This window comes from Chelon labrosus, assembly GCF_963514085.1.
Source record: "Chelon labrosus genome assembly, chromosome: 9".
Taxonomy (NCBI): domain Eukaryota; kingdom Metazoa; phylum Chordata; class Actinopteri; order Mugiliformes; family Mugilidae; genus Chelon; species Chelon labrosus.
In genome coordinates this window covers 23,146,186-23,290,364 of record NC_140359.1, presented here as the reverse complement: position 1 = coordinate 23,290,364, position 144,179 = coordinate 23,146,186, and the positions used below count along the sequence as shown (strand labels likewise).

The window sequence follows — 144,179 nt, the reverse complement described above, 5'->3', positions numbered from 1 at the left end:
AAGTAAATGACTTCAGCCATCTTGTGACAATACAGTGTTCTGCTGGGAAACTTTTGGACCTGGCATTGGTGTGGATGTTACTTCGCCACCTAAACCAGGCACCCCCACCCCATAGCAATGACACTCCTTGATGGCAGCAGCCATCCCCAGCAGGATGCAGCCTGACACAGACACACACAAAAACGCTTTTGGAGCAACTAAAAAAATCACACAAGGTGTTGACCTGGCCTCCAAATTCACTAGATCGCAAACTGATCAAATATCTGTAGGATGATCCACAGAGGCCCCTCCCCTCAAAGACCCCCCCACTAACAACATTCTGTTGCCAGACACCACAGGACACCCTCAGAAGGCCCATGTCCAGTCTCTGATGAGTCACAACTGTTTTGGAGGCACAAGGGAGACCAACACAATATTAGGAAGGTGGTCATAATGTTATGCCTGATCGGTGTATTTTGACAATGGACGGCACGTGGTTGTGAGTGTGAATGGCTGTTTCTCTCTTTGTATTAAGACAGTGATAGACTGGTGACCTGTCCAGGGTGTACCCCGCCTCTCGGCCAATGACAGCTGAGATGGGCTCAAGCTTAGTCTATGAAACTGTGACAAAACAGGCTGTGGAATATGTCACTCTATGAGGAAATTGAAAAAAATGCACATGTTGATCAGTTCTAGACTGTGCAGAGGTCCAGACATGTCATGTTGTTGCAGGAAATTGTACATTATTCATCTGTAATTTACCTGATTAGAAAACATAGTCATTATACACAGAGCACAGTCAAATGATGTAACATTTTCCTTGACTGCATTTGAAAATGTCAAGTATGTTTATTCCTTGTCTGGATGCAAATTAGCTGCAGCAAAGTGGAGCTCAGTTACACAACAGACATTTCGGTGAAGGTCATGTCGAAAACGCGCTTGCACGCATTTTCATTTGTGCGAGCGGGAGAGTCAGAAACGGCACGGTAGATTGCAGCTGGTGACGTGAAACGAATATGGGATGGCTTTGAGATCCCGTTGTAGTTTTATGTTTTTAATGTAGAGTTTAACTTGTGAAATCTTTGAGATACGGACACAGCGGGCCGCTAATCATATCTCCAACAACAACATCCCGTCAGACCTCAGGCATTTAGAAGTCACCTCTGCTTTACGTCTGCTCATTTCTCTGCTCGTCTGCTCGCTCGTACGGCCTCCTCCTGCACACTCTGACACAGCAGCAGACATTCTTTGCCAGAAGTGTAAGATAGCACCAGCGGGAGATGGCGAGATAAGGGGAAAAAACTGTCATGACATGCATGTTTTCTTTTAAGTAAAAATTAGAGGCAGAAAATCGCACCAGGAATTTCTGCGTTCAGCATTTACAGAGACAAAGCCTGAACTCTGCTGCTGTGATGTTTGAATCAGGAAGGAGCCTGCGTTTTATGTTTTTAGAGACGCGGTAGACGATGTCCAACGCCGTCAAAACCAGCCGGAAAGCCGTGCAAACGCTACAACTATTTGCCACATGCAGTGCAATGTATGGCGACAGAAACACAGAATATTAAGAAACCTAAATGTGGTCAAGAGAAGTCAAAAAAAAAACAAAAAAAAAACGGAGAAAGTTGTTGCGGTCCATTTCAAACACGTTTAGCCTCGGGGGCCGTTTGCCAGCTGCACTTCATAAGCGTTCCTCCAAGCAAAGACACAGGTTAATAAAAAAAGTCTCAGATAGGCCTTCAAACGTTTGATTTTAATTTCCGCTACCCCGAACTTGTATGAGTAAGTTTTCAATTTTCTGCCGTGAACATTCCTGCGGACTCAGCAGACTGTAGGGGACAAGGCATGCCGGTGGACAAGTCCCTACTTAGAGCTTTTTACCCATTAAATGCTTTTAAAGTCTGAAATACTGTAAATAGTTCTGTTTCTTTACAACAATTTATATTTTGTATTTATAAAGGTTCTATTTGTATACCACGTATATTAAGTAAGAACAGTCATATGTAACCGTAACTGGAGCAGAGAACAGAAAGTCCACTTAACGTTGCATTTTCCCTCCAATGATGCCCGTGTTTAATTTTCCAGAAAACATTTTTTAATGGATGTTTCCACAAACATGCTTTTCATGGGGAATATATTTGCAAGATGTTTCCTGCAAAAACTGCTCATGGCAACTAAAAGCACAAGCTTGTGAAGAATTCCTCTTCTCTACAGCCAAAGTCAGTGGCAAAATGAGAAACAGTAGCATGCGTTTACCTTTTGAATCTTTAACCAAACCCTTAATCTAGACCTAATATCAAACCTAACCAAACACAGGATGCAGGTGTCCTTCACTTTGAATGTCCAGAGTGACTGAGTGCAATTATGGAGCAATTTTCTCATTTATTTGGTGTTTTTCTTGCCACCTGAATATGACGATAAGTCCACTCTCTTTTAGCTTTGTGTTTTGTCCGACAATTGCGTGACACTGAAACCCTAACGCAGCAACCTGACGTTCACCTCCCTAGAAATGTTACCACACACCACGGCATCGCAGACCGCAGGAGCTGTGATTGGTGCCTTTGGTAGTAGCGTGTTTTTCCTTGTTAGTATTTCCTGCTGATTCTCCATCTCTGCAATTTTCGAGTTGATTGTTTTGGATCAGTAAAGATGGAACACATCAAGGAAAGGTTAACTGAAGGAGATACAAAAATTTGTATGACTTGACTTCGGTGAAATTTCACAGAAAGTTTCGGTCGCCATTGTTGAAAATGAAGCAGGAAGTAGAAACAAATAGCAGAGTGAGCCAGACTGACAAGTGCACAAGTATAAATGTCTCGCACCGGTATAGGCTACATGCGTAGGTTACGCCGTCTATGTCTATATATCCGTTCTTTAGAGTCCAGTTAGCTTAATGATCTGAAAAGGGAAGCTGGAACGTCAGGTGATAATTGTCTGCAGGTTTGTCCCTTTTCGCCATCACCTCGCGTTCATGTTCCCATCATAAAAGCATTAATTAGAGCCGTGATTTTTAGGAGATGCGGCCGCATCGTACAGCTGAAAATGCTGAAAGGGGGGCTGACCTGAACATTCAGAGCAGTTTTGTAAGACATGAAAAGAGGATTGCATCCCTATCCCTGCAATTAGCGGATAGCTTGCTGCACCTACTGCACGACAACCACTAGTTAATTCCATGATGCGTCCATTTTTTTGCGTCCTCTGCACCGCAGTTTAAGACTACTTCTTTGGGTTCTAAAGATGCACACGAGATCCATTGCACCGTATGTTTTTCCTCCCAACACGGCACACTCGGTGATGTCATGTAAATTCCTGCGTTGGTGCATCATTCATTAGTGTCAGTGCAACCGTGCCCGATATCACAAGTGACAACCTGTTGATGTGTTTTTTTTTTTTTTTTGCTGCTGCACGTCGAAGGAGTTGCTAGGCGCTTTTTCTAGTCGGCAATTAATTTCAACCACGGCCAAGGGTGGGTGTGACGGTCCAAATGGCTCGGAGGGTTTGACAGCCAGCCAAGAGAGTGTGAGAGAGAAAAGCAGTCAAGAGAGAGGGAGCGTGAGCAAGAGAGAGATTCCTTCAGCTGACTTTATTTTTATGGCCAGCAAACCACAGTAAACAAACAGAAAAGCACATAAATTGTTCATGGACTACCCTCTGAAACCCCAAACCCTCGAAGCAGTTCTGTAGCAAGCAACAAGCCTCTTACATGACAAACTTACAATGACGGATTTTAGTTTAATCTTTTTTTTATTAAACCACAGTCGATTATGCAATGAGAACATTTATAAACTCCGTCTTTACATGACGTTCAGCTTTAAGTGTTGTTGTTTTGAGAGCTTTAAAGTTACACAATTTGTTTTTTTTTAAACCAGTAATACATCAATCTGAAAGCATCGCTCACTTTGACTATATCCAGACACCCTGCAGGAGACATTGCACAACTTACTGCATCACTGTCTCTATGTGCTGTGCCATTCCCAGCGATGACTAAAATCCCGACTGCACAAGCCCAGTATTAATGTGTCTGCAGCGGCGTCGCCTTTTAAAAGTTCAAATATACAAACTCGAGAACGTGTAACGTTTGTTTAGGCGGCGAGAAGACAAACTGTGCCATTTTCTCGTCTCTCTTCCTGGTAAAGATGGAATGAGTGGCGTGACCTAGACTGCCACCGAGCTTTTTCCCACTCAAGCGTGACATCAACTCGCAAAAACAAGTCAGGCTGCTGCACGTGGAAATAAAGATGTCACACGCGCAGGTTGGACGTGTTAAATCCTGTCAGACGGGCGAACCTGCCGAGGTCTGTCTCGAGGTCTGTGTGCTGAAGCTGCTTTAATCGATACATTTATGTAGGGAAGGGTACATGTGATCGCTGATCCCACAAGCTGTACCGTCTCTTTGTACAGACGTTTTTAGTGAATATGCTCTAAAGGCCCACTGTAGCGGTGCGCTTCTCTGTAATGTCTGTGTCTACGTTCTGCGGAAAACTCTAATTTTAGTAATGTTTGTGTTTATCGCTGACATTTTGTCTGGGCCGCAAGTCTACAGGGCTAGCAGCAACTGCACCGCAGCTCAACAAGGGTTAGGGTTAGGGTAATCCAGTGAATCTGGCCACAAAGTAGCTACTATGGAAGATGCCATCTGATCTGTTTAACTCAAATGAAGCCCTTTTTATTTGCTCCAAAAGAAGTTGGAAATGGAATAAAGGCTCATTTAAAGTATCACAGGATTAGAGGCCGCAACTTACGTACATAGCCTACGCAGGTGCGAGCCATTTATATTTCTGCGCTCGTCAGTCTGGCTCACTCTGTAACAACGTCACCCAAACGCTAGTCAGCACTGTGTTGTTTTTTTTTGCCAGTCGGGTTAATTTTTGTTTCTACTTCCTGCTTCACTTTCAGCAATGCCGAGTTGAGTCGAGTCTTACGAATGTTTGTATCTCCGAACCTCCTCGGTTAACCTTTCCTCGATGTGTTCCATTTTTATTGATCCAAAACAATCAATTTGAAAATTGTCCTTACCGAGTATACGGATAAGGAGCTCTTTGAAAGGAGGATGCGGAGGCAGAGAGAGGAACAGCTGGCCAAAGAACAACAAACCGCTGCATGTCAGTGAATAGATAACCAGTAACTCCAGACTCAACGGGGAATAGCACTAGCGTATCATAACAAAATATTGGTGAAATGAACAAGTTTCGCGGCAGATAATGCATTATTTAGGGGCTGCGTTTCGGTGCCCCATTCACTCCCATTATATGGATATACGCGGCGCCTCGCTGGATCTAAATATCTTCCGAAGAACTAAAAATGACACCAAAGTTATATGGGTGAGCAAACGATCATATTATATGCCAGAAATAAGGTCCAGGTTGTAAAAAAAACTGTGGTTCCCCTTTAAGCTGACACATTGAGGTTGAAAAGTGGCTGAATTGGTGAAATCCTCGACCAAGCCAGCTGTCAAAAAAAAAAACGCTGATTTAATAAAATCTCGGGTAATTACATTTAGCCCAAACAAAACTGCATATTACAACTCTGCAGGAAACTAATTTAAAAGCGCTAGATGAAATAGGTTTAGAACAATGTCCTCCTTTGTCTTCAGGTTTTGTGTTGAGCGTCATACATTTGGCCGTGGTCATTTTCTCCGTGCAGCCTCTTTAACTAATGGAGGCCAACAACATCTGGACTCACTAAAGCACTATTAGCAGCCTGCTTATAATTGGCCCTGACCCCTTATTTGGAGAGGTCATTGGTCAGAAAGGGTTGGGTAGTTTAGGAACAGGAAAATTAACTTCCTGTTATTCAATGATAATGACCCCATTAGGTGCAAAGTTAACTAAGGGTTGTTAGAGAGAATGCCATACACAAACAGCTGCTTTGGGTTTTTTTACATGTTGAAAATGGAAAACAGCTCTGGCCAGAGAAAAGGTTTGACCAAACATCTATGGGAATGTGGATGTCTAAAGTCAAACTAATGCTTTGTGATTTGTTGCCTACGAAAAATAGTTTGACATTTTAATGTGGTTAGAATTTGACTAAGTGTGGAAAGTCACGTAGAAACACAAGAGTTGATTGTCTTTATGAATGCAGTTCTGTCGGTATTAATTAATACATCAGGTAACATGCTTATAGGGTCACTGGTAAACAGCTACAAAAATAAACCTGTGCTGTAACCTCGATCCAAGTTTCACTGCACGTCTCAGGGATCCTTTCATCATTATTAGATGCCAGCTTTTTTGTTCTCATGTCCAAAAAACATAAACTTTGACGGTAATCTTTGAAGCTTTATGCTGCCTGCAGCGATTGGAAAATGTCTCACTGAGGCGACTGCTCACTGCTGGTCCCGTACGGAGACAGAAAGGGCCCAAGGCTTGCCTCTAACTAACTCCATATGGTACAGGTCTGGACATCCAACTGACTTCTAAGACTGTTGCAGACTGGTTCAGTGTAAACTTAGCATCTCATCTGAGATGCCAAAGGCAAACCCCCCTCCCATGCTCTAAGGAGAAGCATCTGTACCCCATCGCTCTCAATATCTACCTCACCCATTGCCAAGGGGCCTGACTGCAGCTTACATTTGAAATCTCACACAGCTTGAAGTGCTCTGTTTCTTCGTTTATTTAATTTTATCAAATCACCCCAAAGAACCAGAGAGGTCGGAAGTTTTAATAACTAATGCTTAAGAGTTTAAACAAGCAGCACAGAGAGGCTCCTCTGTCTCGTTATGTCAAAGTCTAAGACACTTGGATCCTTCTTTCTGTGAGGAATTTTGGTTGAAAACTCTGCTGAACGAGACCGTGAAAGGGACTGCTGGCACAGAGAGCGGATTGGTGAATGAGCAGGGTAAGAAAGGGTACAACAGGTAACAAGGACCCACTGCTGAGAGACAGATGGCTGAGCCGCACAATAAGAGGCCCGAACACTAACGGGAAGCTCTCTGCATGTGTGTGCGATAATGTGCGCCTGTAAGAGCCTCTTTTAGTCGCTGTATATCAATTTGTCCAATGAGCAATCAAAGAATGTCTCTGTTTCACAGAGCAGCTACTGACATTTCTTTGGGGTTACTCACTCCCCGGTCTCTAATGAGCGATGTAAACGTGGCAGCCAGCACAAAATAAAAAAAAAATACTATAGAAATTCACACGGGAGAGGGATTTCACATATAATGAAGTATATCAGTAATAGTTTTAGTTAAAAACTGTTTAAAAAGTGTGTAAAATGTGTAATTTACCAACTATATCTTCCAATCATTTTGGTAGTAGTTTGGTAAGCAGTTTTTTGGAAATAAATTTAAATCTATTTAAATTAAAGGCTTTATTTTGAGGTAAATGGTCAAGCAATTTGTTATGCAGGCCCTCTCATCAGAAACTGAAAACAAAATAGAGGAAAATGCACAATATATATAACAGTATAAGCATAACGTTAACTGTGATCTAAACCTACAGTATCTATGCAGGGCCTCTATTTTTTGACACATAAAGTGCATTATTTTGCATCAACCTTTTGCACACAATAAGTTTGTAAGTTCAACAATATAATAATTCTGTCTCCCAAAACCCAACTTTTGGAAAACAAGGAAAACAACATTTTAATCTGTAAGATATCCTAAAAAACAAAGCAAGGATGTTTCAGGAGTCATCCAAGTGGTTTCTTCAGTTCAAAATAACTGGAAGGCAGTTTTAGCCTGGCGTAGCAAGAATTGTCTCTTGGCAGAATTCAACTCAACGGCGCCCAGATGACGTGTATGATAACCTCATTGTTACTCTTCTGTCCGTCCCTTGCATAACCCAAACCATGTGATTGGCCCGGAATCTTTGTTGGAGAATAATCAACTCCCAAGAGAGGGACTCCATACCAGCTTTCTGTCACAAAACATTTTGTGGGTGGGGGAAGTTCGAGGTGGCTTGTGGGCTCGGCGAGATAAGGTTTTACTTAGGAACATCTGTGCGGGGTGCCCACCTTAAAGGGGAACTACTGTTTTTTACAACCTGGACCTTATTTCTGGCATAAAATTTGATTGTTTACTCACCCATATAACTTTTGTATAATTTGTATTCCTTCAAGAGATATTTAGATCTGCGTATATCCATATAGTGGGAGTGAATGGGGCACCGAAACGCAGCCTCTAAATAACGCATTATCTGCCGCGAAACTTGTTAATTTCACCAATATTTTGTTATGATACGCTACTGCTATTCCCCGTTGAGTCTGGAGTTACCTGGATGATGTCATCTCTGAGCGCCGCGTGCACCCGCCACTGTCAGCTTGTTTACCTGTAGTTGCTACTGCTAGTTTTTTGCAACATGGCTGAATATTTTTCCGATTCTGAGGTTGTGGACGAACCATAGCAGTAGCAAATTACAGGTAAACAAGCGAACTGTAGATTGACCTACAGACCCCGGATGATGATAACGGCTGCGTTTCGGTGCCCCAGTGACTCCCACTATATGGATATACAGAGATCTAAATATCTCCCGAAGGACTACAAATTACACAAAACTTATATGGGTGAGTAAACGATTGTATTATATTCCAGAAATAAGGTCCAGGTTGTAATAAACAGTAGTTCCCCTTTAAACTCGCATGACTAGAGTTAACCACCAGTTTCCCCTAACCCTAACCCAATGAATGGTAGCCTAATGCTCCACTAATAGCCGTTGGGTTTTCTTGAACACCTTTCCCCACTTACCTTTGTTTTTTGGAGATGACACTGACCTGTCTGACTGAGAACTTTCACCCACAATCTGCAAGACACGCCGGCCTCCTTTGTATATCCAGAGCTGGTTTACTGCATGTAGCTGCATCCTTCAGATTTACACAACCTTCATAAGTACGCCGCTTCCAAGATTGTGCGATTGTGCGAGGATTGCATCAGTGTTTTTGATGTCTGGCGTGCATGCGTGAAACTTGCCCATGTAAAACGACACCCGATACGGAATGTACAGAACCGCATCTGGCATTGTTTGAATCTGTTTTTGGAGTGCATCAGGGCTCTTGTCTCTCCTTGATTGTGGGGCCTGTCCGTCACTCAAATTGCAGTGAAGCCTTTGCGGCTGCGTTGCCGTCTGGCCTACCGGGGGTAACGTTGCTGGAAAGCTGGCGTGTCTCCCTGTTTGACAGTGATTTTCTTAACGGTATGTCTGCTGAGCAGCACTGCTTTATTTGCCTGATTGCAAAAGGACAAACCTGACACTTAATTCAGATGTTTTAGATTGCTGAGAAAATTTACAATCAGACTGTGTTGGAAATATGCATGACGTCACATCTCGTCTTACTTATCTGTGGGAAAATGCTCAGAAAATGGAAAGTACATCACAAACAGCTGTATTTAAACAGTTGCAGACCGAAAGCAACCCTTAAAGTATGCAAGAAAACGGCACTCCTTTGTTCTTGATATCTTCCATTCTTAAAATTTCACAGCTGCTCCCAGATGACAACTGCAAGTGACAGCAGGCATGAACATGACACAAGCATTAAGTTTGTCTTTCTTTTTCTTTTTTTTTATCTGGATGGTGATTATTCTAAGGGAACATGAATAGCAGTCAAGCATGCAGGCATACCATGGTTGAATCACAGAGGATCTCAGATTGCAGGGCTCCAGTCACTGTAATTGATAGTCAAACCACCATCCCCCCTTTGGGAGAAAATCTACAGCAAAGAGTCAAACCACATCCAGTTTGGATCCCTGCCAGAAGAATTATTCATTGCTTCAGCTATCTGGGCCAGTGCAGAAAATCATATGGATTACACACTCTCTCTCAAACACACACTCACTCACACACACACACACACACTGGTGACTTATCAGGGGCAGACTGAGCTATTTTCTGGAAGTGAAGTCGTTGGCTGCGGTGGCTCTCCACACTAAATAGCGAGGCTAACCAGTGTTTGCTTTGTGGAAATCCCTTTGGCGTTTGCAGAGTGAGATGGGACGGATGGCTCACACAAGCCAGTTGCCCTCTCCTCCTAAGTGACGTGTTGCGTTGCCTTGTGTTGGAGGCTGTGTGTTTCCAGTTAGATATGTAGTGGTTCTGTGTTTAAGTCGCTTCTTCAAACCCGCCTCTAATCCTGGGCCGCTGACACCCTGTAAGATGTAGACTTTATTTTATTGTTTCTATTGTATGGCTTTACTGGTTTTACTTTACTCATGTTTTATGTTTTATGTTTTTTTTTTCTTTAATTTATGTATTTATTTCTACTGTACAACACTTTGGGTTCTCTTTGGTGGTTTTTAAAGTGCTTAATAAATTAAGTTAGACAAAGTGTAGACAAAATACATGTTACACTAAAGGTCTGAAAAAATCAGATTACGGATTAAAAGAACCAATAATTAGTGTTTTTATTGTCAGTGAAAAATATTTAAATACAAGTTTTAGTTTCTAATTTAAGGAAGGAAACATTCAGGTAAATTAGACAAGTGAACTAACTGGGCATTTTGTGTTCACAAAAAAGAAAAAGCTTCCGTGTTCATTCACAGTTTGTTATTTAGAACTATTCACGTCATGTTTAAAACCACATCGTGTGATTGGGAGCTCATGAAAACAAGCTAGAGAATCCAGTAGTTAAAGTTAAAATAGTTTGCAAAATGTTTTGGTTTCAGATCTGTAATGTCAGTAGTTAATATGTAACAGTCATCAATACATTTATTTAAGTTGGCAAACAAATGTAAAATGATTAGCTAAATGTGACGTCGCAGCTACGACCTCTGCGTCAAATTGGCGTAGAAGCTACAGCGACAGCGCAGACCATTCGCAGACCCGTGACGCAGACCGCAAGAGCTGTGATCGGTCCGTTTGGTAGTAGCGTGTTTCCGCTTCAGTATTTCCAGCTGCTTCTCCGTCTCCGCAGTTTTCAAATTGATTCTTTTGGATGAATAAAGATGGAACACATCGATAAAACGGTTAAAGGGGAACTACTGTACAACCTGGACCTTATTTCTGCCGTAAAATACGATCGTTTACTCACCCATATAACTTTGGTGTTATTTGAAGTCATCCGGGAGATATTTAGCTCCAGCGGAGCGCCGCATATATCCATATAGTGGGAGTGACTGGGGCACGAAACACAGCCTCTAAATAACGCATTATCTGCCGCAAAACTCGTTCATTTCACCAATATTTTGTTATGATACGCTAGTGCTATTCCCTGTTGAGTCCGGAGTTACCTGTTGTTATCATCATCGCTATTGTTGAACATGAAGCAGGAAGTAGAAACAAAAATTAACCTTACTGGCAAAAAAGCACAGCGCCGCCTAGTGTTTGGGTGGTGTTTTTACAGAGCGAGCCAGCCTGACGAGGTACAAGTATAAAAGGCTCGCACCGACGTAGGCTACGTACGAAGGTTATGACGTCTGTGTCTCGCAGAGGCATAAACCGCGCTTTAGAGTAAAGAGCTGAGATAAAAACAGCACTATAAGCACCAACAAGACAAAATGATGTAGTTGTATAGTTGCTTTAAAAAACTACTTACGCTGGCTGAGCTCACGTGACAGGGATGTTGGGGTACATGTTGGGAACCGCTGATTGAGAAGTTGTTTTTTTCACTTCATTCCGCGATCCGACGAGGACAGGGGTTCTCGCCCTATCAGGATTTGACCTGCCATTCTGCAGGCCTAAAGTGAAAGCTCTGCCAGAGCTGGGGCCCAGACCTCGTCTCATCTGGTTTCTATTCTCCCTGCCCTGTCCAATGAAATCCGACCTGCTTTAGAGGGGGAATTGAATTATGGGCCCATCAATAAATACCATATTTCTCCCTTTGAAGTTTCATACGTGATGCAAAGTGGTAGATGTCATGTGTTAAAGTTATTACCCAATTCCTTAGCACTAATCTACTGTGCTTGATCTTCCTGACTTTTGAAGACTGTTGTGGCTTTATCTGTTTTGACAGCAGCCAGACTGACTTTTTCTATTTTCTTCTTCACTTTGCCGAAACCTCAGAACTATTTTCAACCTTCCCTCGACTTTTGCAACCCCAACAGAGGTAACCTGGCCTCGCGGGAAGATGGCGGGAGTTGTTAACAGGGGGAACGGCCAACATCGAATGTTTCGTGACAATGCTGGATAATTTTACCAGCTGGCAAATAGTCTGCTCTTGAGTCATTTTGGAGGTGCCTATAAAGGCTGTGTGTAATCTTCCTGCCTCCCACTCTTTAATTGTGGCTCTCACGGAACAAGTTGCTTTTGTTAAAAGAAGGGATCGCCTCAGGTCCTTCTGATCCAACAAGGAACGAGGCGCGAGGAGAAGATGTGGATTTATTAGATTTTTTGCCCCGTCTTTCAAGTTTTTATTTGAGTATTTGGTTTATGTGATATTTTGCAGTGACTATGGAGACAAAGAAAAATGACAGGACGGAAACAGACGGCGTGAAACAGTGGTCCCATGTCAGAAAATATTAAAACACAAAAGTCTCGCTCAGCTTAGAGAGAACTCTTTTGTAGACTATTGTAATTACTGCGACCATTTCTCAAGGAAAAAGTGTTTGTACTTGAATAAATGGTACAAATACAAGTCATGCACATTAACTTGCACTTTCTAATCTGATGCATGAATGGTGTAGTATTTATTGCAGTCACAAGAAGTGAAGTGTATAATTATATGAAGGTGTGCAGTCACTGGCCAAGTTTTTCAGATATCTGTAAAGTCCACAAAGAGGGTTTTAGTTGTTGTTTGCTGACAGCGCTGCTCGTAATTGAATCCACCTTATCTAGAAACTTCAAAAACAGAAGAGGACCGAAGCGTCATAAAAAAAGGGAAAAGTATCTACCGCACATTTCACAGCCCTATATGAGGCCGTAACAAGTGTCAGTGCAAGGGAGCGACCTGGCAATGAAGACCTCAAGTGAAGAATCTGCCCTCTCTCCGACAGGTCAGTGAGTTGTGTCCCCCCGTAGAAACAGCTGCCGGGGGTAATGAGTAACAGCCAGCGCTCTTGCCATCCCGAATGAGGAGTGGGAAATAACGCGACCATTACGAAGCCTCACGTGAGCAGAGAGGGAAGGGGGGGGGGGAGTGATTGTTCTGTCATCTCGGTGGGAAATGAGGGGAAGTTAATCCAGCACCTGCAGTCGCAGCTATAAGGAAAGGAAGAGGCAGCGAGGAAGGCAGAGCCAACAGAGAGACTCATCAGAGAATGGACATGGGCCTTCTGAGGGTGTCCTGTGGTGTGTGGCAACAGGATGTTGTTAGTGGGGGGCCTTTGAGGGGAGGGATCTCCGTGTATCATCCCACAGATACTTGATCAGTTTGGGATCTAGTGAATTTGGAGGCCAGGTCAACACCTTGTGCTGTTCTTCAAAGTTGTTCCTAAAGCATTTTTGTGTGTGTGCCTGTGTCAGGCTGCATCCTGCTGGGGATGGCTGCTGGAATCAAGGAGTGTCATTGCTATGGGGTGGGGGTGCCTGGTCTGGTCTAGGTGGGTGCTGCATGTCTAAAGAACATCTACACCAATGAATGCCAGGTCCAAAAGTTTCCCAGCAGAACACTGAATTGTCACAAGGTGGTCAATGATATTTACTTCTCCTGTCAGTGGTTTTAATGTTGTGGCTGATTTCTGAGAGAGCCAATGCACGTACCAAAGCACACAAAAGGAACAACACGCGTCTTTTAGAATTGCCTTCATACTAGAGCGCATCTGTTGACATAGCCATTGTGTCATGTCAGTGGTGCGTAGGAGGAGGTGTGAAGATGTTGTCGGTGATATTCATTACAAACCGGCGCATCGGCCCATCAAAGCTCTCCTTTGTGGAGGGGATCAAGGCGGAGGCAGGTTAAGGCTTTCCACAGAGGCGCCTGTGGTTTGCTCTTCCTCTTGGTTTCCTCTTTTCTTCTACTGCCACTTTGAGGAGAACCTAATCAGGACGGCTGCACAGAAAACCCCCAAATTCTCCTCCATGTAACCGTTTTCTTGGCTCAAGGCCTGGAATATTAATTTAAGCTACTAGAAACTGATATTTCCAAACAGAGGTGCCACACAACACATTCATTAAAGCCTCATGAAAGGAAGAAAGGGGGGGAAACGGAGGAGGAGGAGGAGATCCAGAGAGAGATAGCTTTCAGTCAGATGCAGAAGGTCTTTCTTCCACCGAGTGACTGAAACCCTGCAGGGTCTTTCCTGTCCGCCGCAGGTTGTGACCCTGCAGGATGAAGCAGCTGCCGCAGAAAGATCAGTCTGTTGAGAGAAACCGCTGAGCCATCAGAGCCGCTGAAGACCAGAAGAAGCAGCCTCAAGACCTTTGACAGGCTCAGATCAATCAGCCAGCGACACCACCTCGGCCTCGAGGGCTATCTCCGCTGAGATCATCCCGTCTTGGCCAGCAAAGGTCACGGTTTAAATTTAAGGTTTTCTCACTTAATTGAATTCCTTGTCTGTCACAGAGAGGGGAATTAGCAGGGAAAGGTGAAATCAGGTCGTTGGACTCTTGACCATCCACAAGACTGGATTGCTTTGTTGTCTTAGACTTGTTTTTAACAAGTCTGCCACTCTGTTTCATTCTTAAATTTGTTGTTAAATCAATACTAAATGGGCTAAAACTAAGCAGCCAAGGAAAATAAAACCCCACCTTAGGGCTCTAGTGAAATTCATGCATCCACTTAAAGTTATTGAGTCAGATATTTGTAAATTAATTTATTATATTAATCTAAATTTGAACAGGCTATTAATAGCAGATTAAGGCACAGGCACCTACCAAACCAGAGATTTAGGTGGTTCTAATAAGCCACAGTCTGTAAATAATCACAATATTTATGTGGAAATAGAGGAAGATAAATAAATGTATGGGTTCAATTGCATTTATCAAATTAAAAATATATAAAATGGAAGTTCACGAACGTCAGTCCCTGAATTAACAATATCTTTATTTAAATGTCCATCATATAATAATATAACCAATATATTGCTTGATTGCTTGCTTGACCTTTGTTAAATGACTTTTCTTTTTTCTTGGCCACGGTTTTCCCCAAAATGTCTCTGTCAGTGAATGTGCAAGACAGGAGACGGCTGACTAATGAAGAGAACTGGCAGCGTTTTGTTTTGGTCTCATCGTCGTCACTCCCGCCCTTCATTCCTTCTAGCCCAATTATCGGCCCCTGTAACTCCTCGGGGCCTGAGCACCGAGCAGCAGGCTTCAACTTGTGTGCAGTGGTCTCCAAAACTCTGGTTGAACCAGAAACAACGGTGTCTCTTGGAGTAACAAGCCGTCCGACGTTGGTTTGTTCAGACTTGATGTTGTCGTATTTTTCACCTCAAAAAGGTCGTAGTTTAGTTACACAGAAACTCAAAACTGATCAGTCTAACATCTATAAATTCACTCGTGGATTCCTGCAGGCAGACAGAAAAGGATATTACAGAAAAGAGAGAAAGAAGACAGAGGTAAAGCATATACTGTACGTAGGTATTCATTTCCCTCCAAGATGCACCTCCCTTCCTTACCTCCATCCATCCATCTCTATTTTCCTCCCTGTCCGCCCAGATAGCTTTGCAGGGAAAGTATCCAAACGCTGTGGACAGATTTGTCTTTCCTAAAAGACTCCTGACACCCTCATTTAAAACTCCTACTGGCCCATTTCTCCAGGGCACACACACATGCAGAGAGGACGGTGTTCAGAGTGCACTTTCCTGAAAGCCCGTAATGCAAGCTCGGCCTCAGTCCGTCCCTCTCCCGTATCTGCAAGTCATTGCCAGTGCTTAGATTTTGAAGAAGCTCTGGTTGTGTCTTCTGTTTGTTTGTGCGTTGTCCCTGAGAATAATTTAACTGCATATTGTATTTAATTTTTTCATACATTTTTACTGCTAAAAACAAGGTTCCACGTTTGCATCACTGCGACCCAAACGGGGACCTCCACCATCTGCGAGGAGCATCCAGAATGACGCATTTTCCGTTCAGCAATCTGCATATAATGTGTGAAGAAAACGCTGTAATTTCGTCAGTAATCCGAGGCAATAAAACTCCACTACAAAGACGCATGCATGCGGTGAAGCGGCACGTACGCACGGGCGTTCGAGGTTTAAAGAGGATGAAATACAGGAACAAAAGCTGGAAAATCGAATCTATAAATACCACAACATGACTTGACAAGCGAGACATGAGGGCAGGAGGCTGTTTTGCCAAAGGATATCGGAAACATGCATTCCAAAAGCGCGGCAATTAGGTCTCGCCGTCTTATTAATTTACTTCTGCGTTTGAACTCGACGCTTGCAAGTTTTCACGACACGTGGAAGTCAGCTTTGCGTTCGGGGTACACCTTGTGAGACGTTTTCTGGGTCACCTGCTGTGCAGTGTAGGTGTGTGACCGCATGCAAGCCTGTTTTGCATTGAAGCAAAAGTCTTTAAATGTAAAGTTAAGGGTTCTCTGAGAGTATGTGGACCCCTGTGGCTCCTTAATACTCACTTCAATTCTTTTTTTTTGTAATCTAATCAAAGTTCCCAACTCACCAGGGCTCAGTGGGGCGGGGGCGGGGGTCTCTTGTGTTCGACAGCTTACTGCAATTAAAATTTATTTAAGGCTTACAAGGAATCCTTTCACTCTTGAATAAATCAGAGCGAATTCCTCTGACTCTGACGAGGTTTTCCCTCCATATAATTATCCTCTGCTCAACAAGCGCCGAGAGAGCGGCTCTCCTTTAACCCCCTGCATTACCTCAGAGCTTTACACATGTAATTAAATCATAAAATAACAACAACTGCAAATTCGGGGTTTCTTCAAAACAGGGCTGCGACTTGGAGGAAACGCGTGCGTGCCACATGAGTTCACTGAACTTATATCATTCCTTTATTGCGCGGGCACCCGTCCGGCTGTGGGGGCTTTGACGGCGAGACGCGGACCAGCATCCTGAGGAGTGTCACTGTGTAATGTGACACACTTGAGGAGATTACAAGTTTCAACAGGTTACCGGTTAGAGAGCGACTCTCAGTGTAGCTGCAGAGCGGCGCAGACTCTTTAACTTAAGTTTTAACTCAAACAGAAAGGTTTTGGAGGGCTGTCCCACTCTGGCGCAGTCTGCTCTGTTTCTGGCCACGCTGGGCTGGTCTGTTGTTGAAGTTGTGGCTTCAGTTACACGCAGAGCTGGCCCCGTAACCGATCACTATAAATATAGAATCAAGTCTCACTGTCTGATTTGTTGAGAATTATTTTAAACCTGAGATTTGCTCCGTGCCTTCCCGTCGTCACTTGCTCAGAGACACACAAGATTTATTCTATTTATTGAGCTTTTTGTAAAAAAAAATCCTACATCACAGCCATTCCTGTGATTTTATGTGACACTATGCCTCTCCTTCTTGTCCTGTTAATATGTTTTTACGATTTCCCTCTGATTACTTTGCCCTTGTGACCGAGTGTTGAATTAAATGCCTAATTTAACATGGGCCTTTTGTCGGCCACCTCTTTGTTGGAAAGTTCTTTCTAATCGTCCAGCGGGGGCTGCGGTGTTGGTGACGACCGGGTGCGGCAGGGGGGGCACTCAGTCCGCTCCTATTATGCCTCGGTGACAGCGTGTCCTTGGGCAAGGCAGCAGAGCTGTCAGGTCTCTCTGTCACACTTCTCTGCAGGCAGGACGTGGCCAGCCCCCGGCACAGCCAGAGGTCCTCTAGACCCGGGGCGGCCCTGCTCATCTCCGAGGATGCCTACCTTGGTTGTTTAGCAACCGACTCCGGCTGACAGCGTTTGTTCGTTTGTGTTTGGCTGCTGCGTGATGGGGCAATGGATGTGGGGGTTACAGCGAAACTAACCAAACAACACGATGGCCGCCTTTGTCGCCTCAATAAAGAGGAGGAGCCATCGGGAAATCCCTCTATGTATTCTTCTGTGCCTCCGAGTCATGGGAAGAGCGAGCGCACACACATAATAGACTTACACACAATGTAGTAGTCTATACGAGAGTCACAAAAAGCTTCTTAACCACACATTTTACTGTTCAGTGAATTTTCAATCTTCATATCCCAAGTTTTTTAGAGCAGTATTGGTTAGGCTATTATCTAATCTAGTGATAATTTTCAAATGTCCCAGGGCCAGGGTTGTGCAAAATGTTGGCGAGAGTGATGAAGGAAAACTCTGCATGAAGTCATCTTGCAAAATTTCCTATGATATCCTATGAGGTTGTTATTCAGCTTTTGGAAATGTCCCAAAGTCCAGAATTGGTTGGTCTAAGGATCCTCTGTTATGTCCAATAAGATTCTCAGCCATCCTGGTCGTGCTGTGTCTAAAGCGACGGCAACTGGACTGGAGTTTTATTTTCGTGTTTTAGATAGATTCCCCTGTGATACGAGTAAATTTTGCAGTGGTGATATATTTTTTGCACTTTTGCTTACAACAGTGGATTAAATATCGTTTCAATGAGAAGAGATCAAGTGGGTGCAGAATAGGGGCTGTACAGATTAGTCAACTAGTCACTTTGTCGACTTTAAGCATAATTTCGACTAGTCACTGATCATGTGACAATATGGACGCCACCTAGAAGACAGTTGAGGAGCCTGGTGGGTCGTTGCAGCAAACTAGCAGCGGTTCATCGAGTGTGTCGAAATAATTTACTTAAGATGAAGCCCATTCAGGCGTCCGCTAACGCTAGCAGAGGAACAGTCCAAATCCTTTGGACAGCAGTCAGTTAACAACTTCACCAAACGTCCTGTGGTAACAGAGAGAAGGAGGCTGCACATCAACAATTCATTCATGACTTTCATCGTCACAATTATTAGACCTTTAGCTACCGTACACGGAAAAGGCTTCAGATAAATACCTGCTACACTATCCCATCTAATAACATGCTGTGGAGTCCTATTAAATGCTATTGATGGTGCTGAGGTGCTGCATGTTTTTATACAGGCTATACATATCTGCAGCTCACAGTATGTAGCACATGAGCTGCATGTATAGATTTTTATTGTCACAATGCATCATCACGTCATCAGAGACTAGATAGTATGGACTTTGATTTTCATCACATAACTGTTGTGCAGCCTCTGGTACAGAATAAATGCGTGGACATAACTCCTCCCGAAGTCTAGACGCTGGTGGAGAAGTGGATAAAGTTGGCAGGTGGCTGAAGGAGACGAGGCGATGATGAAGAAGGCTCTTGGGATTACTGGAGAGGAGGAGGGTTGTGCAATAGATGGCCTGCAGATGGAGTGACATGTGAAATGATAGTGGTAGTTTGGCTGGAAGAAGGTGGGAAAATAGTTCGTTGGATGATGGTAGCGGAGCAGAGATTGAGCACGGACTGATTTTGGCAGGAAAACTGAAGAGATAAGCAAACTGAACTTTCACTGAACTTTCTCCCAGGCTGCATTATAGTTTTGGATACATTTACTGTTATGACTAATGAAGACTGCCCTCGGGGACCTTTTGCAGTATTTCTGACACTAACAACGAAGAAAGCAGCAGTGGGGAGGAGGAGGCTCAGACAGATGGATGGCACGAGAAGATGTCTACCGTTTCCAAACCACGGTCAGCATCTGTATAAGCTTGACCTCCGAAATTTTAATGTCAACTCTTTCCCTAACCTTAACCAAGCGCTGATTGTAACTGAAAACATGACCTTTCCGTAAACAAAGCCTTTACGTCATAACGGATCAGTAACCGTTGGAACAAATGATGTTGTCCTACAGTACACGACAGCTAATTGAACTTATGCATCTTTAACTGTACAACTAAATAGTTTGACTCCACTCCACTTTCAAATGAACACACTGCTGTATGTTGATTTAAGTTGAGAAATGAATGCTTTTTTATCAATTCATTCATTCATTCTTTTTCATTTATATTATACATATTAGATTCTGGATTCTAGCTCATTCAGGTTTCCAAACCCTCCATTCAATACAGTAGCAAAACCTTTCCAACTGCAAGCAATGGCTGACCTAACTCTTTCTTTCATCTCCCCCCTAATCTTCTGTTTGCACAGCTCTCCGTCCTGTCAGCGCAGTTTGTTTAGGTTTTATGCCTGTCAATACAGCCGTATTCCTCCTCCTCCTCGAGGTATCGCCCACATCTAGAGGAGATCACCGGCGACGGGACTTGCGGGCGGAGCATTTCCTCAGACACAATCCCAGGCTTTGTCTGGAAAACGATTAAGGTTAACAGGGTGTTTCATCCTTAACAGCGGCAAAGAAAACACCCTGGTGCTACTGGAAGTCTGCGAGTTCGCTCTCTTTTCAGCGCACACGTGATCCAAGAGGTGTTCAGTGTCTCCAAAGGTGGATACTACACCTCCCGTGTACACTATAGTACAGTACGTTCTAATCTATATGACATAAATAGTTGTGTATGATTTAGAAAATACAAAATCAAACTTCTTTTCAAACTTGCCACGAGTTATATGATGGATCAACACTCTTCTGTTGGTTTATGCAGCTGAAGCCAGCAGGTTAGCTTAGCTTAGCATGGAGACTCAGCAAAGACTCACCTATAGCATCTCTATAGCTTGTTCTGTTAAAAACAAACTACAACTTCAAGGCACATTAGGCAGACCGCAGCCAAATATATAAATTGCCATTTTATTTTTAGTAGTTTATTAGTTTTTCACATGCGTTAATTTAACTAGATGTAAATTTACTGTTCACTGTTATTTAGTGAACTTCATTCATAATCTGGCCCACAGGATAAATTTGCAAATTGCAAAAACGACATAGAAGACATTAACTGCAATTTTTCCAATAAAAGTAACTGCTACTCCTAGGGTTCGCACAGATTTAGTAAGAGGTGTGGACATAACACAACAGTGAGATCTAGAACTAAACAGAAACTGCATTTCTTTTTCGTAAGAAACGTCTTTGCACTAAAACAAAGGGAAACATTTGGAGTTTTCGTTATTTATAAGTAAATATGCAATCTTGTTATTGGTCCGGCCCCCTTGTCATCAAACTGGGCTGTATGTGGCCCCTGAACAAACTACAAGTTTGACACCCCTGGTCTAGGCAAATACTGTTTATCAAAAAAATGTGATCCTGGCGCGACTTCATCCGCTACTAAGGTGCATGAGTTTTGGCTCCTAGCCTTCATCATCGGGGTCATCAAGAAACACACTGCAAAGGACAAGTTAAATAATGCATGATGTAAAAACAACAACGTAAATGGAAACAACCAGTCACGTACATGCACATACACATATAAGCCAATAGGGCATTTGCAAGGTGGGCTTGTTCATGTGGCTTCAGGACAACCAATCATGTACATCCACATACACATATACCAGCCAGGGAACACCTAAAAATGCAGGATGGGTATATTATCGTGTGGTTTACGGCCCAGCATTGAACCAACTAGCCAAAAGAGAGGAATCCCCAATAGAGATGAGTGGTAAAATAATATATATAAACACAATACAAGCAATAAATACTGTATAAAAAGGGAACATAAAGGTAGTTACAATTCTAATAAATAAGAGTTATATAAAAAGACATAAAATGTGTGATATACTGTAAATGCATGGATAAAAAAAAGTCCTATGAAACCACCTCGTAAAGAACTTGTTAATAAAAAAAATTCCTGATTCATACCGCCTAGAAAATAAGCTTTTAAAAGAGAAAATCCAAAATTCTTCTCTCTTTTTTTTCCCTTATTCTGATAAAATATGACATTACCACCTCTTTGGCTCAATCGTTCCTATGCCAGTAAAAAAATAAAGATGTGGTGTTGATTTTCATTAAAATGTTTCGTGACGGGACTGGCTTGATCGTTTCTTCACAGATACTGTATATGTGCTTCCCAAAGTGTGTAACCTCTCATTTTAATACTTTCCTCCATTAATGCACATAAACAGGTCAGTCAATATAGTATGTTTTTTTTTTTTAAAGTTGCTGTTTTTGGTCTAGGAGGTGTAAAAAAAAAAGCAGTAATCTAAAAACACAAAGGTAAAATGTGAGTACTCCAACAGGTACGAGGGAAACTGAAGGTGCTCTCTTTTCTTCTTCGCTGACCTCCTCCTTGGCAGAAAGCCGTCGTTGTTTCCCTCGGGCCTCGGCAGCCGCTGACTCACCCCGGAACGTGTTGCCAACAGACAGGGTTTGACAGTTTAATATTTATGCTGTCAATTCCAGGGACTAACCTCGGTAATTAGGGGAGGTGATTTTGGACAGATGTGGACGCAGGGACAAAGAGGCCTTTTGTTGGACTCTCGCGAACGCGGCCACCTCTCCCATGACAACATTAAAAAACAAGGCCTGAAGACGCTGGATGAAGTCACGTTTCTCCGTGGCATGAGGTCACCCTCGGGCGGGACGTCGCGTCAGAGAGCGTTGGGGCAAAAGCTGCAGAGAAAGGAGCAGCGATAAATTGATTTAAACACAGAGCATTACTTAACTAAACTGAACTATTAAAGAAAAAAAAAAGAAAAAAAACGTAGCAACTCAGTGTTTTGCCAACAGTGGGAATGTAAATAGCAGCAGGTGTGCATTTCTTCCACAGAGACGGGTCTGTGAGCAGGTGCGATCCTGTCAGCAGTAATATTACCTGAGCTCAGACAGGACACTGAACCACTGTGAATGCGTCACCGTGAGGAAATAACAGCTTACTATTTGTATTTTATACCATGCATTTATTTCTGTGTTCCATTACTCCATAGGCTGACTAGAGTTCGACTGAAATTAACTTCCCTGGAATTCTTGGGAAAATATTACAGCGTGTTTTTTGGAAAAAAAAAATACCCTTGGAAACTTCAGATTTCATGCAAATACAGTATACTGTTGTTTGTCTGTGCAGTAGTTTATATTTGCAACCTGGACAACATCATGTACCACGAAGCGTATAGAAAGATTTATATAATAAGTCATTCACATTATACAGAATTAAGACGCCTTAATCCAGCCTTCAGTCTAGTGCACTGGGCAGCAGTGGTTTCTTTTCCATTTATTTGGCACATTTAAAATACGATAAAACACAACAATAACAATAATGAAAGTACATTAAAAATAAGCAGTTAAAAAAAGAAAAGGCAAAAAGGCAAACCCCAAAAAGCCCTCAAGGGGCTTGAATAGGAGGGCTCCCCGAAATAACAGTTAAACTTTAAAGAAAAGCAATCATGGCATAAAACAGACAGAAAAAACACAAAAAGCAGAAGCAGAACAGGAAAAAAAAGTGATGGATTATTCACAGAGCAGTACATTTTTGACAGAATTTTTAAATGACCTTAGATAAAGTTTGCTCAAGTGAGGAGGAAGTGAACTCCACGTCCTGGGACCTCTGGATGTTATACTAAAATGTGGTGACGTGGTACGTGATTGGGGGTGGCTGAAGCTGGAGAGCTGTTCGGGCAGGATAATTATGATTAAAAAAGGGGGAAGAGTTTGTTGATTTGATAAATATTGATAAGTATGCCAAGGTTGCAAAACAGGGGTAATGAATGACTTCTTGGACGTCATTTTTTTGCAAGCGAAAAATTGGTTCCAGTTTAGTTTGGTGAGTACTGGCCCAGGCAATGTTAGAATAACTAATAATTAAAAGATAAATAATTAAATAATTTAGTGAAACTTTCGTATTAAGAAGTTAACAAATTTTTCCAGTTGTTCCAATATTTCTTGTGAGCTTCATTGTCATTATATATAGTACAATGAAATTGTGTTTGGCCGCTCTAAGGACATGGGGCGAGGTGACGAGGTGAAATAATATGAAGGTAGAATAAATAAGTCACTTGCTTCAGGAAGTTGGTTTGGTGGTTTGATCAGACATGGGACAGGACTGAGCTTAAAATCAGATTCACAGCTAATATGCAGTATATTTCAAATCTTTCAAAACTTTATGAGGTAAAAAAAAGACATCTGCGTTTTAAGGAATGACATGTTGAGCCCCAGATCATGGGAAAACATTCAAAATCCCTTGAAAATTTTAGTAAAATAAATTGGCTTTAAAATAAATTATATTTAAACTGTATATATATATATAATATAACTAATATAAACTATATATGTACAAAAACTAATATATCAGTTTAAATATAATTTATTTTAAAGCCAATTTATTTTACTAAAATTTTCTTTAAATGGGATTTTGCACTTTTGCTCACTGTCCTAAAACAGGTTTAAACAAAGATATATATATATTTATTATAATATAATATATTTTACATTGAGCGGGTAAAATAAATATTGAACACGAAATAAAATAATGCTTTATCCCACTCTGAGGCAAATTTTTCTTTTCTCATTTTTTATATGTCTAAAGGCGCTATTGACGTGAAATGTTCACCAGATGTCAGTAACAACCCAAGTGATCCACACCATAGATGTCCATAAATTAAGTTACATTAAAGTCATGTTAAATAAAGTTATGTTAAGTTAAAATGGACTGTCGCAATGACACACTGAAACGTATTTGTCTGTGATTTTTCTCAGCGGGCCTCTTCTATGAACTCTGACCTGTAGTTATTTCCATGGATTTTCTGTTGGATTCAAGTCAGGTGATTGGTTGGACCTTTCTAGCAGCTTTATTTTATCCCCTATATTTGAAACCAGGGAGGGCTGTGTGTTTGGGAGCAATGTCTTGCTGAAATATCCACCCATCCTCGTATCATCTTCATCGTCCTGGTAGATGGCAGCAGATTATTTATTTTTTCATCAAGAACGTCTCGGTGCATATTTCCATTCATGCGTCCTTCAATTATATGAAGTTTGCCAGTTCTGTATGCTGAAACACAGCCCCACATCATGATGTACCTGATGTAGCTGAATGGTGTGGTGTTTTTGGGGAGGTGATGTGCATCCAAAGAGTTCTTAGTCTCATCTGACCTGGCTATAATCTCCTGATATTCCTTGTCTAAATGTCGTGCAGCAAACTTTAAACGAGCTTGAACGTGCTTTTCTCTTTGGACTCTTTCGTGTTGAGCGTGCACATAGGCCACGGCGGTTGAGTGCATTACTTATTGTTGTCTTTAAAACAATTGTACCTGCCGATTCCAGGTCTTTCGGACGTCTTTGCTCACTGTTAGGGGCCATAGTTTTGATTAATAGTGGTAATTCATCAACCTAACTTACTCGCACACCACAAACTGCTATTTGTCCACAGTAACACATCAGCTCACATCCATACTGAAGTTTAAATTTCTATAGTTTAAATGAGAAGATTGGAACAAGGTTACATATTTATTTAATCAGCCACAGATCATTATTACAAATTCCCAAGCAAAGCACGTTTTTTTTTTTTTTTGCAAAAGCTTGTACTTGGCTTCGTCTGTGACATTATCCAATAACATAAACCGAACAGCAGGCGGGTGTCCTCCTTCAAGGTTAAAAACACCAGCATCATTTATTTTCCCCGTCCCTCCATTAGCCACCTGGACAGAGAGCGAGAGTGGAGTACAGGTAGTCGCCATAAACACTCGGGCTTTATCGTCTGGGCTCAAACGCAGCCAGGACTCGTTTTTTTGTGGCGCACTCTAGTTTTAATGGCAGATGACCTCGAGCCATTTATAGGCTGTAAAGGACACCCTGTAAGCAGCTTAAGTGCATCGGAGCCAGAGATCGCAGGCAGAGGCCGGAGTGAACGGTCAGTAAAGTCAGTGGGCAGGATGAGAAACCCTCAAAGGTAGCCGTTAGCACATGAAACTGGCATTATATTGTTTTAGAGTTATTGCTGATTGTGGCCATTTCAGGACTTTATTGATAAAATAGTTTTTTTAAAAAAGCAAAACGAACATAAAATCCTTATTCGCTTTATCCATAATTCTACCGGTTGACTTTTTTATTTCTCAGCCATACATGCAGAGGCAAACCGTCTGCAGCAGCAATAGCACGATCTCCCCCTGTGCTTGAACTTTGTTCTTGAGGCAACCAGAAAACAAGTGGTCAGTGGAGCCGATGGGACGTGTGCTTGTCGGATATCAGAGAGTTAAGTTGGGGCCCTTCAATATCGGCCCTTCAACACGCTGGGAACCAGTGAAGGGAGGAGTTCTCCCTTGTGTGTTACTGTGGACGTCCTGTAGACATGTTAACTGTAGCGTAGCTGCAGTTTGATCTAAATTAGCTTCAGAGTTCACTCTAGTTAAGACGACTTTAGCATCAATGATAAACCCAAAAAGTAATTAACAGCTTGGCTTGTTCTCTTTATAATTAGCAATTTATTTATTTATTTATTTTATGAGCTTTTGAAAAAAAAAAAAAGCACAGAAACAAAAGACAGTAACATATTTATATCTGAAGTGCAGTACCGTAAATCTTTTTTTTTTTTTTTTTTTTTAAACTGGAGAACTACATACACCGATCAGGCATAACATTATGACCACCTTCTTAATATTGTGTAGGTCTCCATTTGTGCCTCCAAACCAGTTGGGACTCATCAGAGAATGGACATGGGCCTTCTGAGGATGTCCTGTGGTGTCTGGAAACAGAATGTTGTTAGTGGGGGGCCTTTGGGTCCTATGGGTTTTAGAGGAGGGGTACTTGATACTTGATCAGTTCGGGATCTAGTGAAGTTGGAGGCCAGGTCAACACCTTGTGCTGTTCTTCATGTTTTTTTTAGTTGTTCCTAAAGCTTTTTTGTGTGTGTGTCTGTGTCAGGCTGCATCCTGCTGGGGATGGCTGCTGCCATCAAGATCAAGGAGTGTCATTGCTATGGGGTGGGGGGTGCCTGGTCTGGTCTAGGTGGGTGCTACATGTCTTAGTAACATCCACATGAATGAATGCCAGGTCCAAAAGTTTCCCAGCAGAAAACTGTTTTGTCACAAGATGGTCAATGTTATTTACTTCTCCTGTCAGTGGTTTTAATGTTGTGGCTGATCAGTGTTCATAATGATACCGTGTACACAGCTTCTTTACCCTTCTCAGTAATTAGGTAATGCAGATTTAGGCATATGAAAATATCTGTCATGAACCATAAACAAATGCTTTCAGAGCTTACAACGACTCATGATGAGATCTGTTTTATTACCTCATCTGTTTAAAAAAGAATCTGAAAAGACAGAACGATGTGCTCCAGCTTCTGCATCATTATTATTGTACTACTGCACGTCTTGGAAACTAGAGGTACACACGTCTCATGCGATACTCATAGGAAGCCACATTCAGTCTCCATATGCGTGCTCTAACCCGGTGGCACAGGGGCCCTTCACCCAAGGTAAAGTTTTGTTGCGCTACACCCGGGATCCAGGCCTTGTTATTGAGCAATACGCTCCGCTTTGTTCAACAAGAGTCCGCCCCCCTCATGCTCTGCTTGTATTTTATCTCCGCCTCTCACAAAGCAGGAGGCCCCCGCAAACAGCCACCTTCACACCTCTCTTTGCAGCCCGGCTGAATGAGCTCGAGCACGACTCCATTCACACGTGGAAATGCTCCACAAACGGGGGAAAGTTCAGGGTAATGGCGAGTGTGCAGTCCTTTCTCCTCGGGTGTGAAAAGTGAAAATAAATGAATAAATAAATAAACGCGTCAGGCGATGTGCTGGGATCTTCACGTGAAAGGGGAGAAAGCGCAAGCTCCCGTCCCGGCGATCGGCCTTGAAATGTTTATGGGTTTTTCCGAATGCGCGATGGAGGAGTGAAACATTCGACAATAGGCCCGAAAAAACTCCTGCCGCTTGGAACCTTTATGAAAGTGCCAAATATGAATCACTGCACCGCGGATGCCAGACGGGCCTTTCCTGTGTTGCTAAGAGAGAGCCCCTCGGACTGGAACAAGCTGGGCGGCCAAAGGGGGGGGGGGGTTAAGTGTTTCGGATGGCTGTACAGTGCTGCACGGTAGATATGACTTGATGCTCCTATTCCTGCTATTCCTGCCCCGCAGCATGGGTGGTCCCGCGTTTGATTTTACACTGCCACCTATTAGCGCCGCGAGCCGGTGATTTATGCAGCTGTCAGCTCCAACTTCATCAGCTCCGTCAGCCACTGGTGAATTGTGGGTATGCTGGCAAGGACTACCCTGCTGCACCTCCTACTCCGGGGCTAAAGTAAACCACCCCTGAGAGCAGAAAGGAAAGGGAAGGGAAGGGAAGGGAAGGGGGGGAGAGAAAAAAAAAAGTGCTGTTAAAGAGAAAAATAGAATTCAGATAAATAACAACCACTGAGGCCTCCTCTATGGAGAACTTCCAGCCTAAACATCTGGCTGGCTGCGTATAAGGAGGAGACTGTGTTTGGGTTACAGCAAGGTGAGAAAGGAGGAATTCATGGTTGAACAGCCAACTAACAGTCGCGCTGCTCGGGGGAATCGGAGGCTGCGTGAGTGTTTCTAGGAAAAAACACTGTTTTCTCTATAAATGCAAAAGTATCTCACTTAATGCTGGGCTCGTTCGCTCCTGAACAGAATGTGTTTGAGGGGGAAATATGTCGGTAAATTAGCCAGTTAAGTGAGTCTTGAGTTATTTTGCGTCAGGCTGTACAGTACAAAGTCATGGAAATTGTGGGTAACGGTCCTTATTCGGTGCTTGATGATGAAAAAGGTGTTATTCCCCATGGTTAGAGCAGAATAATGGCTTTTTTTTTTTTTTTTTGCTTTGCTTGTAATGAGGTTGCTAGATTCGTGCTGGACCAACGCCCCGAGCCAGTTTCAACAAACACAGGAATGAGAGGAAGGTGCATAAGGGTGATTTACTGTGTTCTTTAGCATGAGGAGCATATTAGCAACAAAAATAAAAAAAAAAAAAAAACTTTTGGTGGCTACTGATTCTCAGGGCGATGAATTCGAGACAAAAACTAATTCGTGGAAAAGGCATCGAGGTTATAATGTGTCACGGGGCTGATTGCTTTTACTGCAGTTGCAAGTCAAGAATTTTGAACTTTATTAAACACCTGTTAAAGTAATGCTTGCAAAAGTGAGTTTGTGGGAAACGGCTCAGAAAGGAAGTTAAGATGTTGCCGTCCAGATGAGTGATTTTCAAACGGTAGATACCGATGCTGCTGCTGCTGCTGCTGCTCGGGGAATATGTGGAACGAGTGGCTACCAGCTGCAGCAGGCTGAGTGCACCGCACCTGAGTTAAATACTGCATGGAAATTACTCAGCGTGTGTGCAGAGGAGTCCAATTTTAGCAAAAACTAGGCTGCTATAAATGAGCAATTGAAATAATTACGTAAAATGAAACCGTTTAAATACACCGATCAGCCACAGCATTAAAACCACTGACAGGAGAAGAAGTGAATAACTTTGACCATCTTGTGACAATTCAATGTTCCGCTGGGGAACTTTTGGACCTGGCATTCATTTATGTGGATGTTACTTAGACATGTAGCACCCACCTAGACCAGACCAGGCACCCCCACCCCATAGCAATGACACTCCTTGATGGCAGCAGCCATCCCCAGCAGGATGCAGCCTGACACAGACGCACACACAAAAACGCTTTAGGAACAACTAAAAAAAACAAAACATGAAGAACAGCACAAGGTGTTGACCTGGCCTCTAAATTCACTAGATCCCAAACTGATCAATTGTCTGTGGGATGATCCACAGAGGACCCTCCCCTCATGCTGTTGCCAGACACCACAGGACACCCACAGAAGGCCCAAGTCCATTTTCTGAGTCTCAACTGTTTTGGAGGCACAAGGGAGACAATATGAGGAAGGTGGTCATAATGTTATGCCTGGTTGGTTTCTGCCACAAATCTCATTCTCTAGTTCTGCATTTGAACCTCCCCCTTTACACCGCTGTAGCATTAACTAACCCAGACCCCGCTGTTGCTGCTCAGTTTGCCTTGACATGCAGCTGTCTTGCGTTTCCAGATCCTCCAGACCTCCGTCGCAGATATCCGCGGTGAATTGTTGCCGTTGGCTACGTGCAGGGTGTGACTGGCGGTGAAGGCCTCTCCTTGGTGTAAAAGTGGTTTGCTTAATTTATGCCGGGTCACAAACAGAGGTCATACGTTTTGAGATGAGAAAAAAAAACAAAAACACCCAGGCTAAGGTCACACGCTAGCTTTCCATCTGCCAGCGAGCGTGATCAAACAGTTCCCAATTAGAACCATATAATTTGGTAACATTATGATATTAAAGCTGGCAGCTTGGTTTTCCCAAGCAAAACTAACTTTACGAGCGGCTGACCATAATTCTGGGTTGCATTTATGCAGAGGGGGTAATGGTGCAGGAGGAGGTTGCGCATGTGTGTGTGTGTGTGTGTGTGGGTGCTAGGGCTGATAGGGGTTGCTCCGGAGACAGAGGAGCATTGTGGGGAGGAAAAGCGGTCGGGTCGTCATTCCAACGTGCGTTTGTTTGGCCCGGGAGCGACATGACTGGAGGATGAAAGGGCAGGGAGTAGGTAGGAACATGAGTGTGTCACAGAGGAGGGAGGTTTCTTGGCTGTCACTGTCGGAGAAAATAAGCAGAGGGGGGAAAGAAAAAAATAAACCTTCTTCTGCACACTTCACACGGGCTCGCTATACGGCAGCAGCGACTGCTGTCAGTTGTCATGGCGACGGAGGAAAATAAACATATAAACAAGGACAACAACTTACTCAAATGCTGTGGAGGGGGGGAAAAGGGGCAGATGCGATGAGAAGGCGCAGCATCGACGCATGATGTGGTTTCACAAGAATGCTTTTACACTTTTTTTGAGGAAGGGGGGGTTTCACTCGGTGTTGCCTTCTTGGTGTTTGATGAGAAGATTTACACCACATTTATAGTTATTGAATAAGCCAGCTGTAGACGAGCACGCAGACTGAAAACTGAGAGTGCTGTGTCCGAGGGAAGCAAAGCGCACCTCGTGTGTGTATTTCAAGAAGTGTTTAATTGAGCTCAGCTATTACTTGACCGGATGCGGTTGCCAGGCGACCACTCAGGACATGGGGAAGTCATGACAAAAGCCACATCCCTCAAAACAGGTTTTAAGAAAGCTATAAGACCTATTATCTGGTGAACTGTGCTGTTATCTGCTTCAGATAAGACGGAGATAAAAGCCTTCCTCTCTGTTTCCAGTCGCCACGCACAGATAAGCTAAATGACTCGCGGCTAGTCCGTGCAAATGCGAGAGTGGCGTCGGCTATTCTCGTGTAACTCGAAGTTTATTTTCCACAGCGCCTAGTCAGAGAGGTAGTTTGTCATGTTTTATCCTTTCAGAAGCAGCGTGTAGCTTTCAAAATCATTATTCATAACTCTTTTGAGGAATTTGAAACAAGGTAGTCGTAAAGTATTTAAGAAAACCAGCAACTCGAAGCATTAAAATGCTGCTACTGGGAAAAAAAAATCTAATAAAAATCTGGATTTACTGTCTAGAAAATAGAGCTCTCTCTCGTCCGGCACCGTCCATGTTAAGGGGCTGCAGTGGGACGTTTTTAACGTGTGAACTGATCCCCCCCCCCCCGCCAAAAAAATGCACGTGCAGCACAAGAGAGGAAAGTTTGCGCAGTTCACTGAAGCGTCGTGACCCTTCGCGGTCAGGTCGTCGGTGAAGCGTACAGGAAAGATCCAGCAGAGGAGGGGAGGGGGGGGGGGGGGGGGACAAGAGGGGAGCAGAGGATCCGCGCCGAGGCCCGAGAGCCGACGGGCCCGGGCCGAGTCCCCAGAGGTTCCCGGCTGTCTCGCTCCGCCTGTTGACACTCTCCTACTCTGCTGGCTTTTTCATTAACCCCTTATCAAAATGTTTTTCTCTCCCACACTCCACTGATATTAGCCTCCCTCCTTTCCCCAACCCCCCTGCCCCAGAGGATCCTGGTTCAGCTGTTCCCCCTTGTGGTCAGAGGTGATATCAGGTCTTCTGGCCCTGAGACTTTTTTTTAAGTGCATTCAGAAATACGTTTTAAGGCCCCAGTCAGTGTTTGCACTGAACAATGACTTTTTAGCTTCATCAGATTTAAGCAACAAAGCCGAAACCCTATTTTCAACCACTTTACGTCCCGCTTTCAAACTCTGAAGCTCAAGTCTGAGCGAGAATGAAATACAGCCCTTACACAAGGAACCGAACCTGCGGACATATTTTATTTGGTGCTGAAAACTTCGAACTAGCCAAAATAACTGATGGCTTCTCACATACTTTAATTACTGGCAACTTGTTGAGCAGCCAGAATCAATGTTTTCGCTGGCCCGCGTTCAGTTTGGCGCCTGCCGCCTCTTCTGTGGAACCGTGCAACCAACTCTTGACTAACCTCAGCGGCGCCTTTTTTTTTGCTTCGTTCCTACTTATATTCATGAGACGTTTGCATGATTTAAATAGGTCATTTTTATTTTCTCTCGGAGCAGGAAGAAGGGCGGTTGCCTCCAAATGTTCAACGTGTTAAGTACTTCATAAGTGCTGACGCCGAGTGAGAAAAGAGTGACCGAATAAGTGCAGCAGCTAAGCATTTCCGAGTATTTTACCAAATTTGTGGTGTTTTCTTTTTGTTTTTTTTTCCTCTCTTGGCAGTGGTCTGAGCTGAGACACTTTTCCCAGCTGTTAAATTGCTGGAACATGAAGCTCATAATGTGTTTGTTCCAGCTGTGTAAGCAAGGCACAAATATATAGCACCCACTAGTGGCTGGAATAATAGTGTCAGACTGAAGATGGGCTGGTAAAGCTCTGCCATGGGCATATTTGTGTCACCTCCTCTTAATTTTTGTATCAGAAAAAAATGTCCTCCTATTACGGTTTTGAAAACATTAGAGCATAAATCTGTTTATAACTTTCGCCTTTAGTGCAGCGATACACTCGGAGTTGATTCCCAGACTTCGGCAAGCATGAAATACGAGGAGCATCGTTGGTTTCCATCCGAGGTGAGAGTGGGGATGCATCGGAGCAGGAACCTGATAAGGATCCACCTCCTTCACACACCCGTCTCCCCAATTTCACCTCTTCCTTGTGGAAAATTGGAACATCAGATGTTTTTCAGAGCGGAACCATCTAATCATTTCAGCATCGACCTAAATATGCAAAAACTTTGAAACTTCCAACAAAACTACTTACACCGATCGGGCATAACATTATGACCAGCTTCCGAATATTGTGGAGGTCTCCCTTGTGCCTCCAAAACAGTTGTGACTCATAAGAGGATGGACATGGGCCTTCTGAGGGTGTCCTGGCAACAAGATGTTGTTAGTGGGGGGCCTATGGGTCCTGTGAGTTGAGGGAAGGGGCCTCTGTGGATCATCCCACAGATACTTGATCAGTTTGGGATCTAGTGTGCTGTTTTTCATGTTTTTTTAGTTGTTCCTAAACCGTTTTTGTGTGTTTGTCAGGCTGCATCCTGAAGGAGTGTCATTGCTATGGGGTGGGGGTGTCTGGTCTGGTCTGGTCTAGGTGGGTGCTACATGTCTAAGTAACATCCACACAAACGCCAGGTCCAAAGGTTTTCCAGCAGAACATTGAATTGTCACAAGATGGTCAGTGTTATTCACTTCTTCTGTCAGTGGTTTTAATGTTGTGGCTGCTTTTGAAGATGACAGCTGGACGGATGGATGTTTGTAGGAGGGCAATTAAAAGACACAAATCTCAAAAATTCTGTCAAAGACCAAAATCTTCACACGGCTCAATCAAGAATAGATCATTTAATTATCAAAATAGTAGCTCACATACAGTTCCCTGAAGAAATAATAATGAGTGACTGAGACACTGTTGTAGATCCCAATTCAACTGTTTTGATCAGTTCGATACATGTGGAAAGGTTTTGAGACGGAGGTGTTCTGGAAGACATTATTGGATGTAGTCAGACTGCAGTAAAAGACATGTGGACAACTACTTCATTCCATGGAGGACAGCAACAGTAATGTCTACTGATAACGGTCATACAAAACAGGCGATGAAAGACCCTATTAAAAAAAGAAAACTCTGATTTCTGCAAAGACTTGTCAAGATTTAAAGGCAGTTTTACGCCCCATCAAAAACAGATTTTAACCGAGAGGCCCTTTTAAGAAACGTGAGGTACTGTCGAGAGAAGCCGTTGGGAGAACGCTCAGAATTCCTCTTCGGCGTTCCGACTCCTGGACGTCTTCAGCTGCTTCAGACGCTCGATGCACTCCTCCACGCTGCGCTCGCCGTGGACTTTGTTGTCACGGGTGCGTACGTTCACCGTGTTGCTCGTCTTCTCCTTCTCTCCCACCACTGTGTCCAAGAAGAAGAGCAGCGATAAGAAAAATCAATACTTTTACGGACGGCTACAAAGAGATAAGAAGAGAGAACAACAGACAGGAGTGAAAGAGAAGTGTCACACTGACCCAGGATGAAGTTGTACTGTGCCAGCTGTGCATTTCTGATCTTTTTGTTCAGAGTGCATCCGGGGTCGACGTCCACGTCAGCCATGAAGCCGCTCTTGTGGAAATCTTGTTTGATCTGCCACAGAAACAAACAGCAGTTAAGTTCAGGCCAACATGTTTAATCAACAGCCTTCTACTAATTCTGTTTTTCAAATATGAATTATCACATGTCAGACCAGTTTATATGACTACAGTGAGAGCAGTTGTAGATTAAGAAGCCATGGCCTGCTGTCTTTAACAGATGGGGTCCGTGTCCCAAACACTTAACGTCTACATTTAAGGTGCTTTTATAGTACTGCAGGACCTAGACGCAGTAACCTACGCATGTAGCCTACGCCGGTGTGAGTCATTTATAGTTGTGCGCTCGTCAGTCTGGCTCGCTCTGTGAAAACGCCACCCAAACGTTAGTCGGCGCTGTGTCTTTTTAGCAAGTCGGGTTCATTTTTGTTTCTACTTCCTGCTTCACTTTCAACAATGGCGACTGACAGTTAACCTTTCCGATTCTTTACTGATCCAAAACAATCAATTCGAAAACTGCGGAGATGGAGAAGCAGCAGGAAATACTAAAGCGGAAACACACTACTACCAAACGGACCAATCACAGCTCTTGCGCTTTGCGGGAGGGGAGGTGCACATAGTCAGTCATGGCGTTAGGGTCTAGGTAGGTGTCTGCGTTACCGTCGTAGCCTCTGCGTCAACTTAACGCAGAAGCCTAAACTGCCTATTACATGGACAATATTTCTGATTACATAATCCAACTTGACTGTTTATATAAAATCATTCAATAACGTGTGGAGCTATTGCAGTGGCGGCCGTTGAATGAGGCTTGCTAGCATACCTTTGAGAGGTTTGTGAGAGGCTTCCTAGCTAAACCTACAGCAGAGGGTAACTCCTCATCAACTCTAAACACAGAGAGACCACAGCGTGTTGGCTGCCTAAAAATATGCCGACAGTCTGAAACTGAACAAGTTAAGCAGCACATCCCAGAGCATGACGACAAGCCACTTGATTTCTTGAAGGAAGAAAATAATTATATAAACTCCTGTGCAAGAGTATCACAACATGAAAGTTGCATCTGTGCCTTCAAATGCAAAAATATTCTCATCTGCAAAAACTTTAAAAGAGCCTCCAAATTCACTAGATCCCAAATTGATCAAGTATCTGTGGGATGATTCACAGAGGCCTCTCCCCTCAAAGACCCCCCACTAACAACATTCACCCTCAGAAGGCCCATGTCCATTCTCTGATGAGTCCCAACTGTTTTGGAGGCACAAGGGAGACCTACACAATATTAGGAAGGTGGTCATAATGTTATGCCTGATCGGTGTATACAGTATGTTTTTTTTATATGCCTCAAAACATCAATGAGAATATAATTTTTTTGACGGTTTGTCGACAGTGTTGAATAAAATTCGTCCAATAGAAGAGGACAGACCTGCGTTTCTATCAGCGCTGCTACATCGATTCTGGCTTCGTTCATCTTTTCAGACAACAGATTTTTCTACCGTCAGAAACTCAGGATTTTCCCCATGTAGTTGAAACGTGCAAAAGGGATGCATTCATTCCACGCAGAGAAAATAACCCATGTGTTTACACGGCTACTGGGCCCTCATTAAAAGTGCAGTGTATTACAGCTTAAGTTTTGTTTTGGTACCTCTGGATATCAGTTCTGTCGGTTGGAACGCTGTCAAAAGTTCTTTCTAAACGGGCAACAAACAAGAACAATCACTGTTTACATGTTAGCTAAATGTGTTTGGAAGCAAAAACCGGGTTATAATATTATTTCCCTCAAACTGTCAGTTGTAAAATCCGTCAGTGAGCGCCAAACAGCCTCCTGATACATTCTGACCCACTTTACTGGCTCAAACTGTAGTTTGTGAGCTCAGATTTAAGTTAAGTTACCCCCACTGGTGGTTTTAAGGCGCAATCACAAGGCCCCAAATGTCTGTACCTTTCATAGATGGCAGTGAGGGAGAAAGAGGCTGTTAAATCCTAATAAAGTAGAATATTATGGCTGAACTGAGAGATTGATTACAATTTATATGACTGCAGTGGCTGTTTAGTCGAGCAATCTGACTCAAGATACATACACTGATCAGGCATAACACTATGACCACCTTCCTAATATTGTGTTGGTCTCCCTTGTGCCTCCAAAACAGTTGTGGCTCATCAGAGAATGGACATAGGCCTTCTGAGGGTGTCCTGTGGTGTCTGGCAACAGGATGAGGGGATGGGGCCTCTGTGGATCATCCCACAGATACTTGATCAGTCTGGGATCTAGTGAGTTTGGAAGCCAAGTCAACACCTTTTGCTGTTTTTCCTAAATCGTTTTTGTGTCTGTGTCAGGCTGCATCTTGCTGGGGATGGCTGCTGCCATCAAGGAGTGTCATTGCCATGGGGTGGGGGGTGCCTGGTTTGGTCTAGGTGGGTGGTACATGTCTAAGTAGCATCCACATGAATGCCAGGTCCAAAAGTTTCCCAGCAGAACACTGTATTGTGACAAGATGTTTAATGTTATTTACCTCTCCTGTCAGTGGTTTTAATGTTGTGGCTGGGATGTGTACTTTAAAGTCATGACAACAAAGTTGACTGGAATTTATCATAAAGTGTACTACAAAATAGTTAGACCACAGTTCGCAGTGATTCATAAACGGAACAGGATTCAAGCCTGCGGCGCTGCACATCAGTGATGAAACAGACGGCACGAGTAAAACAGCTTCAAAAACTACTTAGTGTTAAATTAATGAGCCTAACAGCTTCAGGGTACACTTTGTACCGTCCCTGAAATGTGAATATGTACTTAAGGATCTGAGGTCAACACTTACTCTTTCTGCATACTCCTCGCAGGTTGGTCCCACGGGCACGACCATCACTTGACGAGGAGAGAGCCACAGGGGCCTGAAACACAATGGAACGGATTTGCATTTAGCTGATTAGAAAAAAAACCTGAGCAAATATTTACAGCTCCACGGAGCCACAGTGTTTAGAGATCTATTACATAAATCTGGAAAATCATTATTGGAAACAACTGCAAACAAAAACCACTGTCCTCCTCGATAAATCAACGTTTTGAAACGGTTCAAGCACAAACCATTTGCCTCCGTAGTTCTCGGTCAGAATGGCGATCATCCGTTCCACCGATCCCAGGATGGCTCTGTGGATGATCACTGGTCTCTTCTTGTCGTCACCATCGTGGCTAAAAAAAAAAAAAGGAAATATCATTTGAAAGATGATGAGTGATGTGAATTTTAGCTACAAAAACTCAGTAATAGACCATTTATCAGTTTAACTAAAACCCATCTTTGTTGACATATGCTTCAAGCCGTGGATTAGTGAATGAAATACAGTTCCCGGGAGTCAATGTAAGCTGCTGTTTCCTTGGATACGCCCACGTGTGTGCGCTCAGTCGCGCAAATCTGAATAATGGGCTACGGCAGTGATGAAATGAGACCAGTGACAGACAGTTATATTACTCTGATGATATGGGAAACCATTTAAATTTGCCTCGTCAGACACATACCGCATGAGCCCGACTATAGGATGACCCCAATCACAAGACTGAGTCCCCTTAGATGACACTAGTGGAGAAGAGCTGCCATCATTGAGGTCTTTTCTCTTGCGTATAATCCACGTGTTTATCTTTTCCATCTGTCATAGACTCAACTCCACCATTCCACGTCGCTAAATTCTCGCTGTCTGATCTATTTGAAGCCGATAAGGAAGAAAATTAGGTAATCCGTATTGTTCCGATAATGGAATTTCAGATAATAATTATGCCGTGAGCGGAGGTTTTTGCCTCGATCTCCACTGCTGGGTGCTTCATTGCCTGTTTTATGTTTGATGCAGCAAGATCTGCCAGTAAGAGAGAGACACTACATCCACAGCCAGTCTTTCACACAAACGTGTTGGTGTTTGTTATTCTAATAGCAGATTGATTCTTAAGAACAAAGCTACAGATTAAACCGCTTTATAAAAAATACCCTTTTGCCCAATTAGCTATACATCTTTCAGGAACCAAACCACAGACCAGAACTACCTTTCTGGACACTAGAGGGGCAGCGGGACTCATTCTCCAACAGACTCTGCTCCCACAGTGAACGCTACAGGACGTCATTCATCCCCTACTCTATCCAGCTGTACAATAACTCACCTTTCTGCAACAGATAACTCCATGCTATTCATGTTAATGCACATTATTGCACCTTATTAATCCTGTATATAATGTATATAATATATATTTACTTCCAGCTCTATTTCTTTTGCATGTGTTCATATGTAAATGCTTACACTATTTTATTTCATCTTTCTTTTTACTTGTAGTTCTCAAGAGTCAAGACCAAGCAATGTCCCTTGTGGATGATTAAAGTTCAAGTCTACCTGCTTTCTACCAGCAGTACACACAGAGCAGTGTATTTCTTCATGTCAGCAGCAGAGGGAGGACAGAGGAGTGGATAAATGGTACCACAAACCTGTTTTATTATAACAGACTTACAACTTTCTCAAAGGTGAAACTGAACGGTTTTAGATAGACATTTTAAAAGTTAACTGATTACATTTTTGTTTTTTAGCCTATATGTGCTTGTCAGTAATGTGAGCCTGATCTAAGACACTGCTATGGTCTGGTATAAATTTGTCTAAATTATGACTATGCAGTCATGTATTCTTAATACTAGGGGCGTTGAAGACCTACCTACATGTTGGTGCTGTATCAGAAAAATAAACTTGTTATTTTAAAAAGTATATATACATTTATTTATTAATTTGTTTATTTATCAGTTACTGTATTGGCTACGACATCCTCCCTGAAATGTTCCACAACAAGAAGTCAAAGCACAACCTGTTTGCTAGCTGCTATGACATCGGCGCCATTTTATTAAATAGTACCACTTGCTTTTTGTAATTTATGAACTAATGCACAGTGAAATGCTCCTGGTGGTTATAGGTATAATGTTTAATATGTAAAATATAAAACAAACACATCATTATAAAACTGAATGTGTTTTTTTCCCCAAATTATTTCTTTGCATAGGTTAATTATGACCATATGTTGAATTCTGTAATACACAGGAGCCTTCCCAACACACTCAGTATTTAATATTTAATTTAAACAGAAAAGCTGTTAGTTACCTGACAAAGGTGAGATTAAAGCGGATGGGTAGCTGGAAATCAAGCTGTATTGTGGCACACTGATGGTATCGACCGATGGCATCCTTAATCTGAATGTCGATCTGCAGACAAAGGACACGTGATTAGCTGCAGCTCTTCTGCTCTTTCACCGTTTAACTATATCATCACTGCAGCGCTCACCTTGGGTCCGTAGAACGCTCCGTCACCTGGGTTGAGAACCCATTTCTCTCCAAACTCGTTCAAGCTATTCTCCAGTTGCTGTTAACAACAAAAAAATAAATAAACGACAGTTAGAGTATCAACGGTTGACCAACATGCAGGTGAACACTGTTGAGCAGAGCTGCGTGTTTAGACCTGACATTTTCTTCATCTGGAACCAATCACCGACCTGAGAAATGTTAAAGCCTCAATAATATTTTATGGTTGCTTGTGGGAATTAATGAGGTGGTGAAGGAAACATGAAGCAAGTTCTGGTCCAGTCACTATGCCAAGTTTACCAGTCACTTTTTGCGTTATACAATTTTCCACCTTTTTGCGTGCAAACATTAATAAAATTGAATGTAAAGAATGTTTTCCTCAGATAAAAGGGCTCCGATAGGCTCTGAGAGGTAAGGCAGTGGTACAGCTTACAAACAAAACAGCTTTTCACTCATTTAAATGGCTTTTATCTCGTTTCTGAGAAGTGTGACTAACTGTTAATTAAAAAAAGACCGAGGCATGCCATCAATTAACACGTGCAGTCACTGAGACATGGCACATTTTTATCTCTGTACCATAATCTTTGAATTCTGTTTAACTATTAAACACTTCGCTGATCGACAGAATTTCAAACCTCTGTTACTGTTACCACTTAATTCACTGATAACGAACGACATGTTAAAAATAAACTACACCATCAGAAATGCTCTTTTTCCACAAGGCAAAAGATATCATTGAAAATGAAACACAAACCAAGGCACTGAGGACAAAACAATGACACCAACGACTATAAAACTGGAACAGAAATTGAAAAAGGAGCTCTTTAAGGCTTATAAAATACCCATAAATTGAAAAACAGAACCACAAATGGAGCTAATTATAAAGAATAACTACCTCCATTTGTTCCCTGTGTTCTACCCTTCTCCTCCATATTGATTTGTCATTTATTCAAGTATGAATGTGACCACAGTTCCCGGCGATTGGTTGGAGCCCAAGACCAAAAATCTCCAACGGGTGAGAAAGATTTTCTGTTTTAAGAAACTCCTTAACAGTCCGCCACCAACTCCGCAGCAGATTAAAACGACAAACTCTTCAACACCAGAAAACAACAAGACAATCAATATTATCAAAATCAATGAAGTGGGGGACAGCAAGGCACCGAAAAATCCCAGAGCTAATTCTGTAAGATGAAAGTCTCCAACAGTGTAAAATAACACACAACAAAACAAACATCTTGTGGGATCATTTTCTGCAACCGCTTGTCTGGAGGGTCACGGGGAGCTGGAGCCTGAGAGGTGGGGTACACCCTGGACAGGTCTCCAGTCTATCGCAGGGCTAACACAGCCCAACCTACGGCCAATTTCAAATCACCATTTATCCTAACGAGCATGTCTTTGGACGGTGCGAGGAAGCCGGATGCAAACGCCACACAGAAAGGCCCCAGTCGACCGATGGATTCAAACCCAGAACCTTCTTGCTGTGAGGCATCAGTGCTAACCGCCACACCACTGTGTCGCCCACCATGAAACCCAGCTCCCACTTTATCTATCAACTAACACATTATCCACTCAAAGCCAGCCGGTAAAGGTCTATGGTAGTTTTCCAGATTTAAAAAATAAACACCATCTTTGTCTTTCATGCACTGGTACCACTGATAATGCAACGCAGCATATGTACGCCGTCATTTAACACCCATTCTACAGATTCAGATTTGTCTTTTTGTTGTTCATCCAAGGCTAAAAGCACCCAGCAAATAAAAGACTCATTATCACTCACTCCAACTCACTCTCGTCATTAACTGTTCATGCTTGTTTTAAAACGCGAGCCGAGAAAAATTAGAGCCGAGCCACAGATGTAAAATGTGGAGCTGGTCTTCAGAGAGCTAACTCGATTTGACAGCAAAAGCAGACAGTGCTGATGTGTGGATGGATTCTCTGGAGAAGAACAAGTGTTTTCTTCTTTTTCACAACTTGTGGCAGGTCTACAGAAAAAAAAAACCTCATTAAAATATAAATGTTCCCTGGTCTCTTCCCTTCGCCGTCTGTGGAGTGGCTTTGGAGTATCCATCTTGATAACAGCACACATCAGCATCTTAATTCTCTGCTGCGACATTTGTGTGAGTGTTGCGTATATATATATTTTTTTATTATATGTGCGAAACAAGAGGGTCTTGAGATTACCTTCTCTGCTTGGTCCCAGACATCCGGGTCTCCCAGGAACTTCTCTGGTCGTGTGGAAAGGTTGAGTTTGAAAGTGAAGCCAAACACGTCGTACACAGTCCGCAGGAAGTCCAGGCAGCCCTTGATCTCCTCCTCGATCTGGGGTCATAATAAAATGAAACGGAATTTTTTATCATCCATCTGGACATGGCTGCAAGTTTTATTTCTCGCGTAGTGGCTGCTTTCATGTTTGTTTGTGCTAGGAACTAAGAAAACTAATTAAATTATACAAGGTGATCGAAATATGACCCAAAAGTTTACAGAAAACTGGACAGCTCTTTGTCAGTTTTTCTTTTAGCACAAACATTTTATCACTATGAGGAGAAAATACACGATTATGAGGATAGAACATAACCTCTACAATCTGCTTCAAGTTTGTTTGAAGCAGACGGCACTGAGGCACACAATCATTTTTGTACAAAGTGCAATCAAACCATCCAATCCACCGTCATTACCGCTAGAGGGAAAACAAAATCAGTGGGATCCTGCCTGCAAGAGGTTACATCTGAACACACTAATTAAGAAATGTCTTCTGTCTTCCAAAAATCCTGTTTGTGTGCGTCAGCGCTGGCGGTGCTGTTCTTTAGTCAAAGGACTTGTACATTTCTACATCAAGCTACAGCAGCAGCCTGTGGCATTCTCCGAGAATATGACGGATCATCCAACGAAAACATTACCTGAAATTTATTCAATAAACTGTCCCGGCAAGAAACTCATGTACGGAGAGCCCTCAAACTTGGGCTTGTTCCAAACAGGAATAAACGATCGTCCACAGTACTTTTTTCCAGACTTAACTCGATGTAATGTATGTATTGCCGTTTCAGAACGGCAGCACCAGAGGTATTTCATTCTACATTCTTGCTCGCTTGTCCAATCATTGCACAAACTAAATAACACACAATGCAGCATAACCGCTGGCAGTCCAGTAGGGGAGATTGTAGTGTGTAACTCCAAATGACAACTTGTTGTTTTCAGCATCACTGACACTGCCTTGAGCAATGTCACTCAATTCTACGAAGCCTTTTCTAATAAAAATGTTTTTTTGGTTTCCCCTGACACATGTGCAGTGGCATACCCCCAGATTATAAACAGACTTTGACGTGTAGAGTAAATTTTACTGGTCCCATGAGGCAACTTTTTTCATTAGACTTGTACACCAATCAGGCATAACATTATGACCACCTTCCCAATATTGTGTAGGACTCCCTTGTGCCTCTAAAACAGTTGTGACTCATCAGAGAATGGACATGGGCCTTCTGAGGGTGTCCTGTGGTGTCTGGAAACAGAATATTGTTAGTGGGGTGACCCTCTTATGGGTTGAGGGGAGGGGACTCGGTGGATCATCCCAAAGATACTTGATCAGTTTGGGATCTAGTGAATTTGGAGGCCAGGTCAACACCTTTTGCTGTTTTTCATGTTTTTTGAGTTGCTCCTAAACCGTTTTTGTGTCTGTGTCAGGCTGCATCCTGCTGGGGATGGCTGCTGCCATCAAGGAGTGTCATTGCTATGGGGTGGGGGTGCCTGGTCTGGTCTAGGTGGGTGGAATGTATCCAAGTAACATCCACATGAATGCCAGGTCCAAAAGTTTCCCAGCACGACATTGTATTGTCACAAGATGAGCAATGCCATTCCCGTCTCCTGTCAGTGGTCATAATGTTATGCTTGATCGATACATGAATATGAACGTTAGTGCAGGCCTCACCTGGTCCATAGTGCAGAAGATATGTGCATCGTCCTGCTGGAAGCGGCGGACACGGGTGAGGCCAGTCAGGGCTCCGGATAGCTCATTCCTGTGCAGGACACCGAAGTCGGCCATGCGGATGGGCAACTCTCTCCATGAGCGAGGCCGGTGATCAAACATCAGGCTGTTGTCAAACATACAAAGAAGTGTAAAGTGAGTGTAAGAAAAAAAAAAAAAAAGATGATTTAGCACTGCTGTTAAGGACTGAATTCAATATTTGACTGAACGGGTCTTCACAGAAATGTGTCTGGAAACTCAATTTCAGCTCCAGTGTGATCTACAGAAGCACAGCCTATGTGGGTAGCAGACAGATTGGAACAATAAAAAGGAGATAAAAGAAGAGAATACAAAGAGCCGCAGCCTGGGTCCTTGCACTGCAATGCAGCATTCAGCAGTAAATTGAACTGGGTCATTCGACAACAGCAAACATGACAAGAGCATCGGTCCATTACTGATGAACTCAACCGATTGACAAAAAAAACAATATCAGTGAAATATGAAACCATTTCACAAAGACTGAATAACCGTTATCAAACCCCTGTGTAAACTCTTATAAACCTATTCAAGTGTGAGAATTGTATTGTGTTGAGACAATGCTCCAAATTCATTTAAAAGCAAGAACACATTTAGAACTGAAGAACAACAAACATCCAAGCCTCCAGCAGGCTATTGTTTCTCTGATTAGAGACATACAACTGTAAATACCCATTTAACACTACAGCAGGTTTTGATACACAGGGAGACTTTCCAGTTTACATCGATTATTTTCTAGTTGTTTGCCGACAGTTAAACCAAACATTCAAGCATCTCTGAAGGCGAGGAACACTCACCAGTGTCCGGGGCAGTTCATGGGTTTGAGGGCGAAGGTTTCCTTCTCAGCCTCGAAGGAGAACATGTTGTCACTGTAGTGCTGCCAGTGTCCGGACGTCTGCCACAGTTTGCTGTTGTAGATGTTGGGTGTCACCACCTCCTGGAAGCCCCTCTTCCTGTACTCACTCTGTCAGAAACGGATTTTCAAAAATAAATAATTTTGTGGACACATCACAAAAGCAAACAACAGGTTCAGGTGGTTTCTATCAAGACACAGTGACTCATTGATAAGAGTGTGCACACAGAAAACGGTCAACAACTCTGAAAGCAAAGGCTGAAAACTACCTCTAAGGCAGGGGTCGCGTTAACCGAATATTTCTATCATCCATACAGAAAAATCTGAAGACCATCTGTCATTTTTGCAATTCACATCCCTGATCAGTTGGTGGCGATATTAATTGTCTCTTGTCTCTAATCGCAGTTTGCATTCCAAACATCACAGTCAGTGCACAATTTCCTGGTACACCGATTACACTGACGCACGCACACGTCAGAGCTCAGCTAACCATAGACATACAATAAATATGTATATATGTCAATGTCTATGCGGCTAACGGCTACCAAAATGGAGGAATCGGATGAAACGTTGCTGGGACTGATGGATAAAAAGCAGGGTTTTGTGCAAATTGTGCAAAAAACAAGTCTGCATACCACCGAAGCACTTCAACCCTACGGTGCCATCTAAGAGCCGTTTACGCTAGCAGTCCTGGTCCGAGTACGGACAAGATGCGTCGGCAGGTCGGCAGCCCAAACTTTATTTATTTTTTATTATTATTAAAATGCAACTGAATATGTCATTATTATCATTTTTAAAATTAAAGTGACGGGTAAAAATAGATTATGACGGGATTTTTATGACCCTGTCAGTCAAAATGACAATGAAAAAGTCTCTAAGGATGTCATTTCTACAGCGCTTTAATGCATTTGGGGGTTTATTTACATCAGTTTTGCAGTGCAACCGAGTGAAAATAAAACATTATATCATGTAAATTGGATTACATCATGACAGTCATATATGCGACAAATTGGATGTTTGAGGCGTTTGGTCGTTTACACAGGCAGAGCCGTTTTTAAAAGAAACCTTATTACTCACAGAATCTGCTCAGTCAGAAATCTATTTTGCCACATTAAAGTGAAATGTGTTTTCTATTATCACTGCACTGACTGAAAACCACGGAAGTAAATGCTTTTTTTTTTTTTTTTTTTTTAAAACAAAAACAAAAAAAACAAAACACATTGATTTTGTGGCTCTGTATAACAGAGCCGGTGCGATAGAGAGTTTATCACATCTGTTTTGCAGGTTTTTCCTATTTCAATTCTGAAACAATAATAATACAGTCTTTTGAGATTAATGAATACGTTTGTGTTCCAATGTAAACAGAACAATGAGCATGTTTTCTCTATACCTGGACAAAAACAATAAAGGCACAAGTGTTGCACGCTTTGGTTTGAGGGCCCCGTCTAAGAGATGAAGGCATTTTAAACTATTTTTGTGAATACAGTCAGACATGCAGACTAAATGGTACAAATATGACCATTACTTGTGGTTCTTAAGAGTGTTTTTTATGTGCAACTAAGCTTCTGAGACCAAGCAATTTCCATTGTGGATCAATAAAGTTGATCCAAGTCTAAGTTTCATTGTCTTTAGGCGTCTTCCTGCAAATTTAAATATCCTGCCTCATTAATTCTGCCTTTTCCTGCTTCTCAAAGCTTAGAGCGAGATCCAAGCAATTATCCATCGAGGGTCTGACACCTCCGACTTACTCTGATGAACTCAATCAAGCTGTTGTAGATGAAGGCTCCCTTCGGCAGGAAGAAGCAGCTCCCTGGACTCAGTTCATGGAAGAAGAACAGGTCCTGCTCCTGAATATAAATAAAAAAAAAGAAAAAAAAAAGAAGAAGGTCATTCATTAGTACGATGGAAAATTTAAAGGGCTACCACTCAGGTCAAACTGGTTTAAATTTAGGTTTGTCTGCCGGTGTGGCGAGTCTCCTGCTCACGACACACCCTAAGCGCGCACACACACACACAACAAACCATCAACACCCTGTCAACAATAAATGCAAAACTGTTACTTGGCGTGTGAAATGCATCTAATTGAACGGTGCTATACGCCTACGCTATCACTTTTTTTACTCATGCAGACTGCTATGTAAATAAAATGAACAACTGTCTCAACAATTCATTAAGGAGGCGACACTCTGTGATTTAAAATGCGTCTGTCTTACATTTTACAAAACAAAAAAAGACTTTCTTGTTGGAGGATAACACTGAATTTCTTGTCTCAACAAATCTACCTATACTTCGCATTTACTTTGTGACATCCCTTTATAAGAATAAAACCAGCAGTGGTCCATTTTCAACCGACACCTTCTTCACATTTCAGTTCTTACCCGGCCCAGTTTGCGGTGATCTCTGTTCTTGGCTTCCTCCTGAAACTTCTCCCACTCTTTGAGCATTTTGGGGTCAGGGAAGGAGATTCCATAGATCCTCTGGAGGGTTTCCATGTCCGCCTTTCCCTCCCAGTATGTAGAAGAATTCTAGCACAACCACAAGGGAGACTTTGTTAGCTTTGATCATTCTTTTGGGTCCTTTAAATCCCTCGAGAGTAAAACATAGGTTAGCTCGGCTCGAGAAATGGGGACAAACTTTCTTACTGCGGGACATTCAGGGCGAAGAATTAAGTAGCTGAAAAGTCTTACCTGGTTTAACAATAAATACATGCACATATTCGCTTTATATAATGTACAGGTGATTAAAAAAAAAAAAAAAAAACTAACCTTGTGGATCTTAAGCGCCTTGATTTTTCCAGTGTGTCTCACATGAGGCCCCCGACACAAGTCAATTAAGGGGCCACATCTGAAATACAGAATATAATGCAGGGAATGATGATCAGTTGTGTTTAGGGTAGAACTACTTCATAACTAAGCTGAATATATTTTTGTTATTGCCTACAAATACCACAAAAATAATAAATCAGAGGATAAATAAGTCCATATCAAAATGACAACAGTATGTATATGAATTCTTAAGTGCAGTTTATACCTCTGCAGGACATATACGCTGTAACCTACACATGTAGCCTAAGCAGTTGCAAGCCTGTGTGCATATTTCTTTAATGTACGCTGCTTTGTGCAGCACTCTGGCCCGCTACTGCTGTTTTTAAAAGTGATCCATAAATAAAATTGATGTTAATACTGGTGTACTCCCAATGTACACTACAACTATTTTACTTTCTAAAGGCTCATTTAAAGTACTGCAGAACACAGACGCCATAACCGACGCATGTATCCTATGTTGGTGTGAGCCATTTATACTTGTGCGCTCGTCAGTCTGGCTCGCTCTGTAACAACACCATCCAAACACTAGTCGGCGCTGTGTCTTTTTTGCCAGTCGGGTTAATTTTTGTTTCTACTTCCTGCTTCACTTTCAACAATGGCGATTGAACCTTTTCCCGAAGACGAGTCATATGAATGTTTGTATCTCCGAACCTCCTCAGTTAACCTTTCCTCGATGTGTTCCATCTTTATTAATCCAAAACAATTGATCTAAAAATCGCACAGATGGAGAAGCAGCCGGAAATACTAAAGAGGAAACACGCTGCTACCAAGCGGACCAATCACAGCTCTTGCAGTCTGTGTCGCTGCGACATGTAGTTACATTTCTGGGGAGGTGCATGTCAGCTACAGCGTTAGGCTCGGTGTAGGGACTGGGCTGTTAAACAAAGGAAGACGATTCTACAACTAGTGTATTTATTGGGGATTATTTTCTGTTCGTGTATGCAAGATCGACTAAATGGTAACAGCAGAGCTCATATTAATGATAAGGAAGGAACATGTCTCCCAGTCCAAAAATGCAGTTCATTAATGTGTTTGATTTACAGACAGTTGTTCAAAAACTATTACAAAGTCTATAATGCACAGCAATCAGGTGTATCTGGTGTATTTGGATGCGGAGACAAACGTCTTGCTGGTTTGTTATCTTGAAAAATACAAGTACACCACTGGAATGATAATATAAAGTTAAAAACTGGACTCACCTGTAAACTGTGGTAGTGGGAGTGGTGACCTTCTCATTCAGAATGCGACATTTAAACTTGTTGTACTGAAAAGGAAAAGAAAAATGTTTGGGTATGTATGCATTCTTTTCTTTTTTTTATGTTTGTCTGTTAATATTTTAAGATACCTTGAACATATCCAGCAGCGTTTCCTTCTTTATCTCCAGCCTCTCAAATGGCTGCTTCTCCTTGATGATTTTCTTGCACAAGCTCTCCAGACAGGGGAAGTCATTGCTCGATACACCCCTGTCCAAAACATCAAGAGATAAACACAACGGGAACAGCACATCCTGCAACAGCTTTATCACTTTGAAGTCTGCATTAATATGTGCACCATCTCCACTGCTAAACTTAGCCTGCCACAGTTTTCAAAGGGCATCACGGATGCGAACAGACCTTTTGTCCACCAATAATGCAATACTTTGACTTCCTGCAACTGATAACCTCTGCTAAGGATGGACAAATACTTTAAAGTCCTTGGCTTTAGGGCTGAGGCAATGTCAAAACACCCTTGTAAAAAAGAAAAAAAGAAAAAAAAGCATCTCCAAGAATGCCATTAGCATAAAACGACTTCATTAAGGAGGTTGTAGAATTAATTAGACAGCCCTCCTCAAGCGCTTCTGCAGCCTAAAGCAGGGTGAAATACATCTGGTGCAGGGAAAGGTCAAGTGAAAAAGTTGTTTATGAGGAAAATGTGTTAGCATTTCTGCGGGTGTCTCAACACACTTCACTGAAGCAATCTAGATCTGTAATTTGAATAGATTTGCTGTTAGGATTTCAGTTCCGTGGGCAGATACAGAAATATGTCATTTAAAATCCACACCCAAGTAAATCCAGCTAGACAGCCTTGGTGTCTCTGTCTCCGACAGTAAACATGAAAGACAGCTGCTAAGCCCTGAAGTACACACCAAAAATAAAGCTGAATGCTGACTAACACCATTAATTACCCACACAAATCTGCACCCAAAGCCTCAGCGACTCACTCGTTGTTATCTAGGAACATGTCGTAGTAGAAGCCATTCTCGATTGGGGGACCGTAGCAGAGGCATCCTCCGTACACCTTCTCCATGGCTTCACCCAGGATGTGGGCACTGGAGTGCCAGTAAACCTAAAGAATACACAAATTGTCCAATTAGCAAAACAGCTTTAATCAGACTCTATGATATTAACATGCTATGACCAAATTTCCAGTCATTCACGGCACAGAAGACTTTGCTAAAGCCTGTGAAAATATTGAAACCATTAAAATAATATGCAGCCTTTCCTCTGAATGCCAACAATACAAAAAAAGAAAAGCAGTCCATGGGAGACTGTGGCCATGAATAACAATGTCATACTCTGGATTCTCTTACTCTCTAAGTATGTCAAGTGCCAAATGCGTCTGTGTTCGGTAAAATATTAAGCAATGAAGCTGAAAACAGACACTAGTTGCTGCTGCTGCTGCTGCTGCTTTTATAACACTGCATAGTAACTGCAGCATTTTATATCGCCCCCTATTCTCTAATTGTCTTTGCGGCTCACACATGTGGTAAACAACAAAGGGTTTGTGGTTTACTATTGATTGTAAAGTTCTAATTGACCACTCTGCATGCTAAGGTTAGCCTGCCCAGAATACATATCAATATTGAAGAGATTTATATATATATGTATGTGTATATATATATATATATATTCACAAGCATGCCCAGAATAAAACACATCAGTTAGTAGAGTAGCGGTGCTCAAAGAGAATCACGCTGTTTAACCAGAAAATAATTCACTATTCTATGTTCCCCCTGCACAAATCAACATGTAGGGGGGGGCAAATAAAATCCTAAATCAGACCAGGCCTGAGGTGGACTTACCGCTTGAGCTTCCTCGTCGTCAAACTTGAGCAACTGCAGGCTGCAGTCGTCCTCCAAAGGTCTGTCCAGGTCCCACACACCGTTGTTTACTTTGGCGATCACCGTGTTATCGGCAAGGCCTTGACTGGACGGCAAATTATGACAACACATCAAGACAATGCACAGACGTACAGACCAACAGTCTCAGATTAGTGTATGACATGCTCGACATCCAAAACCACAGACACTCAGATCAAAAAACACATCGATTATATTTATTGGCTATTTAAATATACACTGAAAGGACATAAAATGATGTTGGTTATGTAAACTTACCCCTATGCTTTTGAAATTACAATTAAAAACTCTTCAATTTATTATTTGGTCTTGATAAGTCTTAAGAAATGACATACTGGTCTGGGCAGGGGCTCTTAACTTACATGGGGCAACACCAGCATCTTCCTTATAATGATGGTTATGGAGCTGCTGACATTTACTCAAGCTTCCCAACATTATATCTCTTGGCACCTACTGCATATTGGATCACGGTGACACAGTTAACGTTCTCAGATAATACCAGGACAAAGTGTCCTCGACGTCTTTAAGACTAATGAGTTTTTTTTTTTTTCCCCATCGGAGCAATTTTTTGTCTTCACTGTTAAAGGTTGGCGGGTGTCATTTTCAATTACTGTTTTCATACTGTGGGCGTCGTGAAGTCTTTTGAAAGTGTAAAAATGATTACAGGCTGCACAAGTTAACTTGACAGCCAATCTTTGGAAATTAAATTCCCGACGCAGCGCCAGCGATTCCATCTTTCTTTTTGAACTACAGGAAAGAAAGGCGTATAATTAGAATAACAATTACATCAAGCCTGTCATTAAACTGACCTGATTCCACAGGCCACCTGGTATGGTGTGGTCTTCCAGGACTCGGCCTCCACCACCTTTCCATCGGGCAGCGTCACCTTGATGGGTTTGCTGTTCTTTGCAGCCCTCTCCGCCATAAGGGCGTCATGCTCCGCTTTCAACTTTGCGTACAAACTGAGACGCTCATCGATGTACTGAGGTGGCGGCGACAGCTAGACAGAGAGAAAGCAGTTGCACATAAACGGTGAGGTAATACAAAATGATGACTAAGATTATTGTCTTGTTTTGTGTCTTTTTGTTTTTTGTACAGTGTCCTTGTGAGTCTTGAAAGGCGCTCATAAATAAAATGTATTATTATTATTATAATTTGTAATCTGCACAGCTCATTAGTGCCCCTTTAAATTATATAATCTAACTAATGACGGTCAGGCTTAACTGCACGTCAACCTGATCATTATAAGGCATTACAGGTGGCTACATGTACATTATTTTGCCCACCCCCTCAGCTACTTTCTTCTTCTACAGTATAATTATATGACAAACATTAGGCCAAAAAAGGGACACCAGTAAACACACCAACATGATATTTGGCCTTTGCTGTACTGAAACCTACACCTCATATTTTTTGTATTGGTTAAATATATATTACCGTATTACTGCTGGAAATATTGTGATATTTATTCATTGCCTTCTGGAAATGTGTGCAGGTTTTTAAATGTCGTGACTATATAAGTGATAAAGATATGCAAGTACACAATGCTAGAGAACTAAACAAATACATGCCATGATGTAAGTGTGTTAAACAAAGGATAATCTTATCTTAGTAACTCACCTCAGCCCTGCCTGCAGGGGTAACACTGGCATTTTTAGCCTTCTTCTTTCCTCCATCTTTTCCACTTTCAGTTTCTCCCTGTCATCATGAACATAAAAATGCGGGTTAATTAAACCATTATCAAAAAGATGATGATGTTGTTGGACAGTGTTTAAATGCAAATATGAAACAAACCTAAACAATGTTTACCTCAACATACATGCAAACACATAAACATTATATGAGAATCTGTTGTTTAAAAAGGGACTTCCTTGCAGGTAATTATACCTTATAGGACATGACAAACCCTTTCACTAAATATGCTGAAGTAAACCGGGCATACAGGTGATACAAAAATATCTTACAGGTGGCTAACTCCTGTAACAGCCACCTCTTACTTGTAACGCCCATTGCGGTTATAATTAGAAATCTGAAGTAACAGAAACCAGTATTTAAGAGGTAGCTTTAATGGAAAAAATATCCTGATGCACTCAGTATGCGCCGATTGGAAAAGGGAACATAAGCGATTCGTGTCATAGTTGGTCTGACAAGAATAAAACCACCATAAGCAAAGAAACATTAAATGTGCTGAATTTTGAATGGAGTTCGGCGAAGGGTTAGCTACGTTAGCGAAACCGAAATAACCAGACTCTGTTAGCTTAATAGCAACGTAGCAAACACTCTCCGCATAAACACATTTTTTAAAAAAAAATAATGAAACAACAAATATATTACCTTGATAATAACAAATGAGGTCCAAAACAATTTAATGTTAACCATAAAATCGAGCTAGCTCCACGCATTAGCACCGCATTGCCGGTTGCTAAATGACAGCATGAACTGAACTACAGGCTAAGCTAGCTGGCTAGCTGGCTAGTATGACTTTAAGTGTAAGCCAGTGAAGAGTAGCATGAAGTATCACCTTTTTGCCTTCGCCCACTTGCAGTTCGCTCATTTTCTCCACGACAGTCTGTTCAGCCATAACAAGTAAACAGCTACCCCACTTTCTGAGATAACTTCTGTCAAGTCTGAGGTGTTGTACTTTAAGTGGACACGGTGCCGGGTGAGGGATGATGACGTGACCCGGATATTCTGATGCAACATTGCTTTATTAGGCGGCGCTTTGTGTGACAGCAGAACAATGTGCTCTCCTGCTGCTGCTGCTGCTGCTGCTATTAAATCAGTGATCTTCAAGCAAAGTGCGTGACTGTGATAAGACATTGCAGCTCATTTGCAAGAGTGATGTCATGTAGCTTACATATGATGAAACACTTACCTTTAGATTTCAATACAGCATTTAGGCATAGTCAAAACAATAGTGTAAAATGAAATCAGTCAGGTGTATGCTACCTAGAAATCATCAGGTCAGGTCCCCACAATGTCACCAACACAATCTCCTACTATTAAAATTAATAAAAGTTTCTAAAATGTTTAAATAACTGATTTATGATCAATACAATTTTTGTCATTTTATTTTACAGATACAAATAGTACACGATGTATACAATATAAAACAATACTGAGAACAGCCTATCACTGAAATCATACTAAGGTCATTACCTGTGTAAGTCCAGTAGGAGCTATAATAATAATGTACACAAGCGGCTAGTTTTATTCTATGACAGGAGAGGTAAATAACATTGACCATCTTGTCACAATTCAATGTTCTGCTGGGAAATTTCTGGACCTGGCATTCGTGTGGATGTTACTTAGACATGCAGCACCGACCTAAGCCAGACCAGACACCCCCACCCTTAGGTTTGCCACCTTTCAGAAATGAAAATAAGGGACGCCCACCACGGCTCCTCTGGGCCATGACCACCACGGGCCGACTCCTGTGGTGCCCGCAGCAGTGGCATGTTTTATTTTGTGCTGGTGTTTTTAGTAAAGGGATGATCAAGAAAGCAATTGGTCATACTTAAAGTTTGAAATGCTTTATTAACAATGAACACATTCTCTTATACAGTGCAGTTAATTAAATCTGGCTCTGAAATCTGTACCAATTAACTTTTTAACAGAATCTATTTATTTGTTTGCTTATTTATTTATTAACTGTTAATCTGTTAGTATGATTTGTTTTTTTTAGATGACCGTATATAATATTTATATTGCCAAATAAGGGGCGATTCCGTACTTTACGGGACGGGTGGCAACCCTACCCACCCCATAACAATGACATTCTTTGATGGCAGCAGCCATCCCCAGCAGGATGCAGCCTGACACAGGCACACACACAAAAACAGTTTAGGAACAACTCAAAAAAAACATGAAGAACAGCACAAGGTGTTGACCTGGCCTCCAAATTCACTAGATCCCAAACTGATCTGTGTCTGTGGGATGATCAACATCCTGTTACCAGACAACACAGGACACCCTCAGAAGGCCCATGTCCATCTTCTGATGAGTCACAACTGTTTTGGAGGCACAAGGGAGAGAGACCTACACAATATTATGAAGGTGGTCATAATGTTATGCCTGATGGGTGTACATCTTGGATGCAATTTTTTTGTCACTATTTGACACACCTACAACCAGAGAGCTAGCCTACATCAGTGTCAGTTATGTTTGATTTGTGTACAGCCTGCATACACACGGTATTCAGTGGCATGTTCCAGGACAACACATGCAGCGTGATCACCACTCTGGATAAAACGACTGAATAGAACAGTAGTTTCACTATTCTTCGTGTTTCTTTAGATGTTCTGAATGAAATCTCCTTTAAATACAGCAAAATTATTGCTGGTGGTTGCCCAGAAGGGACGTGAGAAACATAGCATATAGGCATTGTCAGACCAGCATTGATCAGGATTGAGATCCTTTGTTCTTTAGTCTGAAGCGTGGTTTCCTTCTATTCAGCATCAGGTGACTTTTCCAGGCGCTGCACTGAACTGAACTGCCCTCGCGGCGCACAGCTACTGCGCTGTCATCACGTTTTACAGTTCTCTTCTGACAGATCTACTTTTGAACATAAGATCATTTGTGAAGTGAGGAAGAAAAGACAATGGAGGTCTTAGTGCTCACTGTTCTGCCACCAGCAGGTGGTTTCCGTTGAATATTCAGTTGCCAGTAGCAACCACTCCTCCACTAGTTGCAGTTTTAACAGATGCTGTGATCTTCAGCCTTTTGTCAGTTCTTCAGCCAAGCAAGTACTAGTAAACATATTTTTTATCTGCTCATTAGATGGACGGTCGAGGCCAGAATTGCTTTATGTTAAATCATTATGGGATTTTATTCATCTGCTTGTTTAACTTCAGTACGCTATATTTCGATTTCTACATTTAGTGTGCCGTGCTTCGCTGGCAAACTGCACCTTTACACATTTCTCTGTAGTGCTCTACAGATTTCTCTGCTCTGAAACATGTTGGGTCGCTGATGAAAATGATTTATACAGAGCACTACCCGCTCCTGTTTCCAAATAAAACAGCTTACCCTTCAGTCTGAGTATTTTTTAAAACATATCTCATCTTCTCCCGTTTTCAAATAAATATCGGCGAACACAGTTTTCACAGTTTCTTGCCGTTAAAAACTAGAAACCATCTTATAAAGGGATCACGCCAGGGGCAACGCCAATGTGTTTTCGACTCGCATTCATCTTTGGACTCCACGGAGAGAGAGAAACAGACAGATGGGCAGAAAGAAGGATAGGCATCTAAACACCTGCCAAAGCAATCAGAACCACCTTTATGGAAGTGCCTGGTACACAAGGTGTCCCCAGGACCCCATTTTGCCATGATGATGATACAAACAGCTCGACCGCAAGGTGGAAAACAATACACAATGTGGTACCATATATACCAACTGCTGTCTTCAGTTTTTACTGGTGGGGGTGTCTTTAGCCTGCTGCATCATCATGAGCCCTACACATATTGTGCGCGAGCTCTTCTTGGTTCATAAAGAATGCTGAGGGCGATATGAGGTTAAAGGGGAATTAACGTTTTTTACAACCTGGACCTTATTTGTAGCATGAAATACGATCGTTTACTCACCCATATAACTTTTGAGTCATTTGCACTCGTTCAGGAGATAATTAGATCAGCGTATATCCATATAGTGGGAGTGAATGGGGCACCGAGACGCAGCCTCTAAATAACGCGCTATCTGCCGTGAAACTCGTTCATTTTGCCAATATTTTGTTATGATACGCTAATGCTATTCTGACCTGGATGATGTCATCTCTGAGCGCCGTGCGCACCCACGACGCTCAGCTTGTTTACCTGTAATTTGCTACTGCTAGGGTTCGTCCACAACCTCAGAATCGGAAAAATATTCATCCATGTTGCAAAAAAACTAGCGGTAGCAAATTACAGGTAAACAAGCCGACCGTCGTGAGTGGGTGCCAGGAATAGCACTAGCGTATCACAACAAAATATTGGCGAAATGAACGAGTTTCGCAGCAGATAATGCGTTATTTAGAGGCTGCGTTGCGGTGCCCCAGTCACTCCCACTATACAAGTGCAAATGACACAAAAGTTATATGGGTGAGTAAACGATCGTATTTTATGCTAGAAATAAGGTCCAGGTCGTAAAAAACAGTAGTTCCCCTTTAATAAAGATTATGGAAGGGGTGACACAGTGGTGGTTAGCACTGATGCCTCACAGCAAGAAGGTTCTGGGTTCGAATCCATCGGCCGACTGGGGCCTTTCTGTGAGGAGTTTGCATGTTCTCCCTGTGTCTGTGTGGGTTCTCTCCAGGTACTCCAGCTTCCTTCCACTGTCCAAAGACACGCTAGTTAGGTTCACTGGTAATGTGAGTGTGGCTGCTGGGATAGGTTCTAACCTCCCCATGACCCTCCAGAGGACAAGCGGTTACAGAAATGAATGAATGAATGATTATGCAGCCATTTTGAATGATGTTGGAAGTTTGGGTCAGTGTGAGACCTTTGTTTGTAATTGTGAGATCTTATCCAGAGTCCAAAAGCTTCTCATCTTGGAACATATATTGACTACCAATTCAAAAATCTTGGACTTAACATGGATTTAAATTGCTCTTAAACCCAATTATAAGAAACGCAATCTTGTTCCGTCGCCTACACGCCCAGCATATGTGTTTTTAATGTTTCAACAGATGAAGCAACTAATCTACTCACATAGTTTACACTCATCCATAATCAAAGTAACGGAGGACAGATTAGCCTTGTTGCTGATTAGAATCACACCGCTGATTGCTTCGCTTACCAAGAGGATTTCCGAGGTTGTGTTTGTCCTACATTCTCCTCCGCCTTGCTTGGAGGCACCAGACTTCAGACAACGCGTGCATTTCAATTATAGTCGAACAGTGGTTTTAAACTTCTGACACTCTCCGAGGGAATAAAGAAGAAGCTGCAGCTCGCCGCGCTACCCCGCTGTTCCTGGCTTGTTGTGAGGAGAGGGAAGTCTTGAATAATTAACCTTCAAGCACTTGAAAAGTCAGACACCATGTTCTATTTCTTGGCTCGGCTTTGGGCTTTGAACACCGTGCCTGTTCGGCTCAGATGCATATGAAGGTGTGGTTGATGTATAAGGTTAGACCAGGCTATAGAAATACGCAGTTTTGAGTGTCTGATTATGGACGTGTATTTGTTTTTTGAATGGCTCGGGTTTAAAGATGTAAATTTTCCACTTATAAATCAGAACATAAAAGAAGGGAGACATTATTATGTGATGTGAGGAGGAGAAAGGGAATGAGACGGAGACAAAGAACGCGTAAAAGTGGATTTATTTAGGGAGTTTCTGCGGTACTAAGGAGAAGGTGACATGTCTATAGTCATTCTCTCAGCCATTATTTGGAGACGTTTTAAATATTTCATACTACTAGCCATTAGGTGTCAGTAGAGAAACCTCGCAAAGGACGAACCTGAGCCAGAATCCAACAGCAGCCCGCTCTCAAACACTCCGTTTTCTGGCTGCAGTTTGCACTCCCCCACAATTCTGCAGCTGACACTGTCACCTCCCTCACTGAAGTTTTGATATAGCCAGCATTTGTCTACAGGCATCTCTGGAGATGGCAGCTCGAAACTCCTGCCTCTTTCACTCTGCCTCACATTCAAAGGCGATTGCAGGGGCGAGTACATGACGGGATTTGTTCCAAATGCGTCATAAATATTTTATTCTGCCACAACATTTTTTTTATTATTATTTATTTATTTTTTTAAGTCTATGAAATCATCATTTGTTGCTATTGTCTGTCATACAATTATACAGTACTGGGGAATACCTCCTTCTAAAGGAATTCATAAATGTTAGAGGAGCCCAGATAAAAACAACTTTCCACCTAAGGCCAAGATCCACAAAACAAAAGCTTGAATATGTTATGCAACAAAGAAGGAACATAGAAAGATGATATGATAGCTGTGGGAGCTGGATGCTGTGGATAATACCTTTTAATACTCTTTAATGAGGGTCATCAACCAACGCCTCAGAACCAACCCAGATTTATAATACAGGTCAGTAAGAGAAAATACTCCTGCAGCCTGCTCGTGCTCCTCCTCCTCCTCCTCCTCCTCCTCCTCCTCCTCCTCCGAGGGCAACCTCCAGTATAAAAAAAAAAAATCCCTGGCCTTCAGCTGCCCTCCACACTGGAAAAGGATGACACCAGGACAATGACAAGGGCAGGGAGATATGCCGCACGCCCCAACCTGGCAGACAACCATCTGCCGCAAAATCCTTTATGAGATGTGGTCCAAACCTCCTCAGAGCTGTCACACGTCTCCCACCAGCGATCTTAACGCTCATCCCTAACACACACACACACACACACCCAGCTACGTTCCCATCATTTGTAAGGGCGTTACATTGACTTACACGGCTTTCATTCAAGGAGATACATGCTATTTGCTTTTATCTACACATTTGCATGCACACGGTGGCTGCCTCATGCATCCTGTGAAGTCTGGGGGTGCGTACAGCAGGAGAAATTGAGTACATGACGCAAGATGCAATACACACGGTTGTGGTATGAGCAGCGCAGGGGGAAGTCCAGAACAACTGCATCTGTGCAAGGTAGAAAATGCAGGTAGGTACGACGCCGACGGAGTCTTTCGTCCATAATCAGTTTTCCTAATATAATATGGTAAATGAGCTACATAGGCACGTATGTAAAGAACTGCATTCAAGCTTTCTATGCGAACAAGAGGTTATAAGCGAGTGTATTCCCAGCCTTACCCTAATCCCTAATATGTTCTGTGATTTATTTTATGTGGACTTACTTTTTTATCTCCAGAAGTGAGGTTGGTGCCCACAATGTGACAGTGTAAACAGATTTCATCCCTGTGTAAATCCCCAACAAATGGCTGAGTGTAGAACCTGCTACCATTTCTATCTGGTGTTGTTCTGTTTACCAGAAGCATTTTCTCATAATTTCTGTGTTATCCTAATGCAAATTTAAACCTACGCTGCATATTATGGCTTTTTTTCAGCAGCTTTCTCTGTCTCACTTAACTTTGTTCCGATGGAGTGAAGCATGTATTGTCTTCTTTTGTCATTCTTTAGAGTCAGAAATGTTGCCAGTACAAAAAGACTCTATCTTTGGCACTTGAAGGGATTATGTTTATGTTTATATATACACTGCCTGGACAAAAAAAAAAAGTTGTCACCAAAAAAATGTCACTATTTCCATCCAGTGTTGCATTAATTTTTCACCAAGATCTTGTATTGATGATGGGAGAGTCTGACCACTGCACAAAGCCTTCTCCAGCACATCCCAAAGATTCTCAATGGGGTTAAGGTCTGGACTCTGTTTGGGCCAATCCATGTGTGAAAATGATGTCTCATGCTCCCTGAACCACTCTTTCACAATCTGAGCCCCATGAATCCTGGCATTGCCATCTTGGAATATGCCCGTGAACATCAGGGAAGAAAAAATCCATTGATGGAATAACCTGGTCATTCAGTATATTCAGGTAGTCAGCTGACCTCATTCTTTGGACACATAATGTTGCTGAACCTAGACCTGAGCAACTGCAGCAACCCCAGATCATAGCACTGCCCCCACAGGCTTGTACAGTAGACACTAGGCATGATGGGTGCATCACTTCATCTGCCTCTCTTCTTACCCTGATGCCCCCATCACTCTGGAGCAGGGTAAATCTGGACTCATCAGACCACATGACCTTCTTCCATTGCTCCAGAGTCCAATCTTTATGCTCCCTAGCAAATTGAAGCCTTTTTTCCTGGTTAGCCTCAATGATTAGTGGTTTTCTTAAGGCTACACAGCTGATCAGTCATACTCCCTTGAGTTCCCTTCACATTGTACATGTGGAAATGTTCTTACTTTCACTATTAAACATAGCCCTGAGTTCTACTGTTTTTTTTTCTGTGATTTGATTTCACCAAACGTTTAAGTGATAACCGATCACAATCAATCAGGATTTTTTTCTGGCCACATTTCTTCCTCGAAGACGATGGTTCCCCACTATCCTTCCAGTTTTTAATAATGCGTTGGACAGGTCTTAACCCAGTTTTAGTAGTTTCTTCAATCTCCTTAGATGTTTTCTCTGCTTGATGCATGCCAATGATTTGACCCTTCTCAAACATCTTTTCCACGACCACAGGATGTGTCTTTAGACGTGGTTGTTTAAGAAATGAGAAGCTACTCATTGCATCATTTGGGGTTAAATTACTTGTTGCCAGCTGAAAGATAATCACCCATGCAGTAATTATCCAATAGGAGACTCCTACCTATTTGCTTAGTTAAATCCAGGTGGAGACTTTTTTTTTGGCCAAATCTAAATGCTCTGTATGGTCTTTAGAAAGACATAAATAATGTATTTTACACCATTTTCCCAAGAATAGTATTTGTATTCAGAAACCAATATGGAAAACAAAGATGTAGGGCTTAAGGTTATGCTAATCCAAAATAATCAATCTATAGCACCTGTACGTTTTATGGAAATGCAGTTCAAAGCTGTTCCTATATGCATCATTATTAGAAACGTAATGTGAATGTGATGATCCCATGAATCAAAACCTGCCGCGTTCCTCAGCTTATTAGCAGCATACATTTGTTATGCTAATGTTAATTCATTACCATTTTCTATCCCAATTTTAACAACGGTCCGCTGTTCTGAAGGAAGAGAACACAAATTGAGACGTCTGTCATAGCTCCGCTTTCTTTCTTTACGAATAATCCGTTACTTGAGGCTCTTGGCACCGTGTGAATACAAATAACAAACTTTAAAAATGGCTCTTCAGATCTGCAGCAGCTCATCCAAACCCGCTCCTCTCCACAACACTCGCACACACACATACACACACACATGCATCCACGGAGACAACACTCACGCAGGTCTGTTTCTGGGTCGTTTGACTTCCTCTGCTGAGCTTCCTGCAGAGTTTCTGGTTCAGACAGAGTTGCTCCCTTTGAGCTGAAATTCAAATGCTGTTGCACACGACACCGTTCTGACAGCAGTCAAATGAAGCACAATGAGCAGGAGAAAAGAAAAGAAGGAAAAAAAAAAAAAAACTTTTGCAGAGGAAGAGAGTTCTCAAGAGCTCGACTTGTTTTTTTTTTCTTCTTTTTATTCAAGGTGAATCACTCCCATAAAATGTTTCCCTACTTAACGGTGAAGTGGAATGAAATATACAGCTCTATTAAAGCACAGCCTTCCCGTTCCATTGCTTCCATTTAAGTGCAGGCACCAAACATTTTCAGAAATCGGCTGCGCCAGTACTCGCGTCACCACGAAGGTAAAAATAAATTATTCACACTGCCACTGAAAGTGTAGCCACACTGCCGTGTGAAATATCTCTTCAAAGAAAGAGGATGGGTCACTTTCCAGGCAGATGGTAGGGGGTCCAGATTATACTGCTTAGACTTCCATCTCTGCATCGCCACATAATGTCAGATACACCAAGGGAAGGCTGCCTTTTCCAAACCCCATGTGCTGCCAGGATTTGGGGTACAAAAAAAAGAAAAAGAAAAAGCAGAATGCGAATAAATAAAGGCGCTTTTCTCCGCTTGCATTTTTAGTAGAAAGAAATCAGAATACATCAGCGCGGAAGACAATAAAATGAACATCACATCGCACCCAGAGGAACATTTATTGGCTTCTTCCCACAGCCAGGGGTGAAGGCAGATCAACCGGTAGTGGATGGTTGAAGGGGAGAGACAGAGGCGGAGCGGGATAGAAGGATTAAGCTCGAATCTGGTCCCTTATCATTCAGTTCAGTCTGCTGGCTCAGCAGCAGTAAGCAAATTGAAACTAACAGGATGTGTGTAGCTACTACCTCTTTGCAATAATATGAGAGCCAAGCTACGCCCGGCTGTCATTAGAGGATTGCCTGTGCAGCTACTGCCAACAATCCTGATGCACCCCTCCTGAAACAAAAAAACCACCTTATACATTCGTCAATTCGAGGATGCCTCGTATTAACAAATGTTGATAAATGCCCCGGGAGGCCGAGAATCTTGTTGGTGATATTTCTCCCGCATGCTTGAGCAACTTGAGCAGTTATTTATTATTGCAGTGTTGTTTGGTATCCGCCTAATTAGCCAGGGAATCCTCCTTAGCCGATTAGTAGCGTCTTTTAAATACTTTTAAATACATAAGTACATAAATACTAAGCACACGTCACAGAAACGGGGACACTTATTTATTTCCACGGAACATTTTGTCACCTTGGCTGTACAATGGACACCACAATAGACTCAGAAGGTGCTGCGTTACACAAAAGGAAGGAAGTTAAACTCATTTTGAATTCCACACATACATTACGCTCGGTTTATTCACTTCAATAGCAGCATGAGCCTCTCGAGATGAAACAGCTCATTAGAAGCATAAAAACAGGGAAAGAAAATCTTAATCGACCGGGGCTTCGGCACGACTTTCTCTGAGTCATTCCCACATCTGCGGTGAGCATTGCATGGTAATAAAAAAAAATAAAAAATAAAGCGCCTCGGTGATCCACACAGGTATAGCTGTATTAATCTCGCACGTTCCCATTTCATTTTGCAAATTGAAGAGAGTCCTACAAAATCCAGAAAGCTCATACATTCATGTAGAGAATGTGGAATGGAATATATTATTTTCTGCCTTCCAAGAACAGCAAAACAAAGCAAAAGGTCATGAAATCCTTTGTGGTTACCCTTTGCGGAACTGTGCTCTTTAAAAAATGATCCAAATCTCGTGCTCCTCTTGGAAAGATCAAATGCTCTTTTGTACAGTATGAAATGTCTTTAATCAATATGTTTTTTTTTATTTTTCGAAAAATAATACATGACAAAGAGCCGATGTGTAGTGAATCATTAAGTTGTGACTCCAAACAGCCAATAATGTTGTTTTGTAACTGCCCCAATGTTAAAATGACCAACTGTTTGCTGATATGTCAATGCTGGGTTCGCGTCTTGTTTTCCTCTTCCATTATTTGAGATTTAGGACGCGCTGATGCTGTCAGTAAAGATGCTTCTCAAATCTGCACTGCCCCGCCGCCCACCTCTAGTCAGTGCACTCTTCTGAGGCCGTGACACTTAACTTTATCATGTGCCAAAAAGGTTCACCGCTAAATCTGACCTCCATGCAGCAGAGAAAGGGAAGATTTTGCAGAGTTTTTCTCTCATGTTTGACAGAATCTGTATTCTGAATGCGTGTTAATCACTCGCCCTCTCGCCTTTTACAAACTTGCAACGCAGCTGACATAACGTGAGGGGTAATTTCCCGCATATTTTTCAAAAATTAATCCAGACACAAAGATTCCATCTCGATTTTAGAGCATTTAAGGCAAAATATAAATCTTCGTCCAGCAAATTGTGGTTCAAAGTTCAATTTTAAGCCTATTAGTTCTTATTGGACCATTTGACAACACATAATCTAATGGCGGCCCCAATTCTGGGGGCTTACATTGAAGGGAAAAACAGCCTTTATTCACACCAGTGCAACATTCCCACTGTAGCTTTCATTATTTATTTATTTTAAGCGCATATTACTTTGTGGGATTCCTCAAGGTTCAATCGTAGGCCCTGTTCTTTTTACCCTTTATTTGCCGAGGATATATAGTAAGATGATTTTTTTTAAAGACTAATCCACTGAGCTGTTTGTAGAGCTGCCTTCAGCAATCTGCAAATGGCCAATCACAAAAGTGGCTTGAATGTACAGCATCCCTCCAGCCAACAACTGACCAACAAAGCTGTCTGTCATGACTAGAAACGGTTCACATGACTAATTTCCATACAGGGTCCTACTTCCAGGCTATGATTGGGCAGTTGTTTTGTTTTATGTCTGCACTGACACACTGTAACGGTATCTTTTGCTTAAAAAATGAAATGCAATGCACCTAGTCACCTTTTCTGCGTCCTAGTTTCACTTATCGTAACTCAAAAAGCTCAACAATTTCCAACTATTATTTACGATAAATACATATCTTACAATAAAATACACATACAATGGGTATTTGAATTGTAATTCACTTTGTTTCCTGCCTAGTTAACAGTCTTCTATATTAAACACAGTCCTAGGGAATTCATCCAAACACAGCAAATGAGGACAACTGTCAAGAACACACACACAAAAAAACGCTAATGCCGAGTTCTTCCCTTTGAGAGCAGTCTCTAAAGTTGTTAAAAGTAATTTCCAATCTCTCTTAATTTCATAAAGCAGGCTAGACTGTTTAAACGCTCCATTTTGACACGAGTCACACATCTATCGCCTTTCCATCCTGCTCCCCCGTACCGCGCCTCGGATCCCATTTTGTAACGGCGGACCAAATCACACCATTCCAATTCAGGCATCTTCTCGCGGATTAACCATCGAGAATGGATTTAGAATTTGACTGATTATTTGAATGCACGGTTTGATCCAGTCTAGTCGGGCCAGGCTGTAAACACTCGGTAACTCAGTAAGCGTCTATTGGAAGCTTCTATTCAACCTCAGGAAACATGTCAAAGCTGATGGTGACTGATGAGCAGGCACATATGTGTATCTGTGTTGTAAAAAGATGAAAAATCATTTAAATGTTCTTAAAATGTTGTAGATTTAAAAGTCGAGATTAGGATTTGTCGGTTTATTATCTAGCTATACTCAAACTTAATGACTTTTACTCTACTACCATTCAGAGGCGAATATTGTACTAATTATATTTTACAACTTAATTTATTTCAGTTGTTACAGGTTAAGATAAAACTCCACCGATGTGGATTCAGTTTACGAGCTACAGTACACAGCAGCACATAAGGTAATTAACCTGAGCTTTTAATGCAACACTTAAGCGGCGTGCACATAATCTAACAATGTAATATATGCATGTTATTCTGCAATGCACCATTGCCAGATGACTACTCTCACATCTGGCACCTACCCTTTGCTTACTTTTCATTATTTTATAATGTTCTTTTACATAATTAAGAAAAAAAAACATTTGAAAGTATTTTTAATTAAAAGCATTGGCAGTAGGAACAGCAGCTGTGCTAGTGTTCTCTGTGAACTGTAAGAAGAAAAACATTATAAATTCAATGGTTAATCCCTTTCTTATTGTCTGAAAAGGTAGATTCTGTGAATAGATGATTGGTAATAATCTTTCCAGGCGCAGTCATCTGTACACAAAAGAGCGGCGAGGAAGGTATTGTGGAACATATAATAAGGCATGCACAATTCACCAGCACCTGCTGTAGAATCCAAGTAATGGAGAGGGAACACGAAGCAAAAGCCAGTGAACCAGATAGCACATGAATAAAGCAGGAGGAGGAGATGGATGGAGCGGGGGCCCCGCGTCCTCCCTCCCCTCTTATTTCCTTCGGAGCAGGTCGGGAGGCATCCTTGGCTTTAATCAGGCTCACCTAAGCATACCTCAGCACTGCTGTGCCATGATGATGGATGGCCTGGAGAAATACCTGTAATGGTAAAACTCTGGGCTTTGTGTTTGGCAAGCCAGGTGCTCACGCTCGGAAAGTGTGGTGGCGAACCAAGCAACAGATCAGGACAAGTGAGGCATGTACTTTTCGAATGTTTCCCACATTTTCGCCCTTTTAATTATTGCATTCCCCCACCGCGCCTTATTTGTATCTGGGGAGATTGTCAACTTATAGAGAAGTGCAGGCTTTCTGGGCATTTCTGACATTTTGGGGAGATATACCGCACAGCACCAGCGTGTGTGTCATTCCTTTTCGCCTCTGGACTGACATCATGTAGGGCTGATAGAAAGATGTCTTCTCGCTCGGTCCTGAACGATACATTTTGTTCTTTGAGAAGCGCCGAAGGCTCACTTTAATCTATTCACACAGCCTTTTTTCATGCAGTTGCCTCTGAGGGGCTGAGGCCACTGCTGCACACAGAGCAGCTTTTGTAATTGTAATAAATAATGTATGATTAATATGGCTGATTAAACAGTCTGGGAATCCTGTCCCTGTGGGCAACACCACTTCTAGCAGAATAACAAAGATTACCTTAGAGCTTTCCGCTTTTGTCACACCATTGTCTGATAAGGAGTTAGACAGCCGCCGCAGATCAAAGAACACCTTTGCAAGTTCAGTTTCAGTCAGACTGAAAGTCTTGGAAGTATTACAAGGTGTGCAGTTTGGGGAAGTGAGGGTTTTCAGGCAGGTTGTGCCGTGCTCGAACGGAAAATATTTGCTTTAGTCACATGTTCCCCATGCACATGCACACACTGAGCTCTCCTTCACAGAAATAGATATTCATATTCTCAAACATATCTTGGAGGAGAAGGCATCGTGCCTAAATTACATTTTACGTCGACACATTTGGGGAAACATGGCCCGCGAGCGCCGGCCGTGTTTATACAGAATGTGTCCATAACGCTTTTGCTGATTAGTGTTTTATAGTCGTGTTTTAGCTCTCTGTTTGTTCTGCGACTGTGATGCATTCACTGCCTCTTGCAAACTGCAGCACTTCTTTGGGGCAAGTTCCCAGACGAACAAATCACAATGTTCTTTAAAACCCAGCCTGTTTGAGAAGAAAGCGGGATTGACCTCTCCTTGAAATATTAATGGGCTACGGTATCTTCTTCTTTTTATAGCTGCTTGTCTTTACTGACCGCACAGACGGAGACAGAAGTTGACGACAATAGAATTTTCCATAAATCCTTTGCATTTACCCATCAACTTGTCAATAAAGTGAACAACTTCCACCTGAGCTGCCAGACGCACCGATAAATACCAACAATATCGAAGTCGTGCAGTGCCTTTTTACGATTTCAAAAACTGGGATTTGTTACAAAAAGGTAGGGTGCTCACCGTCTGACATCTTTTTATCCACTTTACGGCTACTCACTGCTGTTTGTGGTCCAGTAACAGCACTAGAAATCCTTTTTATTCCCTCAATGTTAAAATCACCTGTTGGAAAATTGCATTCAGCCACTGCACTCTAAGCCCCGCGCCTGCAGTCCACCCTCAGATTTCACCTTCTCCTCTGTGCTCTACTTCAGCCTTCCCCTGGAATCGGTAACACATCATCATTACTCGCCTTGATAGAAAATTTCGGCCCCGCTATTTCTCATTTTGAGATATTTTTCCTGAGCAGAATTCGGGGAGTGCCTTTCTTTAAAGACCCTTCAGTATCTGGACAGCGACGATGAAAAATTACATTTCCTGCCTGCTCTACCTGATGGAAACAAACTTTCTTGCCATAAATTCTTTTTAAATGTCAAGTTTCCACGGACCCGAGACAAGGTCAGTCTCTTTGTTCACAATCGGCCCCTGACGTATGAGGAGGAAATGCTATTACAGCCTCAGCGGCTTTTGAGGGACATGCTCTGTCCCGGCGCTTTTGCTAATATACCTGATGGGACCACAACTACACGCAGTCAAGCGAATGGCATTCTAATTTAACAGCTACTGTCTTTGACAGGCAGTGACCTTTAGAAGACAGAGGTCCTTAAAAACTATTACACGGTTTGGGGGGGAAGTAGAAGTTATTTAGCCTAATGCCTTGCACAGGCATTCACAGAATCCAATAAAGCAGAAGGTTACAGGCTGTCCATTCACCTCCGCAGCAGAGCACTCGAAGAACACTTACTAAGTGCTGTCTGTTATCTTGCTGGCAACGCAGCAACTCAAACATATCTGAAGGCTCGAAATGGAAGCAGTGGTTGAATGTATCGCAGGAGTTTTGAATAGAAAATACGTATATTATAAATGTCAGCAGGCCAAACTAAATGCTAAGTGCATCCAATAGTTATAATAAAAAGCTTGTGTCGCTAACCCTCACACCATTATGCTAGATTTATTGTTTTTAAGTTCCTCAGAAACGCTCTGCTCCGCATCACTTTAAGGAAAATTACAGTATTTTCCACACTTCTCGTATAATTGTGAGCATCCAGATGAGCACACACAACAGAAATCACTTCCAAGCGCTCGCCTCCGAGTCTAAATAAAACATCCTTCATGAACTTTCTTTGCAGAGGAGTCATTAACAATCACTTCAAGTATATCATTGAATTACCGCGGTTAGCCACCGTTGCGATCTACAGATATATGTGCCGCTCTTTGGTAGTAAATAGAGTCTGGGATGCAACTGCGAACGCTCCTCCACAGAGTACTTAACCAAAAGTATGCTAGTCTCAAAACAAAGCCTGGTGAAGTGGAATATGAGCTGTCTGTGAAGGAGAGTGTAGGAGGCATTATGGGTTCATCAGAATTTTAAGACTGAGGGAGTGTGTGAATAAATGCAAAAATCCTTGCAGACATTTTGGCATTTCATAACAATGCACGAATGACAAGTGAATCAGAAAATGAATAATGGTTGTGATGGTATTTAGCTAACACCAGAAGCATGGCTGTTGTAAACCTTTCCATACTGTAAATTATTCATTGTCTTGTTTGTTTGCAGGGGCCTGAAGTACAACCCAACACGCTCCGGGCAGAACTCCAGTTAATAACAGAGCTGGCACGGGCCGACAGTCACTCAAACCCTCACTTCTGGACGAAATGATGTTTCCAGAACAAACGGCCCGTGTGTGTTTGGACGTCGTCCAAGAGATATCCACGCGAGGGTGGCAAAAATATGCAAATGCGCCGGCGACTGAAGCAACCGTGTCAACGATTTCCATACGCGCTTCCCGAAGTTTTGAAAAGTGTGCTTTTAAAACCGCAAGTGCAGTCAAACTTATACAGAATTATGTCCCAAATAAAAGGGGGACGGCAACAAGGTTAATGGCCTGGCTTGAGGATGACTTTGAAGATGATTACTTTTGTGGTAATTTGCTGTTTATGTGAATGGAAAAGCCTATAAATAGTGGAGCCTCGCAGAGTGACAATGTGATTACGGCTTTGGCAACTCGAGATAAGCAAATCGTGTTGCTCCAAGTAAAAAGCTTTCCTGGGATTCACTTCCCTTGACCTAGAAAGTCCCGTCACTCCCACTCATCCACGCACTCGTATTACCTCCAGATGGTTAAAGGAGTCTGTTACGCTCCAAGGCAGCAGGTACCACACTGTCCACTCCTGATCTTGAGCTACTACACGTAGCTACTATTATCCTCTCAATGTAAGTCTCTCAATATGTCTTTCACAAAACATATTTCTGAGACAGTTCAGGGTGTTTTTAGGTTGAATTTGTAACCAACCAATGGTCTGGACAGAAATCTCTGATTCTCCAGTCTGTAACAGGAGAGATTTTTGATAACCTGAAAGCAATAAAACCGGAAAAAATCTTGATATTTATTTTGCTTTTCCATAAAAATATATAAGCTTTGCTTGCAGCATGGCAGTGCTGGTTCAACATTTTAGTCCAGACTCAACAACAGCTACTGAACAGCTTGAGATTAAAGTTTGTAGTTACACTGATGTCTCCCAGAAGACAAATCCTTGCGACTATGGTGTACTACAGGATTTTTAATATAGTGCAATAATTAAGTTTATACACCGATCAGGCATAACATTATGACCACCTGACTAATATTGTGCAGGTCTCCCTTTTGCCTCCAAAACAGTTGTGACACATCAGAGAATGGACATGGGCCTTCTGAGGGTGTCCTGTGGTGTCTGGCAACAGGATGTTGTTAGTGGGGGCCTTTGAGGGGAGGGGCCTCTATGAATCGTCCCACAGATACTTGATCAGTTTGGTATCTAGTGTATCTGGAGGCCAGGTCAACACCTTGTGCTGTTTTTCATGCTTTTTTTAGTTGTTCCTAAAGCGTTTTTGTGTGCGTGCCTGTGTCAGGCTGCATCCTGCTGGGGAGTGACATTGCTATGGGGTAGGGGTGCCTGGTTTGGTCTAGGGGGGTGCTACATGTCTAAGTAACATCCACATGAATGAATGCCAGGTCCAAAAGTTTCCCAGCAGAACACTGAATTGTCACAAGATGGTCAATGTTATTTACTTCTCCTGTGGGCGGTTTTAATGTTGTAGCTGATTGGTGTATTTCATACACACATTCATGCCCCAGTCAGTACAAACTGTAATGACGTCACGCAAACTGTTACGGTCAGTTGTGTGAGTAAATAACTAATGATGTTAATATTACTGAGCTAAACTGAGATGTATGAGCAGTTTACTGCTTCATATAGACACTGCATTATTCAGGGTTTGGTCCACCACTGGATGCAGATGCACGTAATTATATGTATACCCTGTATGTTCTTTTCCCTTGTGCGCCTTTCAACTTGTCAAGCATAAAGTTGTTACGTGAAAAATGTTGGTGAAATTTGGGAACAGCGTCTTGAAAGGCTGGTCGCTGTGAACGAGGCAATTTGGCTTTTACCGATTCATTTATGACAAGCTGAGGAGCCACAATAGCTTGACTTGACTCAATCACCCTTATGTAACGCAGCCCCTCGTGAAACATGCAATCTTTCTCTTTCTTCAGAACGGCGATAAGTGCTCGCCTCCAGAGTGAGTCGAGACAGAAATGCGGGTTGGTCGTGGTTACCCGGCGAATAGGAGACAAATACGTCGCATAAATTACTAACTGAAACCGCTAATTCAGTAGCGAGCGGCTGCTTCTCAGCACAGACACGTCGACATCGTGTTTAATCATAGATATCCAGTGCTTGTGAACTGGCTTTCATTTTTGGAATTTGTCCATTATTATCTGTCACTCTGCACAAGGTTGCAGGGGCGGGCGGTGGAGTCTGTCTGAGCTGGGTATTGAACAGGAGACATGGATTATTATGTGTGAAAAAAAAAAAGAAAAAGGCTGACCATGGCTCAAGTTTTGCAATCAACTCAGCACCTAGGGCGAGCAGTGCATTAAAAATCTGCTCACAGTGGAGTGAATCTATTCACTCAGCAAAAGTGACCCCTAATGAGCTGAATGATAACTTCACCCTCTTTGGATGTGCGCAGCTAAATGTATTCCTTCCATTATATGACTAGACCTTATATACATGCACATACGGAATTAGAGGATTTTATGTGTCTTGTATTTTACGGCTCCCCGAGAGTTAATTGGTGGATTGCATTCTTAATTTTGCAACCCGGATTTCTTGGCGTGGCTTTCTCCAGACTGTTTGCAGTTTTAAATCTTCTTTAATCAACACCGGGCAGTAAACACACAACTTAAATACCTCCATCACACGCGCACAGCGAGAGCGCCACACTCCTAATTGTCCCACCGTAAGCAAGGTCAGGTAGGAACTAAAATTACTTTCCCTCTCTAAGGGGATCAGGTAACTACTCTGCAGGAGCTGATGAAGAAATAATTATATAAAACGCTTAAACCTGCAAAGCCCTAAAATAATATTGCACAACTTAATACACAACATAAATTATAATGACAAAACTGCATATAGGAGCATATAGGACTTTACTAATCTGCAACCAGCAGTCCATCCATCATTACTTGATGAAGATCAATAGATGTAGAAAATTTCAAGAAGTTCTAAAAAAATCCAAATCCCAAAAAAAAATAAAAATAAAAAAATCCATCAAACGCAGCGCTGGAACTGGCTCTGAATATGACTTCTCCAGGAAAGTAAGACCAAGAGTTATGCCTACTGCAGAGGATAAGTTCATTAGACTTTCCAGCCTCATAAATCACCAATTAGCAGCACCCCAGATTAGAGCCCACATCAGTGCTTGCCGAGTAGCAGACACATTTCAGATACATTAACAGTTTGGAGGAGATCGTGATCGAACTGCTGCAAAGAAGCCATTACCGAGGGAGACAAATAATACGAAGAGTACTGCCTGAGCCAAGAAACGAGGAATGGATATTAGAACTGTGGCAATCTGTTCTTGATGGGGAGATTTTGGGGCGGCGCCGCCGCCGTGTGCTTTTGGGACACGAAGAAGGTCAAAGGGCAGTTTTTGCATGTGTCTCTCCAATGTACTGAATAATAGGAACAGACTCAAGGACGAAAATGTCAAGCCAATACGGAAGTGCCTTTTTACCTTCGTTATATCTACTAACAGCCACGCCTTCCCATATGAAAATAACCCTTCCTCTCACTTGAGTGTTACCTCAGAAGACAAACTTCAATGCAGCGTTATGTTAATTTTCTAAATTATGATTCCATTTTCGCAGTAAGGGGAAAAAAACACAATAAAAGATGGTGACATTTTAAAAAAAAAAAATTATTTGATAGTCTTGATGTCTTCAGTACTTAATGTCAAAAACGGTAAAGGTTATTAAAAAACGACAACCTCTAATCAATGGCAGTGTCCAAAATGAATAAAATGTATGTATATTTGTGGACTGGTGGCATGAATCAAACATTATATTGATTTATTTGGAGGATAATGACAATAAATGATAACAGAATCTGAAAAATCTGAGAAAATACCCAAGTATTCAAATGTCTTCTTTTCCCTTAATAGGCAGTTTAGGCTTCTGCGTCAATTTGTTGGCGTAGCTACGGTGACAGCGCAGATGATACGGAGACACTAACGGCGTAACCTGACGTGCACCTCCCCTGAAATGTAACTATGTGCTGCGGCGATGCAGACCACAAAAGCTGTGATTGGTCTGCTCGGTAGTAGCGTGTTTAGTATTTGTGGCTGCTTCTCCATTTCCACAATTCGAATTGATTGTTTTCGAATTGTTAACTGAGGAGGTTTGGAGGTACAAACATTTTTACGACTCGTCTTCGGACAAATTTCAGTCGCCACTGTTGAAAATGAAGCAGGAAGTGGAAACAAAAATTGACCTGACTGACACAAAAAAGGAAACAGCACCAACTAGTGATTGGGTGGTGTTTTTACAGAGCACACAACTGTAAGCACAAGTATAAATGGCTTGCGTAGGCTACGTGCGTAGGCTACGTGCGTAGGCTACGGCGTCTATGTCCTGCAAGTACCTTAAATGAGCCCTAAAGGGGAATTACTGTTTTTTACTTTTTTTTGTTGTTGTTGTTTTAACAGGGAATAGCACTAGTGTATCATAACAAAATATTGGTGAAATGAATGAGTTGCGTGGCAGATAATGTGTTATTTAGAGGCTGCGTTTCGGTGCCCCATTCACTCCCACTATATGGATATACGCGGTGCTCTGCTGGATCTAAATATCTTCCGAACGACTCCAAATGATACCAAAGTGATATGGGTGAGTAAACCATCATATTTTATGCCAGAAATAAGGTCCAAGTTGTAAAAAAACGGCAATTCCCTTTTAAGACACAACGAGAAAACACGTCAAAAATGAGAAAATGCACAAATGAAAATACACATGCATGCAAAATGGAGAAAATAACAACCGCACTTGAACCGTGAGCAAAGTGCAACAGCCTGTGGTTGAGTGAAAGGGTTCAACGAATCTAAAACCCGGACGGCGTGGGAGTAAAAATTATTCTGACTCTTGGCTACAAAATACTTTTGCATTTGGGTCTGAGCAGCTCTTCCGGTAACATCATCTACCTGACGAGAGCGGAATGAATAGCCTGTCACCGCGTTGGTTTTCCATCTGTGACAGTCTCCCTCTCACGGCACTTAAACGACACCCACAGATGGCAACTGTGTCCCAGAGCTGGCTGCTTCGGGTTTTTACAGCCTTGTCTATAACCTCAGAGTCGTCACCGGTGCAGCTCTCTGACTAGACCATGATATGGAAATCTTGACTGTCAGACCAGCCGTTATTTTTTTTTAGCTATTGCTCCACTTGTTTGCCACTGGCTGTACAGTGAATATATTTGAGTTCATTGGATATTTGACCTCATAAACTTTTTTTTTTTTTTTTATACTGCAGCACCATTGGCACTAATAGGAGTGGGCTTTCTGCTGTTTGCCTTTAGGACTGATTTGCTTCATGGTGGCATTTAAATCAACTTTATTTTCACTCCAGCGAGTCTCACAAACTCCTCTTTGTGAAAAGGGACTCATCATTATTCTGACTTTCCTCCATCGGTTCTTCTGCTTGCAAATTTAATGATGCGGTCCCTATCATATTTTGCAGCGCAGCCATGAGTGAAATGTGAATATAGAAAAAGTGAACTAAGGACACACCTCAGGGGTGCACCTGCGTTCATTACTGCAGATGAAGTGAAATTATCTTTTGTCGCCACGTGCTCTTTGCCAGAGAAGTGGGGGTAACTCGGCGTCTGTATGCAGCGACTTACAGGCTGGTTTTAAAAGTGCAGTAGACGCTGGCTGGTGGCGGCAGTTAGGCCTAATTAGTGGGATATGTGTTGTGTCTGCGTGACCTTTTACAGACAGTCACTCAGTTTTAGCAAAAAGCTGATGTGCGTATTGAATCCAAGCAAGTAAAACACTGAAACGTTCTCTAGCTGACTCTGTTTCTATGTGTCCAGTATTTTTGGTGCAAGAAAAATATGGTTCTAATAGGTGGTTTAGGCTATTAAACCGCCATAGCTATGGCAACAGCACTAACCCTAAAGGCTCTCTTAGAGTACTGCGGGACATAGACCCCATAACTTTTGCATGTAGCCTATGTCAGTGCGAGCCATTTATACTTGTGCGCTTATCCACCCAAATGCTAATCGGTGCTGTGTCTCTTTTACCAGTCGGTTAATTTTTGTTTCTACTTCCTGCTTTACTTTCAACAATGGCGACTGAAACTTTAGCCGAAATTTCGCAGAAGACGATTCATACAAATGTTTCTATCTCTGAACCTCACGTTCAAGCGCGTTTCCACTTTAGTGTTTCCGGCTGCTTCTCCAATAAAGATGGAACACATTGAGGAAAGGTTAAAGGGCAATTTTACTCACCCATATAACTTTGGAGTCGTTCGTCAGATATTTAGATCTGCGCATATCCATATAGTGGGAGTGAATGGGGCACCGAAACGCAGCCTCTAAATAATGTATTATCTGCCCCGAAACTCGTTCATTTCATCAATAATTTGTTATGATACACTAGTGCTATCCCCGTTGATTCCGGAGTTACCTGTTATCTATTCACGGACATGCAGCGGTTTGTTGTTCTTTGTCCAGCTGTTCCTCTCTCTGCCTCCACATCCTCCTTTCATCGAGCTCCTCATCCGTATACTCCGGCTCAAAACGGTAAAGACGTCCGTCATAAACAAAGTCGTCGTCCACAACCTCAGAATCGGAAAAATATTCAGCCATGTCGCAAAAAACAAGCAGTAGCAACAGACGCAACAAACGCTCAGAGATGACATCATCCAGGTCAGAGGTTAGTAGGTCAATCTACAGACCTCGGATGATGATAACAGGTTACTCCGGACTCAACAGGGAATAGCACTAGCGTATCATAACAAAATATTTAATATATATGCGTATCTACATATCGTCCGAACGACTCCAGTTATATGGGTGAGTAAACGATCGTATTTTATGCCAGAAATAAGGTCCAGGTTGTCAAAAATGATAATTCCCCTTTAACTGAGGAGATTCGGCGGTACAAACAGCTGTATAGCTCGTTTTCGGCGAAATTTGGGCGAAAGTTTCTTTCGCCATTGTTGAAAGTATAGCAGGAAGTAGAAACACAAATGAACCCGACTGGCAAAAGAGACACAGCACCGACTAACGTTTTTACAGAGCCAGCCAGACTGACAAGCGCACAAGTGTAAATGGCTCACACCAACGTAGGCTACGTAGTTAGGTTACGGCTTCTATGTCCTGCAGAACTCTAAAAGACATTTTCAATCCATGCAAAAAATATTATCACTGTGAAAATGAAAAATGAAAAATTGTCTGAAGAACTGTACCAGGCTTAATTTTTATAAGACAAGATAAAAAACAAAAATACAATTACGCTGATACTGATAAACGTACTTAAGCTTTTACCTTATTTCCCCCATGACTCCAATACACTGCCTGTCTGTCTTATGCCGCTGGCTGGCACAGTGCAGAGTTCTGCTGCTCATCATCCCCTCAGGGGGTCTCAGGATAAATGTGAAGCACTAACAACTACTGTATGTTACAGGAATAAGACTGAAGGACAGCCTTTCTTGCTTCCTGAAACTATGTTTATTTTTATTCCTTTACAAAATGTGGCCCAAAAAGCAAGAAAATAAAAAAGTCTAATTGTTTTTAAGGGAAACCAGTCAGTCAAAAGTTTGGATTTTCCAAACCTTAATTGTGCCAAAATCCAAAACCTCAGCTACAGTGTTGTTACATTACTACTCAACATTTATTTTCAACAGTTTTGAAAACGGAAGCAAATTATGCGATCCTTCTGACAAGAGCTTTGGAAGACGGCGAGGTGGAGATGCCGAAGAGATTTGTTCTGTTGTTAAATTTCGACTTTGTTGGATTTCCTGAATAGTTTTACATTTTCAGAACAACAAAACATATTCAAATGAGTTGCTCTGAGAAGGTGTAAGAAGTCTCGCGACTCACAAGTACACGGCGCGTCCCTGTGAAGAGGCGGCATCTTTGGGATAACGTGAGCACACTCCAAGGGAAAGGTGTTTGGACCGTTCGACGCGGGCGAACCGAAGGGTTTGTAACAACAAAGAGCCACAGTGAGCAGCATGTAAAAAAACAAAAAACAAATCACACAGCTTTTGTCACCTTCAGTAGCGTCATGTTATAGATCTCATCATCTCAGCGAGCTGTTAATGAACATGTTTTGTCTTTGTGGTTTTTTTTTTGTATTTGCCACCCACGGTACTTTTTTTTTTCTTTGCGTGCTTGAGTGCGTGTTCCTGGCTCGTTTCCGACATCAGTTCCACCTGCTCGTCCCAACCAGATGTCACACCCTCAGCAAATGTCGGAGCTGCAAATCATCCTCAGTTTCACTCGCAGCCAATTCCAGGTGAACGAGGAGATCAAGGCCTGGGCTGGATGATAATGTGGAATGGAGCCAACGTTTTATAAATATATATATATATACTGCCCTTTTAATGCCAAAATGCTTCATATTGCAGCTTAAGCAAACGTTGCTACTGGCTCAGCACTGGCACATTTCCACATTGAATAAAAAAAAAAGGTGGTTTTCTTCATTGTGTGAGTACCAGCTCCCCGGATTTCCATGATAGCCTCACACTCCTAAGTGTCAAAAACTAAGAAGACATTTGTTTAACAAAACACTGCACATCTGCAGTCTAACAACAACGCTGCATCTTTCCTACTGAAGAGCCCGCAGACACGGCAACAAGCTGCACGGAGCTGACCGGCTTCAGCTCGGTGATTGACCCAGCTTCCCGGGCTCCCCTGTCCCTCACCTCCCACAGCAATATTCCGGGGGCCCCTAATTGGGAAGACTGTGGGCTTATAGCGAAGAATGAGCCAATCAGGATGTCTTCTTCTCCACGGTAGTGGAACTGCACGCTGGCTGTGGTGCTTGTTAAGGCATAGTTACTGCTAGCATCATGGGAGCGGCAGCAGCACACACACACAGACACACAACAGGCGTGCAGCATAGTACCTCAAATCACCGACTGTCTCTTCCCCATTAGAAGGCACTGAGTGGAAATTTGATGTGGTGCATTTGAGAAAAGTACATAACATCACAGTGAAACATTCTGTAATGAATCACACTACCTTTCAAGCCTTTAGCAACAAATGGCATTTGATCAAAACAAAACCGTCGGTAAGTGGTTTGTAATCAAAGAGAGCTGGTATATAACGGCACCATTATTACATCAAGCAGTCGTCAAGACGCACCGCGCGGATCTAAATCGCAAACGTCAGCCCCCGCGGCAGCAAATACATTCGCGTTCGTCGAGATATTTCAGCCCGGAAGAAGTGACAGACTTAGCATAGCTATCATCAAAAAAAAATAAATTAAACCTTGAAGGCCTGCGGCACGAACGGGAGAAGAGTCTGACGTGAGTGACAGACACTCTGTGAACAGATCACGGCGCAGGTCACATCAGACCCTGCTGTTCAAAAGACGGCAGTGAGTGATGAGAGCTGGAAAAAAAAATGTCCTTCATGTCAGCTTTAATCTCTAGGGGGTGCTCATTTGATGACTCCTGTAAGAGGCAAAATAATAAGGACGATAGCGGTTTTGTTCAATTTCACAGGATTTGAATATCATGTCCGTTACAGAAAAATAGAAGGCAGATAGGAAACGCAACAAAAGAAAAACCAACAGTAATGATATTGTGTGCCGGGATCTCAGTCTTCCAGATAAGATTTGTCCACGAAGGGTTTTCTTTTTTTTTTTTCACACCTGCAGACTATGCAAACCCACGCTAATGAAGGACAACCTCACAGGTACAAAGTCTGCAAAAAGTTTGTTAAAAGTAATTTAGTTCTTTTAATCATGTAATTCAGAGTGATTTCCATAATAACATAACACTCAGCAGCTGGCACAAGCCTACATGCGGCGAGCTGATAGGTTTGACAATTTAGCATAATGCATAACACCCCTGGAAGCAACAGGGAGGCCAGATGTCTCTCATGATACGAAATGACTACCAAGGACCAGGGGGACAAACTCTCTGCAATTATAATGCGGGAGAACTTACTAAAGAGAAAAAGCTACAGCTTTTAAAAAAGGCAAACGAGAGCAGTTGACAAACTTATAACATACGATACAAGAGCATGCTGCAGCACAGGTGAGGGCTGGCTTGCACACTCGGGTACGGAAATTCATTTACGTTAACACATGCAGCAGTTTGAGCTTGCAGTCAAATCTAATGCCCTTCGCTTCGCTTGTCGACAAATTAAGAAACGCTCAAAACTCCACACTGGGAAGCTATTTTATTGAGATCTTACATACTTTCCAACTAAAGGTGACCTCCAAAACTTCCGAAAAGTAGAGTGGAATTTGAAATTCTTTTGTGATAGAAATGACAGACCTTGGGGAGCCTGGCCAGAGTGGAATGAATCGTGTAGGAGGCATACTTTTGATTAGTAAAAAAGTATTTTTTTTTTACCACTAAACTCATAGCAACACATTTTAGTTTAACATCTCAAGCATACAGCTACACTCTGACGCGCCTCTGCTTTTATAGTCACCTAAATTTGAACAAACCGATCTGGGCTGAACCACAGACGGGACACAGCGACTTTCCGGAAACAGGTAAGTTACAAGTGTATTCAATTCTACCTTCTACTAATTAAACACATTTATCTTTATTACATAAAACACTTTCCCCACCACTTATGAACTGAGCACCTCTATCATGCGCTAAATACAACACATTCTTAATTTAACTCCCCCCCTCCCCCCCCCACACACACATGGTCTCTCCCAGTGATGTCTATTACTGATGTTGATGCTTAAAGGGGAATTACCGTTTTTTTTTTTACAACCTGGACCTTATTTCTGGCATAAAATACGATCGTTTACTCACCCATATGACTTTGGTGTCATTTGGAGTCGTTCAGGAGATATTTAGATCTGCGCATATCCATATACTGGGAGTGACTGGGGCACCGAAACACAGCCTCTAAATAACGCATTATCTGCCACAAAACTTGTTCATTTCAGTAATATTTTGTTATGATACGCTTGTGCTAGATACAAACATCTGTATGACTTGTCTTTGGCTAAATTTCAGCCAAGGGTTCAGTTGCTATTGTTGAAAGAGAAGCAGGAAGTAGAAACAAAAATTAACCCGACTAGCAAAAATGACACAGCGCCAACTAGTGCTTGGGTGGTGTTGTTACAGAGTGAGCTAGACTGACGAGCGCACAAGTATAAATGGCTCACACTGGCGTGGGTTACGTGTGTAGGTTACCCCAGTACTTTAAATGAGCCTTAAGGCTAAAACTCACCACTTTGCAATGCTTAACTTTAACCAGAATTTAGGATTATTGTGAAATGTAACGATATATAACGCAACACACAAACAAGTGAGCGTGAGTGAGCGTCTGCAAGCTACACATTAACGATGGAATGACGGCTTAAACAATTAACAAGCATGGCTATACAAGCTTGTGCTATGGCAATGTTGGTTGAGGTGTGGACGAATAATGTGCTCTCACACACTTTTTCACAGATGCACAGAAGAAACTGGCTTTTGACTTTTATTCCCCTCTTTTTTTTTTTCAGCAGAACTGAGCTATAAGATAAATGTCAAAGGAAAATAAAATTGCCACATGCTAATATTTGGCTGCAGTGACTGTGAGTGGCAGTGAGTTTATGAGCCACTGGCATAAGAAAAGGTTCAGTATCTTCAATAAAAATGCTCTTCCAGGCACAGAAACCAGGGGCTCTTCATCCACCAGGTAAAACGCTCAGTAGGATTTAAATCTAGTGACTGGCCTGGCCTTTGTCACTGATAAAAGCTTTTGCGGTCTTATTGTAGAAACTTACTTTGCACAAAGCCACACAAAACGTGTCTCTACACTTCAGAATTCATCCCGCTGCCAACACCATCTCCTGTCGCCATCAACAAAGACGAGTGAGCCATTTCCAGAAGCAGCCGTACATGCCCAGACCTTAACATTTCCTCCTCCGTGTTTCACTGATGAGGTGAAATAACTTGGATTCTGGGATTCTCACTTTTCTGCCCTACGCTCACTCTGGTAAGGTTAATTTTGGTATCAGTCCATAAAACGTTGCTGCAGAATATGCCAGTTCTCTGATGTCAGCGTCGGTGCAGTCTCAGCAGCAGAAAAGAGAGACTAAAACGAAAGCTGGAAACCTTCTGCCCTTTAATGTGTGAGCAATCCACACTGATGGAAACATGTGGGCATTGGATCACACCTATCAGGCAGTTGTGCACACATGAAAGACGGGGGCACCACCATTTCTGTAAAATGATCAGAATATCAAAAAAAATCTAATTTAACTCTGCTGTTAACATGCTGTCAGGTATGGCATTACATCTGGGGATGCTGTCTTTATTCTGAACCTGTGAAAGGAAACGTTTTGTTGTCTTTGTAAGTCTAAGTCGAATTAAATCAGAAGATTTTGGGAAGAGTATGACATTAAAACTACCAGCCTAATACTGGGAATTTGGAGGTCAGGTCAACACCTTGTGCTGTTTTTTATGTTTTTTTGAGTTGTTCCTAAACCAGTTTTGTGTGTCAGGCTGCATCCTGCTGGGAGTGTCATTGCTATGGGGTGGGGGTGCCTGGTCTGGTCAAGGTGGGTGGTACATGTCTAAGTAACATCTGCACTAATGCATGTGGTTTCCCAGCAGAACATTAAATTGTCATAAGATGCTCAACTTTATTCCCTTCTTCTGTCAGTGGTCATAATGTAGTGGATGATATATGGTATATGTACATTATGGCGAATTCTAATATACAGACACTACTTTTATCAGCTATGATCACTTACTTCCATTTGTTTTCCAACCTCTAAACCACTAATACAACCCGAATAACCGTCCACAGTCATATGAGACAAAATCAAGTTCATCCCATGGAGATTATTGTCTTTTTTTAGACATATTTGTACACCGTTGATACATTGGCTACGCTTGAAAATGACATACTTGCAACAACAAAACCACAAAGAAAAGCTTGTTCAGTCACTCATTCAGACAGATGTAATATCTTTCTTTGCTGTGGAAAAAGAAAGCCTCAGAGGCTACTATTTAAAGAAATAACGTCTTTCATCTTACATCGGTCTCACGTGGAATTGCTGAGTTGTTGTTTGTTTGTCTTTGCCTTATTTAAAACTCAGAACAGATGTCATTGGTTTAAAGAAGTCGTCAGGTTGCACCTGCCACCACCTAAGGCGGTTCTAATCATCGGAACGAGATCTGGAGCCCGTGATTCTAATTTTATGGACTGGAAGGCGGGACTAAATATAGAGGCCTACTTAGTTTTTTTTTCTTTTTTTTTTCTGGGTCTTATTTTAAATAAAATTACCATGTCAGCTCTCTTGGACACTTCTCGTCTCAGTGTCTCACCTTGAATAGGCGCTATTTCAAAGAAGATCAAAGTTCCACACAACAAACAGATGAACTTATTACTCTCCCCTGTCTTTTGAATTAAATCCAAAGGAGGGTTTCCTGAAATACTGTCTTTAATGGCAGCAGAAAATATTACACAGATGTATATTTTTGAGGTGCAGTATTCTGGACAAGGCATCTCATCCCTCGCATGCCAAACTGGAGACCTACCGGAGCACATTCAGTTGTAGACTGAGACTACCGAGGACCAACACAGCGCAACAGAAAGCCTTTTCTACCTACAGCCATTAAATTAGACAACTCCTCTCCCTTTTGTTAACATTAGGTGCAATAATTCTCACTGATAACGAGAACATGTAACATGTTGGCTAATCCGTCAGGCACTGGTCTTGACATATTTAGCACATAAACACCAATCCGTATATTTATATTATGTATATACAAAAATATATATTGATATAATTCTTACTTTTTATGTATTATATTTCCGCTGTTCACTGTTGACTGCATTTTGATCGTTGTGCCGTATCATAGCATCCCGTGCTGCACTGTATCGTGCCATATCATGCCGTATTGTATCGCATCGTGCCATATTATGCTGTATCGTATCATATTGTGCCATATCATGGCGTATCATGCAGTATCATATCGTATTGTATCGTATCGTGCTGTATCATATCGTATTGTATTGTATAGTATCGTATTGTATCGTGCTGTATCGTATTGTATCATGTTGTATCACATTGTATCGTATCGTATTGTTTCGTGCTGTATCGTGCTGTATCGCATTGTATCGTATTGTGCTGTATCGTGTTGTGCTGTATCCTATCGTATCGTGCTGTATCGTACCGTATCATGCTGTATCGTACCGCATCGTGCTGTATCGTATCGTATCGTATCTTATCGTGCTGTATCGTATCTTATCGTGCTGTATCGTATTGTATCGTGCTGTATTGTATCGTATCGTATCTTATCGTGCTGTATCGTATCGTGCTGTATCGTATCGTATCGTATTGTGCTGTATCGTATCGTATCGTATCTTATCGTGCTGTATCGCATCTTATCGTGCGGTATCGTATTGTATCGTGCTGTATTGTATCGTATCGTATCTTATCGTGCTGTATCGTATCGTGCTGTATCGTATCGTATCGTATTGTATCGTGCTGTATCGTATCGTGCTGTATCGTATCGTATCGTATTGTATCGTGCTGTATTGTGCTGTATCGTATCGTATCGTATTGTATCGTGCTGTATTGTGCTGTATCGTATCGTATCGTATTGTATCGTGCTGTATTGTGCTGTATCGTATTATCATATCTTATATCGTAGGCATCTGCTTGGTTTGGGGTTAAATTACGTGATTAAAACAATAAATATGGCTAAGGTTGGGAAAGTAATGTTGACTACAAGTTTAGGAAATAAACTGTGGTCTTCTTTATCAATTTACAATGTTTTACCAACCCATTCATCCACTCCAACCTACTCTAGACTTTGTGGTGCTATGACCAGGTCAATTCATGTCCTCATTTGCTCTTGTAATAACTACTATATCTGCTACAGACTATTCTCATAAAGAAACTAAGTTATGGGTCATAATAAGCTGCTGGTACAAAGTTATTTATGGGAATACTGTATCACCAAATCAATAAAACTGCGGGATGACCTGCTAATGTATGACCCGAAACTCTCAGTAAAGCTGAGGCAAGCCGCATACTCTGCCGATAATTCTCTGCGGGTTAAAGCCCAGCAGCGAAGCAAAGCAAAGATTTTATTGTAATATTCTGAAGACTCTCACTGCACTTGTATTTAAGTTATATAAAACCGTTAAGGACACTGAAAGATTTGACGTCTTACAGTAACGACAGAGCGTTGACACTGAGGAGTGATAATTAGAACCCCAGTCCGTCTGACCAGCAGCCGTCAAATCTGAGACCACACAACAATTTGATTCACAAGTCGCAACATCACTTCATCTTAAACTGGGAGCATCATTAGCACTCTACAAACCCAGGGCTCTTTTCCCCATCTCTTTCAGAAGCCAGTCATCATTTAGTCCTGCATGACAGATGTCTGTGAGGGGCTACACATTGCACATACCCGCGACAGACTTTATTAAATCTCCCAGCTCCAATATTCAGCCAATCCCTCTCTACACAGCATCTGAAATGTAGCATGACCTTTCTGGTCCCATTAGACTGCCGGGCTGTCTTCTTGATGTGTTTGGGTCCGGTGTGTGTGCTGACAGGAATTCGGAGGAGGAGCAGACTGGAGTCAAATCAGAGATGTGAAGCTGCTTATTCACATCCACCCGGCTTTGACAGTTTTCTCCCCGTTTTACACCCCTCTATTTAGGACTACCTTTAAAACACCCCTGCATTTAAATTTCATGTGACATTGACTGATCAGTATGTAAAAGAGTCAAAATGCCTGTATGGTGATGAGCTGCCAGCACTAAATTTGGAAATACCCTCATTTTTATCTCAGGGTAACACAACCCGAGCGCTCATGGGAACTCAGATGATCAGCATTCAGCAGGCGTACATGTCAAAAATACTACATAATTGGACCCCTGCTCCCTTTTTGTGTGTACGTAATGCATGGGTGCACAGACCCTCATGCATGTTCAATTTGTCTAATTTCAGTTAGTACTTGAGGCTGATGGCACGCAGGCTATTTCCAAATGTTTTGTAGCAGACTAATCATGGATTATGTAAAAAAAAAGAAGGAAAAATACAGATCTTAAAAAGCACAGGTGCTTTAGTGTCATCGTGTATGGCTTCCTGGGTAATCTAATGTAATATCTGAAATAATCGTAACATTGTTCTATACGTGGAGTCAGCCTGCTTTCAGTTTTCATAAACAAAATCCACGAACCGTCTGAATTATTAATGTCACCAGCAAAGATGTTATTTTGGATGCAGATCCAGCTGAATACAAAATGGCTGTCATTGTTGCTTTTGTTTGTTTCTTGTAGTCGTGAACGGATGAAATTTCAATGAATGCAGCTGCTTTGGTCGCCCCGGTCAGAGATGCATAACTGTATACCAGTATGCTATGTTGTTTCAATCTAATTATATCTGCACATACACTCTAGAAACACAACTACAGAGTGAACAGACATGAACATGAGGCTGTTCCTCACACTGTTGAGACACGAAGTGAGAACGTGTTGAAATAAATCAGGTGTAGTGTTTACCACACCGTCTTAGTTTAGCTTTAAATATTCACTAATTAGCTAATTAACTGAAGGGGAGGCTGGTGGAAATATGATGAGTTTTGCATGAGTGCGTGAATACACCCAGATATACTCAGGGTTGGGTAGTAATGGATTACATGTAATCTGGATTACGTAATCAGATTACAAAAATCAAGTAACTATAATCAGCCCAGATTACAATACAAAAATTGTGTAATCAGATTACAGTTACATTGTTGGGGATTACCTGATTACATTTTAAAAAGAACATGTTCACTTTTGTTCTATGATATGTTTACAGACTTATTTACAGACTTATTTTGAGATTTTGAAAGACATGTTGTGGATATGTTATGAGAAATGTTCAGAAAGAGAAATATGAGAAAATATAGAAAAATATTTTAGGAATGTTTTTAGTTGTAAACATTCAATATGATGTGAGAAAAGAGTTAAGCAGGTTGATATGAGGATATGGTCTGAAAAACGGATATGTTCAGAGTAAAGAAAGTACTTAGTAATAAATATAAAGTTTTTAGTTAATACAGTTTTTAGTTCATTCACAAAGGAATGCTTTACTGAGAGCAAAAAGTTTTCTTAGATGTAATGAAATAATAAAGAGAAAAATAAAAAGAGAATTCATTGATCAATTCTGTGACGGTGTCTTTTACTTAAGGTGCATATTTATTGAAGTAATCTAAAAGTAATCAGATTACGTTACATGTTTTTGGTAATCCAACTGATTACGTTACTGATTACAAAAATTGCCATGTAATTTGTAGTCAGTAATGGATTACATTTCAAAGTAATCTGACCCAACCCTGGATATACTTTACCAAAATATGCAATCAGCCACAACATTATGACCTTCTATGACAGGAGAAGTAAATAACATTAACCATCTTGTGGCAATACAGTGTTCTGCTGGGAAGATTTTTGGACCTGGCATTCATTCATGTGGATGTTACTTAGACATGTAGCACCCACCTAGACCAGACCAGACCAGGTACCCCCACCCCCGTAGCAATGACACGCCTTGATGGCAGCAGCCACAAAAACACTTTAGGAACAACTAAAAAAAACATGAAGAACAGCACAAGGTGTTGACCTGGCCTCCAAATTCACTAGATCCCAAACTGATCAAGTATCTGTGGGATGATCCACAGAGGCCCCTCCCCTCAAAGGCCCCCCCTCCACTAACAATATTCTGTTGCCAGACACCACAGGACGCCCTCAGAAGGCCCATGTTTTGGAGGCACAAGGGAGACCTACAACAGTATTAGGCAGGTGGTCATAATGTTACGTCTGATCGGTGTATTTCCAGCATGCTACAAATAAGTAACTTAGACATAAAGCAAACAAAGTCACTACATCAGTCAAATGACAGCATGACCTTTACTGCAGCACCGATGAGTCTACAGAGACCAAAGGAACAATATGATTTAGCCTGGGGGTTTCTGCGCATGATATCGATTGGCTGCACACTGACGGCAAGTGACCAGCAGGTAGAGGCTGCGCTTCACGGACTGGCTCCCATTAGAGGTAACTAGACCGGACAGCGTCTGGTTAAACAATGTTCTGCTGAAACGTTTGAAACTCAGCAGACTTCGTCCGTCTCCCATTAACAGCCATGTTCACCGCTATGCTTGTTCCCCCGGCACAGTATTTAACCCGCAGCCTCGAGCTCGGCAGCCGAGAAAAAATTCAGTCTCCGCTTTCCCCTTCAGTGTCTTTGCAGTTTGCAGTGAAAGGAGAGCTCCGTCTTCCTCCTCCAGCTGATAGAGCTGCAGCGTCTGCAACAGATTCATCAGAACAGGTTTTGCCCTCCGCTAACTTCTCATCTCCCTCATGGTCATTCGCTAATCTCTCATTTATATTTAAATCACAACTTTATGCAGGATGCCAGGCTCATAAGGGAAATGAGGCTTGTTGCTGTTTCAAGCTCAATTTAAGAGAGCGATACGATGATGAGGATGTGGGAAAAGCCACTGTTTTGACCCCTCATGGTTGTGTTGGACGACAAGCTTTGACTTCTTCATGAAAAAGTAGGAATGACAGTAAAAGTGGGGAAGACTATGCTTCTTCTAAGTGGTTCAGCATGCTCAAGACGTAATTAATTCCTAATTAACTTAATCTATAATGTAGCTTGATTATGGACTAGCGTTTGCACCCCCGAGTGCATCTGGTCCAATAAAATGGGCTTATATTTCCTGGTTGCTATGCAATCATACGAGACAAACAGTGGAACTGATGACTCTCCAGACGGATCCAGAAGAACTAACGTCTTTAAAAGTGGGAAACAGCAGACACTGTAAGTAAAACACTTCCCTTGGCTCTCTCCAAATTCAAGCCTTACGAAAAAGATGACTCATTATCTCGCCATGCATTCGGTGTTGCTGCTCCTAAGGCAGCATTATGCATCCTTGTGTTGACCTTGGACGTACTTTGTGCTCAAACTGCATTTCCACCCCCTGCTTTTACATGCTTGTGATGTGCAGCTCCGTTGACATTCAGGTGGGATTTACGAACCGAGCAGAATTGGAGACCAAAGGGTAGCTCTAGCTGGGGTAGTCTGTAAAAGTTTGGAATAAAGTTGTTGTGACTTTGCCGCGCAGCGTTCAACCGTTTTCTGCAATTTTTAGGTGCACATCATTTCTCTTTTTAAAGCCTCATGTCTTGCTCATGACTTATTTTTATAACTGCTCTGTAGCTGTGCAGTTGAGCATTTTGCCTATTTGCTGTAGGCAAGCATGGTATGATGGTGTTAGCATTTAGCTCAGAGCACCGCCGTCGCAGAACTGCTGGCACAGTTGAGGACTTTCAGTCTTTTTAAAGGGGAACTACTGTTTTTTTACAACCCAGACCATATTTCTGGCATAGAATAGGATCGTTTACTCACCCATATAACTTTGGTGTTATTTGGAGTTGTTCGTCAGATATTTAAATCCGCGTATATCCATATACTGGGAATGACTGGGGCACCGCAACGCAGCCTCTAAATAAAGCATTAACGCATCTCCCGCAAAACTCGTTCATTTCACCAATATTTTATGATACACTAGTGCTATTCCCCGTTGAGTCCGGAGTTACCTGTTATCTATTTGCGGACATGCAGCAGTTTGTTGTTCTTTGGCCAGCTGTTCCTCTCTCTGCCTCCGCATCCTCCTTTCAACGAGCTCCTTATCCGTATACTCTGGCTCAAAACGCAAATTACTCAATCTACAGACCCCGGATGATTATAACAGGTTACTCCGGACTCAACGGGGAATAGCACTGGCGTATCATAACAAAATATTGGTGAAATGAACGAGTTTCACGGCAGATAATGCGTTATTTAGAGGCTGAGTTTCGGTGCCCCATTCACTCCCACTACATGGATATATGCAGATCTAAATATCTGACGAATGACTCCAAATAACACCAAAGTTATATGGGTGAGTAAACGATCATATTTTATGCCAGAAATAAGGTCCAGGTTGTAAAAAACAGTAGTTCCTCTTTAAAACGAGACCGTACCGGACCAGCATCGAAATCCCACACAAATACAGCACTTACAGTCACGTCCGTCATTTTTTCAGCCTAAGACCGTAGCTCTGTGCTCATCAACAGCGCTGCAGTTACTAAATATATAAAAAAACAACAACATGCAAATAGGCCGAGCTGAAATAGCTCCCGTGCTGTAGGTTATGGTGTGTCTGAGTAATAATCCTGTTATGTTAGCCAGGAATCCATGAATACAAAGAAGGCACTTGCTTTGATTTCACGTGTGGTTGAAAGTATGGGGGTATCCACAGTTTGAAATTTCAATATCTAAGACCCTGTCATTTTGGTCTAATTTGTGTCATTAAGCACAGTCACAGGCCTTTTATTCTCGCCAAGGGGTGCACTCCGCACTTGGAATATTGAGTCTCTTATTACAAGAATTTCCATTACTTGGCTTTTCATTGAAGTAGCAGGGGAGGGAGCGAGAAAGTGCCCCGGAATAAATACAGTGTCTCGAAGTTTTTGCATTGATTTGAAGCGTCGGGTTTCGGTTTGCATTTCAATGGCACTTTGTGTTTTTCCTTTCGGTATCAACAAGGTCCCTTAAGAGCGAACGGGGCTTCTTAAATTATCTGCTGGGGATAAAATAAAATAAGAAAATGGGGGGAAGAAGGGCCAATTTGCATTTCTTTTCGCCGAGATGAAGAACGCTACAAAGACTAGGTTAGGTTGTGTGGGAAGCACCTTGTTCGGTTTGATACGAAATCCTTAACGCGTTAAACGTGAAATAAAGGACGTGAATGTGAGTTTACGCTGCGATTCAGCTAAATTCTGACAGAAGCATAAAGCGCCGCGTACTCGTCTTTATTTAGACACTTGGACGTTGTGTGTATTTGTGATTTTTCCCTTTTGAACGGTGAGATGGAAATTTGACGTCGGGATTTTCACATGGCCTCCGCTGACCTCATTCCATCATATTCTCAAAGCTTGAATAGACACTAAAAAAAAATAAAATGGAGGCATAATTAGCTGCAGCGGTTGAGGCTTTGGTGAAATCCTCTATCTGGCTCTGTAAATAAAAGCTTGCAAACCAGAAACAACGAAAAATGAGATTTGATTGGGTGATTAAGTGTTTTTTTCTTCGTTTAATCACTGACAACACTTGTTGCTAACGTCTATTTTTAGTTATTTGAGTATATTTCTCTATTTGTAGTTTGACATTCTAGGAAGTACGCTCCTTCGCTCTTATACCGCTGTCGCATTTGTTTAACTAAAGCCACAGCGGCACCAAATCTCCAAAGATTTCCATCAGTTTAGTCTGATCAGAGCGTGGCTAGCCGATTCCTCGTGTTCCCGGCCCTTTTTTTTCGCGCTAATGCTACGCTCGATGGCTGTAGCTTTATGTTTAGAATAGAGGCAAGAAAGCGTACCAGCGTCAACCCATTCCTCTGAGGGCTGCGATGATTTTTTATTCTCATAATGTCAAGGCCAGGTATCTTCACTTAGCTCGCAGTATGCAGTTGCCAAAATAATACTTTCTTTCATCTTTTCTGAAATAAAGTGATATAAAAAAACAAAACAAAAAAAGAGAAAAACCTGCCGCGCACAAAGAGAAATGAGGAGGCTGATGGATCTTCAGCTAGACGGGAATATAGAGAGCAGTTCTTAAAACTCTCTCAGCTCTTCTGTTTTCTTCTTACATAAGAAGAACGAGGCTATCGACAGCATGCTCTCAAGCTCAAGCCTTCATGCCGCTGCTCCGGAGGAGAATTATTTATCTCTCGCTCTATTCCTGGGAGGATGCTGTTGACAGCGTCTCATCTCACTGTCTGAGAAGCACCGGCTTCCATTAGGGCCGGGGATTGCAATATGATGTCTCTGTGCGCGGCGAGCTTTTCCACCAGTTGCGTTTTAAAAGCTTCGAAAGCAGCAGCAGCAGCGGCAGCGGCAGAAGAAGAAGAGTAATACGGAGGCAAAGAAAGAAAACATTTATTGTTCATGAATGTGGTGTCACACGAGGCCCGTCAGGAGAGAACGGGGAGGTGAGGTCTTGGTTTGAGGTCTCTGAAGTAAATCCCGCCTCCCCCTCTGCTCTTTCAACAACAGGCAGCTGGACTTTGGAAATTGCACCCCTCCCCCAACATCACACACAATCAGCACATTCGTGTAAAAGCGGTACATTGCAAATGCAAAAGACAGTCTAACATTCCACATGACAACTAGGTTTTTACATTTGTGGTGCCCACTGTTGATATTATATTATAAAAATTTACAGAATGACATTTTTGTGTCTCAGTGCAAAAGATATATTTCAAAAGAATTTCAGAAAAGCCGTGCCCTTGATAAACGCCCCCCTCCCCCCACCCTGCACCTGTGCCCCCTTACAGTATACAGTAAAACGAACGGCCTGTTTACAAGACCACCAATAAATAACCAACAGAAGCAGTTTTACAGTCGCCGTCAGATAGCAGCAGTGTTTCAGCTTTGACTTTAAATACATATTCACAAACAACAGTGTGTCACTGTACACCCACAATTCATCAGAACTTTAACTATAGATAATAATAATAATTACATTTGTACTCATAGGAATTACCATGACAATAACAAGAGAAAAAAAAAAAGAAAATCCAGTGTGTCACATCAGCATTTTTAAGTATTTACATTGCTTTTTCAAGTTCTGTGGCTTAATTTCCCATGTGTGAATTTTCCCAAGTAAAAGAAGGCAATGAAGTAAGTGTCTCTAAGGTAAAAGGCTGGCCGTGGGGAGTTCATCAGCTGGTGCAGATGCTGTTGATGGAGATGATGGCTGGGTCCACCAGGCCCAGTTCCTCGTGCTCGTTCACGCACAGCTGGTAGCCGCAGCCCCGCCGGCGCTTCAGCGGGGTCACCTTGGCGTCGGGCTTGGCGCGGGGCGGCAGGAGGAAGCCCACGCTCCCCGCGATCAGCATGTGCCAGATGCTGTGGATGTAGAAGTAGTTCTCCTCCGTCTCCACGAAGGCGTACAGCGCCACGGCGGAGGTGGCGATCATGGTGCCCGGGAAGAGGAAGAAGACCCAGCGCTTCCAGGTGGGCGGGTAGCAGCGCCGGCGGCGGATGGTGCGCACCGTCTGACGGGCCAACAGACACATGAAACAGCATGTTTTACATGTATTTAGTTCAAGTCAGATTGTCTCAGGATGCTTTATAGAACACAAAGCCTGGAACTCCCCAGAACATGAGCTAAGAACAAGAACTAAGGCAACAGTGCCAAGAAAAACTCCTTTTAACAGGAAGAAACCTCAACAGGAACCCAACTCATACAGGGGGACACATCTGCTTGAGGCTGGAAAAAAAGAGTTTGCTTATACATTACACACCACTCAGCCACAACATTATGACCACTGACAGGAGAAGTAAATAACATTGACCATCTTGTGACAGTGCAATGTTCTGCTGGGAAACTTTTGGACCTGCATTTATTCATGTAGATGTTCCTTAGACATGTAGCACCCACGTAGACCAGACCAGGTACCCCCCACCCCACAGCAATAACACCCCTTGATGGCAGCAGACATCCCCAGCAGGATGCAGCGTAGAACAACTAGGAACAACTCAAAAAGCATGAAGAACAGCACAAGGTATTGACCTGGCCTCCAAATTCACTAGATCCCACCCTGATCAAGTATCTGTGGGATGATCCACAGAGGCCCCTCCCCTCAAAGCCCCCCCCACTAACAATATTCTGTTGCCAGACACCACAGGACACCCTCAGAAGGCCCATGTCCATTCTCTGATGAGTCATAACTGTTTTGGAGGCACAAGAGAGACCTACACAATATTAGGAAGGTGGTCATAATGTTATGCCTGATCGGTGTCAGTTGGGTAAAATAACATAGCTTTCTGTATTCCATTGGTATGGTCAATTAAAAGCCACTAATGTGTTTAGATTTATCTAGGAAATAACTGCACAGTGCCACCTGAGATCCATCTGATGATCAATACGTCTTCAACTCGTTCAAATATTTGTCGAAACGCCCGTACAAACCGGAGCTACGGTGCACTTGCGTGTTTGTTTTGTGCTTGCATGATGAGGGGTCTAATACATGCGAGTCACAGGGAGCAGGGTGAGCATGTTCAGCGTCGTGCTTGCCTTGATATTAACTCCTGCGTGATGACATGGATATTGGAGTGGGAGATGCTGCAGGGAGGAGTCACTCAAAAATGGAGATCAATAGGTTCTTCAGTGAGGCACCAGGAGGCATCTCTCCTTTATTGGAGCAACAAAATCTCAATCTTAATAAATCTCAACTGCTTTTAATGTCTGGAATCTGTATTCACACCTAATGCTGCGGCAAAGGTCCATCACATTGATCACGGGCGCTTGATGGATAGGCGATTACTGCATTTCCTACTCAGCTACTGACGCTCGCGTTCAGTTTGGCGGTAACTGGATATGACGTCTCTATTTGTTCGGTCCGGAGTATATTGCTCATTCTCTCTGTAACTGGCCCAGAATTGCTGCAAGTACAAAGAGACTGAGACATTTCATTTTATTTCCTTCCAGCCAGCGTTTAAAAAGCACTTTGTTGTTGTACTCAGTCTCTATTTTCATCAGCTCATAAACGCCGAACGCTCGCGTTATATATTTTTTCTCCGATCGTTGCTATAAAGCATTCCCACTCTATCAGGGGAAATGCTGCTGCTGAATGACAAAGGTAATTACATGTATTCTAGCAGGAAGCGGCTCTGATTAAATTATTATGCTGCGTGCAGTTTAGATTAAAGGCTAATAATCTATGTGAAGCCAAGTGAGGTAAAATACGAAATGCATTTCTACTGATTCAGTCCCTTTTGGAGCAGTATATTCTCCTGGTTAAGGAGAACAATTCCACTCCAGAGTGGCCTTTTCATGTGTGAGTCGGGAACCTCATTTAGTTTGGAGAATTAGGGATATTTGGCGTTGACAGATTTGAACTTCTCCCCTTCCTCTTACTGCTAATGACACCCCTGCACAGCGGCAGATGCTCTGTGCCCTCCGCTTGACTGATCTAATTCGGTTGTGTCTGGGAACGTTCAGAATGCCAAGCTTTGCAGAAACATGACAAGCTGAAAATGAAAGGGCTCTTGTGGGAAAATTGCGCTCGAACTCGGGAGATGTGCAGCGCTGAGGGGGGGAAAAAAATATTGAGATGCAGACAGACGCTATCGAACAGCCGATGAATTATGAAGCGTCGTGCAACCAGAGCCCAGGTTTATCTTTAAAAACTGCAACACTGGCATGAGCTAAGAGTTGTGGAAGAGTTGCTGCGCGGAGTTTACTCTTGTCGTTTGTGCGTGGTTTCATTTGCAGACTGAGATTCTGTATGCCAGACTGTAATGTTTGCATTTTATATTTGTCAAATAGCACATTTTTAACAAGCCATCTATAATTGAATTACAAATCTGCCAAAGCGTAAATAAAATCCAAGAGGCCAACAGCTTTATGTAAATCTCCCACAGTCGTATCGCGCCTCGCATGAACTTTGAAGCGTTGTTGTGAATCAGAGATTTTTGATTATGGTAAAAATACATCGTATCCTACTTTTTTTCTTCTTGTGCTAAAGCTGGAGGGTTTACATGCTGGAATTAAACAGCACTTCATCTTCCATAGTTTCTGCAGGATCCTTCGGCTCGCGGAAAGATAACTCTCGGAGCTGCAACTCCCACACTTTATTCGACGCAAAGCTTTCTCCAAGGGAAGAAGCGCAAACCTTATTTTCAAACTCATGTCAGAGGTTTGGTGTTAAAGGCTTTTTTTTTTTCTCTCTCTCTCTCTCTAGAACCTTGCCTGAAAGACTATTATTTTTTATCTTCTCAGTTCAGGGAGCACATTATGACTCGAAGAAGAGTCAGTGAAAGTACAAGCTGAGTTATAATGGAACTACAACCCATGACTAATACCCACAAGCTGCAAAAACTTTTAAAGCCCATTCCGCACTAATGTAAAATAGCTTCATCGGTCAGAAAAACCACGTTTCTTTAGCCGGGCACGCGTTCCAAGCCTGTGTTAGCTAAAGCGACGTATTAAATCCTTTCAGGTTTACTGTCACGAGGAACACTAGGGGGGACAGCGGCGACACATTTGGTCTGCGTGTTTGAACGAGCTTGTCCCGTGAATGTAAAAAAGGCACATTGTGCATTAAAATAATTATGATTCGTCCTGTGCGAAAACACCCACTGAAGAGATAGTTTTTGCAGATTTTTGCAGACTGTGTGCACGCAGAGAAATATTTTCAAACTGTTTTTGAAAACTGTCACTTTCTGGATTTCCTTTAAACAAATTATTGCACGAAAATAATTATCCAGCCTTTTAGTGCCGTCCCTCTTATATCCCTCGTTTTTTATTCCATTCAATATTCTTTATTTGTTGTCATTTATCCTCTTGTACTGCTGCAACGTGTGAATTTCCCCCCTAAGATCAATAAACCACTTTTTTTCCTCAAATGCAATTAAATACATGTGAAAATAAATGAGTTTTTATTATTTATTTTTTTTGGTTGGTTGTTGTTATTGTTGAAGACTCTTGCTGTGCAGTGAATGTGTGCATTTTTCCCTTACCCATGCTACGGCCATGATGCCCAGGGCAAACAGGCTGGGTCCCAGGAGGTTCCACAGACCGTGACGGTCCAGCTGCAGAGCCATGGACAGAGACATCGCCCCCAGCAGATACAGCACCTTAACAAAACAAACCAAAAAAAAAACAACAACACGGATGAATAACCGCCCTCTATAAACTCAGTCAACATCGCTACATCTCCTGTAAATAAGAGGATGTTTGTGTGGTCGAGCGTGAGCATATCAGTCTTTCCCCCTAGACGTGCACACATTATATATTAAATCTGTCACCAAAGATTGAGGTCTGAAAAACACTTGAATGAACAATAAATAAGAAAAAAAGAAAGCTGCTCCTTACTAAAATAAATAAAGTGAGTACAAATCTGTTCATTCATTCATTTTCTGTAACCGCTTGTCCCCTGGAGGGTCGGAGTCTGTCCCAGCTGTCATTGGGCGAGAGGTGGGGGACGCCCTGGACAGGTCTCCAGTCTGTCCACTGTTGCCATATGAGGTAAGACAATGGTGACGTGTAGACATTTGGGGGGAGATGTGGCGTAGCTTGGGACTGATGGGCCACCACAGGCCCCACGTACGGTGTCCTGAGCAAACGCCTAACGCCCAAATTGCTCCCTGGGTGTACACCATTAGCAGCCTACTGCTCCAAGTGTACACTGTGTGAATGAATGGACGGGTCAAAGGCTGAAAAGTACAGTAATTTCCCCATGTGGGATAAATACAGTGTAACTTAGTATTATTAGAATTACATTTTTGTCATTGTTCATCAAAACTGTATCTACGTGACAAGACAATTTACATTTTTAGCATTTTTTTTAGTAGATCTATTTGAAATTGTAGCTGAGAGAGATGGGACAAGAAGGAGCAGCCACGATGAGCTGTTAGATGAAGACCTGCTTCTTCTGCTACGCACTGATGTTCACAGTTGCATGCTGTGTGCAACATTTAGTCAGACCATGGATCCTCACATATACACTGATTAGGCATAACATTATGACCACCTTCCTAATATTGTGTAGGTCTCCCTTGTGCCTCCAAAAAAGTTGTGACTGAGGGTGTCCTGGCAACAGAATGATGTTAGTGGGGGCCTTTGGGTCCTATGGGTTGAGGGGAGGGGCCTCTGTGGATCATCCCACAGATACTTGATCAGTTTGGGATCTAGTGAATTTGGAGGCCAGGTCAACACCTTGTGATGTTCTTCATGTTTTTTTGAGTGTTTCTGTGGCTGCATCCTGCTGGGGATGGCTGCTGCCATCAAGGAGTGTCTAAGGGGTGTCTAAGAGGTGGGGGTGCCTGGTCTGGTCTAGGTGGGTGCTACATGTCTAAGTAACATACACATGAATGAATGCCAGGTCCAAAAGTTTACCAGCAGAACGTTGTATTGTCACAAGATGGTCGATGCTATTTACGTCTCCTGTCAGTGGTCTTAATGTTATGCCATATCGGTGTATAAAAGTTCCAACTACTCTTCCATTGGTTTAATAAAGCACTGATGTTTTTCAGGTGGTCTGTACTATAACTATATATGCTGTTTCTACCTGTCTACCAGTAACTATAGGAATCGCCAAATCAAACACCTAAAATCTCACATCTGGGCTTTTCCTGGTTTAATGATGGAGCTCTACAGAGCTCAGCTTCTCTGGAACATTTTTAAATGAATCAATATAGTTGTGATCTATTGTTAAATAACTCCACAGGAACAAAAGGCTCCCGGGTTAAAAACCAATGGCAGTTACACGGTAATGAGAGACCGCTCAACGCTCTGTGGTCCGTTTCTGCAATTTGTCGACAATAAAAAAAAAAGAAAGAATATAAAATAATAACAGCCTTATCCTGGAACGTTAACAACCATATCTACAGCTGACTTTCGCAAACAGCATGTACTGTAAGTCGTTGGCACAAGAGGTAAAAGCCTCTCATTATGTAAATGAGCCGGCAGTTTAATGTACGAGCGGGGAAACGGTCAGTACGGAAAATAACTGCGCGTCTGCTGGGCTCAGGTGCAATCAAAAACGGTATTTTAAAGAGCTCGCAGAGTAATACACCAAACATAATACAACAAAGACAACAAAATGCTAACAATAGAGCCACAGTGCTATAAATAATACCAGTCGCTTTTTTATTTTTTTAGTTTTTGCCAAGCTCGCAATTGGACAGAAAGCCACAGGATATAAAAGAAATAAAGTGAGAATGAAGAAAAAAAAAAATCAATAAGCTGTGCTGCACATTCTTTGGGAGAATTTAAGCCTGTCCAGGACGCCCGGGGTGTGCATTCTTCTGTCTGGTGGGCAGCATGAGGAGAAATTGGGGATTTTTGAGCATGGAAGGAATGACCTGCCTGAGGAAGAAAAAGACTAATTGGCACAGACCAAGGAGGGAACGGAATAGCGCGGGGCAACACCGAGGACTCGGCGCAGCAACAGTCATCCGTCATGCTGCACCGCTGCTGGATTATACAGCAGCTCTCCCAAACATGCATGCATTGTACGCGCGGGTGAATGCACTGACGCTCACAGGCGGGAGTTTCGCTGTAATGAATCATTATCTGTCAACGTAACGGACGAGCTTGTAGAAATTCTGGCAGGAAGTCTATTTTTATCTGCGACATACATTCTCATACTCACAAATGTGCGGTAACGCGGACCTTCGCCGTTTTACAACACGCCCAGTGGCAGTGCACCCTTACAAGAAACATGTCTGAAGTCACTTTAGATCTAAATAATTTGGTAATTTATTCCTTTTGAAACGTTGTGTGATGGAGAGCGTCTAAGCATAAAGCACCAATCTCACCGTCCTTTCCCAAATACAAGACTATGGTTGACTTTCACTTCACTTCACTTTTGTTTACACCACAAGATGAAGAGCAGAACGAAACTAGGATGCATCACAAAGAGAGTTATGTATTATCACATGCTTTTATAGCTTCACGCTTCGTGGGTCTCTACACTCTTCTGATCTACTCGCCTATAAGAGTGCTCCAAACTGTAATAGATTCCTCGGTTTCCCACAATATCAAGATGTTTTGCTTGCAATGTCTGCAGCGGGCCAACGTCAGGACAACTAAACCAAGCAATTGTGGTGAAGATATTAAAAAAAATAAATAAATAAGAAAGGAGCCCTTGTTTGGCTTTGGTAAATGTGGCTCTTTTGCCATATTTTGGAACGACAACAGCAAATGAAGGCCCTACGGTGCATCGACAATAGTCCGCAGCTGCTTCCCTTCTGTCTACCCAGGAGCCAGTTTGTCGAGCCCTTTTGTCAATCTACCGCACATCACAGTGTTGCATTATCCCCCATGTAACAATGCTGCAACAGTGTCGCTTTGTTCAAACTGGCAGGACGATTTCGATAATGGTCCGTAATTCTGCAATTCTTGCAAGGAAAATACAGCACAATAAAGGCATTCTGAAATATAAATACAATTTTATATTTCCTGCACCTAAAAGGACTATTTTTTTTTTTTTTCCCCCCACAACTGAGGCCTGACTTTTCTGATTCGGGTCATCACTCTCTGCTCGCCAACATCACAAAATAAGATGTAAACGATGAGACAAGAAGTACAGAAAGTCACATTGGCATTAAAGGGGAACTACTGTTTCGTTCTACGGTTCTATGGTTCGTCCACAACCTCAGAGCCGGAAAAATATTCAGCCATGTTGCAAAAGAACTGGCAATAGCAAATTACAGGTAAACCAGCCGACCGTCGCGGGTGCGCGCGGCGCTCAGAGATGACATCATCCAGGTCAGAAGACACCTATCCGTCTGTAGGTCAATCTACAGACCCCGGATGATGATAACAGGTAACTCCAGACTCAACGGGGAATAGCACTAGCGTTTCATAACAAAATATTGGTGAAATGAACGAGTTTCGCGGCAGATAATGCGTTATTTAGAGGCTGCCTTTCGGTGCCCCAGTCACTCCCACTATATGGATATACGCAGATCTAAATATCTCCCGAAGGAATACGAATTACACATAAGTTATATGGGTGAGTAAACGACTTTATTTTATGCCAGAAATAAGGTCGAGGTTGTAAAAAAACAATAGTTCCCCTTTAAAGTCCTCAAGGGAAGTTGAAAATTAAAAGAGAAAACTGTTTAGCTGTGTTCTGGGTTTGAATACATCGGCCAACTGGGGCCTTTCTGTGTGGAGTTTGCATGTTCTCCCTGTGTCTGTTTGGGTTCTCTCCGGGTACTCCAGCTTCCTCCCACCGTCCAATGACATGCTTGTTAGGTTAACTGATGATTCTACAGTGGCCAAGGGTGTGAGACTGGAGACCTGTCCAGGGTGTACCCCACCTTTCGCCAAATGATAGCTGGGATACCCCCCCCCCAAATCATAGTCTGTATACATATGGACAATGTGTCGCCACTTCCTTGCATTGGTCAAACTGACGCTATTTTCCCGGGGATACGGGCGACGCCATCTTGTGACTTTGGAGCCAGAGTCTGCGCAGTACGGTCCGAGAGTGGAGCCATGCTTTTGTTTAATTAAAACTGTGTTCTGATCTACCTCCACCAGTTAGAAGGAAATGTTGGATATTACACTGTACTTATTTCTTTTTTACACCTCTCACGGTCCTATGGGACTGCTTTACAGAGCGGTTGGCATGGCAGTCTGCACTGGTAGTCGCCATTATGTCACATCCCGTCAAATAACTAAAACGAAACTTATCCAAAAAACTGACACTTGAACATGCATCAACATTATATATAACTACCTAAAATTATAGAATCATCCTTGAAAAAAATTAAGTTGATGTGTATTTTAGAGTTTTAGTTTGACCGAAGTCCCATCCGCTAACATGGAGGGGGTGGAGCTTATGACCTATACTGCAGCCAGCCACCAGGGGGAGCTCTACTTGCTTTGGCTTCACTTTTGAGGAGCATTTTCCACCCTCCATCTTTATACAGCCTATGGTGCAAATTCTTTTATATACATTCTGTGGGTGCAAAGAATGTCCTGTTGCACCAAAACCTCTGCATTTCCTTTGGTGGGAACAACGTTATCATATCTGCTCAATGAAACGGCGCCTAAAGTATGAAGATGTGATAAAACGTAATTATCCTTTAAACTGATTTATATGATTCAGATGCGGTATCCTTCGGCAAGCACAGTCTCAAAAAATAAAAAAATAAATCGGCCTATATACAAAGCAGTAAAAACATCCTCGCAGGATATTCTGCTGACATTTTTGCGAGGACTTTCAGAGCTGCGAAGGTCCAAGAGTCACATACAATACAACACACACAAACACACGCCATCAGGCTCTCCTGGGCCTCTCACCCTCTGCTGCTGCTGTAGTCATAGACATTAACAAACAAACACACACAAAAACAAACGCACACACGCGCACACAGTGTCTATTTCTAGTGCGCAAACACACACAGTTCCACTTGCCAGTCCTGACATGTGCGATTTGATTAGTGACTGCGTACTGCAGCGCTAAGCAAAAATGAAAACTCTAGAGGACAGCAGATGTTCGTGCACGCTCCCTCCCTCCCTCCTTCCCTCCCTCCCTCTCTCCCTCTACACCACCCCCTCTCTCTGTCTCATTTATGGACATGGACACACATTTACACACACACACACACTTTTCCCTGAGACTGCTCCATCCTTGGTGTGCAGCCAGGGACTGACCCAGGGAGAAGGTGCACCTGTTAGTGTTTACCGTTATCCACCGCAATATGTTAACAACCAGAGAATTTATCACCACGCACTGTTGATTTTAACACGTTGATATTTTAATTTATAACTAGAAGTGGACGCACGCCGAAACGGGTTGCTCATTTATAGCTCCCCTACACGGCTCTGCAGCTTCTGTCTTTGCTTCAGGGCTTTTTCTCAGGTAGTCTCCCTCTAACACTCTCTCCTACAGTTTAGGTGCTGCCAGACTGCATGACAGTGGAAATGCATTAGGGTCGCGGAGATGTCTGTTTCCAGTCGTCTGAATCGCTGCCCACATCTTACATTTTTGTCCAGAAAATCAAACAAGCTGAGTTTCTCTTCTGGACGGCTGCTTCTCTTTTTAGAGACGCAACTGAGCAAATCAGACAATTCATGGACGGAGTGAGGAAAGAAAAAGAAAAATCAGTGCAAGCGATTTATGGCATGGCTATTACGATCAGTTACCAGCATCAGATAATTATGAATTTTGTTTTTGTTTATTTGTTTATTGGTCTGTATTTTTAAGAAATGTCCACCACACTTGTCTTAGAGTAAAAATTATTTCAGGAAATTCAGGACTCTTCAGGATCTAAGTCTGAGTATCAGTACAAATGCTGCCTTTGTTCACTTTTCTTTGACAAAATTGGACAATGCAGAAAGACAATACACACACACACACCTGTTTGATGATGGACTTTAGCCTGGCCATTGCAATGACAGTGACCCACACTGACATGAGCGACCCGAGGAAGTCGCAGAACTGCAGGACGTCGTACTCCATGATGCAAAAGACCACGATGCCTGGCTGGTCGCATGCGTGGTAGAACTGTGAGAGGAGAGAGAGGTGGGAAAAAAAGCAGCAGATGTGTCAAAACAATATGGAATCACACCAATTATTCTTGTTTTCTGCAATTAAAATGTACTCTTTGCTAACAGAGTGGTGCATGCTGTTTTTCTTGCCTGACTTATAGCTACTGCTAACATACACGCTATTGTCAAGCTGGATGCGATTCCTCTACTGTGCTTTGGTTGTTGACTAAGCCAGACTATTTGCTTAGCGTCAAAGGTTCCTTGGACGAGTTTTTGCAAGAAAAAGACGATTGTTTCCATTCATTTGACGTTAGCAATTACTAGCAACAAGTACAAATGAATACTGGCTAACTTTGTTTAATACACTGCCTGGCCAGAAAAGAGTGGCCACCAAAAAAAAGGTCACACGCTCTAATATTTCGTTGGACCTCCTTGAGCTTTGATTACAGCACACATTCTCTGTGGCATTGTTTCAATAAGCTTCTGCAATGTCACCAGATTTATTTCCATCCAGTGTTGCATTAATTTTTCACCAAGATCTTGTATTGATGATGGGAGAGTCTGACCACTGCACAAAGCCTTCTCCAGCACATCCCAAAGATTCTCAATGGGGTTAAGGTCTGGACTCTGTGGTGGCCAATCCATTTGTGAAAATGATGTCTCATGCTCCCTGAACCACTCTTTCACAATTTGAGCCCCATGAATCCTGGCATTGTCATCTTGGAATATGCCCGTGAACATCAGGGAAGAAAAAAATCCATTGATGGAATAACCTGGTCTTTCAGTATATTCAGGTAGTCAGCTGACCTCATTCTTTGGACACATAATGTTGCTGAACCTAGACCTGAGCAACTGCAGCAACCCCAGATCATAGCACTGCCCCCACAGGCTTGTACAGTAGAAACTAGGCATGATGGGTGCATCACTTCATCTGCCTCTCTTCTTACCCTGATGCGCTGGTTCCCCACTATCCTTCCAGGATTTAATAAAGAGTTGGACAGTTCTTCTCCAATCTCCTTGGATGTTTTCTCTGCTTGATGCATGCCAATGATTTGACCCTTCTTAAACAGACTAACATCTTTTCCACGACCACAGGATGTGTCTTTAGACATGGTTGTTTAAGAAATGAGAAGCTACTCATTGCATCAGTTGGGGTTAAATAACTTGTTGCCAGCTGAAAGATAATCACCCATGCAGTAATTATCCAATAGGAGGCTTGTACCTATTTGCTTAGTTAAATCCAGGTGGTGACTTTTTTTTTGGCCAGGCAGCAATTCAAGGACTAGCATATGTTTCTAACTATGGCCAGAACAAAGCAAACTAAGGCACAATACTGATAAAATTTCATCTTCAGTCCATTCTGTGACAAATCGCAGTCTTAGGTCACTGATAATACATAGACTGAGGTAGATTGAAGCTTTTATCATGTCATTTTGGGCGTATATCATTCAAAATGATCTACTTATGTATTTAATTGAACAAGCAATGCAAGTAGGTGTTATTTTAATACAACAAATCGTTTAATAATTGCAAGATTGCCTAGTCTAATCTCTTATTTCTGATTATGGTATGGATGGGAATGTGTTATTAAATAGGAGAATGTCATCTACATACAGTGAGATTTCATGCTTTATCTGTTTCCTATTTTAGTCACACTAGTCACTTTCTGAAAACACCTGCCTTTGTGATGTTTTTTCATGCTTCAAAATGTGTAAATTAGTTGCATTAAACTTAAAAATAAACCCCTCTTTCTTTCTAATTGTGGTTTGGTTTACCACCGCGATTGCTTGCCTGTGGTCTCACGTTTTCCACCAGTGTTCGATCACCTGCCTGCTTACTCTCATTTACATGCATCTTAGTGCGCATACACAACACAAACAACCCAGAAACCCATTCATTAACACATTGTTCTACGGCGTAGCTAGAGGCTCAGCTACTTGCTGCGATGATCACCACATGTCAGCACAGAAACTGACTTTATGTCTCTCATATCTGCAGATGAAGTGTTCCAAATGTTTGTGCCCGTATCATTCACAAAATATCCTCAGGTCACTCGCTTTCATCGTACGGCAGTCACTCACAGTGGAGAAGAACATGGTGAAGATGTAGACCGAAGCCTCCAGCAGGTAGTGGCTGCGAATGGCGATGGCCACCGGAGGGACGAACATAAGGTTGCTGAGACAGAGCAGCAGGGTGGAGAGGAGCTGGAAACTGTATGAGTAGGCTTCCGAGTTGTCTGTGCACCCCCAGCCATCCCAGCCTAATGAACAGACACACACACACACATATTCTGTCAGTACTGTATGTTGGCCTGAGAAAGTAGAGATCTAAGGAGATTTTTGTGTTGGCAGGCTTTTATAGATTGGAAAAAGAATATGAGTTCAATGTTTTCTGACTGGCTTAAACTCTGAATGAACTGTAACAAAGTCTCGTTAAATCTTTCGGCTGATGGATGAGAAGAAATTTTCTCATAGATCAAACGTTTTTTTTTTCTTTTTTAACGCTTTGAATTTACAGTCTCTTAAAACGTATGAAATATTAATCTCTCGACAAGACGAATACCTTATCATTCCCTTTCTTATGCGCCCGACCTCTACAGAAATAATCAAAACCAGATTATGTTGTGTGAAGTTGTTTATCCTGCACAATAGAGCCCCTTGGTGTGAACACCCTTGTATTTTAAAACGTCCCTGCTTTGCCACATTGGATCCTAATCAAGTGGCGGATTGGATAAGACAGCGAGAATTGAATATTCGCGAGCGCGGCTGAACAGAGGTTTTGCAGAGTGAGACGAGCCAAGGGCAAGTGCTGAATGCAAAGTGCCTGCCAGGAAGCAGTCACACATATGAAGTATGACAATGAATTTAACTGAAGAGAAACCCGCTCCGATAAAAGAAGATCAAAGGCAGGATTTAAAAAACGCCTCAGAGGACATGCTTTGTTTAGTTTCATAAGCTCATCTTTTATTGAAAAGCTGTTCGTAATTAACAGTGCGTTTTATTGTCTTATCAAAACGGCTTATACTAGAAGATTAATGCGGGGCCGCTGTATGACTCATTGGATGGTGGCACATACAATTTAATTGCGGCTCTGTCAGGTCATTTCTGGGAAAATGACCCACGCCATCCCACCTGGCTCTCTCCCATTATCTTGTCACTCTGCATGATGTATTTTCTTTGCAACGGCGATGACCCTGTTTCGTTTTTAGAAAGTTTTTATCTTATCTTGTATGCAAAAAGACTTGTGCAAATCAAGCCAGAATGATTAATTTATGGCCACACTTTCTGCTAATTATTAATTACTTATGATTAATTAAGGGCATTGTTGAATATACATCACGGTAATGATTTCCTCACATCCGCGAAACAACTTTAGTTTCATTAGCGGCTGATTGAGCCAAACATTTTAATATGATCAAAAGAAGACACATGCAAAAAGCGTTTGAAAAGGCAACTGGACTTTTTGAGAAGAATTAGCTTCTTTGGTTCTAAGGGGCTGGCGGAAAGTTGAAGTTAAAATAGGAACATCTGTGGGTATAACTCATCAGAAACTTGCTTGACTTGCCAGTTTTTGCCAAAAAAAAACCCTCCTTTTTTAAACGCTCTTTGGATCTACCATGACTTGGATGACTGAGAACCTTCACAGACAATCAAAAGAAGACATTAGAAAACCCGTCATCTGAGATGAAATCAACAAACAAGGAGGCTTCCCATGTGAATCTGCAAAAAAACACACAGAAAATGCAAGTACCTGCTTTGCATTCACACGCAGCATACAGGTAGTTGTTGGTGCGCAGAAGCTTGCACTGTCCGTACGTCCCACAGTCATTGATGCACGGAGTCAGGTACGAGCGCATGTACACCTCTGCAGTAACGTTGGCGCACGACTCAAACCTGGAAAAAAGGCACATACATACATACTAAGGGTCTGGTTTTTATGGCCCTGTCATGCAGCCTCTCAAACAGCTGTGCGCCGTGTTTAGTGGTAGCTGCTAACACGGCAGGCAGACATTAGGAAGGATTTGCTAATTGTCAGCGCGTAGTGATGCCGAGATTCCCAGTTCACTCTCTGCAATATTCAAGCCTCGCAGAGCTGTCAGCGCCCGCCTGTAGGATTTCATTCTCGTTATTTTATTATTTTCTTTTTTCCATATCCCACAGCGCTCTCATCACCGCGGCACAATGCAGATCAAAAGGTTTGTCAGATGTCAGACAACTGTACTCTGTCGGGCTTGTGCAATCTCCAACTTCTTAAAACAATTGTGAAAGTAATTTTCTGCAAATGATGTCTCTTCCATGCAGACTGAGTATAGAGGAAAGGAAACTAGAGCCCTGGCTGTGATGTTTCAGTTCCATTAGCCAACTGGAATTACACACAGTACACTGCCTATACTCAGAGAGAACAGTTTTTAGACAACCAACAAATGATGCATTCTCTCCAAGTCTGCACAGAAGTTATTGTTATGCAGACTGAACTATTAAAAGCTCATGCACCTATGAATAATTTGTGTATCTCTCTATTTGGGATAAATAAAACTTTCCAAACTGCTAGCTAATCCAATCAGTTACAGAGACCGAAGCTACAGGAGGTAACGAACGCGCTTCTTTGTCTTTTCCCACAGCACATGTTTTAATTGACACAGCTGTTCACTGCTTTATTTTTAAGTTGCATCAATCAACTTAATTGCGGCCTTGAACAGCGCCTGTCATTCACACCACCACTTTTCCTCTCTAACAAGACCTGATTGATTTAGCACATGTAAACGCGCGGAGATCTGGCGCGCGGCAGCCTGAACGCCGTCCACATTTTCATACCGCGGCGGAGCTTCTGCGTGAGGATGAGTCCACGTCCCACACCATCTGTTATTATCTGTTATTCAAATTCAATTGGTACTCCCGGGTGGCCCGGGAAAAAATAAATAAATCTGCTCAATTTCGTTCTGTTCACATTTTGTTGCCATTAAGTGTTTCGACGAACGGCTCAATCTGTGCTATAGTTAATACTTAAGAACTTAAACTTAATGGAAACTTTCTCCTCAACTTTTCTGTATTTCTTACCATCCTTTTAAGCAACTCTCTGAGAAAAAGCGAGCGCTTATTGAATTAATTTGTGGTGTTAAATAGTACACGTAGGTGGCACTGTGTTTTGCTTTGCTGAGTATATTATAGCTAGAGAACAACTTTCACCTCAACATCCTTTAAAATGAATTTATACCTGTATAAATAGAGGCACATCGTTCTTATTTTAGGTAAATGTAAATGTATACATATTGGATTTGCAAACGTGAAACCTCAGAATCTCTTCCATGTCATGTGGTAGCTGTGCACCATAAGCACATTAACGAAAGCCAATGCCAAATCAGACTGCTGGGTGACAGATGGGAGAGGATGTGACTGAATGAGGGAGAGGCTGCACTGTTCAAACAGCAAGCGTGGCGTCTTCATTGGGGCAGTGAATTATTAATTTCGGTAAACAAACTAGTTTGATTGTTGTAGGGAGACGAGCTCCAAAGAAATACCGAATGTCCTATTTTTTGGAGTTGTCTCCCTGTAATTGACGGCAAATATTGACTCGGCGAGGTCGCCGCGGAGCACTGGGACCGAGCGTGAGCACTGATTATGAGAGTGTCAAAAATTTATGAGCAACAGTCATTCAACTTCAGATTCGGTAAATTTAAGCTTGTAAATGGTGTTTTTTGAGAGTTGCAGGGTTGAGCACTCCAGAGAATAGAGACTTTCCAGGCAAGAGCTGCATTGGGAAGAGGATGCATACCTGTATACTAGGGGTTGAACGACTTCGGATTTTTTAAAGTCGACTAAAATATGGTGAAAGCTGAGTCAACTAGTTGATGACGCCACACATAAAAACACAGTAGAGAGTAATGATTTGCAACAATGAAATCTACTTATGGATGCTACGGAGGCTTTTCTACAAGTTTACTGATGCTTGAACACAAGCTACTGTTGCCAACACCATAAAAACCGGTGCTCTAAACTCTACTTTAACTCCCATCTCTCATGTGGTGCATTCACTGACATCAAGGACAAAAAAAAACACGCTCTACGACCACAGCAGCAGTGTCAAATATTTGAACACTACATGCGCTTATCAATACTGTGCGCTGCAGATATGTATAGCCTATATGGGCACCGCCAATAGCGTTTAATACTTCACAGTGGGTTGCAAAACAGAATAATGTAGCCTCCAAAGCCTTTTCCATGTATAACAGCTACAGGACGTTTGGTGAAGTTGTTAATGGACTGCCCTTGAGAGGATATGGACCGTTCTTCTGCTAGCGTTAGCGGATGTCTTTTCAGATGAGTGTGCATTGCAGTAATACATTTGTTGTATTTCAGCACTGACTTATTCTGCATGTCACGGTAGAATGGGCTTCATCTTAAGTGAAGTATTTCCACACACTTGATAATCTGCTGCGGTAAAACCCCTACAATATCTTTTTCTTGTCTTTTTGCAAAGCTTAGTCAGAAACGACAGCATTAACTACATCTAGTCAAGTTGTGTTGCCGAAAGTGTCAGACTTTCCCTTTTGAGACATACAAATCTTGTTGTGAAAGCAGTTTGAGTAATTGCTCATAAGTAATTACAAATGTAGTTGAGTGAAGTTTGTCCAGTGAAGCAGAATAGCCTCCCTCACCCGTGTTCAGTGGCGCACAGAGAGCGGAGACTGAGGTACCAGGTGCCTGTTTGAGGGTAGGGAATCCTCAGCTTGGTGATGTTGGCCGAGGCGTTCACGGAGAGGAAAAACCCAGCCACTGATTCTGAGGAAAAGGGAAAGAAGATGAAGACAGTGAAGCAAAAAAAGGAGCTTATACAGAATAATACTTGTAATATTGCCAAAACGGAATTTGAAGTTGAAGTTAAACCTGACATACCTGATTCGCATTTCAGTGACGAGTTTTCCTGTATGAAAAGGGGCATGCCGTGGTTCAGGCAGCCAAACACCGTGAGATTAGCTCCTCTCAGCGTAGACTGCAGGAAGCAAACACAGGCGAGCGTCATTCATCTGTCCCACCGTCAACCATCTGCTGCTGCCATCGCTCTATAGTGAGCTAACAGCATTCTTGATTACACACCTCCAGTCTATATCCCCCTAAACTTTAAAAAAAATAAAACCAACAAATCAAGGGAAACTGCTCCTGCTCCTGCTCCGTCCGCCCGGGGCACCTAAATGAAGATGTCGGCAGATTATCTCCTTAAAGCATCAATTATACATTGCTCATGCATTAAAAATAAATAAATAAATCCAGGAGAATTATTCAAGCGCTGGGAACTGCATATGCTTATACAAATTGGCTCGTTCTGCAGAGGGGTGGATGGAGGCCAGCGCAGTCTAATTTGGTGTATCTGTAAAAGAACAACAGGAGGACAAATAGCAGCAGCCAAAAAAAAAAATAAAAAAAATAACTGGATGTGAAGTATCAGTGTGCGCTCGAGCACCAAATCTGACACTTCACAAGTTTCAGAAATTCCTCCTAACTTATTCACAGTGTCTCTGAAGATCAGGTGTAGCAGAGCGTTGAAGCGTTTTATTGTTGAGAACTGTCCAACTATGTTACTAAACCAGAAGGTGCACTCAAAACCAGCAGGACTTTGTCTATCCTCCAGTTTTTGGGGTCTTTTTTTTTTAGGAAAAAATATTGAGCAAATATTTTCTCGAATAAATAAGGTTCCTGTTGCCCCCTTTAGCACAAAATGAGCCTAATGTATATGCAGGGAGTTGGTGAAGTTGTTGATTAATGCAATAACTAACAAACACTTTGCCAGGTGCTGAGATTTCAGGCTTCCTAAAATCACCATCTGGCCTGCACTCTCCTGGTACTAAGACTAAATCACGCCCACCGGCATTTCAAGATAGTCCCTCCCCCGCCTCCCTCCCTCCGTCCCTCCCTCCCTCCCACTCTTTCATTCGCAACTCTCGCTCTACAGTTTCAAGATGAAGGATTAAGTAAGAAAGACTCAAGTAACACTCGAAGAATACCGACCGAGCCCGGCGCATGCAGGCCCGGGGGGAGGCAGAGGGTTCTATTTTTCTAGTTGGCAAGTCAAAGAGCTCCGTCAGTCAACAGCAGAGATGTTTTTATCCACTCTAGCGGCGCGGTAATGTCGATGTGTCGGCCTGCTTTGGTCCATGCTGAAATATCTCAGATGAATTGCTATGACATTTGCAACAAATATTCGTGGTATCTAAAGTAAATTCTATTGACTTTGATGATCCTCTGACTTCTTCTCTACTGACTCAAGCGGTTTGATGAATCCGACAGACTTACTGGCTTTGGATATAATGTTGGCTTAAAGTAGTTACACATATTCTTTTTAATGGCTTTGGTGGATTTATCTAACGACACGAGCAACAACGTACAGCGGCTGAAGAGAGTTCACATGTTATGCTCTATATTATAGCACATAGCAGCCAATGCTTTAGATCAGCAATGTTATGAAACAGTATAGCACCTCCTCTTCCAACCACCCACAAATATACATACATATACGCCGATCAGGCATAACATTACGACCACCTTCCTAATATTGTGTAGGTCTCCCTTGTGCCTCCAAAACAGTTGTGACTCATCAGAGAATGGACATGGGCCTTCTGAGGGTGTCCTGTGGTGTCTGGGAACAGGATGTTGTTAGTGGGGGCCTTTGAGGGGAGGGGCCTCTGTGGATGCTTGATCAGTTTGGAATCTAGTTAATTTGGAGGCCAGGTCAACACCTTGTGCTGTTCTTCATGTTTTTTTTTTTTAGTTGTTCCTAAAGCATTTTTGTGTGTGTGTCTGTGTCAGGCTGCATCCTGCTGGGGATGGCTGCTGCCATCAAGGAGTGTCATTGCTATAGGGTGGGGGTGTCTTGTCTGGTCTAGGTGGGTGCTATATGTCTAAGTAACATCCACATTAATACCAGGTCCAAAAGTTTCCCAGCAGAACACTGAATTATCACAAGATGGTCGATGTTATTTACTTCTCCTGTCAGTGGTCATAATGTTATGCCTGATCAGTGTATATTGGCGAGATTGACACAGAATTTGGTACAGAGCCGCATGAGCCTCTGGCCCAGATAAAACCCCAAAGAAGTTTTTATGTGACTCCTACCGCCCCCCTCAGTGAAGGGGCACAAAATAATGGGGCTTTAGTCATGTGTTTTACTCTAACAGTTAACAGGAACAAATAAGAAGTAAGTCCCTGTCACTTTCTATGTTAACTGATATGTTAAGAGTGTATAGAAAATCGTGATCTTATCTTACCTAACATGAAATGACAACACATGATCAATATGTCCTGGGAACGTTTCAATTTAAATCCTGTCGTGATCCAAAAATGAGAAAACAGCTACTGTGCAAATACCATAAAATAGCCTAAATTTTCTTTATTTGCGTCATAACCTTGGTCTCCTCTAAAAGAATCTACTGTATAACATTTTTTTATATAAATATTCAGTCTAACTCATTTTATGTCTGTTTTTATGCGTTCCTGTCACAGAATGACCAACTGTTAACGCACCAATACAGCGATCTTGAAATGGTTTAAGCTGACAGACGTTTGAGGCTTTGTGTTGTCAGACAAAGCACAGTTTGTCAAGGTTTAATGAAGATTCAACTGTGTGCAAGACATAGAAAATAACAAATCCCAATATGGTGTTACAGAAAAATGCCAAATTATGCAACCATTGGAGTTAATTAATCCATATCAAACGTGGATTTAATGGTATAGCTCAGGTTATTACAAGTTCATCCAAGTAAAAAGTGTAGTCAGCATGTTCTTAAGTCTGAGGAACTTCCATTGAAGGTCAGACTGGTCTGCAGCTCACAGTCTATTCCTCATAAAGTCAGAAAACGAAGAAAACACTTTGACAAATGATCCCTTTTCATTATTTGCTCGTAAGCATCCTAGTTTTCCCGGAAAACACATGAAATGGAGGAAGTCAGATTATCTCAAGATACGGATGCTTATTTTGTGATCCGTTTGATCTCTCCGATCTATCATCTGAACCATTTGTGTACCGCGTAAGAACAGGAAATTCCTTTATTTCCTTTGTTGTGAACTCCACTCTCCCCCAGTGTGGCGCTGAAATTACGATCTCACTGATAACTTTTGACGCTTGGTCTGTCTTCGAGGTCTGTCTCATATAATTTCCCCTCAAGCGGATGCCAACCGTTCCTCAGCAGCCTGCCTCTTTCGCCGTCCAGAGCCCTGCATTTAAAATTTTAGATTCTGATCACGTCTTCAAATACCTTTCTGTTGTCAGGGCCTTATGTGATCTGTTGCTAATTAATGTTCATTTCTTGTTTTGCTTGTTCTGCGGTTAAAACTCGTGCCTTGAATTTTAATGTTCGTTTTGCATGTGTTTTTTCTTTTTTTATTTATTGCGTTCACGTGTAAAGCACTTCGCAACATTGTTTGGAACATTGCTATATTAATCACCTTCAGTGTTGTGATTTATATGCCCAATTCCTTGTGCGGCTGTTAGTTATGATTGGTGAATGTGAGTGGCAGAGCCATAATTAAATCAGGAGTGCTATCTACCAACAAAGTAATGCTCAAGGGTAGTGACAGAGGGAAACAAATCTTCCGAGTAAACATCTCTCCTAACGCATTACTACAACAAGCACCAATACATCAACTCAAAAAAAAAAAAGAAAAAACCTGATGAATGCACGTTCATGTCTGTCGTGTAATCATGTGGCTTTTGCTTTGCTAAGTCACGCAGGAGATTTGCTGATATGTGCCAGACAGGTGCATAGACTGTAAATAAAGATGGACGACGGAACAGTTCCTCTAAAGTGAAGCCAAAGCAAATAGAGCTCCCCCTGGTGGCTGGCTGCAGTATAGGTCATAAGCACCACCCCCTCCATGTTAGCGGATGAGACTTGGGCCAAACTAAAACACTAAAACACACGTCAAATAATTTTTTTTTCAAGGATGGTTTCTGTCATTTTAGGTAGTTAAAGGGGAACTACCGTTTTTTACAACTTGGACCTTATTTCTGGCATAAAATACTATCATTTACTCATCCATATAACTTTGGTGTCATTTGGACGATATTTAGAGCCGCGTATATCCATATAGTGGGAGTGACTGGGGCACCGCAACGCAGCGTCTAAATAACGCATTATCTGCCGCGAAACTCGTTCATTTCACCAATATTTTGTTATGATACGCTAGTGCTATTCCCCGTTGAGTCCGGAGTTACCTGTTATCTATTCGCGGACGTGCAGCGGTTTGTTGTTCTTTGGCCAGCTGTTCCTCTCTCTGCCTCTGTATCCTCCTTTCAACGAGCTCCTCATCCGTATAGTCTGGCTCCAAACGGTAAGGACGTCCATTATAAACAAAGTGTTCGTCCACAACCGCATAATCGGAAAAATATTCAGCCATGTTGCAAAAAACTAGCAGTAGCAAATTATAGGTAAACACTCCCGCGTGGCGCTCAGAGATGACATCATCCAGGTCAGAGGTTAGTAGGTCAATCTACAGACCCCGGATGATGATAACAGGTAACTCCTGTAACTCAATGGGGAATAGCACTAGCGTATCGTAACAAAATATTGTGATGAACGAGTTTCGCGGCAGATAATGCGTTATTTAGAGGCTGCATTTCGGTGCCCCAGTCACTCCCACTATATGGACCATACAAATAATAAGAATAAGAATAAGAAAACCTTTAATAGTCCCACAATGGGGAAATTGCAGTTTGCAACAGCATACAGAAATGACAGAGATAGAACAGATAATAGATATATTGCACATATTAGGAGTGCTCGCCATGGAGCCTAACAGCAGCAGGAAGGAAAGACCTTCTATATCTTTCCTTCACACATCGAGGGTGAAGAAGTCTGCCACTGACGCTGCTCCTCAGTCCCGTCAGGTCACCATGGAGGGGGGCCGGACTCATCGTCCAGCATGGAGGACAGTTCAGCCAGAACTCCCCCATCACCCACCTCCCCCACCAAGTCCAAGGGGCAGCCCAGGACAGAGCTGGACTTCCTGATGATCTTTTCCAGCTTCTTCCTTTCCCTCTCTGCGATGCCACTGCACCAGATCATTCCACACAGGATGGCCGACGCCACCACAGAGCCTGCAGAGTGCGGCCAATTCGAACGTCAGCGATCTCACGTTGCCCATGGTTACGGAGAAAACAGCGCTGAAAAGTGAAGCGTCTCTTCTCTTCTCGATGTAGTTTTCCTGCTCGGGATCCACGGCGGGTCCCACGAAGCATCTCCGGAGGGATCCCATGTCCGTCCCGAGGGAAAACCACAGCGCCACGCAGGGCGATCAGCCGCTCCCTTCTGTAACCAATGTGCACGCTGGCCGCTTCTCGCATTGTTACGCCGCCGGCTTCCTGCATAGTAACGGTCTGGATGTTGTTAAAAATATTTGGCTATGGCGAGACTCCCAATAAAAAACAAAACTAAAAAAGTGCAATGTTGTCTGAAAAAAGTATATACAAAAGTAATGTCCACAAAAAGGGAAGCAAAAAGTGAATTAAATTCGGAAAAAAGAGAGATAGAGTAAGAGCTGTTGCAAGCAGCTGCAAGCACCAAAGTTATATGGGTGAGTAAACGACCGTATTTTAGGCCACAAATAAGGTCCAGGTTGTAAAAAACATTAATTCCCCTTTAATATAACGTTGATGAATGTTCAAGTGTCAATTATTTGGATGTTTCGCTTTAGTTAGTTATTGTACGCTGTAGAAACAGGACGTGGCATAACGGCGGCTACCAGTTGCCATACCAACCGTTTTGTAAAGTGGTCCTGTGGGACCATGAGAGAAAAGTAAGTACAGTGTGTAATCCAACATTTCCTTGTAACTGGTGGAGGTAGAGCAGAGCGCAGTTTTAATTAAATGAAAAGTGAATGCGGCGGAAGTGGCGACACATTGTCCATATTTATATACAGTCTATGGGCCGAACACATGAATGAAGCTGGCATGAGTACTTTAAGCTGCACATCCAAGTGGCCAAGCTTAAAATAAACTCTTTTGAGGTTTTAAATTTTATTCAATGAAAATATTAAACCGCCTGATGTTCTGACTCATACTGAGCATTATATTTTAAGCACATATCTGCTCTCTGAACATACAAATGCTGCTTAGCAACAGCAAAAAAAAATTCATTTCACAGCAACAAAATAGGGTGGAAAGATTGACTGGGAAAAAACATATTTACAGGTAGGTATTTACATATTTATACATTACATTATTCAAATATGTACGAATAAAGGAGGACGTAGTTCATTTTAAATTTATTTAAATATTTCTTGACTCCTTGCTATATGTGTATATATTGAAACAAATAAATATCAAAAGAACAAATGCATGTAGAAAATATATTATTCAAGTATTGCCATTGTCCATTTAGTTAATATTCATTGGAAATTTGTGTATGTATTATTGTATTTTTAATGTACCAAGCCCCTATATTTATAGTCACTTTTGGACCCCCGTACAAAAAGGATAGCGAATTAATGTGACACAACAACAACAACATAAAAGCGAACGAGTCACTGATACGGCACTAACACCCATTACATCCCCCCTTCTGCATAATCCCCACCTAAAGAAAACTTTGAAAGATGGCTCTAAAGCGATTAAATCGATACACTGCCAGCTGAGGTATCAGTGGAAAATAAAAGCCATATGCATTCCTTTCACACTCTCGCACGGGGAGTGATGCAAGGCAGACAAGCAGCTCCAGCTATTGTCTCCTAAAGCCCTGCAAATCTGCCAGAGCCCCCGACTGGCAGCGGCTGACTGGATCCTGGTGCCTGTGACAAGCAAGTGACAGATCATCGCTGAGGGGGGAGAAATCTGTCTATAGAATAATTTAGCATGACAGTCTCTGTGAAGACTGCGTCTTGCGGATCGTACAACAATCACCCAAACCAGGTTTCATCACAGCATACTGCCTCTGTGACATTTGCAGAATGTGTTAAAATCTATGCATAGTTAACGATACTGAGGACGGGGGAAGGTGTCAGGGTCTTTCCTAGTATGCATGGTTTTACAGACCAGGACTTGACTGACTATTGCTAAGCTGACACAGGTAAGAAGCAGGTAAGTTCACCTGTCTGGACTGCAGGATGAGACACTCATACATAAACATAAGGAAGAAAATAAACACTCTTCATAAGTGGGAGCATGGCAGCCATTCAAAGCCAGGAGCATTTTCTGCGCCGTGACAGTGGCCGCATCCGCCGAGCAGTCAATCAATAAACCGTTAAATTAATTACAGTCAATTATTTTCATTTCCTTAAAAGTCCACAATTTGTGTTTCTCCGTGGCATTTGGGGAAATACAGCTGTTCGCTTCCTTAGCGGGGGTTAGATGAGAAGATCGATGAACAATTTCATCTCTGTGTGTTCAGCAGAGAGGAAGGATGTGCTTAGCGTACCTCATCACAAAGACTGGAAGCAGGGGAGGGAAGAGCGCGGCTGCTGCGTTTCAAAAACTTCAAACCTGTCATTTGCACGAGAAGGGCAGCGACAAATAAGTATTTTCAAGGTCTCATTCATTTATTGATTATTATTATTATTTTTTTAAATGTGGTTTTTGTTCATTTCGAGAGCTGCTGGAATGGATTATTTGTTCTCCTCCATTTGAGTGTTTCTTCCTGATTCTGCTTTTGTGTTAAACCAACAACGTTGTAGGCTAAAAATACCCTCGGCCGTTATTTTTTTTTTTTCTGAATGCAGAGAAAACTGATATCAATCCAGCTCTTAGGATGTCGCAAAAAAAAAAGAGGCAGTATTCCCAAAATGTCAGGATTTTCCTTTGAGCTAAACAATCAAAGATATCTGTAAGTGTCTTGTGCTTCTTCTTTCTCTAGTTTTTTTCAATACTGGCTGTCTGGCCTGCTTTCTGTTAGGACTGAAATATTTAAAAATCCATCTGCCAGCCTGTAGCTCTCCAGTTTGCGGCTCCCAGTAGACCTCCAGAGCCACTGCAGGTGCATTTCTTATGCCATTACTATCTGAAGGACACATCAACAGAGACGTATCAAATCCTGCCTGGCTGATTTTTGCATTTTGTTCTCTCTCAATTAGAGACATATGTCACAAGCCCAAACACTTTTCTGTTGCCACCACAAAGTCTGTGACCATACGTGCATCCATATTTAGCAGCCCAGCGCAGCCAGACACTTTGTGAGCCCAATTATTCACCGTTGCTAGCTGGGGATTTTCTCTTCACTAACTGTTGCATATTTACTTCCTTGATTATAATCTGATCCCCTGCAATGGCAAAGCGCGCGGCATGTGAGGGTGGCAGCTGAGCCCTTGTCCAGCATCTTGGCACAAATGCCGCCTTCTTCGGCAAGCTGTGCAGGAGTGCAATAGTTATTTAATGCATTACCCGTGCCTCAAATATCGAAAGACAAATGGATACCTGAGGATATGCACCGTGCCCTTGAAACATGCAGCAACAGAATCATTAGTGGGACTCACCAGGTTGAGTTTGAGCTCCATGTTAAGGACTCCTCCGCTGTCCAAAACAGGCATTAGATTGATGGCGAACACAGCAGCTCTGTCCGGGGGAATCGATATATTTGGACCAAAGAAGACGTAGAAGTGCACAGAGAAGGTGTCCAGCTCATTGCGCAGGGTTGGACGGATGGGCCAGCACTTGTTAGTGTCGGCGGTGGGGGCGAGGTAAATGATGCTGTCTTCCGAGGTGTGCAGGTGACTGGCGTTCTGGGACAGGGTGGGCAGGGCCGCCATGAGTAGCGTCTCGGACAGGGAGAAACCCATCGCCGTTCCAAAAGACTGAGGCATGTTCATGGAGGAGCTGGCCTGCACTTGGTCCTTGGACAAACTGGGCTTGGAACAATCTGTTCAGAAGAGAAAGATCAGATTATGTTGAATATTCGCTGGCTTTGCAAAATGTCGTGAAAAGTAATAATCCCCGTGATGAGACCAAACAGACAAAATCCGGTGACAACCAGTTAGTTACTTTACTCGCACAATTATGCATGCCAAGCAACCGTGTTGTTTGTAAATGTTTGAAACGATCCCCTTCGGCTGGCTTCCATAATGTATACAGCAAAGTTCAGTTGGCTGCTTTTTAATGAGACAAAGATTCACTGTGATTGCTCAACACAAAGCAACTCACTGCAAAAATGGTCATTGATGGCAACTGGCAAAGTAACATCAAATACCGTCAATCCCCAAGGGGAAAGGATTTCAAAGGCTTTTCTAGCTCAGCCTCGTTTGCATAGTGTTGTCTCTGGAAGGGTTTGAAGTATTATGATGTCCGTTCAGAATGCGGGGGCTCTCCTAAAAATACCAAAATACCGACTACTGCAGGATTGAGAGACAAAAGTAACTTAGGTAAAAAAATAAAATTGTGTAAAATTAGTATAGCTCCATATACTGCATGTACACCGATCAGCCACGAAATTAAAACCACTGACAGGAGAAGTAAATAAAATTAACCATCTTGTGACAATTCAATGTTCTGCTGGGAATGTTTCGGACCTGGCATTCACTCGTGTGGATGTTACTTAGACATGTAGCACCCACCTAGACCAGACCAGGCACCCCCACCCCATAGCAATGACACTCCTTGATGGCAGCAGGATGCAGCCTGACACAGGTGCACACACAAAAACGTTTTAGGAACAACTCAAAAAAACATGAAGAACAGCACAAGGTGTTGACCTGGCCTCCAAATTCATCATCTGATCAAGTATCTGTGGGATGATCCACAGAGGCCCCTCCCCTCAACCCATAGGACCCAAAGTCCACCACAGGACACCCTCAGAAGGCCCATGTCCATTCTCTGATGAGTCACAGCGGTTTTGGAGGCGCAAGGGAGACCTGCACAATATTAGGAAGGTGGTCATAATGTTATGCCTGATCGGTGTATATGTATGTATGTCTGTGGGTGGTTGGAGGAGGAGGTGCTGTGTAAACATACAGTTTTTAATAACATCCCTGAGTTAAAGAATTGGCTTCTATTTGCCATAATACAGAGCATAAGACGTGAACTCTCCCCGGTGTCTAATCAGCTCTTGAGGCCAGGACACCTGCAGTGAAAATGGAGCATAAACAACAATAATAAATAATAAAGTGCAACCTAGTTCCGCCTCACTCCGTCTAGCCAGCGACCGTGAAACCAGCGAACCGGACTGAATCCGAGCAAAGACACACATTTCGGAGGCGGCTCATAACCACAACAACAACAACAACAACCACCAACAACCAACAACAACAACAACAACAACAAGGCAGCGCGAGAAGGTGAGAGCTCCAGATGGTCTCCTCCCTGAACCTGAGGTGTTCTCCAATTTAAATCCGCCAAAAGGTCAAGTAAGATCTGCCTGGCAGGCGAGAAGAGAAGACAGTGTGTGAATAATTAGTCTCTGTGTTGCCATGGCGACAAAGTGCACTCTGCTAGCGTGGAGCGGAGGGAGGGGACTGCTGCACGGGAGTGGACTTCCCACAGATTTGTGAGCCATCCCCGTGGAGTGAGCATAAAAGAATATCTCTGCTCTCCACAACGACCCCCCAAAAAAAACAGCACGTAGCACTTAAGCACGGCATCTCTGGCCTCTTAGCAGCGGTGTATGAATCACTACAGTTCGGGCCACGGACTTTGCTTGAACTAGCCTCTTGATGGTCCACCGACTGTGTCTGGTCTCTCTCTTCCCAACTCCCTCTTCCCAACACAACACAGGTCCAAAAGTCAAACGCCTCACATATCTGTGCATCTCGGATTCAGACGCAGACCACCTGTGCAAACTGAAAGCCGCACTGTGTCATTTCAGATACAGGATATGACATGCTGCAGAGATCTACTTTGAGCTTCTTTCGTTTGGCCTAATTTACGAGCTCCCGGATTCATAGCGGCCGCCCTGGCGTCGTTTTAAATTACGCATCTAAAGCAGCATGAAGAAAATAATGAAACAAGCTGGAAGCTAAGAAAAAAGAAAAGAGGCTCACAGATTGCGGCAATAAACGCTATCACAATTTATTTGAAAATAACGAGGCAAAATAGGAATCTAACACATTACCCTTAATAAATCATTAAACAAATTGGTTTAATTGGCAAAACTGGTAAAAAAAAAAAGTAAAAGTCTCATTTACAAAACGGCGTGCAACCTCACAGTGTGATAAACCCTGATGGGAATTAACCATGTGAATAAAATATCGTCAGTTATTTTCACCACTGTGCTAAAATACGGCGTCGTGACATTAAGCTAATGAGTAAAAAAGGGTAAGCAACCTTTGATTCCTCGTGGAAAATTCAAGCGGCGAAAAGAATCATTAGATTTCTGCGGCTTTTGATGTGATATGTAAATGTGGTGTTATTTTTATTTTTATTTTTCAGGGACTTTCAGGGATCAGGTAAATTGATCTCAGTTCTTGGTGGAATATCACATAATTAAAGTTACTCTATCTGGTCTAAAGCTACGATGAAAGTCTTGGATGACAGCCCAGGCCACTCCGTTGAGAACTGATTGGGCTCTGCCGGGGCAAATCAAATCAGTTGGTGGGCTTTATGCTTTGATGGACATACATTATACTTCTAAAAGTATTTACTCATCTGCCTTTACACGCATATGAACTTAAGTGACATCCCATTCTTGATCCACAGGGTTTAATATCTCTTCACAGCCTTCTGGGAAGGCTTTCCACAAGGTTTAGGAGTGTGGTTATGGGAGTTTTTGACCATTCATCCAGAAGAACATTTGTGAGGTCAAACACTGATGTTGGACGAGAAGGCCTGGCTCTCAGTCTTCGCTCTAATTCATCCCAAAGGTGTTCTATCAGGTTGAGGTTAGGACTCTGTGCAGAACAGTCAAGTTCTTCCACACCAAACTCGCTCATCCACGTCTTTATGGACTTTGCTTTGTGTACCGGTGCACAGTCATGTTGGAAAAGGAAGGGGCCATCCGCAAACTGTTCCCACAAAGTTGGGAGCACGGAATTGTCCAAAACCTCTTGAAGCATTCAGAGTTCCTTTCACTGGAACTAAGGGCCCAAGCCCAGCTCTTAAAAAAACAACCCCACACCATAATCCCCCCCTCCACCAAACTTCATACTTGGCACAATGCAGTCAGACAAGTACCGTTCTCCTGGCAACCAACAAGCCCAGATTCATCCATCAGATTGCCAGATGGAGAAGCGTTACTGGTCACTCCAGAGAACATGTCTCCACTGCTCTAGAGTCCAGTGGTGGCGTGCTTTACACCACTGCATCCAACGCTTTGCATTGCACTTGGTGATGTATGGCTTGGATGCAGCTGCTCGGCCATGGAAACCCATTCCACGAAGATCTCTACGCACTGTTCTTGAGCTAATCTGAAGGCCACATGAAGTTTGGAGGTCTGCAGTGATTGACGCTGCAGAAAGTTGGCGACCTCTGCGCACTACGGGCCTCAGCATCCACTGACCCTGCTCTGTCACTTTGTGGCTGAGTTGCTGTCGTTCCCAATCACTTCCACTTTGTTATAATACCACTGACACGACTGGACTTGTTGGACAGGTGGCATCCTATCACACTAGCACGCTGGAATCCACTGAGCTCCTGAGAGCGACCCATTCTTTCACAAATGTTTGTAGAAGCAATCTGCATGCCTAGGTGCTTAAATTTATACAAAAGTGGCCATGGAAGTGATTGGAACACCTGAATTCAATTATTTGGATGGGTGAGTGAATACTATTGGCAATACAGTGTATGTCACATATGTCATCTGAGCACGGTTGAGTTGAATTTGTCATCTGATTGGTTTCCTAGGTCTAAATGCGTGCACGGGTTGTTTTTTTTTTCTCTCTGTATCGATTCCAACACGCCCCATAATGAAATCCATGTGGCGTGGTACCAGGCTCGTGTTCTGAATTGAAGAATTGAGCGTGGCTACATCCTCCAATCAAGCATGTGGTAAGTGTGTGGCTGTTGTAGGGGAGGAGCTGGACTCTTTGAACACAGTGTCATAAAGTATTCTGATTCTGATGATGGATTGGCGATGTAGCATACTTGTTGTGTTTAAGATACAAAATCCATTGTGATTTTTCGTCAGACTCCAGCACTAGGTCTGGAAAGACCGCTAGGGAACAGTGGCTTATGTTAGCTAATGATAAGAAACTGAGTCAGTTTGCTGACATTTTCTCTGCCTGTGCTATTTTTTACAGTTTTAAAGTTTATCTCGTTACTTTCTTTTGGCTGGAAAAGGCTGCCGTTCAACCAAACAATTAAATTATATCGTTTTCTAATTGAACCCATCAAGCTGATTGAAATGAAGAGTGAACAGCCGCATCGATTATGTCTTATCATTATTATTTGTTTATTTAATTGCGCTGACAGCGCGCCCTGCCTTTTTAACTGTGCTGTAAACCCAACCCCAACCAGAAACAAAAGCCTTGAAGGCTCATTAGTCACACTCCGCCAGCAGAACCCACTCACCTGTGACCTGCACCCCGATGCGGAAGTAGACGTCTGAGTTACTCAGATATCTCTCCACCAGGATGTAGTACCACTGCTCCCAGGCCGGTACAAGCGTGAGTAATTCACAAGGGTTCCACTCCCTGCAGTCGAGGGCACTTGAGTTATGCACCGGCGGCGCCCGCGCTCTTATCTTCAGCACCACGGGACAACTGTCGCTGCTCTTGTTCTTGGTGCTGCAGTTTACCAGCTGAACCTTCACCTTTGATATATAATTGGGGATGAACACTCTGCGCAGGCACACAAAGACACATGATTTAGGCATTTAGCAGCAAAATGTAAAACACTGTTGTATATTTAATGCGTTCCTGTGAGTGTATATTATTCCCGGAAGAGTACAGCATGCCTATGAAGTCGTAAACTTACTTATTTATAGTTATACCTTACTGTTCTTAAGCATTACCTTTATAGTAACTCCCTTTCATATAATGCGAGTTTAATTTGAATTAATGGTCTTTTTGAAATTTTTTTTCCAGACTAGTGCTTTACATCTTAACATAATTTTCATTACATCCACACAACAAAGACTAAAAGCCAACATCTTCCTTTAAATGTAAATATGATCTATTCTGTTTAAATGATATACATTTAGATTCCCTTCACGTCATTCCTTTTCATGCACAGCTTCCTTTAGGCACAGAAGAAAAAAAAAAAAAAGGACCTTGAAAGAATTTCATATTGCTCTGCTCGCAGGATTCAAAGCAGGGGAAGTTGATAAAGGTGTGCAAACCATAAGCACACACTGAAATTGCATCTTTTTATAATGAAAATGCGTGATAAGCTTATAGAGGAGGCTCCAGGAAAGTCATAACTTAAAATTAGACTGTGCAAAATAAAAAAAAATAAATGCATTTTTTTCACCCGGCGCATAATTTCAAAGCCGATCCGCGCTCACCCCGTGGTTTTTGGAAGCTCAGATAAGAAGACTTACTTGTAGAGTGCAGATCTGTTATGGACTGGGATCATCTGGTCGATGAAGTATCCGGGATAAAGCACCGAAATCCCAATCAGCCTCTGGACAATGAGCTGAGGCTGGAACAGATACTGGCACTCCTCAGAGAGACCCTACAAACAGTAACACAGCAGTGGCCTGGGTGGTTAACTCCCCAATATTTTTTAAAAGCTGGTAAGGAGGAGATTAGATATCATTCAAACTGGCTGAAAAATTCCTAATGGACTGTGTGCATTAAGCCTGTCAGCCTCCTGGATTAATATCACTCCGTCCTCCCCCTCGCTGCCACACGGCGTAACATGCACCCACTATTTCACTTGTGTTGTTCTGAACCATTAATGCCTGATGTGCATTACTTTGTGAGATGAGCCGAGCAGTCAGAATGAGTTAGAGGCCAGGCGACCGTGCATCGTTCCTACACACGATCGGCTGTAAAATTTGTTTGGGGAAGCAACAGAAGCGTTTTGCGGCTGATTCCAGAGGACAGGTGTGAATGCCAAATTAGGTCCTTCATTCCTGTCGACTGATCACTAACCCCTCCTGCTCGAGCCACAATTACCGTGGCGTGTCGTTAGTCTGGGAGCTGCCGGGGTGACCCTTTGATTTATTACGGCCTGTCAGCCGGACCTGCACATGCGTCTTGTAGAGCAGGTTGCGTTTTAATTAAGGCTCGACCAAAATGGGTTTCCGAGGACCAATGTTTTGCTCCATGAGCGCAGACAGCTTTTAGATGGGCGTTCAACGGCTTTAAATGTGACCATCTTTACCCCAAAAAGGATGTAGACACCGGTTTATTTTCCTCGGCAGATGTTAAACTCCATTAGCGGCGTACAACTCCCCTGTGAAACCCCGGACTAATTGCACAGTTTTTGCTCGTTCAGTCAAAATTGCCCACTGAGACAGTTCAATTTTAGGGTCAGCTCCGGGGTACATGGCGAGGTTTTCAGTTTACTAGGCGTACCTGAACAAGCTAATGCAATCCTTTGCAAAAACAACACAATGAACGCAACGTCATCGAACTCTCTGGTATGATATTTTCAAAGCTGTAGTTAGCGGCGTTGTATTGAATTGACAGTAGACAGTGGTTTATACGCTAAGATGTGTTCGGCCCTTAGATAAAACAAACAAACGCGTTAAATATGGGAGGGAAGAACTATATTCCATTGCAGTTAATTTAAAAATAAATGTCATACAGGCTGCCCGAGGCCATCAGCTAACCGGAAAAAGCCAGCATCTGACAGAAGTCTAATATACTGTACGCCGCCAGGACGCTGTGTCAAACTCTGATTTTAATTACCACCATAAAACAGTGAGATATTTTTTAAATAATTGATAAGTGAGAGGAAAAAAAATGAATGAAATGGGAGACCGTTCTTGTTAATCAAATTACGCAGAGTTAATAATTTAGCTTCTTTTTTCACTTAAAGGGGAACTTCTGTTTTTTACAACTTGGAACTTATTTCTAGCATAAAATATGATCGTTTACTCACCCATATAACTTTTGTGTAATTTGCAGTTATTCGGGAGATAATTAGATCTGCGTATATCCATATAGTGGGAGTGACTGGGGCACCGAAACACAGCCTCTAAATAACACATTATTATTATTATTTCACCAATATTTTGTTATCGTACGCTAGTGCTATTACCCGTTGAGATAACAGAACAGATGATGATAAAAGGTAACTCCAGACTCAACGGGGAATAGCACTAGCAAAATATTGGCAAAATGAGTTTCGTGGCAGATAATGCGTTATTTAGAGGCTGCGTTTCGGTGCCCCATTCACTCCCACTATATGGATATACACTGATCTAATTATCTCTTGAAGGAGTGCAAATAACACAAAAGTTATATGGGTGAGTAAAAATTTTTATTTTATGCTAGAAATAAGGTCCAGGTTGTAAACAACAGTAGTTCCCCTTTAACTACTGTACCATCATTTCTTTGACTTCCGTGTTACTTCAGCTTATATTAACCAGGATTACTGATACCCAGACGCTAGAAATTGGTTGCCCAATGCTTTGTCGTGGCGACAAACAACAGCTAGAATCGCAAAGATGGAAAACAATTAATATATTTTTGGCATTACCAGCCAATTTCCTCATTTTTTGTGAACAGTGTGATCAGAAACAACCTCACGCAGGATATGAAACACCTGCTCTTGATGTGGAATTGGGGGGAAGAAGCATATGGACGGAGACCTGTCCTGGACCTCTTACATTTAATGAGTTACTGTAAGGTGCAGTGGAAGTCTAATAATCCAAAGAAGGGGTTCCCGGAATTACCCAAACACGCTCACGTGCACGGTAGCGTGAATTTTTACGATCTTTGGTGTGCAAAGAGAAACATGTGGTATTTCCTGCTGCGTCTTTATTTTTTGCTGTGCCAAGTCCTGAATTTAACCGAATGCAGAGTGCACCCCCTGTTCTGCTTGCACTGCCTTCATTTGTGTACCCCTCTCTGAAATGAAAGCACGCTCGCCTGCTAGAAAATTGCATCAGAAAGCAGAATTTGGAAAAGGTATGTTATTTATCCGTCAGTAAAGCGTGTCATCGGAAGCTGGTCGCATTTTTTATTTATTTTTTGATTTTTTTAGCCACGGTGGCGTCCGTTCCACCATATCCCCTCCACCCCAAAGCAAACCAATTCTTTTGTACATCTCGTGTTGATGGCGACTTTTTGATGATGTTTTTGATTGTTGTGTGTTCCAGGTGCACTTTTGCCAGCCACAACTGAACGCCGTGCAAGTGACAAATAAATTGCCTGAAATGGAAATCAGCAGGTGTTTATGCAGCCAAATAGGAGAACATGATGAGATGAAGAAAAACTCTCTGACACTGTTCTGCCTCTTTGGGCTCTGCAGCACGAGCCGGAATACTAATAATACCCAGTGTCTACTTTCATGGCTTTTCGTCTGATTCTATTTAATCATAAAGAGAAGTTAAGTAACCACAGGAATAAGAAATGATTATTGAGGTTATGTTATATAACACTTTCATCTAAGTAAGCTTTAATTTTACCAGCCGCCACTGGTGGGTGATGCACAGCACAACAGGAAATCACGTTTTTAATTTCTTTCTCTAAACAGCTGATACTGAATCTGGGATTTCTGCATTTCTTTGCCACATTTAAGGCTGTAACAATGTCTATGCTGCTCTGCTGGTTCAATACTAGGATTTATTTTTTCCTCAGCAGAGCTCAGACCTGTGTCATTTATTAGTGATAAATGCCCGGGCTCACCTTGACTGAAATCTTGCCTTCATCCTTGGGTAAATGCGCGGCCAGGAACCAGTCTCCGGGGAGAGGGCTCGTCACGTTGAACGCCCCCGTCGTGCGGTTTGGAAGAGTCCAGGTCAGAGTCACGGCGAAGGACCCTGGGACGACTGTGTCCCCGGGGAAGCGTGTGGACAGGGGGTTGATTACTGGAGGAGCGCCAGACCTGAAGTACCTATTAATCACAAAAAGCCACCATTCAAACCCTCTTAGGTGGAAAAAAAATAAATAATCACAAACAACTCTAGACATCTGCTGAATTTGAAATTCGTCTATAGGAACAGCTGACAGCTTGGGCACAGGTGGCTTCTCCTGTTTATAATATGAATAATTCAGATTCTGAACATTAATGGTATGGTGTACATATCTGAAACAACCGTCAATCATCAGCAACATCACAGGGACGCAGGAGATTCACCTGCTCACCGGCAGGATAAAAATAGACAGGCAATATTAAAAGCTTGATGCGGCTAATGCCTCCATATGTCGAGGCTGCCAGCTACAGTTGGCTCACAGTTAGATGCAAAAAAAACAACAAAAGGTTTTAAGGAATGGAGAGAACCCGTTGTCTTACACAGTCACGTTGCGGTTGGGGCAGCTGTCCCCGAACGTGCCCCCTTGCTCCTTGAAGGTGATGAGGTTCCATACGGCCATCATGGTGTCGTCAGGCACATTGAAGTGGAACAGCTCCACACTGGCGAAGGAGTTGAAAGCGTTCAGCTTGCGAGGCGTGCGGGTGAAGTATTCGGTCACGAAAAGGCAATCTGTGGAGAGACAGCACCAAAGGAAGAGCGTCCCTGAATGTTTGCGAGGGCTACTTCTGCGAGGATTGCACGAGAGACGCCCCGTTTAGGGGATAAAAGCCTGTCTGCGTTTGATCAAGAAGTGTTGTACTTCTGCTTTGAGATAAAGGCAGACACATCCAGTGACATCCTGATGTACGTGGGAACATTATTCACTAGTTCAGTATATTGGCTTGCTGAAACTGTTTGCAGGGGTTAGGGTTAGGGTTAGGCTGCTGGTACTCTTAAGCAGGCATAATGTTTAGCATCTCAGTTTAGCGTGTTAGCATGCCAAAATGCTACAGTGCTAGCTCTAACATGCTACGTTTGTGTCATATTTCACAAGGTGAGTGTAAACTTCCACCTGAGACTAGATCAAGAGAAGATCATCTGTGCAAAATTTCATGCCATCGATCAGGCATAACATTATGACCACCTTCCTAATATTGTGCAGGTCTCCCTTGTGCCTCCAAAACAGTTGTGACTCATCAGAGAATGGATATGGCCCTTCTGTGGGTGTCCTGTGGTGTCTGGTAATAGGATGCTGTTAGTGGGGGGGCCTTTGAGGGGAGGATGATGTGGATCATCCCACAGATACTTGATCAATTTGGGATCTAGTGAATTTGGAGGCCAGGTCAACACCTTGTGCTGTTCTTCATGTTTTTTTTTTTTAGTTGTTCCTAAAGTGTTTTTGTGTGTGTGCCTGTGTCAGGCTGCATCCTGCTGGGGATGGCTGCTGCCATCAAGGAGTGTCATTGCTATGGGGTGGGGGTGCCTGGTCTGGTCTAGGTGGGTGCTACATGTCTAAGTAACATCCACACGAATGAATGCCAGGTCCAAAAGATCCCAGCAGAACATTGCGTTGTCACAAGATGGTCAATGTCATTCACTTCTCCTGTCAGTGGTCGTAATGTTATGCCTGATCGGTGTATTCACTAGTTGTCCACAGATTGGAGTCTGAACCACAGACTGGGCCAATCACCTCACATACGTGACCAGCCATAAATGATGACTGACTATTGTGGCTTTTTTCCAGTTTGTCACTACAACACTTCCACTAAACAGCACAGAGGCAGACGGCGTCTTAAGTCCACAACGACAAGCATCTCCTTGAACCAAGCAAACTGCGCGCAAAGAGCCAGATCATCTACATATGCGATCACAGACTCGCAACTCGCTTTAAAGCAGCCGAGGGAGATGCGCGCGTGCAGGCTCACTCGCGTCCTGCATAATGTCAAATCCTTGGATTACATCCGCCAAAAGCTTCTCTGCATATAAAAGCGGCGGAACAAGCGGCAGGTGTAATCTGCCACATTACCTACAGGAGCTCGGCTGGCATCAAGCACGCCCAGCGGGTGGGCAGAAACTGGGGGAAATTGAGTGTGAGTCAGTTAATTGCCGCACCAGAACATAAAGCATCTCTCAGGTAAGTGTTATCACAAACATAAACACGAGCCCAACAGCAGAGAGGAGGCTGAGGAGTTTTAACAGGAGCGACGTGGAGGCACCTCGACGCTTGGCTGTGGGAGAACGTTTCCCGTTTGCGGCACGTTCCCTTTGTCACTGCGCATGTCAAACCTTTTTCTACCATCTGCACTTACAAGGCCTGGGGTGAATCATTTACCTCACCTGCAATTTGCACAGCATAATAACATTACACTGTTTTGAGGATGAAAATCTTGCACCTCTAAAAACTGTTAACGTTTCTATGACCCACTGATAAGACGTTTGACTCTCCCTGAAGTCTCTGTGGCTTCATAACGTCCATAAATGTCCCTGTGACCCAAGCGATTCTGGATCTGCCGCAATAATAAAACGCTTTTCTGATTGGGAAGTTAAGAAAGCACTCTGTACTAATCCTGTGATTTGCTGCACGTTTTCTAACTGTATCTGCCTTTCACACGGAGTAATGAATACCAAGTGACCCTCTTCACCGTCAGGGCACCGAGGTGCCAGATGCATGAAGGAGAAAGGCTTTCTTGAATGTGCTCTGTTTTCTAACGTGTTGTGTACCCCTCCACCCCCCTCAGCACTCAAAGCTTGTGTCGGTTCTCACCTATGAAGGCAACCTTGAATACTAAAGACGCAGAATAAGGAAGCAGAAACTGAAAAGAATACAGCATGTCTCGCGGTCAGGAGCTGCAGCCTAATCTCTTACAAAGCTCCGAGCATTTATTTTACTCTGCCGTGCCTTCCTCTGGACAGGCTATCTGCATTATTATATGGGAGCCCTCTCTCCATTAAGGCTCTTCGACAGTGGCTGGGGTCACAGTCTGGATCTCAAAGAGCGAGAGTTTAGCACTTGGGCTTTCCTGCAAGCCTGCCGTACGTCCGATTAGGAAGACGCACATCATCCAAGCTCTGGATCACAGCCCGCTAAAAGTCAACGCCCGCAGCTGATTGCTCATCGGTGAGAAAAACATTTAAAGGGACATCAAGACCGGTTATGGACAGTGATTACGCCATTCATAAGAAATCTCGCCACATTCCTCAGTCCGCGTTTGCACAAAAGTCACAATTATCATCAAAAAATGAGCCTTCGCCGCACTCTCTAAATCAGCAGATCCTGAAAACTGAGTCGCGAGATGGTCACCGGGTGTGGGAAGTGAGAAAATCAACTTCTTGCGACACAAGTTCGCGTTTATTGTTCATATTTTAGCTTTTAATTTGAGGAGGGAGGAGGATTTTGCTCGTTTTGCGTCGATGAAATGCTGTTGAGGGTTTCATTCAGGGCTCGGGGCTATGCATCCTGTTTGAAAGTACACATGAAGGTGCTCTATGAAGGAGTCAAAGACGGATAAAATGTGCAAACCAAAGCTACACATCTGCTGTTTGCGTTGATGTGCTTGATGAGAAGAGTTCAAAAGCAGAGCTATATAATACATTTAGTGCTGACAGGGTTCAGTACATCATTTGTTCTATTTATAGTCACTTGCTAATCATGTTCATGGACTGCAATTAGAGGGATATTGTGAAACAGGGTGAATTTATTGCATGTCACCGCCTTGTTGTGGACAGATATCCCACATGACATTTTTGATTCTTACTGATTTCTAACGTTCAAGGTACATACAGGCAGATGAGCTCAGTTCACAAGGCGTTGGAGACGCACCAGCATCCGAAGACCGTTGTGACACATCCACCGCACGAATAATAAACCGGCGTGTGTCTATTTTCAGACCTCTACGCAAAAAAATAAAACACACGTTTCTGCCAAAAGGAACTGCTTCCAAAGAGGAAATCAGCGCCCGTCTCAGTGACGATCCAACGCAGCCACACACGGGGACTAGACTCAATGTGAAGGTGTAAACATGACAAAATATCTGAATACGCTTGTTGGCTTGCCAGCTAAATAAAGACGCTTCATGTGAAGATAAAGGCAGCAGAGTGCTCACAGGCTTTCTTACAGCACGCCTGTGAATTCTGTAATCTCCTCAATGAGCGCCTCCCTACCACTGTTTTACTCGGTTAGAGGCTTAATATAGACATAATCCCACTTTTTGTCATCTCGACATGAGCTTTATGCCTGAATACTAAGCTGCCTCGCCTTTAAACTTTATTTATTTTGGAGCAGCCGGGGTAAAAAAAAAAATGCCTTGTAAGATTTTAAAATCTAAAAATAAGAAAGGAGGGAGGGAAAAAAAAGAAGAAGCCCCTAAAAATGAACCATCTGGAACAACAAGCATTAAAAGGGACTTGCTCATTCTTTAAGACTCTCGGTCCCTGTTAAACGCACCGTCCTCGGCTTCAACCTGCAAAAAACACCCACGAACAAACGCCTCGACGACGACGCACGGACCTTAACGTTACCAGACCTTCCACCTTGACACACCAGAGCCGGGGCGCCAATGTTCACAGTTCACAACCGAGCTTTCAGAATCTAACTGTCTATCAAGATGGCTCATTTTATAGAGGATAGAAAGTGTTCAATTCTGAATTTTTTCTTCTGTGTAAGAGTCTCTCACACCACTGTGATATCGGCTTATTTATATCCCCAGAAAGGCAAGAGAGGAGGGGGGGGGGGGTAAAAAAAAAAAAAAAAAAAAAAAAGGGTCAAGTGGTGAACCGAGATTTCCGGCTAAGTGGAGGGATTTACCAAAACTGGTGGAGCAAAACGGCAACAAGTCGGCGACATCCTCAGACAGACATTTAAGGTCCTCTGTGACCACGGCCAGCACAGCGTGTGCTGCAGGTGTATATGGATTCACCGCTGCCCCACAATTCAGCTCTCAGGTTTTTTGCTCTGCCTCAAGTCTTAACGGCGGCAAACACATCTTGGGAGGATGGATGAAACCCCGCTGATTCCTCTCTATGTAAGATTTCTCTTTTTGAAAGGGCGCACGGACAAATTATTAATCACAAACTGTTGTACTTTTTGCTCACATCTCATGATCGCCTGTAAGATGAATAAAAAGCTTAACTTTAACCTTACATCCAGCTGAATCAGTTCATTTCCAACTCAAAATGGGAAAAATGAGGTTTAACTTGAACATCTGATCATCCAATTCATGTTTTGTACTGTGCCAGCGCGTCTTAACTTGTCTCCAACAAACAAAGACTAACAAACATATAAAAAAAAAAAAGAAGCAAAGGCAGCAACAATGAGAGCCCGGTGTGCTGTCTGTCCTGTGGTCACATTCACCTCCTGGGTATCGTAGCCCACAACCTACGGGAGCATCTGTCAGTGCGTTGCGTGCCACAATTAGCAGCAACCTTTCCCGTGCGTGACGCTGAACTGAAGCCACTCCGTGCTGATGAAAAGCGTTTTGTTAAATTTTCTTATTTTATATATATATAATTTTATGTCAGAGTGTCGAGGCTAAAAGCATCAGCAGCTGTGGATGTTAGGAGCGAGACTGCGCTCGGAGCAGAAACCGGACGCGACGCTGGCCGCTCGCGCTCGGAAGATTTCAGCACCCCCGACAAAAGGAACAGCTCCCCGCGAATCAAAAAAAAAAAAGGCAGGCGAACGGGAAGCACTCACCTCCGAGGGCGCAGAGAAAGGTGTAAACAAGCAAGAGGAGCCTCGGGAGGCTACATCCTGAGCCCGGACGCTCCAGCTGCCACATCGTTAAAAGCCAAATATTTAGAGAGGGGCTTCAGCCCGGCTGCAGTCCTCAGTCGCTGCGCTGGTCTACATTTTTTCAGATATTTGCCAGCGACCAGCTGTTTGTGCATGACGTAATCCGGACGACGACGGGACGGCGCCTCCTCTCCGGCTTTGATTTGACAACCTCAATATGTCGACGCGTTTCATTGGACCTCCGGCCCCGTCAGTCCGGGGGACGGCGCCGACGTAGATTGCACCACAAGGCCCGTCCCCCGAGCGCCGGGGCCGCCGCACGCCAGGGACGAGCGAGGGGTACGACGGAGGCTGCAGCTGCTCCCGGAGGCTGCAGGCTCCTCTTCTCCAGCAGGACCCGGGACAGAAAGTTGGAGGAGGAGGAGGGGATGTAGAGGACTTGACCCGTCCCAACATTGCTTCTTTTTCACCTTCACAGTTTAATGGAAACATTTTATGTGATTTTATAGCAGTGGCATGGTTTTAAAAGTCTTTAAATTGTATATCTGTGAGTGGTGGCGCCACAAATCCAGAATGGGTTTCTGGTGCTGTTGCCAAAAACAGTGTAGGATAACTTTATATAGGAGCACACGCCTTTGTGAAATCATTTTTGGCAAAATAAAGAGTAAATTTTTATTCCAAAGTAGCCAAAATAACCCCTACCGCCAATGTCAGTGTCAAACGGATGCATTTTTGAATCTGATAAAAGAATAAAAATATGTGAAATGGAAAAAGATTTGCAAAGATATGGGGTCAGACGGTCCCCAAACAAGAGTTAACTGGTCCACGAGCCGTGAGTGCCATGAGCACCTAGAAGTACACTTAGAATTCTTCCAATTGAATATTGTAGAGATGGTTTGGTATGATTTAATGGCTTATCTGAGAATAAACGTCTTAGATGTCAAGAATTCAAGGAGCCTAGCCACGTCACCACTGGTTTGGCTTTCAAAATGCAAAATGCACAAGTCACAAAGGCTCCAATAAACCCGACACACCAAGAAGCGAACTTCACTGTTCTAAAGTCAACGACAAACTTTAGTTCAGCAGGCGGATACGTTCACAGTTCAGGCCCAGTCTGCATGGTTTTTCATTAAGGCTGCAACCTACACACAAGTTTGCTCTGAACAAATCTAATTTATGAAAGGTAAACAGAAGGAAGTCTCAGAAAAGCCACAAAACCACGGTTTGAATCTTTAATAACAGCTGTAATTTGCTATTTTATTGATCTAAATCTGGGAAAACCAACTTACCTCTCATAAAGACATTAATTTGACGCTGACTGAGAGCTTTTGTTTCGCTTATTAACCGGAGGAGTGCCAAGTTGAGGCCGTTTCCAACAGTTATTTGCTCCCATCATCATACAAAATGAAGGCTTACAAATAACAACGTCAAAAGAAAGGAAGGCAAAGACGAGCAGTGGTGTTAAATGGAGTGAAGGAAAACCCGTAGGATGGGTTGTGTACATGCTTTCTTAAAAGATGTGGAATAGCGCGGCGAGGGAAACAGAAATAAAGGGTTTGAGTTCATGTGATCTATGGAGATAATGGTGTAGCGTCAGCTGCAGTCAACATTTTCTTCAAAGCTGTATGGATCGCCAGATTCCCCGCAACAGCCCACGCGTAGCAACCCATTGTGCATGACCGACCTTGCCATACCGGAATAATCACCACCGCTAGCGTGCAGCTTCACTGTCTGCAACTGAAATGACCCGTAGTATTCCTCTTTAGGTGCAGACACGGTCGACGATTGTGTCATTAACGTGCTCTATGAACGGTTTTAATTCGCGCGGAGCACGGGTGTAGAGAAATTGCAAGGCGCTGCCACAGAATGGATTTAGACCTTTGACCTTTTCAAGGCGGAATTGACTGATTTGCCGTAGTGGGAACGTCTTTCACTGGTTTCAGCTTCCTCTAAATCCTATTAGATGCAGTGCACTGTCTACACGTACAGTAGATGTTGCTGAGAGTATCTGTCTGTGTCTGGCAATTTGCTCAGACTGCTCAGATGCAAAGCTTGTCAGATATTCAGGCTGGACAAAAGAAAACTCCCCCTCCTAAAAGAGGAGACCTCGAAACGACCCACTGATTATTGCTGCAATTAAGAGCCTCTAAACTCAGACAGAAAGGTCAGATCTGTTTATGAAATACATTATCATTAGTGCCACTGTTAATCAATAGTCTGTATTTGTTTCAGACTTTCTGGATGGATTCAAGCTGCTACTTCTTACTACAGTAAAATCTCACTTTTTAAAGAAGGTTTCCTGCCGTTTGGTAACATCGCCCACGGTGACATTTGGTGGAAGGGGATGAAGGCTTCACCAGAACGCCGGTTTTAAAATTTGGTGGAGGATGTGCGCACGAGCGTGGGCGACACATACACAAACACATCCTCCCCGAGCATCATGGCCCGAGTTATTTCTGCTCTCCCTCAGGTGAGGCTCTCCACAGCCACACACACACACACACATATATATATATATATATATATATACCCACACAGGAGCACGAAGAGCCTCTGGTTAAGCATTTTAACCAGCTGGCTCCATACAAACCTAATCCACTGCTGCACCAAATCCCTGCCCTACAGAGTATGAAGACAGTAACTCGTTGGCGTAGTGAACTCAAGATGGTCTATACTAATATGTGAGCATGCCCAGCTGTGTGCAACATGTTCAGTCAAAGAGATAAATTAGCGAAATGAAAACAAGGGTGGGAGGGAAGAACGGGGGCTGCCAGCTGGTAAAGTTAAGAAACTCTCTTATATTAAACATTTTGATGTACAGTGTACCCAATTACTTACAAAGTTGTCACTTTTAAGAGTTTTCTGCATTAATTTACAAATAAGACTAGTGAAAGAAATAAAACTAAGACGAATGATCCACTGCCACAACAGTCTAAAACAAACACAATGCCTCATATTTACAAATTACTTAAAAGACAAACGAGACAACTTCCACTGACACTGACAGAGCAGACTACAACAATACATATAGAGGATTGTTGTTTTCCTTGTATTACAGTTTTTTATCAGTTTAACTTGCTTGTGTGGCTCAACTTAAGAGGCTCATGAAGTGTAATAGATTGTGGCATCTTAGTGCACCCCTCCCTCCAGACAAACAAACAAATAACAGATATATTTTGCACTGAATGCAGTCGTTTTGCACAGACTCCAGTAGTGCACAATTGTCACTTTCTATATTTATATTACTTACTTGCCTATTTTTTATACCTAGTTAGCTCATTTTATTCTATTTTTATACTCTTAGTTTTACTGTTTCTGCTGTGGCTTGCACCAGGACCAGGGTAACTGATTTCGTTCCACCTCATGTACCAACATGTGTGTAATGACAATAAAACTCCTTGAATCTATCTAAGGGTTAGGAATCTCTTCATCGTAGTAGTTTGACAAACTAGGGGCCCCCAAACAGCATCTTGATTAGGGCCCCCACGAAGCTAGAAACGGCCCTGACAATAAAAATAATAATAATAATATGAATAAAGGGGTCTGGAGTCAGTCAGTCAGTCATGACCAGGACAGGACAGACTGTCCATTCACATGCGACATATTAACTTTATATTAGCCAACTTTCATGAAGCAAACACTAAAGCTGAGTGACAAACAAATCCAAGCCAGCTAGCTATCATTTATCCAGGGCTAGCTAATTGGCTAGCTAACATTTATCCAGGACTAGCTAGCTGGCTAGCTAACATTTATCCAGGACTAGCTAGCTGGCTAACTAACATTTATCCAGGGCTAGTTAGCTGGCTAGCTAACGTTTATCCAGGGCTAGTTAGCTGGCTAGCAGGGCAAATAAACAAACTTTTGCTAAACGGCGTTTCACCTCCACCTATCCAGCCCACGTCACCAACAAATGTCTTACCTTTATCTTTTGACCGTTTTTCTTCCTCCGTTTTCTTTTTCTTCCGTTTTCCCCGAAACTGAGATAACTTCTTTTTGTTGCCATTACTTTTTTTTTTTTTTTTTATATTCTCGCTAACGGGAATGATGGGTAACTGTCAATCACGCCCATCACGATCACACCTGTCGGCGGCCCGCTACGTCACTTACTGTGCGACAGACAGTGCGGTCCAACGAATATGACGCAATGTTGCCACAAAAACACCAGCCACTGCTTATCATTGCAGTTTATGTTATTTATATCCTGACCTACATTTATTTTTAAGCATATAAGGGGATGTAACAAACACACAAGATAGCTACAGATAAAGACAGGACATTTTGATTCTCCTCAGATGAGGATGAACCTGTAGCTTTGGGGCCCCAAACATTCGCCCAGTTCGCCTACAGCAAGAAACGGCTCTGCCTGCTATAAAAACAATATTTGCACAATTATAAACTAGTGTCTCAATATAAATGCACAAATGTAGACATTAAAAAATAAAAGACAACTTCCCTCAAAACATCTCTTGTTAGTAAGGGAACACCACTGTGTTTTATCTAAATATCTAAAAGGTGTTTGGCTTAAAAATGTGGAGCACTGCCCTTTTCCCCCTCCCATCCCTCTGGACCATTCAATGTAATGGTAAAATGGTAAATGGCCTTGCTTTTATATAGCGCTTTTCTACCTATTGGTACTCAAAGCGCTTTACAGTCATAGACACATCTACCCATTCGCTCACACAAGCACACACACATTCACAACAACTGGGGGTTCAGTGTCTTGCTCAAGGACACTTCGGCATGTGGCACATTCCGGGGATCGAACCGCTAACCCTCTGGTTCGTGGACAACCCGCTCTACCTACTGAGCCACAGCCGCCCTCGGCTATTTATGGCTAAACAGTGCCCCCTTAAGAAGAAAGGCTTTCACTCATTCTCCACTATTGTCTGGTCCTGAATTTAAAAAACAAACAAACAGAAAAACCAGAAAGTTTTCACTTTTTTATTTTTTTATTTAATTGTTCATTTACAGTATTTGATAGAAAACCAAAATCCACCAAAGGGAACAGTTTTATAAGTGCAGTTGAATTTACATTGGAGTAGTAACGGTTAAGGCACAACATCATGTGACCACATCCTCATGCATCCATTCTATTTTTCGTAGTGTGTTATTCTGTATTTTTATTAATCCTAATCTGGTGACACAAAAACACAAACCACTAATATACATAGAGCAAAACTCTGGACCTACACCTGTACAAACTACCACATGTGCATTACATCCTGAACACCCCGAAGCGCGTCTTCTTCGTTGGTGCATTGAGAGCCGCGCTGAGGCTCAGTCCCAAAACCAGACGGGTGTCAGCAGGATCGATAATCCCGTCGTCCCACAGCCTGGAAGAATAATACAGTGCTTCACGTTATTAGATGGCTCATTGTGTAACATGGTAGGCTAGCGTGTGCCTGTCCATAATCAATTACTTTAATGCAGTGTTGTGATTGTGTGTGTGTTTCTCTCCATCTTTCATCTTTCTCATTATTTTCAGAGCCTGACCACATTTTCCATCAATATAATGGTGAAAGCAACATTTGATTATTGCCACTATTACGTAATTATATTCATTATTATGACTTTTACATAGCATGTTATTGTTGATTTTAATTTTATCAAAAAAAAACATTAAATCGTTTAATATTTTTCAGACTTTCATGTAAAAATACAACTAGTCAGTCAACAGATAATGAGTAGGGCAGCATCTAATGGTTAATTCCAGTCGTGGTAGTGTGGCTAGTATTGTCTTGTCCTTGTGAAGTGTTTATATATCTGTGATCAACACTTAATAGGCGGTTTAGGCTTCTGCGTCAATTTTACGCCATAGCTACAGCAACAGCCCAGACCCTACGTAGACCCTAACGCTGTAACCTGAAGTTCACCTCTCCAGAAATGTAACTACGCGTCACGGACCACAAGAGCTGTGATTGGTCCGCTTGGTAGTACCGTGTTTCTGCTTTAGTATTTCCAGCAGCTTCTCCATCTCTGCAATTTTCGAATCGAATGTTGGAGTTAACTGAGGAGGTTCGGAGATGCAAACATTTCTATGACTCGTCCTCTGTGAAATTTCTAGGAAAGTTTCAGCCGCACTTGTTGAAAGTGAAGCAGGAAGTAGAAACAAAAATTAACCCGACTTGCCAAAAAGACACAGCACCGACTAGTGTTTGGGTGTCGTGGCTACTGAGCGAGCCAGACTGACGAGCGCACAAATATAAATGGCTTGCGCTGGCGTAGGCTACGTACGTAGGTTACGGGGTCTACTCCCGCAGTGCTTTAACAAAGCCTTAAGTGTCATAGCTTGGATATAATTTCAACAAGTACGCACTGAATACACGTAGGTGGAGACAACAACATGTCGGTGGACGTTGGCGATTGCGTGATCACACCACAAGACGGTCTTTCATTTTAAATTTTGATAAACACTGCTGGTCATTTTCTTGATTACTAAGTCATTAAATTTAGTAAAAAGCTCCATGTGATTAGAGAGAGACCAACTCATAGTCCAGAGCCTATTTACATCAGAAGTCCTTCATTTACTTGATTGTAGAAAAAAAAATAAAACAACAATAATTGATCATATGCTTAATCATCCTCTCATTTCTGAGGAATCATCACATTATGATCCCTTTGGTTTCAATAATTATGGCTTCATACTAATCTAGTAAACTCTAACAGGTACGTTGTGATTATAATGATTTATTGTCTTAAATGGGGCGTTGAGGACCGGTCAGTAAAGTCAACATCTATTTGGACCTTCTTTTTTGCAAGATTTATCTCTTTAAATTATGCCTTTCACTGTACAAAACCAAAGAAAATGCCAGTTAAGCTCCATGTTGGTCAGTACACTCCTATAAAAAGGCTTTTCGTTTCAGCGAGGCCCCTTTCCCAGTGAAACAAATACAATCCATATTAAATCTGCCTATTTTTAATATTCATAATATGCATAGAATATGCTAACGTGATTATTTGTAAGAACCCCGTCATTTCACGCCCACGTATAAAATAGGCCACGGGACTAAATGAAAAGACGGCTCATATTAGCAAAACAACAGGACATCTAATTGAGAAGCAACACACTTGAGACAAATCTCAGCATCACTGCCCATGCATGAAGGCCCTTTCTTGTGGTTTCTCAGTTCCTTGAAAAGCAGGATGACATGATGTAATAGAAAATATTTAAGGAAATAAATTAGAAACACACACTGGTGGCCAGTTAGTCCACCTCTGCCCTGATAATGCTATGCAATTTCCTCTCAGTAATAGACTGCTAGGACTTCCCAACTACTTCATACACTGATTGAGAGCTGCATTGGCCTTTATTTCATTCCACACCTGCCTGAGACTTACGACGTGTCAAGACCAAACCTCACCTGGCACTCGAGAAGTACGGACTGCCTTCCTCTTCAAACCGTCGCACTATCGGTTCCTTCATGGCGGCCTCCTGCTCCGCCGTGAACTGTGAATGAATTGTGGAAACAGAATTAGTCAATAAGGACCTGAGCCAAAGGCATTTTAAAGGCTGTCTGAATAATTGAAGGCGTAGTGAAATGCAAAGCTGAGAGCGCACAGACATTTCAAGGCCTGTTTCCTCGGTATGAAAACACCGAGCGGGTCCTTGTGAAAATATAACTCATAATCACCATAAATACTGTAAACTTTGTCACTGGATTTCCCATATCTTTGCTGATATAACTGGCGTGAACTACTGTAAACATCGGAAACAATTCTCAATATAAAATATTACAAAATCCCTTTTGCACATTACCATTACTGGGACAGAACCCTGTGCAATAAATGTCAGTGAAAACATACTGTTCAATTTCCGTGTAGCATCTCCACATTTAAATTATTCGTCAACGGTGACGATTTTTTATTATTTATTTTTACCTATTCTAGAATACTTTCAGACTTTTTTTTAGTACAGATTGTGTGTAACTGTCTCACTGCAGGATCAAAAAAGATTTAAAACACATTCAGCACAAACTACAGTATACACCGATCAGGCATAACATTATTACCACCTTTCTAATATTGTGTAGGTCTCCCTTGTGCCTCCAAAACTGTTGTGACTCATCAGAGAATGGACATAGGATTTTTGAGGGTGTCCTGTGGTATCTGGCAACAGAATGTTGTTAGTGGGGGCCATTTGAGTCCTATGGGTTGAAGGGAGGGGCCTCTGTGGATCATCCCACAGATACTTGATCAGTTTGGGATCTAGTGAATTTGGACCTTGTGCTGTTCTTCGTGTTTTTTTTATTTGTTCTTAAACAGTTTTTGTGTGTGTGTCTGTGTCAGGCTGCATCCTGCTGGGGATGGCTGCTGCCATCAAGGAGTGTCATTGCTATGGGGTGGGGGTGCCTGGTCTGGTCTAGGTGGGTGCTACATGTCTAAGTAACATCCACATGAATGAATGCCAGGTCCAAAAGATTCCCAGCAGAACAATGAATTGTCACAAGGTGGTCAATGTTATTTACTTCTGTGGTTTTAATGTTGTGGCAGATCGGTGTGTACAGCCTCCAAAATAAAATCCTTTTGTAAATGATTTCAACAAAAACCTATCATATCACAACCTATATAATATTTAGATTCATCTGTTTTAGATCGGAACCATTAACCATGTGTGCAACACAGAAAAAAAAACTTTGTGAACTCTTTGTGACGACCCAGATTTCTGCATTTATTAAATCATAAAATATCTTCAACTATGGTTACCCTGCGTGGCAGCTACACAATCTATCCTGCAAGGCTTCAAGATAAGCGCTTGTCACTGATCCACAGAGGTGCAGAGCAATCGGTGTCGTATGAGGAATTACTGGCAGGTATGGGGACGTTTTAGGTCTACGACGTAACTAGATAACTAACAACATTTTGGTGACGGTAATGCACAGATGGTCTGTCCAATCACCTTCCATATATTTGTGTATATATATATATATGTATATATAGTGCCTGCCTTTTTCCAAAGAGTTTTCAAGGGCGACCTCTCACGAGGTTTTATGCTGAATAACACGCAAAACATTTGACTTCTCATGTCTACATTGAACACAGTGACAGAATGGAACAAAGAAAATGAGTGAACTCTTGAATTTAGAAATTACTTTAGCAGCAACAACCTCCATCAGATGTAACTGCCAGGAGGTCATTTGCAAACTTTCAATGTGCAATGTATTCTTTGGAGAGCATTTGTGGCATCCTTCTATAAACACCTTATTAACTGTTGTTTGCCCTTGTGGTCTCATCTCTTTCCGGATTAACTCACAGTTAGCAGTACCATCACTTTTGAATTTCTTCCATTTGTCTAATTGTGGACTGATAAAACACTCCAGTCTTTGGAAATATCTCGTCACCTTTTCCAGCTTTGTGCCTCTTTGTGCTTATTCAAAGGTCCTGAGAAAGTCGTCGCGATCAAGGGAGAGATCGCACCCATCAATCTCTGTGTGGCTTTATTTTTGGGTAACACCTCTACAACCCAGACTTCCAGTCCCACTGCCTTAATTGGTACACCTGACTCCAATTAGCGTGAGGAGAAGCTGTTAGCCCACCAGGTTCGCTTGCTCCTTCCCGGCTGCAGTGAGTGATTACGCAGCGTGTTCAACAAAGACATGAAAAGATCGACTGTTTGTGTGAGCATCAGATCACATTTGAGGAGTAATCACTGCAGAAATCCTGGGTTTCTCAAAGGGCTCGCAAACTCCTACTTGCAGCTGTACGTCGCTTAAAGACGCGTTGAAAGGAAAACATTTTCCAAGTGTCAGTCATTAGCAGACACGTCTCGTTAGATGTCACAACGATCACTTCATCCACAGTGCTGTGTTACTCTGAGTGGATATACAGGTGGCAATGAGAGATGGGGCTGGTTCGACTACAAATAGCTCCATTTCAGTTCAACTGTAGACAAGTACAATAAAAACATTTTTATTAAATGAATTCAGCGCATTATTGAATTAATTTAGGCTACCTTTTCTTGTTGAACCATCTCAAACATCATTGAAATGCCTGTCATCCAGGCTCTGAGGCAAGGTGTCTTTCCGAAGCTATTAATGCACTGGTAATACACCCATAACAGCATACCTGACAGTGTTTAATTACAGCCATTTAACGACTGCACTATCCAGGATAAGTCATCACAGTAACACTTAACAGAGATATAATTTGATCCTGCCATGTCAAACCATTACTGAAAGAAAAGTGTCTTTCATAATGTTTATGCTTCTGGCAGCAGATCCCTCTTTCCACCGGAGCGCAGATGGGCTGATTAATGTGAATAATTACCTCCTTTCCCTCGCGCGCCCTCTGATCTTTAGTGATGGTGGCCAAGACGGTGGCTGCCTGCTCGCCGCCCATTACCGAGATCCGGGAATTTGGCCACATGTACAGGAATCGGGGGCTGCGGGGATGAGAAACGGTGTCAATTTGACTGTGTTCGCTGAGCCAGAGCAGTTGCCTAAATCACAAAAACCGCCGATAAGACAAAAAAAATAAATAAATAAAGGAACCTGCAGCAGCAACTCCTCTGGTTTTACATCAAAGTCTTTTTATAGGTTTTGGTGAGCACTGCTGCACATGTGGGGGGTGAGGGGGGGTTGTATAAAGCCCTTTTGTGGTTCCAGAGGAAGGTGATAGCGAAGCTGATAAACTGCCTCAAGTGACGAAGAATATATCACACAATAGTTCTTCGGATAGTTATAGGAGTAAAGTCAGTACTTGGCCCTACACAATGAAAAATTCTCGGTGTCTTACCATTTCTATGGCAACGATACTGTTAGACTAAAAGTAAGAAATTATAACGAAGCACCCCGGAGTGGCAGCAAATGTCAAAAAACTCTAATTAAAATGAACGTTCTTACTATAAATATGTTTTCATCATTAAAAAAAAACGTTTCTTAACTCTGGAAGTCTCTTTTGCCGCCGTTACAAAAGGTCACGTCCACCTGCACGTAAATAATCCAAGGGCATCTAATGCATATTAATCCACAAACTCGAACAACGTGCGCAGCACATCTTGTGCGCTTAAATTGCGCCCAGACGCAGCTAATGAGCTTCATGTCTGGCAACGGGTCAAGGCCGGTCCGTTAGCTGGAGTCGTTGCCGGCGCCGTGTTTATTATTCCGACAAACCGCTCATCCCCACAGAGACGGACTCCCTCGTACCTGTAGGCTCGGCCGCACATGCCGTAGTTTCCTGCGCCGTAGGAGCCGCCGATGATTACAGTAATCTTGGGCACATTGGCGCAGGCCACTGCAGTAACCATCTTAGCTCCATCTTTGGCAATTCCTCCTGCTTCGTACTCTCTACCCACCATGAAGCCTGAGATGAAGATGGAGAAGAGAGATAGAGAAAAATGAAATACAAAAAAATTGTCTGCCTTGTCTGTATTCATATCTTTATGGGGAAATTTTGGGAGAGTTAAAAATGAATAAGTAATACAGAGGGATTTCTAACGGAGATTCATATACACCGATCAGGCATAACATTATGACCACCTTCCTAATATTGTGTAGGTCTCCCTTGTGCCTCCAAAACGGTTGTGACTCATCAGAGAATGGACATGGGCTTTCTGAGGGTGTCCTGTGGTGTCTAGCAACAGGATGTTTTTAGTGGGGGGGCATCTGTGGATCATCCCACAGATGCTTGATCAGTTTGGGATCTAGTGAATTTGGAGGCCAGGTCAACACCTTGTGCTGTTCTTCATGTTTTTTTTTTAAGTTGTTCCTAAAGCGTTTTTGTGTGTGTGTCTGTGTCAGGCTGCATCCTGCTGGGGATGGCTGCTGCCATCAAGGAGAGTCATTGCTATGGGGTGGGGGTGCCTGGTCTGGTCTAGGTTGGTGCTACATGTCTAAGTAACATCCACATGACTGAATACCAGGTCCAAAAGTTTCCCAGCAGAACACTGAATTGTCACAAGATGGTCAATGTTATTTACTTGACCTGTCAGTGGTTTTAATGTTGTGGCTGATCGGTGTATTATGCAATATGATCCGACTATGATTTAAATTGTGACATCTCTCATTATCACATACCACTTTGCAATAAGCAGCTGACTGAATTAACACTCCTTGTTTTTCATGCGACAGAATTAAAACCCTCATTCGTCAATAATCCCCAGAAGTCTCAAGGTCTCAGCCGCGGCGGCCGCCACCAACCTGTTATGTTTTGCAGGAAAATAAGCGGAATGTTT

At 42.6% G+C, this 144,179-nt stretch overlaps 4 protein-coding genes across 4 annotated transcripts in view; all 4 read right to left on the bottom strand.

The window, feature by feature from the left end:
• Nucleotides 1-33,301: 33,301 nt before the first annotated feature.
• On the bottom strand, nucleotides 33,302-53,085 carry tars1 (threonyl-tRNA synthetase 1). The gene is made up of 19 exons (XM_084552077.1): nucleotides 52,661-53,085; nucleotides 51,760-51,837; nucleotides 50,949-51,139; nucleotides 50,083-50,206; nucleotides 49,222-49,346; nucleotides 48,367-48,484; nucleotides 48,221-48,285; nucleotides 46,962-47,040; nucleotides 46,575-46,721; nucleotides 45,945-46,043; nucleotides 44,141-44,307; nucleotides 43,272-43,434; nucleotides 41,531-41,668; nucleotides 39,333-39,410; nucleotides 39,153-39,253; nucleotides 37,117-37,221; nucleotides 36,851-36,923; nucleotides 33,987-34,101; nucleotides 33,302-33,873 (listed from the first exon to the last, which is right to left on the bottom strand). Exons 1-19 carry the CDS (start codon nucleotides 52,718-52,720, stop codon nucleotides 33,725-33,727), a joined length of 2,175 nt encoding a protein of 724 aa, XP_084408203.1. The 5' UTR covers nucleotides 52,721-53,085; the 3' UTR covers nucleotides 33,302-33,724.
• Nucleotides 53,086-91,233: 38,148 nt separating this feature from the next.
• LOC311492803 (transmembrane protein 8B-like) lies at nucleotides 91,234-122,419 on the bottom strand (the record flags this gene model as incomplete). Its single annotated transcript, XM_084551216.1, has 9 exons — nucleotides 121,941-122,419; nucleotides 116,981-117,363; nucleotides 108,422-108,518; nucleotides 108,184-108,307; nucleotides 105,279-105,421; nucleotides 103,610-103,788; nucleotides 101,398-101,544; nucleotides 95,039-95,155; nucleotides 91,234-91,569 (listed from the first exon to the last, which is right to left on the bottom strand). The coding sequence occupies exons 1-9, from the start codon at nucleotides 122,242-122,244 to the stop codon at nucleotides 91,234-91,236; spliced, it is 1,830 nt and encodes a 609-aa protein (XP_084407342.1). The 5' UTR covers nucleotides 122,245-122,419.
• A 453-nt stretch (nucleotides 122,420-122,872) lies between these two features.
• On the bottom strand, nucleotides 122,873-133,702 carry LOC311493238 (post-GPI attachment to proteins factor 6-like; the record flags this gene model as incomplete). Its single annotated transcript, XM_084551797.1, has 4 exons — nucleotides 122,873-123,044; nucleotides 126,173-126,380; nucleotides 126,780-127,025; nucleotides 133,695-133,702. 4 exons carry the CDS (start codon nucleotides 133,700-133,702, stop codon nucleotides 122,907-122,909), a joined length of 600 nt encoding a protein of 199 aa, XP_084407923.1. The 3' UTR covers nucleotides 122,873-122,906.
• Nucleotides 133,703-136,936: 3,234 nt separating this feature from the next.
• Nucleotides 136,937-144,179, bottom strand: part of mccc2 (methylcrotonyl-CoA carboxylase subunit 2) — a 16,667-nt gene continuing 9,424 nt past the window's right edge. The window contains exons 13-17 of the mRNA XM_084552246.1: nucleotides 144,145-144,179; nucleotides 143,152-143,308; nucleotides 142,274-142,388; nucleotides 139,372-139,457; nucleotides 136,937-137,343 (exon numbers count right to left, since the gene is read on the bottom strand). The exon at nucleotides 144,145-144,179 is cut by the window's right edge and continues 32 nt beyond it. Of these exons, the coding sequence (XP_084408372.1) occupies nucleotides 137,226-137,343; nucleotides 139,372-139,457; nucleotides 142,274-142,388; nucleotides 143,152-143,308; nucleotides 144,145-144,179 (511 nt within the window). The 3' untranslated portion in view covers nucleotides 136,937-137,225. The remainder of the gene's footprint in view (nucleotides 137,344-139,371; nucleotides 139,458-142,273; nucleotides 142,389-143,151; nucleotides 143,309-144,144) is intronic.

Coding starts and splice junctions, on each gene's coding strand:
- tars1 (XM_084552077.1), bottom strand. CDS start 52,720: ATGGCTGAACAGACTGTCGTGGAGAAAATGAGCGAACTGCAAGTGGGC. Junction 37,222..39,152: donor TTTAATCTCACCTTTGTCAG/GTAACTAACAGC, acceptor TTTTTTTTTTAG/CCACGATGGTGACGACAAGA. Junction 33,874..33,986: donor ACAGTACAACTTCATCCTGG/GTCAGTGTGACA, acceptor TCTTGGACACAG/TGGTGGGAGAGAAGGAGAAG.